At 40.8% G+C, this 121,896-nt stretch overlaps 3 protein-coding genes across 7 annotated transcripts; 1 reads left to right on the top strand and 2 right to left on the bottom strand.

Moving 5' to 3' along the window:
* Positions 1 to 233: 233 nt before the first annotated feature.
* LOC149307292 (AP-4 complex subunit epsilon-1-like) lies at positions 234 to 21,039 on the top strand. Of its 4 annotated transcripts, none has more exons than XM_089538822.1 (21): positions 234 to 254; positions 2,231 to 2,302; positions 3,827 to 3,950; positions 4,679 to 4,752; positions 5,115 to 5,236; positions 5,680 to 5,839; positions 6,161 to 6,327; positions 6,963 to 7,036; positions 7,510 to 7,632; positions 7,718 to 7,827; positions 8,302 to 8,445; positions 9,467 to 9,575; positions 9,699 to 9,817; positions 10,961 to 11,260; positions 11,923 to 12,037; positions 13,548 to 13,683; positions 14,354 to 14,612; positions 15,932 to 16,501; positions 16,627 to 16,811; positions 17,334 to 17,491; positions 18,398 to 21,039. In XM_089538822.1, the coding sequence occupies exons 3-21, from the start codon at positions 3,833 to 3,835 to the stop codon at positions 18,556 to 18,558; spliced, it is 3,204 nt and encodes a 1,067-aa protein (XP_089394948.1). In that variant the 5' UTR covers positions 234 to 254; positions 2,231 to 2,302; positions 3,827 to 3,832; the 3' UTR covers positions 18,559 to 21,039. The 4 variants fall into 4 exon arrangements, with proteins under 4 accessions (XP_089394948.1, XP_089394947.1, XP_089394949.1 ...); XM_089538821.1 differs by lacking the exon at positions 234 to 254 and adding an exon at positions 752 to 1,091; XM_089538823.1 differs by lacking the exon at positions 234 to 254 and adding an exon at positions 1,151 to 1,172.
* Positions 21,040 to 23,475: 2,436 nt separating this feature from the next.
* TIPE3 (TNF alpha induced protein 8 like 3) lies at positions 23,476 to 64,246 on the bottom strand. Of its 2 annotated transcripts, XM_089537735.1 has the most exons (3): positions 64,063 to 64,246; positions 32,810 to 32,963; positions 23,476 to 25,404 (listed from the first exon to the last, which is right to left on the bottom strand). In XM_089537735.1, exons 1-3 carry the CDS (start codon positions 64,084 to 64,086, stop codon positions 24,842 to 24,844), a joined length of 741 nt encoding a protein of 246 aa, XP_089393861.1. In that variant the 5' UTR covers positions 64,087 to 64,246; the 3' UTR covers positions 23,476 to 24,841. The 2 variants fall into 2 exon arrangements, with proteins under 2 accessions (XP_089393861.1, XP_089393862.1); XM_089537736.1 differs by lacking the exon at positions 32,810 to 32,963.
* Positions 64,247 to 97,826: 33,580 nt separating this feature from the next.
* Positions 97,827 to 112,860, bottom strand: CYP19A1 (cytochrome P450 family 19 subfamily A member 1). The gene is made up of 9 exons (XM_089537734.1): positions 112,761 to 112,860; positions 108,774 to 108,924; positions 105,182 to 105,336; positions 103,526 to 103,702; positions 101,896 to 102,010; positions 101,123 to 101,237; positions 100,449 to 100,611; positions 99,328 to 99,569; positions 97,827 to 98,081 (listed from the first exon to the last, which is right to left on the bottom strand). The coding sequence occupies exons 1-9, from the start codon at positions 112,843 to 112,845 to the stop codon at positions 97,827 to 97,829; spliced, it is 1,458 nt and encodes a 485-aa protein (XP_089393860.1). The 5' UTR covers positions 112,846 to 112,860.
* Positions 112,861 to 121,896: the final 9,036 nt, after the last annotated feature.

The following is a 121,896-nucleotide window of genomic DNA, read 5'->3' as shown; positions in this document are numbered from 1 at the left end:
TTCTATCTAGGAGGAGTTCCCAAATGTCCTCCATTTTGAGCTTGGCTCAGAACCACGGATTTACATTCATAGGAGGTTTTTTAGCTTTTATTTGGTCACATCCTCAATTTTTTCTTGAACAGCCTCCATTTTTTGGTGCCTCCTCCTCCTTTGGCCTTAGGACATCTGGTCACTCTGTTAACACCATCATCATCATCACCACCATCATCATCGACCCAGGATGACCAGACGTCATTACCGCAAAGGAGGACAATGTAGGACATTAAAAAAAAGAATTGCGGCCATGACTAAAAAAGAGAGAGCTAAAACACTCATATAATTGTGAAGCCATGCTTCTTAGTCATGCTCAAGCCATGGGTAGTAGGTAGAAATGGAGGACGCGTCCTGGAAATGGAGGACGTGTGGTCACTCCCAGTGTTGCCAATTTCTGAATCTGAGGAATTTAATTAATTTATATCTGGGGATTTTGACTGAATAATAATAATAATAATAATAATAATAATAATAATAATAATAATAATAATAATAATAATAATAGTAATAGTAATAATAATAATAAATATTGGGGAATTGCGGGTACAGTATTTGGGATTTGGGTAAAACACCCCAGTTCCTTTTGGACTTCAACTCCCAGAAGCCCCAGCCACCAAGGCCAATGTGCAGGAATCATGGGAGTTGAAGTCCACAGCGCTTAAAGGCGCGACGTTATTCTAGTAGAGGCTGGAGCCTTCTGGGAAGTGTAGTCCAAAACAAGGCGCTTTCCTGCCCAAACTCTAGGGAGGAAGGCCGAGGCCGAGGCCTCCTTATTATCATCGCCTCCTCAGCAAGAGAGGCGACCGGAAGTGGTGAGAGTGGAGTAGGCCTCTGCTTGAAAATCGAGGCAGGCTTTGGGGCCTAGTCTTCCGGGATGCGACTCTGATGAGGAGAGGCCCGGCCGGGGCATGAGCGACGTGGTGGAGCGGACGCTGAGCGCCTTGCCCGGCTTGTTGGGGCAGCCCGAGCCCGGGGTTGGCGGCGGAGGGGGAGGCCCCTTGGCCCCTTCTCGCCTCGGAGGCCTCATCCGCAGCATCACCGCCCTCGCCTCCAAACATGTACGTCTCGTCGGGGCTTGGCTTCGGACTCAGCCGAGGCGCAGGCTAGGGCTGCTGCGTCCGCACTGGGGAAATAACCCGGTTTGGCACCGCTTCGGCTCTTTTTCTGGCTCAAGGCTGTGGGATTCTGGGAGTTGGAGTTTGTCGTGGGCCATAGAGAATAATGGAATATTTGGCCACAGGGAATAATAATAGGCGAATATTTGCCCATAGAGAATCATGGGAGAATATTTGCTCATAAAGAATAATAGGAGAATACTTGCCCATAGGGAATCATGGGAGAATACTTGCCCATAGGGAATCATGGGAGAATACTTGCCCATAGGGAATCATGGGAGAATACTTGCCCATAGGGAATCATGGGAGAATATTTGCCCATAGGGAATCATGGGAGAATATTTGCCCATAGGGAATCATGGGAGAATATTTGCCCATAAAGAATAACAGGAGAATACTCGCCCCTAGGGAATCATGGGAGAATATTTGCCCATAGGGAATCATGGGAGAATATTTGCCCATAGGGAATCATGGGAGAATATTTGCCCATAAAGAATAATAGGAGAATACTCGCCCATAGGGAATCATGGGAGAATATTTGCCCATAGAGAATGATAGGAGAACAGTTGCTCATTGTATTTAGGGGTTTAGAATTGCATCTGTAACTGTTTAAAAGTAATTTCTTTTGGGGGGCTCACTTGGCTGTAGCATTTGATATGTACAACAACATATTGGTTAAAATGTTTTGGATGTTGTTGTATCGCATCATGATTAATTGGCTTATAAACCTCATGAAGGGATTTTTAAAGAAGTAAAAGAATCAAGTCCGGTTCAAGAGATATGTGTAATTGTGATGTAGGTTAGAAAGAGGACACCAGGGAGTAGTAAAATGTTTGGAGGAGTTTGTGGTAGACATATACTGAAATCCAGTTGGTTAGTGCCCTCTGCAATAGACCTATTAAATAAATGGTTAGAGGGTGAATCACTGTATAGGTAAATCCAGTTATATTGAATGGGTCAGCTCTGGTCATGGCTACCAACAAGATTTATGCTTTAGTGTGGCTAGGTGCTTTTTGTGTTACTTCTGTGTTTTCTAAAATGACACAAGCATTTAAAATTGATCTTCAAAAATTCTTTATCAGGAAGAAGAAAAGTTAATCCAACAGGAATTAAATGATTTGAAGGCAACAGTTTCTGCACCCACAACAACACTAGTAAGTTTTAAAGGCAAAACAATGCTAATTTTGTCCAGTATACAAGCAGATGTTCAGTGATATTTTTACTGAGCTGTACTTACCAAGTCAACACTCCCCTCCCACACCAAACACTCCCTAGGTGTGTAAGTAACTCTTCACTTGATGACGGGTATTGAGTGCTTTTGGAAGTTGTAATAGGTTGTGATAATGGACTTCAGATGGTGTGCCAGAGAAAAGTGGTAGCAGGAGGGACCACAAACAAATGGGTTATTTCTCAGGCTTGTCAAAAGAGAGACAACCCAGAGTGTCACAATAAACAAACTGTGAACAGGAGAGTGTGAAGCAGGAGAGGCAGCATGCTGACCTTTCATTTGTAACCCTGCAATAATTGGACTAGTTGCTCTGTGTAAACAAGTAAATGTTTTAGATGGCTTTAAAGGGGGACAACAACAAGAGCTGAACTACAGCTTCTAGAACCCATGCATAGACCTAAAGAAAACCTTTGGCCATAATAACAAAGAAGAGCCTCTATGATTAGAGAGAGTTTGCTGTTGAGTACCAGTTCATAGAATCATAGTTGCTTTAGAAGGACTTGTATTTGTTTGTGGGCTTCTTGGAGATGTGTTTCTGGTTGAGTTTGAAACAGAATTTGAAAGTTAGGAAAATAAGCTTAAAGTGAAGATAAGTGACAGAAGTAGAAGGACCAGTTGCAATGTTGTCAATAGATGCCACACATTTAGAGAGTGAGCTAAGCTTTTGGTAGTGCTGGTAGACAAAGAAGAATATGTTCTAGATACGTTACTCAAGAATGACTTGATTTACAGAGCAGAAAGATTAAAAAAGAATTAAAATTGTGAACATGAGGGGAAGAACAAACAATATTGTCAGAGCATCCCAGTAATCTGAATGAGTTCTTTTGTCTTTATGGAGTTCATATATGGATGGACTGCAGTGCTTGGCTACTGAGTTAGCTACCTTAGGTCCTGTGCACTGGGACAAGGAGGTTGGTGGTACAGGAGAAGCTGTCTTTACCTACCCACCCTTAAATAAATGGAAGACAATTTTTTGTTTCAGGTATAGGGACTATGGATTTGTGAGGTTGCTGGGAAAGTGGGTGTGGATTGGAGGGGAATCAGATGTGGCATTGGCGGCATCCTCCCTTGTGCCATCTTTGACTCAACTCCATTTCAGCTGTTAGATCTTCACTGAATCTGTCCTGATCATGTAGCAGGAGTCAGGATATATGTTGAATTCTAGATGCTTCAGCTGGTGGAAACCTGAAAACTGGGAACAGGGAAAGAAACATAATGAAGTTGCAACCTTAAGACAGGATTGAGTTTATGAGAAAGCAGCCATGACAACAAAAACATGACACAGAAGTGCTCCTTTTGTTTTTGCCATGTAGCATAGCCTGTCTAGATGTGGACTGCAGCTCCCACCATCCCTCACTATTGTCTGAAACCATTGATGCCATGTATTTCTTTGTATCTTACTGACTGAGCATCCTACTTGGCTTTGAGTGTATAATTTCTTCTTTTTCAGAGACTGATGAAGGAGTGTATGGTGAGACTGATATATTGTGAGATGCTGGGCTATGAGGCTTCTTTTGGATACATCCATGCAATCAAGTTAGCTCAGCAAGGGAACCTTTTTGAGAAAAGAGTTGGTATGCATTTCCTAGTACGATGCTCAAAAAAGTCCATATCTAGCTCTGGTTATTTTCATACTATGTTATAGTTTAGCAAAAGAATGAGGGATTGCTATGACTGTTCATATGCCTCTGGCAAGTCTGCATGCTCCCCTGGCAACTTGCATTGTAGAATATGAAGAACCAGTGTCTTGTAGTGGTTAAAATATTAAACTGTACTTGATAAATCCAGGATCAGTTCCCACTAAGCTGTGAAACTCAGTGGATGACACTGGGCTATTCACTCTCTCACAAATTCAATGAAAAGATAAAGCGAGAAGGAGGAGAACACTTCATACTGCCTTGAGCCCATTGGAGGAAAGCTGAAAATATTGCCCTAAATCCTATTATTAGTCCTAGAGTTGTCCCATTGAATCAGTGGGGTTTACCTATGTGTTGATTAGCCTTTCAACAGTAGGTACTCTAGCTGGGATCAACCAACAGGATGCCAACTAATATCGCTGAGCAGCAAAGTACTATACATATCTATTTTTATATGTATGTGTAAAATATCATTTTAACTTTCTTTGACTTCTTATTTTCTAGACCCTTTCAGCATTTAGATAGCAAATTCTTTGGGGACAGAAATGCTTTGTTTGTGTTTTGAAAAATGACCTAGGCCTTTAGGATACAGCAGGCTAGAAATTAAATACTTCATATAAAAAATGGAATGCACAGTACAGACTTTTGTCTTTCGCCTTTTTTAGGTTATTTGGCAGTTTCCTTATTTCTTCATGAAAACCATGAGTTGCTGCTTCTACTCGTGAATACAGTTGTGAAGGTACAGTTTTTGTGAGAGGTTTGGAGGTAAACATCAACCTGACCTCAGGACTGCACAGTTTTTCTTTTCTTTTTAAAAAAGTAGATCAAAGCCATAAATATTCATTTATTAATAAACACTTGTTTAACAGCTACAATCTCAAGAACAGAGAAAATTGCAAGGTTTTTTAAAATCTGTTTCTTCATGGGCCTTTGCAACCTCTTCATTCAGAAGACCCTTGTTGAAAAATAATTCATGGAAATGATTGAGCTGGTTGCCTTTGCTTCATGTTTTGTTGTTGTTTTTTAAAAAATAATGTGAATAATATGGACTAAGCTGCTGAGGGACTATATAATTGTCTTTGTTTTTCTCATTTGTGGCAGGATTTGCAGAGCACTAATCTAATGGAAGTGTGTATGGCTCTTACTGTGGCAAGCCAGATTTTTCCACGGGAGATGATCCCAGCTGTCCTTCCATTAGTAGAAGACAAGCTTCAGCATTCAAAGTACATTCTTGTTTATAAAAAGGAAATTTAATATTCAAGGCTATTGCAAATAGACATTACTAGATACCAATCAATCAATCAATCAGTCAATTAATCTCTATTGCTTTTGGCCAATGCCCATTGCAAAAACCAAAGTAAGAAAACAATATGCATAAAATTTCCATAAAACCAATATACAATTAATTATCTCAAATAACAGATGCTTAACATTAACAGTTATGGGTAATTTATATGACAAACATGTTAAAATTCACAGTTGAACCCTTTTAGATCAAATTATCCCAGTTACAGGGAATAGCTATCTCTGCTACGTATTTCTTCCTGGCCTTTTTAGCAGCAAGGGCAAACAAGGCTATACGCCAGGTCACATATAGATACAACGACAGTAATAGTTGCGCTCAGTTATATGAACCAAATTGTTTCTTCTTATTTTTCTTTTTTAGGGAAATAATTAGAAGAAAAGCTGTTCAGGCACTGTTCAAATTCTACCTTATTGCTCCCAACCAAGTCCAGCATATTCATGGTAAATTTCAAAAGGCACTCTGTGACAGGGACGTGGGAGTTATGGCTGCTTCGTTGCACATTTATCTCCAATTGGTGAAGGTGGGTTGTTGTTGTTTTTTTAAAGAGTAAACTATTGAACCGAGCCTATGACTTAAGAGCTGACAAAAACAGAAATCTGAAGTGTGTGTATTAAAAAACAGTATTTTTGTTCTCTCCATATCTGATGTTGTTTGTTGTTTATACTGATGACTGTGTTGAAGTTTAGTTGCATATGTTGTGTTTAACAGCTTATTTGATTGTAAGCTTGAAAATGGGGAGAATGTTCTGCATAAAAAGAAATTTAAATTGAAACAGTGGTAACATGTGCTTTTTACACCATTTTGTAAAACATCTTAATTACATGCTTTGTCTTTTGTCTAGGAAGATGCCTCTGGACACAAGGACTTGACAGGCAGCTTTGTAGCTATTTTAAAGCAGGTAGTAGGAGGAAAACTTCCTGTAGACTTCAACTATCACAGTGTACCAGCACCTTGGTTACAAATTCAGCTTTTAAGAATATTGGGGCTACTTGGAAAAGATGATCCAAGGTAAGCCTTTCTTAAGCCTGAACTTCTAGAAAACTTTAGCTGACTTATTAATTCCTGAGTTTTGTCAGTATTCTTCCATGAAACAAAAATGAGAAAGATTTGCGTGGGGTAGGTTTTCCATCTGTTCAACACTTGTCAGGATCAGTTCTCTTTTTGTAGGCTTGGTCTAATTTCTTACGTAGTCTCTAAGATATGTGTACGTGGATTGAAGAGTACTTTGGCTATTTTCTAACATTCAGTTTTAATAATCTGATCAAGCCGTCACATGTTAATACATGTGTTTTTTAAACATTGTGTCACAGAATGAATTTCTAGTCCTTGTCCTATGATGTGATTGCAGCTGCTATCTTCTTACTAGGCATACTGTATTTTTACCTGAGATCTAAATTACAAGATGGAGTTTGTGTCACAAAAATCTTGTGCATTCTGAACCTATTTGTTCCTAACAGTTGTAAACAGAAAACATTGTAAATAACAGGAATAATGTGAAGGTGTTACTCAGGGTTCTGTCAGTGGTTTGTTGGATTGCATGCAGTAGTGTGCAGGACTGATAAATAACAATTGGAAAATGTTATTTATTTTTATCAGAGAATATGTTTAATGACTGCACTTGAACACTTATCCTTTTGTAACAGGACCAGTGAACTTATGTATGATGTTTTGGATGAATCTTTAAGGAGAGCAGAGATAAATCACAACATTACGTATGGCAAGTACAAGTATATTTCTTAAAATACAGTACTTACTACAGTTCTGTGGAAAGAGAAAAGAAGGAGTTAAAACAGAGTTGGAAAGAAAATGAAGAAGAATAGGAAGTAACAAGAAGATGATGCAAATAGAATAAAAAGAAATTAAATATTTGAAATAAATTTTGGTTGAATGGGCAAGCCTGTTTTAATAGCAAAAGCTGCTTGTCTCTTTGTGCCTCTGACTATTTGTATGGCTTCCTGGCCTTAGAGTCTTAATTGGTAACATAATCAGGTGATGAGCTTGAGATATTGATATGTCGTATGAAATTCTAATCCTAAAAATTGTTCAACAAAAAGTGTTGAATATTGTCAAGTGTTACTACTATATAGTTGTCATTTGAGTTAAAGTGGTAAGCTTCCGTCTAGGCTATATTGCTGTGGTTGGGAGTTCACATAATGGCTATTGTCTGCTGTTTTCTTTGTCTTTCTGCAGCAATCTTGTTTGAATGTGTCCAGACAATTTACACAATTTACCCTAAATCTGATCTACTTGAGAAGGCTGCCAAATGCATTGGGAAATTTGTCCTGTCTCCTAAAATTAATTTAAAATATTTGGGTGAGTTCTCTGATCATAACAGTATCTGATATTGAATGCCATCTGTTTTTGGCTTCCAAATGTTTGCTGTAACTTTTCTTTCTAGGATTAAAGGCCCTAACATACGTTGTTCAGCAAGATCCCACCCTTGCACTGCAGCACCAAATGACAATAATTGAGTGCCTAGATCATCCTGACCCTATTATTAAAAGAGAAGTAAGTTGAATTCTAACAACCTACCCAAACACACGTTGCCAACATTTTGCTTTGAGACTACAGTTTGCCATTTTGAGAAGCAGTATGGATACTGTTGATGAACAGATCATGACTTCTATAAATTTTTGACTAAAGGATATCATCAGAAATAATGCTTAGTTTTCGGTTGATCTAGTAACAATATAATTAGACATTTTCCTGAGTCATTATGTGTTTGTGTGAGATAGGGATGGAAGCACTGGTCTTGTTTCACTTTGTATAATTGCTTTATTCCAAGCTTACATTTCAAGCACATTTTCTGTAATTTTTTTAACATTTGCATTTTGATATACAATTGTCTCTAAAATAGGCTCGTTAATACTGTAATATAATTGATATTTTGTATTTCTACTCTTTAGCCTGTTCCTTGTTAAATTTTGCTGTTGTTCAATGGGGCTGCAGTTAATCATTGGTTCGCTTTGCCTTATCCTTCAGACAGTGGAACTTCTGTATAGAATCACCAATGGACAGAATGTCAGAGTTATTGTTCAGAAGATGCTTGACTACCTAACTCAAACCAAGGAAGAATATACCATTATCAACATCGTTGGCAAAATAGCAGAATTAGCTGAAAAATATCCTTCCTTTGAGTTTTTAGAATGGTTACATTAAAGTTTATTGTCATTTTATAGAATGATTTGTAGTTATAGGCTTTAAGAATACATTGCAAGAGTTTGTTACCAGATGTTGTAGTGCATTCCAACTTGATGTATTTAAATTATGTCTGTGTGAGAAGAGTAATATACATTTTGTAAAACATTTGGGTACTCGGTGTGAATGGGCATGTAACAAAAAAATATTTTTCATAGGTTACGTCAGTCTATTGAATGTAACACTTTTGAAGCATAGGATGTATTTTACATAATTTAAATATATTAATTTGGAGTTACCTGCCCAGCCTGAATGCAGTTTAAATAAAGGGTTTCCCTTTATTTACTCCAAGTAAACAGATTTATGTTATGTCATGAGCCCAGGTCCAAGATGATGTTGTTTTGGAATGCATGATCTACATTTGTCAGTATAATAAGACATTCAACTTGCTTCTTTCTTGCATAGTCTTACATGATATGACACACTTTCTCCAGAGGGTTTTGTATGAATTCCAAGTGGGTCTTTGATAGTTTTTCATCCAGGCATCTTAAAGTGCCTGACCAGTAATTTTAGCAGTAGAGCTGCATCATTTTTCTTTAGACCAATCTCTCTAAATAGTCTTGACATCACTAATGAGGAGAATATTAGAATCTATAAAATGACAGACATTGTAGACTTAGGCACAGATGGTTGGTTAACCTCTGGTAACCTTGTCCTTTAACCAGAACCTCCCCTGTTATCAAAATAATATGAAAAATGTATCAAGAAACCATAATAATAATAATTGCTTTCATGAGATCTAAAACTGAGGGATGCCATAGTGAATGAGTCTTTTCTGTTACCTACCTTGATTTCATTTCTTTTGCCTGCAGATAATTTTAGTAATTATTTCTGTAATTAGTGCACTAATATTACTAATGTTGGAATGGATGACTTTGAACCTGAAAGGGAGAACAGTTTATACTTGATTTTTCCATGTACTTTCCTTAGTGTTCCTCCTGGCACATATGCTCCTGACAGTGAATGGTTCATCCAGACTATGAATGCAGTATTTTCCATAGGAGGGGATAAAATGCACCCAGACATCCCAAACAGTTTCTTGAGACTCCTTGCTGAAGGTGAGCAAATCAAATATAACTCCACAGTGAAAATGAATTTACTGCTATCATTTATTTATTAATACATAATAACAAAATCACATAAGGCAATTAAAAAATAAATACTTGTTATGTTCTTTCTAGGGTTTGAAGATGAAAAGGAAGATAGCCAGCTGCGGCTTCATGCTGTCCAGTCTTACCTTAAATTGCTAGAAAATGAAAATGTGGTTTATCCACAGAAATTTGTTCAAGTGATGAGTTGGGTAAGAACAACATGGATTAAAAAGAGAGATTACAGTTCTCCCGCAGAATTAAACTCTATATGCAGCATGGACAATTGAATTTTAACTATAATTAAGGGAAAGAGATAGTTTTGAAAAATGAGAAACAGTTCATGCCTAAGTGGTAGCTTATTTAACAGCATTGGCTACCAGTTTGCTACCAGGACAATGTTAAGGTTGTGATACTAAGTCCCTAAACTACTTGGAACTGGAATACCTGAGAGTGTCACATATTGCAGATGTACATCTGGCAGTCCCCGGGAGGAGGGTCTTTTCTTCAGAGGTACCCACTCACGTATTACCCAGGTTTGCATTCTCTGATGTAGTTTTGGCATACCTTGGCATTTAATGAGCTATGATGCCTGTCACTTTGATTTTAGTTTATTGGTTTAATGCCTTGAATGGAAATAATCCACAGGTTCGGATATCTATATTTTTCAAAGGTAGACATTTCTCGCATACAAAAGAATTCTTAACCTGTGGATAATTTCTATTCAAAGTATTAAATAAAATGATGATAAACTCCAGTGCGATTCATAACAATGCTCCAGAATTTATGTTGTTTGCAAGCTGTCTAATAAATGAGGTACTTGGAACAAGAACTCAAGTGAGGTATCTTTAAATATGTCTGACAATGTCATTGATGAGGATTTCAGCAAATAGCTGAAATACCAGGTTAATATATTTAAAGACTGGGTTGTATGATAAGTTGAAATATTAGTGGTGCCTTTTTATTTTTACTTTGTCCTGTTTTAAACTAGTTTTTAGGGAGTTGTGCAAGCTTGCAGTTTAAACTGTGCTAAATTGTGCAGGCTTGCTGAAAAACATATATCTTGTCTCTTCCATTTTGATCAACAAATATCTTTTTGCTCAAATTAGCATTGGGGATAGACATAGTTTCAGCTCAGATATCAGAATAGTTATATATGGTATATTTTGCTGTTATCTGCAAGCTGTTTTGTTCTTAAGATTGTTATCAGTGCAATTGTGTTGATCAAGCCTCTTTAGTTATCATTTTACATTTTGCCTAGTTAAACTGTTCTCTTGCAACAATTTCAAAGGTTTATGCATATTTTAATCAAGTGTTTTTACATTGACCTTGCCATTCTAATTGCCCTCTGTCAGGTGTTAGGGGAGTATAGTTGTCTTATGAAAAATGTGGATCCAGAAGTTGTCTTGGCAAGTTTGCATAGGATTATGAAGAGAAATACCACTTCTGAAACAAAAGCTTGGATTATGGCTGCAGTCACTAAAGTAGCTTCTCATACTACATGTTCAAAAACAGTTGATAAACTCATCATGGAATTTGGTACCTCTCTGGACACTTGCATGAGACAGTATGTCTATGAACTAAAGCACCTCTATGAAGACAAGGAATTGATGAAGAAATTGTTCCCAGTTGATGCTAGTTATGAGGATATAGTGGTGAGTTCATGCAATCATGTATGCATTATTTTTTGTCTGTGGGACCTGAGTGTTTCTTCAAATCATGCTTGAAAGAAGCATACTTCGATAATGTATATCTGAATACAAAAGATCTAGGGTAAGATGCTTTACTTGGAGTAAAGCACATGGACAATCCTTGGTGATTGTTCCTCCCTCATGTCCCCTTACTGCTTAGCTAATCATCTATGAGGAAACAGTATTCTGGTTTGGGATCATTTTGCTATTTGATGCAGAAATACTTCCCATCCACGTGTACTGATATGAAGTGGAGGATCAGTGGACTATGTGTGCATGCATATACATGTCCTTGAACTGCCACCTGGAATCGCATATGCCCCTTGGAGCCAAGAAGGTTATCCAGCTAAGCTGTTCAGGAAAATTTCGCTTCTTGTCTCAATCATACTGTGGCAAGAATTTCCAGTTTTAACAATTAGAATCTGCTATCCAACATTAAAGCCTTTACCTTCTAGCTTCTAACAGGGACCTCAGCTAAATATCACAGAGGTGTACCTAGCTTGAGTTGAGGGTATAATGCATTCCTAGACTAACAGCAGAATGAATTTAGAAGGTGGGATGGCATTTCTTTAAGAGGTTTATAATCAAACAGTAAGTTTCTGACCTGCCACTCTAATTCATTATAGGTAGATGCTTCCTTATCTTTCTTAGATGGGTTTGTAGCTGAAGGACTGGACCATGGTGCCGCGCCATATAAACCTCGTCACCAAAGGCAAGAGGAGAAGCTGTCTCAGGAAAAAGGTGATTGCTTGTTGATTCATCCTGTGAACATTATTTAGTATAAGGGTAGGATGGGAATATGATCATTATGACTATAGTTGATAGCTTTAAAAATATTGTTCTACACACTACCATTGCAGCACTTAATCTGTTGCATGGCAGTGACTTCACCCTTTCACACACCAGTGTTAATCTCTGTGTGTAGGCTTTGTGTTTTCCACTCTGAGCAGTGCATAGAAAATTTCCACCCACTTGGGATGGGCGTTCTTAATTCCTGATCCGTTTGCAATGTGGAAAAACTAATTCTTTAATATCACATATGTTATAAAGCACAAATGCTTCCCTTCTCCCTGTAGTTATCTATGTTCTGTAGAAGATTTATGTGAAATGCTTCATGATAAGCAGTTAATTGACTATTTTAACTATGTAGTTTTACTGTGGGAAATACGTAGGAAATACTATACAATCATCCCTCCATATTTGCTGGGGTTAGGGGAAGAAGACCCTTGCGCATATGAAAAGTTTGCGAATAGCACAAGCCCCACCCAATTCCTCCTCTGATGCCTGGGACAGCTGCAGTCAGCTGTCCCAAGCACAGGAGAAGGTGGGTGGAGCCAGTGCATGCGCACTGCCAATTCCCTTTCTCCTTTCCCTGGGACCAGCTGGTTGCAGGGAAAGGAGAAGATGGATGGAGCCGTCCGCGAGCGCTGCCCATTCCCCTCCTCCTCTCCCTGGGACCAGCTGGTTGCAGGGAAAGGAGAAGATGGGCGGAGCCAGTGCATGCACTGTCCAGGGCAGCGCATGTGCCAGCTCTGCCCACTTTGTCCCATGCTTGGGACTCAGCACAGGAGAAAGAGACTGGGCAGTGCATGCTGGCTCCGCCCACTTTCTCCCTGCTCCAAGCGCAGGAGAAGGAGGTGGGCGGGGTTCACACTGAGATTGCGAATAATCATATTCATGAATCTCAAGTCTGTGAATATGAAGGGACAACTGTATTTTTAAAATATGGGAAGCACTGCATGTATTTTAATATGCATGGTTAATCATGTTGTTGATGATGAATTTTCATGGCCAGTATTCAAAAGTGCACATACCTTTGCGTGCCTCTTTTTAGATCAGTTAGGTCTTGATTTAAACCTGTGTGAAAAAGTAATACAGTCGGCCCTTCAGATTGGCAGGTTAGCCATGTGTGGATTGGTGCATCTGCGGATGGCTCTGCCCCATAATTATCAATGGTGGTGCATGCATGCAGCCATGCTGACATGGCCACACACACGTCAGTGTCCACTGATGTTAATGGAACTTGAAGTCCCACATTTTTTGGTATCTGCAGGTGGGAGGCTGAGACCAAAGCCCTGCCAATATGGAGGACTGACTGTACTTTCATAAGGATTGTTGGTATAATATGAGATGCAAAATACTTTTGTTGGAACATCATAAGTTGCTGACATAATAGCCTGTCTTTCCTATAATGATTATTGTCTTAAAAGACTGATAATTGAATTTGAAAAGTGATTCTCTTTCTCTGCAGCTTTGAATTTTGAACCTTATGGACTATCCCTTTCCCAGACTTTCTCAGCATCTACTTTTACTGGAAGGCAGTCACCTACTGGACTTTCTCTGGGATCTGACATCTCTGGCAGTAGTGCTGAGACAGGACAAAAGGGGTATGTTTCTCTCTTCAGTGAAGAGTGAAGAGTCTTCAGTGAAGACTCCTTGGCCTGAATTCAGGAAGTGACATATACACGTGGAGTAGGTGCTATGCAAGCTGTGGGAAGTACCCAGCATAGCACATCAGACTAATTCAGTAGACAATAGTGGAAGCAAACAACCCTAGTGCAGGACCCAGAACAATGGATGCAAACTACAGGAAAAGAGATTCCACCTCAACATTAGGAGGAACTTCCTGACAGTAAGGGCTGTTTGACAGTGGAATACACTCCCTTGGAATGTAGTAGAGTCTACTTCCTTAGAGGTCTTTAAACACAGCCCAATGGCCATCTGTCGGGGATGCTTTGATTGTGATTTCCTGCATGGCAGGGGTTGGACCGAATGGCCCTTGTGGTCTCTTCCAACTCTATGATTCTATCACATAGTGCAGTGATCACTTTAAGGAGACAACAGTGGAAGTGCCATTGTGCAACTGCAACATTTGCAACAACTATAAGCAGCCCAAAGTGCTGTGCATATGCAGGTGCACATAGTGCAACATATTGGGCACTGCATCTTTTGTATTTTGTGTTTCGGTTTAGCCAATGTGTAACTGGCTTTTGGCCATCTGCACTGTCTTACACTAATGTATGTTCTGCTGACCTTTCCTGATTATTATCTTTTTAGGACCAACAGTCTGAAGCTTGAAGGTGTGAAGAAACTATGGGGAAAAGAAGGCTATCTTCCCCAAAATGAAAGCCAAGTAGAAAATGAAGACAACATCAAGCCTGTTTTGCTCGGCAGCACAGTTATGGAGAATATTGTTTGTAACTTTCCATCACACTCTGAGCAAGAAACTCCTGGTCTTTCAGAGGGAGAGGAAGTGAAACAACAACTAGCATCAACACTCTTTGTTGGCCTAAGCGCACAAGGCAGCATCAGTCTGGTATGACAAGCTTTGTGGCACTGGCCTTACTGCCATTTCAGTGATTTTTAGTGTATGTCCCAAAGCTGAGGCTACCAGATTTGTGTTCTAGCTAGTATTTATCTGTAAGCCATAAATGCAGAGACTAGTTTCAGAAGATCTGTGTATCCAAAGTACAAGTAACTGAATGGATTTTTTGAATTGCCATGCTTGATTTCTGATGTTCTGAAGGACCTGTAACTTTGACCTTAAAAAAGAAAATATGATGTTTGGGTGCCCTAATTACCCTATTCTGATTTTTGGTGCAGTCAAAACAGTTTTTGATTCTTGAAATCTGTTCCTCTATGCCATGGCAAAAGATTTGAAATTGAGAGTAATTTGAAAACATCTTAACATATATTAGGGAGTAGCAATTGAGAGGGGGAAAGGTCTGGCATTTTTTTTTATAAGTGCAAGCCTTGCCTACAGTAAATTTATTATTGCCTAACTCTAGAAGTCTCCCCTATAACAATTTAAGTTAAAATCCGATGAGTCGTACTCCTGGTATTTTTCTGCCTGCAATTCAGGAACCTTTGTTTGCAAGCAAGTTAAACATTTCCAGTTTGAATGTTACCGCCCTCATTCCTTCATACCTTTTGGCCTCCTTTGCTTAATACATATTTAACATCTAAAAGGAATAAGATGGTATGTTGCTGTTGTCCTCTTCTTAGTTTTTGACCTTCACAAGCAGTGACCCCCAGTGTCAAGTAAATATATTTTTTATCATTGCTGAACAAATTCGGAACATAGGAAGCTGCCTTAGGATGAGATTATGGGTTCATCCAAGAAGTTCTCCAAGATTTCAAGCAAGATTGTTTTTTGGAGAATCTAGTGATTGGATTTGGGATCTCCTGCATGCAGAAGCATGTCTTCTACCATTAAGCTGTGATGTCTCACACTCCTGTGCCTTGTGTCAACATACCTTATTTTCTTGAAATGCTAGTCCTTTCATTTGCGTAGTGGACTCATAGCTGGGTCATACCCTATGTCAGAGTGGTTCAGACCAGCAGTATTGCTTCTCCTTAGTGATTTTTATTAGAAGGGGAGAAGGAAAGAGGATATTAAAAATTGAGTGGGAAACCTGAGAAAGAGAAAATGAAGGAGAGAAAATGGGCACATAACAAAAAATAAAATAAAATAAACATTTGTTCTTGTGTCCTAAGTTGTGGTTAAAGGTATGCTCTAATTCTGAAAATACTTGTACTAAAACCTTAAACCTCAAAAACCTTAAGGTTTTTTTGAATTCACATTTGAATTCACAAGTATGCTTTGTCTGTCTCTTTTGGATTTATGCATTCAAGATGGGAAGAAGCGATGCTACAACTCAGAAGTTCACAAGGAAATCAAAAATAAGTGAAGGAAGAGCAAGCAAGGGATCATCCAGTATCCAGAGTCCTGTCACCCCTTCACATCTTCCTGACACATTATCCAAGAACAAGGAGCCCTTTCAAAACAATGGACATCATGGAATAAGGAAAACATCACTTTGTTCTGCAGAAACATCTGAACTGAAGGTAGCATCAGATAGGTCTCTTTCTGCACCAGAAGCTGGACCAGATGGCAAGCTTTTGAGTCATAGACCCTCACAGTCCTCTTTGTTTGCAGATTGTAATATGGAAATTTTTCCTCATTCTTCAAGCACTCAGACTGTTGTCCGCAAGCAACACACTTCAATGCCTTACCTACCAGAGGAAGCAGCTAAACATCCTCATTCAGAAATCATAGAACTTTGTTCCAATGAAACTCTTGTGTTGTACTTTTGTAAAATCTGGAAAGATGATTGTGTTTCACTGTTTTTATTTCTTTCCAATAAAAGCAGCTCTGTACTTAGAGATGTGAATTTGGAATTTGAACACACAGAACACCTGAAGGTAATAAGAAGAATTATTATAATTTTATCAATTGTTTTGGCTTTTACCCTGAAGAGAAGTTCTGTTAGTTATAAATACATGTTAAATGTATTGGTGGTTTGTTTTCTTCCCCTTTAAACATATAGATCATTGAAAGTCCTGGCTGTCATTTTGCTAAAATAGATGCTGAAAGCATAGAAAGTTTCCAGATATGTGTAGAGATGGAGGACCTTTGCTCATCAGTAATGGTTTCTGGTTACATCGTTTATCATCTAGAATCAGAAGGATGCCTCAGATTTTCTGTTCCTTTGGTACTGTTGGATTTTATCAGGTAATTCTATTAAAAGAACTTGCTTCATACATAGTTGAATACACAGCATTAGTTTCAGTTTCGTTGAAGGTTTTTTTTTAATCTTATTTGAGATCATATGTAAATCTCATACACACATGTACAATATATTGTGTACATACCACACATATAAACACTCCCCATCTGTTTCCTAAACTTTTTTCTATTACCCGATTCCTTAGGGATGATTCTAGGGTAGTTAGATAAATGTGAATGTCTTTGGAATGTAAGGGGTAACTTGTGGATTTCCCCTACTCCCTGGGTTTTCTGTTTCTACATGACATATGCCCTGTACTGGAAGGTTTCCCAATACATTTTAATAAATCCCCTAATTACCTTATTTTAAATGATTCCTGTTCAGCTTGATTCTTAAAGTTCTAGGATGCTAGGAAAATATTTACTATTGGGGATAAAAGTTGTCATTTTGGACAGCTTTTAAATAATGCTTTTAAAAATACGTTAACTTTTATTTTTCCTGATTTTCATTATCAATATCACTTTCAGGCCAATGAAAATGACCACTGATGAATTTGGAAAAATGTGGCTTGCTGTTTCAAATGATGTGAAACAAAATGTAAAGATGACATCCTCTCAGAGATCCTTGTCAGTTGTTCTTAATACCTTGCAACAAAAGCTGAAGCTACATATTGTTGATGTCATAGGTAAGCAGCTTGAAATTTCTTCACTGCGATCCAGGAATTGTAGTTGGTAGCAATAGCTTAAAACATTGTTTAACATAAAAGTGTACATTTAAGGAATGGTCATGTATGGAGAGATTTTGGGAATTTTCCTAAGTCTCCTGAGTTGGGCCCTAATGCACCACATAAGATGAAATGGCAGGAACCTCTGTGATTAATAGGCCTAGGTTTTGACCAGGGAATAATTTTGCCAGAGCATGGAAAAGTTACTTTGTTGGAGCATAACTCCTGGAGGCCTGAATACTCTAAAGGTACCAGAATCATGTCTGATCTTGGAAGCTAAGCAGGGTCAACCCTGGTTAGTACTTGGATGGCAGATTGCCAATGAATGCCAAGAGCTATAGACTGTATTTCAGAGGAGGGAACTTGCCTAAGAAAACCCTAAGAAATTCAAGGGGCTGTCATAAGCCAACAGGTGACTTGAAGACATATACATACATAAGGACAGATTTGGCTTTTCCAGAATTGGCGTGATTTTTACTTTGAAGTATAGTGGACAACCACAGAAGCAGCCTGAGTTGAATGATCTACATTCCAAAGAAGGATTCCACTTGAATTATGTTTTTGATATTCATCCCTAATTTAAAATAGGCAGTCCATGAAATAGATGAATCCAAGGTAAACTCGTACTCATCAAAAGCCTATTCATTTTCATGTGGAAAAGGCCAGACTTCAAATGTTTGTTCAGTAATCTGCTTTGCACAGAAATCAATGCTTTACAAAGTTAGGATATAAGTTTGTGACTGAATCTCATACTTCAGTATGGATTGTCTGCAAGCAATTATTAGAGCTACATTTGTATATGAAAATAAGTATTTGAATAATAAAACAATAACATTTATGGGAAAACTATATTTTCTCTTCCTTTAGGTAATGAGGGAATAGCATCATGCCAAATGCTTCCGTCGGTGCCCTGTTTACTACATTGTCGTATCCATGCTGGGATGTTGGCATTATGGTTCAGATCACCTTGCTCTGCTCTTCCAGACTGTTTACTTTATCAGTGTCAAAAGGTGATGGAAGAATCCTGAGTGTTACAGTGCCTCATTTTCTGTCTTTCAACTTCAAGAAAGTTGAAAGTGATTTTTGTGCAGGGATTTACCGAAGCCAACTCTTTTCCTGCGGTGGACAAGAAGCTACGTAAGAATAGGCACTATGGACATGAGGACTGTACAAGAAGGTGATTATATTGAGGTGCCTGTCCTCCAGAAAAAGCTCAGGATCAGCCAGTCAGTCACTGACAAGGGACTAAAAGTATGGGTCAGATGTTATGCAAGATAAGTATTTTCTATTTATGTCCTTGTGTAAGTCACAACAATTTATTCATAGGATCAGCACGACTTGAATTATTTCATTAACTTGGCTGATAGTCTAGAAAAACATTTTAAGCCTTGTCTGCTCAAGAACTTTCTTGAGGTGGCATCTTAAATGCCAGCTTTGCAGGGACACAAGATGCTTCATTGTTGATGCGACTGACATTCAGTTATAGGATATCCATTACTGTCCCATGCCTGCAGGCCCTGGTTGGGCTATGGTGGTACTGTTGTCTCAGTAGCAACCTATGGAAGTGTAGGCCATAGTTGCTCATACCTCAAGTAAGGAATGAACATTGGGGCTGCTCTTTTTTGATGCTATAGTTCAGTAACAGGAAGACTTTGGCTTATTGTGTGATAGAATATACCGTATACTTCCTTTGTGAATGCATATTGAGACTGTCAGCAATATCTTAATTTGCCACGTGGTTGTAAACTTTGCTGCCTATCAGAAGTTGGCTTCTAAAATGCAATACCTCCATCAGAGTGCTAAGCATTTTGGCTTTCAGTGTTCAAAAATGCCAGGCCTTTAATCTAGGAAGCTTCTCTCAGCGTGCCTAAAAGCCTGTGCATGAACTAGTCATTCTGATTGAAACAGCATTCCACCCTGCTTCATCAACAGCTGGCCTTCATTTTGCCAGCCATTGACCTTGATGATAAAATAGCATATAGATGTACTTGCACAGCCATATAGCCATGGGGACTTTGGTCTTTGTTTCTTGAATAGGCTGCTTTTGTGGTACATATCAAACTGCTTTATTGCTTTTCATTATCCTGTGTTTTACCTCATGTTCTGTCGTCATTGTTCTGGCAGAATGTGCCCTCCTTGGGCAGATTGAGAATAGCTCTTTTGATCCCAGCCGCACAACTGGAGCTTACTAAATACAAAGTAATCCATTTTTTTTAAAAACTCACCTCCTGCAAAATGTTAGAAACAGCTTCAGCCTTTGCTTCCCTTGGGTTATTGGAATGAATCTTTCATACTTACACAGCAGTAACATGGTTATGTTTGCTAATAGGACAGACCTGTATGGCTTTTTAACTTTTTAACTCCAGCCTGATTAGTTCTAAGTATGAGCTGTAAGCTCTGATCGTCTCTTGTTGCAGAACAGAAACATTACAAGCATTTGACTCCCCCTATTCAGTTACATGTTTGGTCCTCTGTATCCATGGATTCTGCATCTGTGACTTGAAAATATTTTTTTAAAACCCCAAATAGTAAACCTTGATTTTGGCAATTCTTAAGGAACACTATTTTACTGTGCCACTCTATATAATGGAACTTAAACATCCATGTGCTTTGGTATCCATGGGGGGGGGGGGGGTCCTAGAACCAAACCCCAGCAGATACCAAGGGCCCACTGTACTATGTTCTGTTGTTCAGAATCTGAGTGGAATTTGAGCTTCTGAGGTGGATTAGGGTGTAGGTCAGTGGAAATGAATGGTCTTTATTATGAGGCTTACTTGAGATGTAGCACAAGTTTATACTTCTTATAATCAAAAGTGGAAATAAGTAGAGCTGAGTAAATGGTGCAGGAGTCTGATGCTGTTTAACAGGAACAGAAATTTCTATTTCAAAAATGGGTGTATCAAAGCATTCATAGACTTAATCTTTTCAGTGGCAGTGCTGGTGGTAGGTATAGCAGTGCTGATGTTGGTGTTAAATTGATCAGTTTTCATGATCTATAGCGCTCCTTGCTCTAGGAGCCATTTGTAAAGTGAAGATGTGTCTCTTCAAAAAACAAAAGCTGTTGGATTAGAGTCATGAATGGACACAGTGTGGCTTTCTTCATCATAAAATCAGTGTTACAGACTGAGTCTACAGTTGCTTTGGGATTCTCTTCTGATAGATTTTCCATCTTTTTGGTATCAGTTATGTGGACGTACATAGGTATTGGGGGGGGGGGGACATTGTGCTGAACATCCGTATGAAGGAATAGGAACACTGTAAACATTTTCTTTATATTTGTCTCTGCAATGCCAAGGCCTCCAGCAAAATGTAAAAGATTTCCACTAAAACTTAAAGCAACACCTCATTTACATTCGGATGTGTAAAGTTTTCGAATCTGACTGAAAATAATATTTTTTAATGTATGTCTGTATGTATTTTATTTATATGTTTATCTACATCATAATCTACTTGTACATCAAAAAAGCACTCCTCGACACATTTAAAATCCAATAAATAACAACAGTTTATTCTGTTTGTTTGCTGCTGTTGGACCTGGGCCAAAATCCTCATAAGCCACAATATTCAGAAAGGTCTTGTTCTTGGCTTCCATGACCATCTTGAAAACAGGAAGAAGAAAAAAAAGGATATACAGGAAGGAAATTGAATGGCCCAATAAGAAGCAGCAGCAGGACAGCAAGAAAGGTTAGGAGATGTGTACCATGTAATCTTTGACACCATGAACTCTAAGAACAGGGTAGTCAAGGAAGAGGAATTGGTGCAGTGTAATCATGTTGGTAATTGGAATCATTCCCATGTTGTACTTTGAACTTGAAAGATAGATGAAGACATTTTTGAGAAGGTGCCCATTACCATAAATGTAAAGGTGAGGATAGGGGTTGGTGGTCTACCAGAAAAAGATAACATCAATAATACACCGAGTTGATGTCACGGAACAGATGGGACACTATAAAAGAAACAGTGGCCAAGATCAGGGAGATGTGGTTTAAAGTTTCACCAGACGGAACTATGCCAAATCTCCGTCACTCTGCCGAAACCCACCTTTCAAACACACCCATCATTGCTGGGTGCAGCTGGAGAGTGTGTGTGTGTGTGTGGGGGGGGGGGTGTTGCAGAATGGTGGAGGTATATCTATGTTCCTGTAACTTGGACACACAACAACAAGACATCTCTGTGACCTGGGGGTTCTTCAGAGGTTGTGGAAGAGGTCAGGATTGTGAATCCAGCTAGAGGAACATCTGGATGCTTCACACCTCCCATCCACACCCCCAAGGTAACTACCAACCAGCAGAAACCAGGAGTGGAGTTCCAGAAAGCTGGACAGGTGTTTCTCCCTTCCAGTCTTGTTTTGATGGCATGGATTATTAAAAATACACTGAAGCATCATAAACAGACTTGTAACCATTAATGTATATAATATTTACTTTACGGCTGATTTATATAAAGAGGAAAATGGTTTGAGGGAATCAGTATAGTCTGCATATTTTTCTTCCTTGCTGGGAGTGCATTGGGAGCCTGCACTGGACCATTGCAGGACCTTGGCAGAACCAGGCCCAGATTTGCAATACTATGCTCTGTCTTGGATATTTACTTTTTTTCTTCCACTTTCCCCCATGTTTTTGGCATGTCTGGAGTGTTTTAAGCCTAGGAAATGCCCTTATTTAATCAAGAAGTAAATAAGAATTTTTCACAAAAAAATTGTCGTGGGGAATCCTGGGGTCTCAAGAGGCCGGTGTGTGTGTGTGAGTACATATACATAGGATTTTCCCCACCCCTGTTTTATACTATTAACAGTACACATCACATTTAAAGCGTGTAACTGAACAAAATCCAGGGTAGAGTTAAAAGACATAGCCATGTTAGTCTGGAATATCAGTATGCAAAGGGATCTTGTAGCACCTTTGAGACTAACTTTGTAGAAGAAGATGTAGCATAAGCTTTCATAGACTTGGTCAACTTGCATCTAAGGAGGTAGACAAAGTCAACAAAAGCTTATGTTACAATGTCCTGTACACAGTCTCAAAGGTGCTACAAGATCCCTTTGCATACTAAAACCCAGTGTACTGCTACAAGTTGGCAAAGGTACTGTTTCTGGTCTATGCAGCTTCCTACTATTTCTGCAATATGAAGTTTGGCTTTTTAAATACAGTAATAGTTCTGCCTTCAATGCATTTCTAAGTGCTGAGTTCTAATATACATTTTGTTTGAAACTTAATTTTGACGTTTTTAAACTGGATGTATGCAGAATGTAACAACAATTGAACTTAATAGAAACCACTTTTCTTACTTGTACCTGTGGTACTTTCTATTTCTAAAATACTCACAAAAGTGGTTTCTTTTTGCTCCTATCCAATGTAGCATAATAAAATAAACACTTTCTGTGCATCTACTGTTGGGCTGTACATATTTTACCTAGTTAAGACTGAAGTGACAGTTGCACCTAGATATCCAGTTTTGGACACATCCACACAACAACCTTAAAGCGGTTTATTGACATCATGTTATGGGGGCAAGGATCTTTTATAGAGAATTCTTAGCATCTTCATACTACAATTCCCATCATTCTTCTGAGAATGCCCCGCTCTTTAGACTGCTGACTTGTGTATTTGCTTTCCATTGCATTGTTATATATATTTTTATGCCACGTTTCAGTTTTTTTTAAAAAAAGCAGTCACTGATAAAATTACAAAGAAAAAATGCAGATAAAACACTTAAACAGCACAACCTGTTTAAACTGAAGATGCCAGCCACAGATGCTGGCAAAATGTCAGGAAAAAACTCTTCTAGAACATGGCCACATAGCCTGAAAAACCCACAAAAAACAATGGATGCCGGCTATGAAAGCCTTCGACTTCACAGTTTTAAAGTGCATAAGGGGAATAGTGCTAGAGATCATAACTGTAGCAAATAAAATTCCAAAACACACTAGATTGCTTAATCACAGATCATTTAATACATCATTTATGATAATACAACACACTTTGTGTCTGACTCAAACACTACTGATATTTTGGAACTGGATGTTGTACATGTTAACTCACCAAAATAAAAGTAAACATTGAATATACATCATATACCAGCATGAGAAATGCATATGACTTCCCCTCCCACTCCATTTGTAAGGCTCTCGAGACTTGTATAAATATAAAGAACAAGACATTTGATTCTTGAATACCAAGAAGGGAAAAGAAACAACCTCTCTTCCCTTTCTGTATTCCTCAGACTTATTCTCCAGCAGCCTGTCTTCTGTGTGAATGGGCTTATTGAAAGCGACTATGTAAAGTCTTGCTCAGACTGAGAATGGCCCGTAACACTGAAACCACAGTTTAGCAGCACATGAACATAATCATGCACCCTCTTTCCTACTCCGTTAGTGTGGTTGCAAACAGAAAAATCAATTTATTTCTAACCATTCTTTGTTATCTGACAAGGGTATGCTTTTGCTTAAATCATAGTTTCTTGAAATAAGCCTAATGTTTATCATTTTGGCATGTTTAACCATAGTTCAAGCTGGTTGTCCTGTCTGGACACAGGAATGAGATGAGGAATATATGGCCCTTCAGGTGGTGTTGGACTGCAATTACAATCATCTTTCAGCATTGAAATGCTGCCCAGGTACAATGGGAGTTGCAGTACAAGAACAACAGAAGGGCCATGTGTTCCCTGTCCCAGCAGAAGTGATTGAATGTGGCTCCGGCAGACTGTCTGGATCTGCAACATGTCAGTTTCTAGTCCTCATTTCCCCCTGTTACTTCCCCTGTTAAGAATCTTTAAACCAGGATGTCCACAAAGATTCCATTTATATTCTCAGTGTACAGTTAAACACCTTAAACAGGGTCATGGTCTCTTGCTTTTGTTGTGTTTTGCCTTCATTCTAGCCTGTGAAGTTTCTTTTTTCATTTTGATCACATTTAAAAACGGAGATTTTTATTCTTTCCCCTTTCAATACCTTTTCAAAATCAAATTATGGTTCCATTCTTCTGCTGTGTGACTAGTAGGCAGTTTGTCTTGCTACAGATCTTTTAATTTTGCAACATCAATTGCTAACTGCAACGTGGCACTGATGAGACCATGGGTATGTAATGTCCTTTGCCCATCACAAACTGCCCTGCATCCTAAAATGTCTTTGAGTCTCCATTGACTCAAATGTGGGGCCCACAGTTGAATAAATCTTTGCTTTCTAATATGGACTTAATGGCAAGTAGTTTGGAGTCAAGAGGTTCTGTTTGGGGTTATATAAAGGACTCACACATGAGTTTGTCTCAACTTTCTGTTCTCATCACTTAAGTCTTTTGTGGCTGAAGGCAAGTTTCAAAGGACTTTCTCATCAAGGAGTTTGTTGATTCCATCACAGATTTTTTTGAGGTGTGGCCGGCATTCACCATCAAGGCTATAGAGAGCAGTGAGGAACTCCACATCTGCAAAATGGTTGAAGACGTGATTGATTCGTGCATGAGACCTGGCTGTCAGGTGCCGCTCTACAAGTTCATGCACCAGGTCTTTGCATTCATTCAGGAGTTCAGAAAGAACATTTTTATCAAAGGTATACTCCACCTCATAGAAACTGACAATAGTCATAGCTGCTTGATTCAGTTTCTTGCGGAACTTTTCAACAATCTCCAACTCTTCAGGGTTGAATTGATTGTTTCGGTAGAGGATTCCAATTTTGACGGCAACTTTGATCAAGTCCTTCATAATTTTGTGCGCTTCTTTTTTGTTTTTCTTGTGCTCTGTCGTCACTTTGTACAGTTCATCAAAGATTTCGCTGCTGGTGTCATCAATCAGCATGTTGGCCACTGTCCTGGTGGCCATTTTACTTAAGATCTTTTTCTGGGCTTGTAGTGCAAGGCTCTTGGAACTGAAATGATCAGGACCTGAAATGAGTAGTAGGGGTGGAAGGGATAAAGAGTGGAGAGTAGCAAAAAGAGGGGGGGGGGATGGAAGAAAGTGAGGAAGACAAAGGAAAGAACAAAGTAAATTTATTTTACAGTTATTATTTTCATAACTCAGAGTACTAGTTTTTATTGACAAAGCCCTTAATATATGAGGTGGGCAACTTAATAAACTGTATCCTCCTCTCCTTCCAAGTACACGGTAGCATCTATTACAGGGTAGGCATATGCTGGCCTTCCAGATGTGGGACTGCAGCTCCCAGCATCCCTTGCCATTTACCTGATTTGAACTGGTCAGATGAGAGGTGCACTCCAACAATATTGGGTGATCCACAAATTACCTAACCTTGCCTTAACCATTTGGGATCATGATTATCCAAGAGAGTGGGTTTTTCCCATACAGATCTGCTCACTCTCTGTGTTTAACTTTTGAATCCTTGGTCTTTGATGCCAACTTCAGAGGTCCAACTGAAGATCAGAGCAGGTATTCTACAATCCAGAAGCTTGAAATAACTGATGGACAGCTGGACAGTTTATTAAGAAATCCATAAATTTGGCTGAGGTTGCATCCACACTGCAGAATTAATCCAGTTTAGCTGCCATGGCTCAATGCTAAGGAATTCTGGGAGCTGTAGGTTTTTTTTAAAGACATTTAGCCTTCTGTATTAGAGAACTCTGGTGCTACAACAAACTACAGTTCCCAGAATTCCACAGCACTGACTCATGGCAGTTACAGTGGTGTCAACCTGAATTATTTCTGCAGTGCAGATGCAGCCTGAGGGAGCCATTTTATGTAAGGTAGCATGCCCGTAAGGCATCTCCATAACAAATGTTTGTCAGGAAGGGAGGAGAGGATGACATTTTTGAAGTGAGTTGTACTGAAGCAGAAGATAAGTGGTTAAGCAGCCAAGATCTACGCAGGGCTAGAAATTTAAACAGACTTGTTATACTGTACTTTGCTAGGCTTGCTCAGAAATGAGGGAGAAGTGTTTACTGGCTCTTTGAGTCATATGCCTTCCTTTCTCCAACTAAAGCTTGTGATGAATTAAAAATAAAGAACTTTCTGAAGGTGGTGAGAACTGGTTAAGATGAATCAAAACTGAACTAAAGGCTGCTGTGGATAGTTTGCTAGGTCCAAGCTTTTTGAGATTCTTAGAGTGGACACTGGGAGTCACTGTTGCTTTACACTTAAATAGCAGGTAACCACATTGGTCCATTTTTAAAAAAGAAAACGCCACAGCATCCCTGTCTCTGTGTATTCTATCTCTCTTGGGCTACAGCTCTGCTGGCTTTGTGAGCTGGATCTGATGCGAACTGCAGTCCAGAAAAATAAGAGGGTCCCACTTTGGGCAAGGCTACAAGAGGAAAATACCATAATAGCAGGAATGGGCAAAGTGTGGCCTGTGGTCCTCATGTAGCAACAACGCCCCAAAGCCCACACATTTTGGTTTTGTGTGGGTTTTTTGGGCTATGCGGCCATGTTCTAGAAGAGTTTCTTCCTGATGTTTCACCAGCATCCGTGGCTGGCAACTATCTGAGTTACAGTATTTTTTTCTCTCCTTTGAAATGGCACAAATGCAAACTGCAGTCAACCCCCCCCCCCCCCACACACACACACAAATACCTAAAACCTCATCTGGCAAAATCAACATGAGACGTGATGTGAAATAACTTCTGGTCTTGTTGGTCATGCCAGTGCAGCCTTATTATTATTATTACAAGGTATGTTTTTGTGTATGCTGACAATTGGCCCTTGCCCCCATTGCGGTTGCCCACCCCAACCAGCAAAGCCAATGATCTGTAGTGCAAAACATAGGGAGAGCATTAGGTTGCTTGCTGGTGTTCTAGGGCTACACACCAGAGTCTTTCCCAGATCAATCTGGAGATTCAAAGGCTTGACCTGGACTCTTGTGTTTGGATAACATATGATCTACCACTGATCTACATATTGAAGCATGCTTCAATCTGCTTGAAGATGTATGTGAGACTGAGACACTGGCCTACATCAAGTGGCATAGCGTAATTCTCCATATGTGCAGATGAGCATTGATTAGGCAACCCTTGTTCAACTGAATCAAGATACCCAAGTGCAACCCAACAGGCCAATGTACACATTGCATCCCTTTATGATGTGAGATGTACATCATGCATGTGCAACTCTCCTGCCATCTTGAACAGGAAGAGAACACTCTGCGTCAGAGAGAACTGTCCAACCACTTCCACAGGATCATTCACTCATGCATAACACACCTATAAACACATCTGGCCATTGCCTTGTATAAAAAACTTTGTAATTCAATTTATATTCATGGTTTCTAGAAATTTCCTTTTTAAAAAAGTTGTCAAGCTTCAGTTGACAGCTGAAATTATTTTCTCCAAGAACTGAAACAAGCCAGTTCTGAGATTGTTGTTTACTACTTGTCAATTCTGAAATAGTCCAATATCTATTTAAATAAAAAGCAGACACTATTATATAATTGCTTCTTCAGTACATTTTGGATGAGCTTGACAATTAGGGAAATTATTTTCAATTGTTTTCAACTAAATGAATGCTATGCTGCAACTCTGAATGCAAATCGTCTTCATTTAAAATACAGATTAAGAGTTTCTAGCCCCACCCACATGTCCTAACCTTACAGTTTCACACTCTTGGCACTAGCTTGGCAAGAAAAGTGTTGCTTAGTTTGGATCTGTGGGAGAAAAACATGCTGGGAGACAACAGCGCTAATGAGCCAATGAATGGCAACCCAGTTGGGCAGTAGGTCAATGCACACCTATAGTTTATAGCTTATGTGCTGCTCTTGTGCAGAGAGTGACAGCAGGAGGGGAAAAAACCCATAGGTGCAGTCGCCTCCATCCCTGTGAAGAAGGATCAAGAGTCCTTCCTTGTTGGGGAAAAGCTCCCTTTAGACACATTGGGAGAAATAATTGAGCAGCTGGCCAAGCACAACCAAAAGCCTCTTGCCAGTGCTACTGTGGCTTCATCTCCTCTGCAGCTAACAGACTGAATGATATAATGAACAATGCACTGACTAACAGACAGACTGTGAAGGCTTGGGAAATTATAAAGGTACATATCAAATGTTGAAATAAAAATCAACCTGACTGAAGTGTGTATTTTTGAAAGGAGAGAAAGGAAAAGGAGCAAGAGAGAGGTACGGGTACTTAAGAGACCAAAGCAGCAACTGTGAATACTGGAAGAAATCCAGAAAATGCATCATGAGCTGATGAAATAACTCAATGTCATAAGAGCAGAATTAAGGCAAAACTTTAAAAGAGAAATAGAAAACTTCAAACAAGTTATGGGGAAAGTAACAGAAGATGTGGAAGAATTGAAAACCAAGGTGGGTGAGATTCAAAGTAAGACAAAAAAATTAGAAACTATGACAAAAAAATATAACAACAAGAAAGAGAAAAGGAGACAAATACAACAATGGAAATAAAATTTATATGTAGACGTTTAAAATTGAGAGGACTGCTGGAACTTCAAAATGTAAATGATTAATACTGGCTAACTATATTATAGGTCTATCAGCAGAACGATTTCAATGGGAGAAAGATAAAGATGATTCAGATGAACTCAGTGATTGTGAGAAAGGGTAATCTTACAAGAGATGTAGTGATCTACTTTCTTAGAGAATAGACAAGATATATATTTCCACAACTCCACTACAAAAAGGCCTCATCACTAAAGACAAGGAAATTAAAACGTTTAAGGCTATTCCTCAAGAAATTTTGAAAAAAAGAAGATAATAATCTTTCTCACAATGATTATAGATGAGAGGGATCAGAGACAAATGGGAAAAGATAGAGGGGATATCCTGGGATGGCAAGTGGTGTGCTGAACATGCAGTGGTGCTCATTACAAGGGCCACTGCCAGAAACACCAGTAGCCACAGACACATAGGCAGGGGACACTATACTGCCCCATGACACAGCCATCACCAGGGCTGCCACACTGATCCTGGGTAGCGCACTCTCAGCTGTGATCATGCTGCCACTGCCTGGGTGCCCATGCCACTGGTGGGTGTATCCAGCCAACAGGCCCTGGTGGAAGCAGTTCATCATGCACATGAACCGATGAAAAATGGTGAACAGTGATGCACATGAACAGGTGAACAATGGTGGTGTCATTTCCGAATACCCTGCAGCCTCTCCCACACAATAGTGGCAGAACTCCATGCGGAGGTGGAGAAGGTGGTTATCATGAGGAGGGCCATATTAATAGAGAAGGGGGTTGTGATTACCATCTGGACTCTCACCAACCATGGCAGCTATCACCAAACCGCCCAGCAGTTCAGGATTGGCATCACCACCATGGGGGAGGTGTACATGGAGGTCACTTCCCAATCCCAAGACAAAAATATAGGACAGTTCAGGGTTATTATTGATACAGATACTGCTATGTTTCTATAATTGTACAGAGAGCGTAGACTACTGTATATATAGAATCCTCTTAAAATGGAATCTCCTTAAATTGTTTTCCTCCCCACTCATTCCAGATTGTAAATGCAAACTATGTAAGCATCTGTGAGATTCTCAAAATATTCTGCCTCCAAATGGCAGAAGGCAAGGTACAAATGGTTAAGGCTTGGGGATTATGGTGTTCATCTATATTGTTTGTATGGAAATATGCTTTTATTAAAAACAGAAAACACATGCACAGTGAAATCCAATACACAACACAAATCCTGGCATGTCTATTCCTACACAGGATGCAAAGAAGCCTTGAACCCTTGGCATGTGAGTTATGTGGCTATATTAGCAACCACAGATGGTTGGAGTAGATGGATTCTAGCATTATTTTTGGACTCAAGTAATATATTATTTAGCGAAAGAGAGATTTTTGGTCTGCCAGGTGTCAGTCACTGTTGGTGGGAGAGCAAGACATGAAGGTTAAGCTTCAAGAAATTTTTGTGTCCATGTATCCAAGAACTAACTGATATAACTTCCAGTCTTTAGCATGGACAGATATTGTGTGTGTGTGTCTTTCAAAACAACCTGAATTTTCTTGAAACCCAACTACTGAGTACCTCCATGTTTGGCTGTAATATTGGCCAAAATGATGACTGGAACTGGTATCATTTCACTTTCAGCCACCATTTTGGTTGATACATGACTGATTGCAAAAGGTACTTTGGCGACAACATGGGCAGATGTGGCTTGTGGTGGTAATGGGTGTGTGTGTGTTGTGGCATGAACATTGTCCCCTGCCTCCTGTATAGTTGCCCTCCCAGGTGTAAGAAAGACATCAAACACATAAAGGTAACTATCTAAAATTATGTATTTATTAATTAAAATATTTATCATAATATTTAAGGAATATATTTTCAATATTTTAATATAAGAAATGCAAAGAATTACTATTTAAATGTTCTCAAAGAATAGGAGGAAGTGGAGCATGTAACTAAAATTGTAACTAACTTCCAAAGTAACTTCCCAAGCTACTTTGTGGGATACACAGAGATAATGTTTACTCTGTAGATGTAGATGTTTGTAAAGAATGTTGTGGTTGTGTGTGTCTTGAAGTTGTTTTTGACTTATGATGGCTTAAGACAAACCCACCATGGGGTTTTTGGGGGCTGAGAGTACATGACTTACCCATGGTTACCAGTGGGCTCACCCACTGGGCTTTCATGGCTAAGCAGGAAATCCAACTCTGATCTCCAGAGTTGAGTCCAGTGCTCAAACCACAACACCATACTGGGTCTCTTGTAGAGAATACATAAAACAGACATTGAGGAACTGAGCCATATGTCCCCCTCCCCCAAAACTCTTGCTGGAAATACACTCTTAAGATCATGGTGACAACTGGCTATAACTTCTTGGCTACTGGCTGAATACATCCATCTGTGGCTTAAAATAACCCATTTTAATATGCTGCATTCTGCGCTTTGTAAAAATATTTAAATGCTTTTCACATTGCTAACATTTTATGTTGATTCAAAGTGTAAACAACCGTCAAGAAGAAATATGCTGCTGAGAAAAGAAGAGCGCAATAATTCCAACTGGAGTAAACAGTACTTTGATGAACATCTCGGTGTACCCAGAGGAAAGGGACGGCAAGTGTCTGCAATAGACTAAACATGCCACCCACGAGAGTTTGTGCCAAAACAGAAAAAAGAAAAGCTAAAGGGTATCATGAGCAAAAGCATGAAACCCAAGTTCAAAAGACTGGCAGTTCAATAGAATATGTAGGGTCCCCATCCACATTCTGCCAGTCTACCTGATAGCTTGGGAGAGTTATTTTTTTGGATTAAAAAGACGTTGGATGCAATACATAGAAGAGTTATATGACAACATAAAGGACACATGGAATGAAGAGCCATCTGAAGATGAACCCCAAATTCTAAAAACTGAAGTGGAAGCTGCAATAAAAGAAATGGCAAAATAAAAACAAAAAAGTGTCCAGGAACAGATGATATTCCAGTAAAACTGCTGCAATCCACATTGACAAAGCTAACCAACATATGTCAACAGATGTAGAAAATAAAACAATGACCAACAGACTGGAAAAGATCAGTTTACATCCCCATCCACAAAAATGGAGGCACAAGAGACTAGAAACTATAGAACCATAGCACTAATCTCCCACGCAAGCAAAATTCTGCTCAAAATACTGCAACATAGACTCCAACCATACATGGAGAAAGAAGTCCAAGCAGGGTTCAGGAAAGGAAGAGACAGTAGAGATCACATCAGAAATATATGATGGCCAATGGAGTGTGGCAGGGAGTTTTAAAAGAAAATCAGCATGTGGTTTATAGACTATAGCAAAGCCTTTGAAAGGCTATGGAACACCCTTAAAGACATGGGAGTGACAACACATCTGATAGTCCTGATGAGGAATCTGTACTGTGAACAAGAGGCTACTGTCAGAAAAGAACATGGAAGAAACAGAATGGTTCCCAAATGGCAAAGGGATCAGACAAGGCTGCATCATATCACCCTAACTGTTCAACTTATATGCAGAACATATTGTAAGGAAAACAGGCTTGAACATGGAGGAAGGAGGAGTGAAAACAGGAGGAATAAATATCAATACGCTGAGATATGCTGACGACACCAAAATACTAGCAGAAAACCTCACAGTCCTGGAACAACTACTAAGGAAGATCAAACAAGAAAGGGCAAAGCCAGGCTTACTGTTCAACATAAAGAAAACGCACACATTCAAACTAGACAATTAGGAAATAGAAACAGTAAAAGAGTTCTCATATCTGGGATCAAATATTGATCAAAATGGGGACTGCAGAAAGGAAATCAGAAGAAGATTAAGAATGGGGAGAGGGGCTATGAAAGAACTAGAGAAGATCCTAAAATGCAAAGACATACAACTCAGCACAAAAGTCAGAATCATACAATCAGACATTGTATTCCCTATTACCATCTATGGATGTGAGAGCTGGACAGCTAAGAAAGAAGATAGGATGAAAATCAACTCCTTTGAGATGTGGTGCTGGAGAAGAGTGTTGAGGATCCCATGGACAGCCAAAAAGACAAACGAATGGGTCCTGGAGCAGATCGAGCCAGAAATATCCCTAGAAGCCAAGAAGACAAAATTTAGACTGTCATACTTTGGACACATCATGAGAAGGCATGAATCAGTGGTAAAAAAACAATAATGTTGGGAAAGGTAGAAGGAAGTAGAAAGAGAGGAAGGCCACATGCTAGATGGATGGACTGGAAGAGACCACAAATATGAGTTTGCAGGAGCTGGGCAGAGCAGTAGAGAACAGGAGGGGAGATGTCTCATCGGCAGGGTTGCCATGGGTCGAGATCGACGCAAAGGCAGTTAACAACATAACTCCCAGAATCTCCCAGGCAGAGAAGCCCCTGGCAATGTTGGCAGGAAGATCCTCAGAGTCACCATCCAAAAAGGTACCTTTCTGAGGCATGCTGCGAGGATAGGTTCCCTGTGATAAGTTTGTCTTAGGGTCGCCATAAGTTGACCATGACTTGTAGGCACACCACAATGAAAGTCACCAACAGAAGTTTGATCTATTTGCCATCTCTAGTTAGCTTCCATTGAAGATTAATTGTCATGGCTACATGCTATGGAATTCTGGGATCTGTAACTTTATGAAGTACACAGAATTCTCTGCTGGGGAATCCCAGTGCTATAGCATTAGAGGATTCCCATGAACTCATCAAACTATAAATCTCAGAAATTCTATAGGATGGAGCCATGTGAGTTAAAATGGGATCAAAGTGGTTCCAGTTGTGCAGAGCAGATACCTTCCTGGTGAGGAATTCTGGTGAGGAATTCTAGAGAATTAAAAGGTCTGTTTATTATTTATTGTTATTGTCCATCCATGAATTGGGGATTTCTCTGTCTCTCTTTCCTAATGGCTCAGCATGTCTTCATTTACCACCCGCTTCTTTTGTGTCAATTCCCAGAATACCTATTTATTCTGTGTGCGCTCTTTCAAAATCTCAAATCTCAACAATCTGAAGTGGAACTGGCAAGAATTAACCGTGCTTTCTGCCCACACAGATGTACCCTGAAAGGTCCTTTGCCTTATAAGGTATGGAAATTATTTTAATGGCCTTATTAATGGCACAATTAAGGGCACCGTTCATCTGTTTGAATCCAAAACCCTGCATAAATCTATTGACCTTTGTGATTTGAGGGAGGGTGGGATGTTACTCAAAAGCTTGGAACATAAGTACAGAACTCCAAAAGTGCTAGTTGAATTTCTCAAACCTGCCCCACCCATAAGCAGATTCACATGGAGATAAGACCCAGCAGTGTTGCCTAAGGCTTCAGGGGTGGTAACACAGGCACATTTTATGGACAGAGGCTCGCTGCATTTAATACGAGACAATAAAGATTACAATGTAATTAAAAGGCCTAAATGTTTTTTTATGTGGTTTTTTTTTTAAAGACTCATAGAATCACAGCTGGAAGAGACCACAAAAGGGCCATGATCTTCTATATTATTTACAGCAGAGATGGGTAAAGTGCTGCCTGAGAGTTACCTGTTGGTCCTAAAGCCATTACAGAGGCATCTTCTGTTGTTGGTGTTTTAAAAATCAAGGGCATGGTAAGGAAAGGGCAGCCTTCCAAAGGCCAAAATATCCCTAATTCCTGGAACTTGCCTATCCTGATTTAAGACTATAGAAACCAAGGGGGCTTTTCACACCACATAGTTCTCAAATTGTGTAGTTTGAAAGCTTGTTGAAAAGAAGTACGCTCAGCAAAATAAGTACATTTTCCTTCAGCCTGGAGCTGCAAGATAGTGACGAGATGCAGCTGATGGGAAGGAGATGGCAGTCTGTCTGCCTCCAAAATAAATTTTGAAAGGAGCAGACAGCCGAAAGAAGGGAGCGGCCTGCGCTGTCAAGCTCCATCCGAGCTGAGCTTCAGTTTTCCACCGCAACAGCCAGAGGGAGTCAGCCTCTCTCGAAGAAAGTAATCAGAACCTTATGGCACAAGCCCCACATGGGGACCAGCATCCAAAAGGAACAGGCTGAGCAGGGCTGGAGAAAACCACCATCCAAGCTGTCTCTCCGGTTTGGCACCATTATGAGCAGAGCAAGGCTGCTTTTAAGTTCTTCTCTACCCTCCCCCTAACTTGCCTCCTTTGAAGCTCTCAAGGAAATGTTGCTGAACGCTGGTAGCAAACCCAGACCGCCCCCCCCCCCCAACAGAAGAAAACCAATGCAAATGAATAAATAGTAGGAAAGAGGAACAAAAGCTTCCCAATTCAAAAGCAAGTGTGCCCTGCTAACCTCTCCTGTTCAGTATTTCCAGCGTTACTCCAAGCAGCATGTCGCTCTGTGGAGTAACAGAAGACGTTCAAGATGGCATCAGGAGAGAGTGCTCATTCAGCACTCATTCAACACTTTGACATAGTCTCAAAAATGGTTGTGGCTCAGAGATGCTTCTTCTGTTCTACTGGGGGAAAGGGGATTTCAAGGCTGCTCCTGTTATGTGCATTTCTGACTTATGGTGACCTGTGACAGTGAAAATAATCTAGGTAAAATGTGTTTTTTTGTTGTTCACATCATCATCATCATCATCATCATCATCCCATCTCTCCCTACGGATCGAGGCGGGTTACAAGAAAAAGGAAATAAAATACAAAACATAACATAATCAAAATTATACAATCCCCAACCCTCCACCAACATCAAGTTAAAACTATCAATTACAAATTCAAGATTCCCACCCCTGGCCTTTACTGTGCTAGTATTTGCATTCCTTGCATGCAAACAGCTACTAACTGCTAATTTGCCTGTTTGCACACTCCCTGTTTATTTGCTTTTTATACCCATTCTCTTCCTGAATCACTCTGATGTGCAGCCATATTTTATTTCCCCCCTTTCTCTTCTACAAGACCTTGTGTTTCATTAAAAACAAATAATCACTGCAGCAAGTGAAGCTACTTTGATATCTTTTGTAAAGAAGACAAATTATTTTCTTTCTCTGTTGGTCCCCATATGTGTGTAGATAGCCATGGGACTGGTGGTTGTTCATTGGCCTTGCCAATTTGATCAGTCTGTTAGATTCACTGTTACCGCTCACATTTTTCAACTGTTATGCTATTTGCTGTAGCCACCAGGAAATTGTGTACAGATTTTATTAGCGGTTTTAGAAGTTCCTAATCATTAATTTTATGGACTGCCAATGGACATGCTGTACGAACAGCACACTATAGTTCCACTGTGGATCAAAAATAGACCATATATTATTTTACCGTATTATGGGTTATTTTTATTATACTGTTTGCTAAACTGTAATGGCCCTTGGCTAAATGCAATAAAGACTAAAATAGAAATCACATTAGCAGCCGCTCTCCCCAACTGGATCAGGGTGAATGTATTTTGGAATACCAAGCATTCTATTTTCAGGGCAAATGTGCAGGTGCATAGGATGTTCCATTTTGGTGTTGTTTTTAACAGAGCAGCTACAGAGAGCATGAGTGTCTGGAAACAGGTTTAGGTCCGTGGCATACCAAATCCCAAAAGCCTGGCCATTGTTGCTGGTCAGAGAGTTGACAATGCTGTGCTAGATGGACCAGTGATCTCACTCGCTATACAGCAGCTTCCTCTATTCCTGTACCTCTCAGTCTCACTAAGTTTTTATCTTTCTCAGCAATGTTTATTTTGGCGTTTCAGCATCATCCTGCACTAGATTCCAAGACATTTATCTCCGCTTGGAAATGGATATATATTTTATTGGGGGAAAATACTTTTGTGGACTGCAACTCCCAACAGTAGCCTTCTGCTAGCAAGGCCAGTCAATGGCTGTGCTTGCTAGTGGTGATGACGGGGTTGTGGAGTTGCAGTCTAATGAAGTAACTTCTCCGATTTCAGGAGGCATTTTCTATAAGTGTTAAACATTTTTGCTACAGAATCCAACATGATAATTCCTCTCTATTCGTATCCAGAAAGCTGTTCCTTGGAACAAGTAGCTCATCTGCTTGTTTCATGGTTTCATTCACCTGCCCCCCCCCCCTGGTCTCCATTTTATCATTATTATTTTTAGCTTTAAGAATAATGGGACATGTTTGACTAAATAGTTACACTTTAGGTTTCCAAAGCCAATCCTTATTAGGACACGTTTATATCAGAGACTCCAAAATATGACAACTACTTTCCCACACTTCAATGGATGACTTGTTTCCATCATCAAAAGGTTAAACAGACAGCAGAGGCAAGTGAGGAAAAGGTAGGCTGTGTGTGTGTAATGATTCCATGCCAAAGGAGCTTGACTTTCATCTACTTCAGTGATATCTAGAGCAGGGGGAAGTTAACAACTACAAAAATAAAAATGGATTTGCATGGTTTTTACATGGATCTCTGTAACCACAATCAAATTACCGTAATTCATTTGGTGATTTTTAGATGGCCTAGTAAACACACATACCTGCAAGTTCCCAATGTGATCCTGGCCACAATTTGGAAAGGTTACTTTTTTTTACTACACCTCACAAAACTTTGGCCACAGATGTCCACCTGGCATCAATGTTGGCTTCATTCTGATTCCAAAGCTTTTGGAAACCAACTGATTTCTTCCAAAAGGTGTACACTTTTGTTGGTGTGTGCCTTCAAGTTGTTCCTGACTTCTCTCGACCCTAAAGCAACTCTATCATTGGCATGTTTCTTCAGAGGGGGTTTACCATTGCCATTCTCTGGGGCTGAGAGTGTGTGACTTGCCCAAGGTCAATCAGTGGGCTTCATGGCATAGCAAGACTTAAACCTGCTCTCCAGAGTCATAGACCAACACTCAGCCTTCTACACTATATTGGCTCTCACAACATAGTTTTAAAAGTTATTTGGACTTCTAAAGTTATTTTACCTTGTTCAGTTGTTTCTAATAGTATTTTTGTCTGTTGAAATACATTTTAATGTCTGAATTTTAAATCACCAATTTCCATCTATGAAATGTTGGAGGGTATGAGCCTATGGCACAAACTTTGACCTTCAAGTCAATCCCAAGTTATAGGGACCTTACCAAAAGTAACAAGATTTATTCAAAGGTTTGCCATTGCCTTTCTCTACAGCTGAAAGAGTGTGGCTTGCCCAAGGGGCTTCCGTGGCTGAGAGGGAATTCTAACACTGTTCTCCAGAGTCCTTCTCCAGCACTCAAGCGACCACATCATACTAGCTCACAAACGTATACATATCTTTTCAAAAGAAAAACAGATGTTGTGGTGGAGGCAGTCCTAATAGAGTTTAGACTTAGGCATTTTTTAATTCTTTGAGATAGTGACATTGTGTACTGACTATGAGCTTCCTATTCCCTTTTAAACTTTAATACAATCATCATAGCAGCTGGGACATCTATATATTTTTCCAGAAGCAACAGCTATCACTCTTGCAAGACAAAACATCTTGGGACAATCTGGTTTTGGAAGGGCAATCAAGAACTATTACTTCTACAAAAGACCCGTTCCTGGTGAAGATTGAGAACAGCTAAACTTACTTTATTGATATGGATCATATAAAGTTGGCTGCATTTTGGGGTTTTCCCTTGGGTTATGACTTTGAGGACAGCCATGATGAACACCTACACTTTAAAATTTACCTCTATGCCACACTCACTGACTTCAACAGAGCTTTGCTACCGGAAAATGAATATAATATTTTAATCTTAAAAGCAGTGTTCTTTTTAATGAGAGAGTAAATCACTGCAAAAAAAATAAATCTTTTCAGTAAGCTAGGGCTGATTTATAGGAGTAACATTTGCCATTTGGGACGAGAAGTAGTAACTCAAGGATCCTAAACCACCACCATTACTTTAAAAAATACTATCTCATAATTTATTGGCTTTGCATTTAGATGGTATTTGAGGAAGCCATTTCAGCAGAGAAGAAGATTAACTACTATGCTAAGCACTCTGGAGCCTTGGTGTTTCAGATACATGGCCAGTTGAATTTATATTTCTACGTAAGGGCTATCAGCTTTTTTCCACCAGGAGGTTCTAGGCCTTTCACAAGTGCAAAAAACAGATAAAAATTCAACAGATATGCATCACCACTGGAAGACTAGACTACGCTGAACCTCTGTCTGGTGCACATCTGTGAATCTACTTTGATGAAATGGAATTGTATTTCAAGATTCATTTAGTCCATTGGTGGAGTGTCCATTTAGGCCAATGTACTTGAGCCCTCCTCCAGGTGTGGAGGCTGTCTCTTTCCCCCTTTTCCTTCCTGGATGTACAATAGCAGTAAAAGAGAATGTGAACTATCTTGTAGTGCAAATGGGAATGTGTAGTTGTACTTGTGCCTTGTGCATGGGTTTCCCACAAGCATCTGGCTGAATTCTGAGGAATAGAGTGAACTTTACTATCATCCACCAGGATTCTTCTTCTGTTATATTTAAGAGGCAGCATGGTGTAGAGGTTTGAGTGCTGGACTATGATTTTGGAGACCAGAGTTGAAATCTCAGCTTGGCCATGGAAACCCACTGGGTGACACTTCCAGCCTCAGAAAACCTCATGATAGGGCCATCATAAATTGGAAATGACTTGAAGGCACACAACAACAACAATAACAACAACAAGGCACCTCCCTGATTACTTTCCTGAGCATTAAATTTTTTAGCTATGCCTCTGGCTTTTTTACATTACACACTTCTAGCACTATCATTCTACTTTAACTGCCATGGTTCCATCCTGCGGAATCCTGGGATTTTCAATTTCATTGTCATTCTTAATTGCTATTAAGCAATATGTATGTATGGTGGTCATACGAACAACATACTTCCAAGACACCTTAACCAAGATCCTGCATCGCAGATGTAATTACGAATGCGTAACTATGTATAATCTCCTAACCTGACTTCCCAAACCTATATTGAGAGACAGCAGCAGTACTAAGCAACAGAGGTCTGCTCTGCATCGGGACACTGCAGGATGACATTTTCAAGTTGTGATGTGATGAGGAGTTGCAATAGAAATACAGTTTCTGTTTGTTACACTGAATTTCACTGGCAGGAAGATGCTGGAAACATCATCCTCCATCACTTGGTGTAGCTGCTAGCTGTTAAGAATAGGATTGTCGTTTCTGTGTGCCTTCCAAGTCGTTTCTGACTTATGGCAAACCTAAGGTGAATCTATCTCGGGATTTTCTTGGCATGATTTGTTCAGAAGGGTTTTGCCTTTGTCTTCCTCTATGGCTGAGAGAGTGTGACGTGCCCACGATCACCCAATGGGTTACCATGGCTGAGCAGAAATTTGGATCCTGCTCTCCAGAGTTGTCGTCCAAGGTAAGGCTGGAGGTGGGCAATTGCGATTGGGACAACACTGCTGTGACATGAATATTGAACAGTCATGAATACAGAAATCCTGCTTACATATTTGTAACTGTTCAACAGTATGCCAGCCTTTGGTCTTAACAGCCCTATTGAAAGCCCTTGCAAACTCAGGCTTTAGTGTCAGAGTCCAAGGTTTGGCAAAGGAAGTCCACAGCCCTGATTTCATCATTACGTGCCCTGAGTGCTCATTTGAATGGGAAGAAAAGACAAAAGCCAGATCAATGGAATAAAATTGAACAAAACTGGCCTGCAGTGAAAAGGTTCTCCCCAAATTATTTGACCTCAGTTATTGCCAAGGATGGAGCGGGGGGAGAAGTACTGGTGTGATTTAAAAAAAATAAATAAATAAGAGAGAGCTAGGTTAGACAGATGGGTGTCATTTCAAAACCAGCACTTACTTTTTTGAAGTGCTTTTCTGTGGGTTGAGTTCTACACATTTTCCAGAGGTGAGTAATTTTCCCATGGTGGAAGAGAACGAGCCATGTAAGTTAAACAGCTTTTGGCTCAACAACCACTCACCCCCACGACAACACACAAACACAAACACTGCCACCACCATCTTATACAAATGTTTGCCGCTGCACAAATGATTTCTGATTCGCTTCTCTCCTTGCAGAGCTGGGAAAGAAATAAACATTGATGGGGGTGGGGGAGGATATCTAGATGGCCAGAACTGGCACCTAGAATTGCATTGGGGTGCCAGCAACTACTCTAAGAAGAGAAACTGGGCAGCAGGGGTGAGAGGAGAAACAGAGGGGGGCGCTTGGTAAGTGCTGTGTGGAGAATTGGCATTCGAAGAAAGAAATGGCTTATTCACTGATTCATTCATGTGCCTGCCTTGCAATTCTGAAGACTTGGCAAAGAGGGGGGGGGGCACTAAAATGGAAGGTGGAATACTGTGCATGCTCAGGCCCTGTATAACCATGACTGAAAATCTGGCCCCTTTTTCCAGCTTAAGCAAAAGGACCCATTAAGTCATCATATGGGACGATCCAAAGACTGAATAAGAACATCAAGTCTCCAGTTTAGAGCCATGATTCTCAAGCATGCAGGCTTACCTAGTTTGTACTTAAAGGAAAGGTGCCAGTCTGTTTCTTTGCACATTGTCATTCCCTTTTGGTTGGTACAGAGTAGGGGGTGGGCAAGGTGTGGTCCATGTAGCCTTCCAGGGCCATTTATATAGCTCCGAGGATCCCCCAGAGGTCAAAACATTTTGCCCTAAAATGGGAGGGCATTTTCACTATGGCTTTGAGGACCTCTGGGAGAATTTAGGTCCAGGAGAGAGAACAGAAAGGGACGTGACAGAACGTCCTAAAAAGGACTAATGGTCCTGAAACATGGCAAAAATGCCCCCAAACCTTTCCTGGGAACATCTGTCTATCAGGGTCCAGGCAGAAATCCAGCATATGCAGCATCCCCACCACAAGGGATTCAAATCTATACCTGGAGCTTTACCACACAAGAGACTCCTAGTCCTCAAAGAACAGTGCCCATCTGAGAGATGAAGCAACCCAATATTGACTGGATGACCATGAACAGAATCCCAAGCAGACAGCCTTTTCAGTGTTAGTACCTTTTCAATATTAGTGCCAAAGGCAGAAATTTACACCTGTCACATTACAGAGTAGCAGAGCTTAGCTCCTAGGGCAGTCAAATGCAAAAAAGGCAGGCCTCCTGTGCCTCTGACCATTGTTCAGAAGATGTAATTTCAGCTGGTGGATCTTGCCTGACAAGGTACACCATCTACAATTCCTTCCACCCAGTGCCTGTTGCTGGCTTCCATGTCAGAGTGACTGCAAATCTTCCAGTCAAGGCTGGTTCGCTGCTAACAACTGCTGTGGATCTGTAGTCTCAGTATAAGAGAAAAGAATATGGCTTTTACTGACAGGATATTAATAGAGTGCCATGTTATGAGTCAGAGTACTCCTCAGGTCTGTTTTCTTTCCTCCACTAAATGATGTAGAGACTGATAAATCTCCGAGGGGGGCGGGGAATCAATGAATATTTCATTTTAGTTATGAATTGTAATGTCAAATTGCTTTTAGATGTTGTATAAATACACCTTCGGAAGTCGTCGAAGCGGGATGACATCCAGAAGGAAGAGCAAGCAAGTGGTGGATGGATGACTACCAAGTGAACAGTGGCTACCTAAGACTCCAGAGAAGGATGCAGCACAAACACAAGGGGACATCAAATGGCAGAGCCGGAAGGGATGCTGGAGGCAATTTGCTTCAGTCCTCAATGCAAGATACTGCTAAAGCAGAGCTTTAATACCAGCAGTCATAAAGCGTGAAAGATTATCTAAAGTGGATCCAATCCCCCGCCCTACATGCATGCACACCTGGCAAAGAGAATATCAGACTTTCCCCCACACACTTGGCAAGCATATGAAACACCTCATGTTCTAACTCTGTACCCACACACTCTCACAACCTAGCTCCAGCATTTCCCCAGGGAAACAGTCATTTTAATCTTCAAATAGAGGCAGACCATTTAGCTCTCCCTGTTTCCTCAGGTAAAATATGTAGTATGTGGGAAGGAATGTATGAATCCAACGTTTTTTATTGCAAAAAAGAGACTGTACTGAAGAAAAGCAAGCTCAACAACTCATTCTAAAGAAAGAAGAGGAGTTGCTTTTTTGCTTTGTTTAACATCTCACATCCCTCCCTTACATATCTTCCGTCCTCCTCTCCTTCACAGCTACAGCATCCCTGCTTTATGGTCTGTTGTGTGATGCAGCAGCCAAAAAAGCCAATGCAATTCTGGGCTTCACCAACAGTAATGTAGTGTCCACATCAAGCAAAGTCATAGTGCCATTCTTATTCTGCTTTGGTCAGACTTCACCTGGAATCCTGTATCCAATTCCAGGAGCCACAGTTCAAGAGGAATATTGACAGGATGAAACATGTCCAGAGAAGAGCAACCAAGATTGCCTAGAAATCAAGTTCTATGAGGAATGACTTAGGGAGCTGGTTATGTTTAGTTTGAAGAAGAGAAGACTGAGAGAAGTGACATGATAGCCATCTTTAATTATCTGAAGGGATGTCACATAGAAAATTGAATGAGTTTGTTTTCTGCTGTTCCAGAGACCAGAACAGGAATCAATAGATCCAAAGTCCAAGAAGTTCAAGAAAAGAGATTCCACATAAACACTGGGAAGAAGTTCTTGACTCTAAGAGCTGTTCAACAGTGGAATGGACTGCCTTGCAGGATGGTGGACTCTCCATCCTGGAAGTCTTTAAGCAGAGGGTGGGTATCTTTTAGGAGTGCCTTAGTTGTGTACTCCTGCATGTCAGGGGGTTGGGCTAACTGACCCTCATGGTCCCTTCCAGCTTGGGGAAAATTATTTTTGGACACTACCACTCCGATTCCTCTAGTCAGTGGCCAGGCTGCCTGCGCAAATTGGAGAGATGTTGTCCTGAAAAGTGATTTTTCTCATTATATTACTTAGCTATATTGATTACGGATTGCAGTGATTGACATCTCATTGTTATACCATTTACTTGAATGCTTTCTTTTGTAATCCACTTTGATAATGAGAAGCAACTAAAAGTTTTTTCTCTCAATCCCACTACTATCACAAGCATGTTTGATGAGGACATGAGACAGGGCCTTTCTGGCTTCCTAGACGTGGAAATCCCTTCTATTGGAGGCTAGTCTGGCCTCCTTTCTGCTATCCTTCCATGGGCAGGTAAAGATATGTTTACTGAGAAAGGCTCTTGGCCATTAAGAAAAGTCTTTTAATGGACACCACTGTACTCCTCCTCTGCTTTCTTATTTGAAAATGTTCTAAAACTATTTTTTTCTTTGTTATTCTTAATAGGAGAATTTATTAAATTAAACGCTTTTCAGTATTATAACTAGCAGATTCTCACACCACTTTGTTGGTGTTACATAGTCAAGGGGAGCCACATTGGTCATACAACAAAATAAAACAAAATTCAAAATCTACAAATGAGTGATACCTGTTTTTCTGTTTCCTGGATTTGAAGAAACCAGATCTAGTTGCAAGAGGGGAATCCTAAACAAGAGGGAACTAAGGACTGGGACTTAACTCTTCAATACGGTGAAATGTAAGGTATGGCACTTAGGATGGAAAAATTAAATGCATAGATAGAAGATGGGGGGACATCTGGCTTAACAAAACTGTGTGTGAAAAGGATCTAGGTGCAACTAGACCACAAGTTGAACATGAGTCAACAGAGTGATGCGGCAGCCAAAAAGGGCAAAGCAATTCTAGACTGCATCAATGGAAGTATAGTGTCTAGATCAAGGGAAGTAATAATGCCACTCTATTCTGCTTTGGTCAGGACTAATCTGGAATGCTGTGTCTAGTTCTTGGCACCACAATTAAAAAAGGATGTTGAAAAACTGGAGAGTGTCCAAAGGAGGGCGATTAAAATGGTGAAAGGTCTGGAAACCATGCCCTTTGAGAAGTGACTTAGGGAGTTGGGTATGTTTAGCCTGGAAAAGAGAAGGTTAAGAGGTAATATGATAACACTGTTTAAATATTCGAAGGGATGTCATACTGAGGAGGAACAAGCTTGTTTTCTGCTGCTCTAGAGAATAGGACCCAGAATAATGGATGTTTTCTGCTGCTCCAGAGAATAGGACACGGAACAATGGATACAAGCTCCAGGAAAAGAGATCCCACCTCAATATTAGGAGGAACTTCCTGACAGTAAAGCTGTTTGACAGTGGAACACACTTCTTCAGAGAGTGGTGGAGTCTCCTTCCTTGGAGATCTTTAAACAGAGGATGGATGGACATCTGTCAGGGGTGCTTTCATTGTGAGTTCCTGCATGGCAGGGGGATGAACTGAATAGCCCTTACGGTCTTTTCCAACTCTAAATTCCATGATCAAGTTGAAGCCGTTATACTTTGATTACACCATGAGAAGTCATGACTCATTAGAAAAAAAAACAATTCCCAGAAAGGTGGAGGGCAATAGAAAGAGAGAGAGACCACATGCTAGACAGATGGACTCAGTTAGGGAGGTCACAGGCCTGAATCTACAAGACCTAACCAGATCAGTGGACCAAGGGGTCATCATGAGGTGAGGTGGACTCCAGGGCAGGTAACAACAAAACAACAAAATGCCTTTGATGATGCAATTCCTTCTTTCAGTTGCAATGGAAAGAGGAGAGGAACCAAACAACTGGGGGACAATATGTGACCTATGTGCCATATCTTCTCCAGTCCCTTAATTTCAGAGCATGATTGCAATGAAGCATGCAAAGCAATTTGAAGAGTAAAAAGAAAGTAGAAATAGAAATCCATTTGCAATCATTATAAGCCAGATTTTGGAAGATCTGTTTCTAGGAAGAGTACAATGGAAAGAACCTTTTTGGAACAGACAAATAAGTACTTCTCTCTTTTTTTTCCCCAAAAGAAAACAGAAAAGATTCTGAAGTTTCGTATTACGGTTTCTATTTTTACCCCAAAGATGCAGTTACTGCCAAAAAGCTAAACAGCCTGAATCAGAAGCAATTGAAAGGGATGGAAAAACATTACTCATTCCTCTTTAGCAGCATTGTTCAAAGGGGAAATGGGAATTCCTTCAGTTTACTTTCAGCATTCACTAGAGTATATGGCATGATTTACAATGTTAGAACTCACCAAAAAGCATGCAACTCCCCACCCCAATAATTTACTTGTCCCTATTACAACTTGCAAAAAAAGCTGATTGTGAGTACGATGACTTAGCTTTTGATCTCCCAATTTCCCTGTGTATAAGCATTTTTTCCCTGTGTATAAGCATCCCTCAGTGTTTTCCAACTCAGATGGCCATGTGTTCTACACCTTAAAGAGGATACTCTCCCTTAAAGGTGCACTTTTTCTGAGTCCATGAGGACAACACCAGAACCTTTATAAATAACCTTTATGAATCTGCTGGAGGGGCTCTCCTCTGCATCCTATCAGCTAGGGTAATACGTTGTGGGAGAAGGCATTCTTTGCTGTAGCATCCCAGTTATGGAATACCTTCTTTAGATATGCTGCAGCATCATAGAATCATGGAGTCTCCAAGGGTCATCTAATCCAACCCCTTTTTGCGATGCAGGGACACAGAATCAAAGCAACCCGGACAGATGGCCATCCAGCCTCTGTTTAAAAACCTCCAAAGAAGGAGAATCTTGCTGTCAGGTAGTTTTTCCTAATGTTGATGTGGAACCTCTTTTCCCTTAACCCTTTGGAGCCTAACTGCTTATATGTAAAACCTGACATGAACATGGTTCAACATTGCAACCCAGACCATTTAAAAAGACCAGGAAGCCCCAGATTTTGTCCCTGCTATTACTAATTCTATTTTGGAGATCCATACATGTTTTATTTATCCCAGAATATTTTTATTAGCTCCTGATATGACCAGAGATGTTTTACATCAGCTCCCCAGGTCAGCTTATCTTGACCCAGTATAAAATTGGAAAGAACAGGAACAAAATCTGGGACTTTTCCATCATTCTGGAGATATCCAGGTCAACTACTTCAACCAATTTGAATCTGTCTTTTTAACTTATTGAATATATTTTGTGGCCTTTTAAAAAAATAGTCTTTATATTGTTTTAAATCAGTCAGGTTGGTTTTATTGCATGCCACTTAAGATCCTTAGCTGCCTTGGATCCTATCTCAGGAGGAAGGCAGGGTATAAACTCAACAAACAAACAAACAGACATGGAGTCAAACAAACAAACAATTACAAAATGCATTCAACACAGTTTTTGTGTCTTTTGATTCAACAGGTGCACAGGGCAGGGGCAGGTAACTCCCAAGAATGGATGCAACTCTTAAACTGGAATACCAGAACTGCATACCTCCCAAAGCAAAAAGGGTTTCTTTCTTTTCTTTTGGTTTACCACACAGAAAGATCCTTTTTGTTCCATAAGAGCCTATGGAAGCCTGAAGGGTTTATGCTGCTTTTCTCCTCAATAGACTGCCTACATATTTTACAAATACTTTGGAATTGTGGTGCAATGCCAAGTCAATTCCTTTCAGCCAGACGTTTTTCCAGTTTCTCCGTCACACACACATGCACACTTTGTTGACTCATATGTCTAAAACAATTGAGGCAGGGAGGAAAAAGGAAAAAATGAGCAAAGCAAACATGTTCTGTTCCACAAGGCAATTGGTCATCCCTGCGGTAACCATCATAAAACATGCTACTAATAATTGTGGAAAGCAGTTCGCAATGATACCTCCTGTGGTTTACAACCTGTCTCTCCCTCCAAGCTATGTTACTTCAGAAAATATCATAACAATAACATGCATAATGCAAGTTTTACAGAGACCCAGTGTGGTGTAATAGTTTGAGTGCTGGACTACAATTTCAGGAGACCAGGGTTCAAATCCCTGCTGAGCCATGGAAACCTGCTTGGGTAAGTCACACTCTCTCAGCTTCAGATGAAGGCAATGTCAAAACTCCTATGAATGAATCTGACCAAGAAACCCCCAAGAATAGAGTTGCCATACATCAGAAAAACAAAATGCTACCTCATGCTTTTTTAAAAAACGTAAACATTACCCCCAAAATTGAAGAAATACTTCCTGCTCTCACTCTGATTTGGCTTTCTGACACTGGTCTAAAACGCAGCGCAGAAATAATCCCGTTTGAGACCACTTTAACTGCCTTGGCTCAGAGCTAGGCAATTCTGGGAACTGTAGGGCCTGAACAGACAGGCCAAAATAAAGCTGCTTCGGGTCACTTTGGAGGTATGCTGTTTCAATGATACATCTCAAGAGGCCAGGAGCTGTGCCAAAGCTGTGCTCCAGTCCTTAGGACCAGAGCATGGCTTTGGCACAGCTTCTAGCCTCTTAGGACACATACAGCATTTAAACAACATACCTCCAAAGTGACATGAAGCAGCTTTATTTTGGCCTGTTTCTTCAGGCCCCGTAACCAATTAAATCTGGGCACCCTACAAGTTCAAGAAGCATAATAAATAATGCTAGGACTACTGGAACATAGACAACTCTAGTAGAAGATCTGAAATGCTCACCTTGCGTAGCATGTCCAAGGAAAGGGAGAGGGCAATTCAGCTCAGTAACACTATCTACATTTATTCCAATAAATTTAAATGCACATCTGGAAGAAAATGCTCTTCTAGAGAGGGGTGTTTTTTTTGTTATTCACTGAGGGCAAAATAAAAGCAAGAAACAATCAAATATTGGTTCTCCAAAGGTGAAAGACACAATCAAGAGAAGGTTTGAATTTCACCCACCTCCAAAAAACTGACAATGTACATGCAGGTCATACTGTATGATAGACTGTTTACAGGGGAAAAATGATTTGCTAGACACTGTAAATTAGATAATAAAATATACAGGAGGAGACGAATAAATTACCCCATGGCTTTAGAGCCACAGTTGTGATAATAAATAATGCTTAAATCCAATACTGTGTTTACCGGCAACATTTTTCTTTCCCTATGATCAGGGTGAAATGATACATCATATAATTTAATAATTACCGCCCTGTTCGTGCCAGAATAAAAGATGCAGAAATTGCTCTGAGAGCTGCAGCTGGCAGTGTACAGAATCCTGGGAGAGGCATATAATGATTTTAGACAACTCTGCTGCTGCTGCTGCAGACAAACTCTAGTGATGGTTCCAGCTGTCACAGGCTTTAACCTTCCTTGACTTTGGCCAGAGTTTTTCCAAAAAGGGGACTAGACAGGGACGTAGCTAGGATTTTAGGAAGGGGGGGCGGTCCAGACTAAGTGCCACCATTATAATGGGGCTTGGGAGTGGCAGCGCGGCAGCACACTCCATTCATTTTTCTGATGGAAGGGGGGTCTGGACCCCAAGAACCCCCCCCCCTTGGCTACGTCCCTGGACTAGAGAGCCAGCATTCTCTCATGTAGAAGCCATTCCTGCTCTTAGCTGTGACAGAATGGAATTCTAATTAAATGCCATCTCTCTTTCTCTCTGACTTACACAGCAATTTTGTATTTTGAGTAATAGGTTTCATTAAAGGCTCGAAACTCTCATTGTATCAAATGTGCTTTTATGCTCTCCTCTGCCCCCTACTCTCTCTCAAGCCCACAAAAATACGACCCCATTTTAAGCTCAATTTTCCAAAAATGCCACCAACTGTGCCCCATCGCCTGGATTGGCTTGTGTTAACAAATACTGTATATACTCGACTATAAGTCGACCTCATGTTTAAGTCGAGAGCATGTTTTGGGGCCAAAATTACGGATTTTGATATGACCTGTGAATAAGTTGAGGGTAAAACTTAGGGGGTGTAATAAAAAGATCATTCTAAAGGATGAAGCAAAGGAAGAACTGCCAACTGCACAAAAGGCTATTTCCTGCTGCACATTTTATTTTCCAGTTGCACAAAATGCAAGCAGCTATACATGTGAATAATGTTTGCCTGCGTGCCTCCACAGGAAGGCACACCACAGCATTTTTAGATGAAAACGCAAGCTGAAACTAGAAGTCCCTTCTGGTTTGCACTTCCTAGTTTTTCTGCCTATTTTTGGAGTTTTAAAGGCCAAGTTATAATGCCTGGAGTGTTTGAAGCCATTTTAGGCCATTAAAAAAACCTGAAAAATATTTAGTTAGAGACAAATGGGGGCTTCTTGGGGGGAGGGTGCAAAAATAGAACTGAGACCACATGTACTCATTGGCCCGCACTTTCCCTACTTCTCCTTTAGTGGTGAACAAGAGTGTAGGTAAGAGAATGTAAAAACAGAAACAGGCAGTGTTGGGCAAAAAGAGGTGGGAGAGGCCCGTGTCTTTATCCCTACAATTTTTTGCAGTCATTTTCTCAGATGGCACTCAAGAGTCACTGTGCAAGTCTACATTTGTGAGGGCCAAAGTACACCTTACATTAAATGTGAGCCCTTCTTTTTAAAGGCAGGCTCACAAGTGCACAAGTGATGGATGGTTTGATGGATGGAAGGCACATTGATTCTCCATTAATTCGTGCAAGGGCAATTGCATTTCAGTGCTCCTGAATGCGTGCATTCTGTTTCAAGCATAGTGCAAATCCCCTGAGAGTTTCCCACCTCATTGTTAGATATCAGTAGCCCCCACCCAGAACCTCTCCATCCTGTAAGGAAGGGCCTCTTGGACACTAATTAACAGCCAGAGTATAGCTCTCTTGCTCAGTTCCTTCCTCCTCCTGCTCTGTCACTGTGGGCATCTGTTGCCTGGCAGTTTTCCTTCACCACCCTCTGTCTCCACTAAAACTGACAGGATTGAGAAAATCCTCATCACTTGCATCAATGCGTCATCAGCTGTTGGGTTTAAAAAAGAAAAGAAAACTACCACACATCAAGCATTACTTATATCCACCAGCCTGCCACACATTGGCATACCCTTCCACAAGCATGCTGATTAGTTAGGTCAGACGTCACCTGCAATACTGTATCCAGTTCTGGGCACCACAGTTCAAGGAGGATATTGACAATCTGTAAGATATCCAGAGAAGTATGACTTAGGGCCCGAACAAGACAGGCCAAAATGAAGCTACTTTGGGTCACTTTGGAGGTATGCTGTTTAAATGCTGCATGTGTCCTAAGAGGCCAGAAGCCGTGTCAAAGCCACGTTCCAGTCCTAAGGACCTGAGTGCAGCTTTGGCGCAGCTTCTGACCTCTTAAGATGTGTGTGTCATTTAAACAGCATACCTCCAAAGTGACCCGAAGCAGCTTTATTTTGGCCTGTCTGTTCAGGCCCATTGTGAACATTCAACCCTCCACTCATGTAGTATAATATATACACTGTCATGCAAAGCTTTTGCTTGTTTTCTTGTACTAAATGCAACTAGCAAAGCAACCTTGTGGAAGTCATTCAGACAACTTCTGCTGTGGTTAGTTCTCAGCATTTGACATAACGCTGGAAATAGCCTATATTGAGGGGGTTCACAGATCAATTGTGTGCAGAATATTTCCAGTTCAAACCCAGGCAACAGCCAGTCCAGCCCTTTCATTAGGCAGACTGAGGACACCACAGTAGATGGAAAATGCTGGGAAGCAACAGAGACTGCCTAGACTTTCCTGCTTAAGAAGGCTAATACTGTGTACAGTTGTTGCTGTTTAGGTAGGACAGGCCCTCTTCCATGTTCCTGCCTGCACCTGTGACAGTGAAGAGACAGAGAAACGGAGGCCAGTAGCAGATTTCAAAGCAAAGACCGGTTCATAAGGGAGAATATAGTCCTTCAAATAACCTAAACCTAAAGCCATATAGGGCTTCATAGGCTGAAACCTGCATTTTGAAGCTAGTAATGTGTTTTCCATAAACCAATGTTCTGCACACCCTGAAGTGCCTTTATGATGTTAGTGTGGTGAAGGATGCTATGCTATTGATGATACAGAAGTAAGATTCAGGTCACTCATGCATATGGCATGGGGGAACGGCACCATATAGACCATTGTGTCAGGCAGCAAAATCGCTTGGGTCAGCCCTTTGTAACAGGAGAGAAGAAAAACCTCTTCAAGAGACTCTAGAGCAGTCTTCTCCAAAACAGTGGTCTGGTTTGGATTTCAACTTCCATCATTCTTCACTGATAGGCTTAATAACAGGTTTAAAGGGGTTGTATTCCAAAACATTTGGAGGATGGAAGACTGATCTGGACAGACACTTAAGCAGTGTAACTTCAAGGATGGAAATGCTATCTTTGCCCCCTTCTCCTTTATTTTGGACTAATGTTCTCAGAATTCCCCGGCAAGCGTGGTCATGCAATTACTTTTTACTGCCAAGTATCAAAGTGACTTACAAAAGAAAGCAGACTAAACAGTCAATAAAACAATAAAGAAACACTCAGAACCATGATATGATCCACAATAACAAAGTAACAGAACCAGTTATTTTTGGAACTACAACTCTCCAAATACCCCAGTCAGCATCATTACTGAACGAGGGATGCAATGAGATACAGTCCAAAAAAGTAACTTCCCTATTTGAGGGGTGTGTGCATCTCGTTTCCGTTTTGTTTTATATGTGTTTTAAAAATTGCTTTTAACTTGCATGTTTACCTTGTGTCTTTTGTAAAAAATAGAAATTTGGTTTAATTTTATTTTCACCTTTGTACTTACAGGTTTTTAGTTGCACTGGGGCTTGAAAAGGTGGTACGCCACCTCAGATCCCATGCTGGGGAAAAGGCAGGCTATAAATTAAAACAAACAAACAAACAAACAAACCAATTTGCCATAGGTCTAAATCCAGTTCCTAGTTCTAAATAGATCAGATCCACCAAATCAATAGAACTGAATAAATGTATGAATTTCAAGATTCCGTTCGAGCCTTCCCTAACCTGCTGTCCCCGGTTGATAGCCACCATTGTCCCTTGGCATCATGGTCCGGAGCGAGAAGAAGTATTTGCCAAATCTACTAAGGAGACATAGGCTGCACCTGCATTGCAGAAACAATCCAGTTTGACAAACTCTGGTGCCAAACTACAATCACCAGAATTCCATAGCGTTGAGCTAGGGTAGTTAAAGTGGTGTCAAACCGGATTATTTCTGCAGTGCAGATGCACCCATAATTACAACATCATGTCAGGGATTGCTCTGGATGCATTATCTGCATATCACATTGGCAGGCATTCTGCTATTTTGTTTCTAATCCCAAAGGCTCAGTGCCAACCAGTTACTGCCTCAAGGATATTGTTCTCTTGTCTGGCTCTGTCAGAGCCATTGTGGTTATGCTAGAACTCAAATCCCTTCTGAAGGTTGTGGTGTGTTCTTTCTTTCTGTCTTTCTTTCTTTCTTTCTTTCTCTGAAAGGTTTTGCCTACAAGTAGCGACTGACAGTATAACTATCAAACACCCACGGAAACCTGCATATCAAACTATGCTCAGTAGGGATGTGGGTGGAAAGAGTGTGGGGTAAGAATAGGGCACTCAGAGAAAACGTATTCAATGGTTCCAAACAAATAATGAACAGCTAGTAAAACATTTTTTTAAATGAGGGAACCATAGAACAACTCACTCAGAACCACTGCAACATTCCCTCTGCATTGGGCAGTATTAGGCAAATGGATAAGAGACAAAACACACCCTAAATGAAACACCTTTTTTTGTATTTAACATGCAGGATTTTTGTAAATTGCACATAATATCAGCTGGATAGTGCTGAGGAACATTACTGTAATCACTAGAGAGAGGGAAGGAGGAAGGGAAAATGTTACTCTTTCTTCCTCTGTTGTGATCCAAAAGAAAATTCCTCCCCTAAAGATGCTATTTGAATGGAAAAATAACCTTTCACTGATGCTGATCTCCAATTTTTTACCTCTAGAAAGACAGCTAATATTATCTAATACAATAAATCATCTTCATCTTCTTCATCATCATCATAATCAAAGAGCAAAACTGACAGACCTAGAAGAGCTTGGGGAAAAAAGTTTTTTGAGGTCACTGATTGAGATTCTGCCAGAGTGGCATAGTGGTTTGAGTGTTTGACTGCAACTCTGGAGACCAGGGTTCGGTTCCCTGCTTGGCCATGAAACTTACTGAGTAACGTTGGGCAAGTCATATACTTTCAGCCTCAGGGGAAGGCAATGGCAACCCCCCTCTGAACAAATCTTGCCAAGAAAACATGATGATAGGTTCACCTATCAGAAACGACTTGAAAGTACACAACACAAAACAGACACACACACACACACAGAGGGTATAACACTATCCATGAAGTTCCATGTTCACCCTACACCCAGCAGCTGTCAAAACCAGGAGGGAGCCCCTGTTCTTCACCAATGAAGAGAGAAGGAGGGAAAAGGAAATTCAGATTATGAAGAAGCAGCTGATCTCAGCTGAGAGGGGCAGAAGAAATGAGGGCACCCTTCTTTTCCTTCCCCATGGAGCCCAGAGCAGCTGCATTTTCATAAAGTGGTAAGCAGCAGCACAGCCATCCCTTCCTGGGGCTTGACTGCTAAGGTGGGATATTTTGGACAGAGCAAAAGGCTAGAAAAATACCTTTTTGCTCAAAAAGCAGTGGTGTCACTAGGTTTGGCATCACTCAGTGTGTTAACTCATTGTGTCACACACACACACACACACACACACACACACACACACACACACCCATTGACCTCCATCCATCCTACAGAATCCTTGGTCATATTTTTTTGTACTAATGTTATTCATTAATCATAATTCCTGTATACAGTTGCCCCTCCGTTTTGTGGTGGATCTGCAACCCTTAGTGACATTACTGTCACAAAGAGAAACACACATGCAAATGCCACTAAAAAGATATCTACCAGTCAGCACGGTGTAGTGGTTTGAATGTTGGGTGTTTATCACACTATGCTCTTAAAGAGGTACTATTCCAGTGTGACTCCTCTAGCTGCCTCCTGTTGCATGCTGGGATTGGCAGTTTTAAGGAGGGGTATTTAGAATTCTCAGGCAGAGAAGTTCAGCTCCTTAAAACTGCCAATCCCAGCATGCAACAGGAGGCTGCTAGAGGAGTCACACTGGAATAGTAGCTCTTTAAGAGCATAGTGTGATAAACATCTTGGACTGTAACTCTGGAAAGCAAGGTTCAAATCCCTGCTTGGCCATGAAAACCCACTGGGTGACTTTGGGCAAATCACATCCTCTCAGCCTCAAAGGATGGCAATGGCAAACCCTCTTTGAAGAAACTTGCCAGGAAAACTCTTTGGGTCAATGTAAGTCAGAAACAAATTGAAGGTAAACACCACCACACTACTCAATGACTCCTGGAATACCCCAACAAGCAATAACAACTTGTGGCTTTCGTGTCAATGGGGTGATGAATTCAAGTTTCAGCCTCCAAGAGGCTCTATCCTCTCAAACCAATTCAGTACCTTGGATAGTTCATATAATGGTCAGATTAAAACCTAATAATGTAGCCACAACCTGCTACTGCCAACAACTGGATATGGGGGTTTCTTGGGAGCTGCAATCCAAATAAAGGCTACTTGCTCAAGCATTGGCCTGTTACAGACTGCCAAAATAAAGCTACTTTGGGTCTCTTTGGAGGTATGCTATTTAAATGATGCATGGGTCCTAAGCGCCCGGAGGTCGCGCCAAAGCCACACTCCATTCCTAAGCACTGGAGGGCAGCTTTGGTGCAGCTTCCGGATTCTTAGGATGCATGCATCATTTAAACAGCATACCTCCAAGGAGACCCAAAGCAGCTTTATTTTGGCAGTCTGTAACAGGTCTTTGAGACTGAGAATTTGAAGAGCTGCTGCCTGCCTGAATCCCCAACACATTTTCTGATGTAGTGAAACAGCAGCTCTTTATTTGACCAGAGTTCAGTAGGAAAGTACATGCTTTGCATGAAGAATGTCTTAGGCCCAATGTCTGGCCTTCCAGATAGGGCTGGGGACGACTTCCAGATAATACTGGGTGAGACAGACAAGTAGCCTGCCCTGAGATAAGATAGTTCCCTTTCTATCATAGGAAAAAGTTCCATAGGTCATGAGTGTTGGACTACAACTCTGGAAGCCAGGATTCAAATTCCTGCTCAGTCATGGAAACCCAGTGGGTGAGCCTGGGAAAGTCACACTCTCTTAGCCTCAGAGGAAGGCAAAGGAAAAACTCCTCTGACCAAATCTTGCTGAGGAAAACCCATGATAGGTTTGCCTTAGGGTTGCCATAAGTCGGTAACAAATTGAAGGCACATCACAATCACCACCTCCATCATGTCAAGGTTCCAGACTCAGCACTGGCATGGAAAATCAAAAGGCTCAAGGAAAAAGGTGAGAGGAAATTTATTTATTTATTTATTTGTTTATTTATTTATTTAAAAACAGCTGCCTCTTAGTTCCTAATCCACAGAATATGCTGATTTTTAGTAAATGTTTTAGTGGTGAACAGTGCACTCTGCACTTGCTCAGAGCCCTTCCATGTTATATTGAGCCCGTCAAGAGTCTTGGCATTGAAAAAGAACAGAACATATTAAGTATGATAACATTTGTTTTTAGTTCACTTGCTCCCATTTGAATAAAGCAGTGTGACTTTGTGTACTGGGCCCCTGGTTTAATATGAATGTGATTTTCTTGCAGCTTTAAAATATTACTTGTTGTAACTGTATTTCCCAGAATGTCTCAATGCATATCCAATGTGGAATTTATACCAGGAACCACACTGGTTAGGGACAGTTGCAGTAGGCATAAGGGGAATGTGAATCTGGGGAACTATTTAACTAGCAAAAAAGGCAAACTTGCTGAAACAGGATTCCTTCCACCACTTTCACGTCTGAATAAAGGACCAGGGCAGAGTCTTAAAAGTAAAGCAGGTTATGCCTATAGAAATGGCATAACCAACACACTCCAAGGCATCTTGCAGTATCCTAATGACTAGAGATGGGAAAGACCAGGGGGAGGGATGGGTATTATTGGAAAGTGATCACTATTAAAGCCTGGGATAACTTCTAGAATCTAGATCTTTAGCATAAAGAAGAAGATCCCTAGATACAATTAAATAGTTGATTGCACTCATTCTAAAACCTGGGTAGTCTCTGCCCATGGCTCCATTTAATTAATATATATATATATATATATATATATATATATATATATATTTAAATATATATATAAAAAGTTTAATCTAAAGGTTGTTAAACACAGGCATAAGCCCACGTAGTTACATTGCTTGCCCTTTGAGCAGTGTATCATGAGAACTCCATCTTCTTCTAAGAGTTGACAAGGGCAGTTATGCTTTGAAAACAAAATGCTGTCATTAGGGCCTAGTCTAGCATTCAGACACAACACCCAGTATTACTGATGCTTGTGGGTTTTTTTAGAATGAGATATGCTACATATGTCACAGGTTCTGCCCACAACATGTCTTCCTCCGCATAGGAGGCATGCAAACATTTACTCTCAGTAAGGAGCAATGTTTAAATTGAATTTTAACTGCCACAGCATGGGTTTTAAATGAGGGAATGGGGTTTACAGTAGCTCGTAATGATGAAGAAACAAAAAATCCCAGTCCACCACTTGATCTTCCAAATGTACTGTCCCCAAATCTAAATTCTTAAAACTGCGAAAGAAGAAGACTTCTGTATAATACTATATACAGAATCCACCTGAATTCCCCAAAGTCATCGGATCCTGTTGGATCTTGGAAGCTAAGTAGTGTCAGCCCTGGTTACTACGTGGATGGAACTTGGATGATTTCTTGTTTATACAGTTGGCCCTCCGTTTTCACAGGAGATCAGTTCCGCCCCCCCCTGTGAAAATGGAGACTGGCTGATATTCAGGCCCATAGGCTTGAATGGGGCATGTGCCCACAAGTACATGCTGGGCGTGCGCCACGGGGGTGCACCCCAGTGACAATAACGGAGGTTGCCCCTCAGTGAATATCCAAGAATACCACAAAAAAGGAGGGCGACTGTATTTGGGATTTATTTATTTGGTTATATTGCCTGCACCTCAAACTGGAAAAACTAAAGAGGTCCCTTATAGTTTAGATGTTCCTTAAAGCTCAGGGCCTTGTAGCTCCATTTGTAACATAGCATTAAATACATAAATAAACGAATAAATAAAACAGTAAAAAGTAAGTTCAATTTGTAATCATATACTGAACTGTACTTCCAATATACTAAACATGATAATTTTCTGCCAAACTATGTTATATGTAATGCATTTTATGTACCCAGAGCATCAAATCCGATCACTTCTCCACGCTCTGATGCTCTCTTTATTCACCCTTCTGGTATACCTCATCGAAGGATGGGGCAGTCCATTTGTGCTAATTTCTTTAACATGGGTGGTATTTGGTGCTTGCTGATGGTAATTTGGAACGGATTCTAATTACAAAACATCTGAAAAACAGACATGGGCTTTCATTGTACGATTTGTGCCATTTCATAGATTATAAGAAACAGCTGTTTTCCACAGATGGAAAGGAAGAAGAAGATAAGGTTTGAAAACTGGGTGGACATGTGTTTTCTTCCCAGTATCAGATCACAAGTTGTTTTCATCTTGACCAGTAACAAGGCAGCAGGTGATGGGAAAGACTTCGACCTGCACCCTTGGAGAGCTATTGTTACTCTAGTGTAGTAAATACTAAGTTATACATGTCTGTTCTGTTCTGCCTTTCTCCTACCAAACTCACAGTGTTGTACATGGCTTTCCTTCTTCCCACTCTATTCTCACAACAACCCTGTGAGGTAGGTCCGGCTTTCTGTCAGCTGGTCAAAAGTCACCTGGAGAGTTTCACAGCTCAGTTTGGACTTAAACCAGTATCTCTCAAGTTCCAGCCTTGAAAACTTACCACACAAGGTGGATTCTAGGATTCTTGTCACCTGAATAAAACATACATGATGAGTGGTATTTTTTTATATATATTACACAATTATAACACTTTGATCTGGCTTCAACAGTCACGATCACATCCTATAAATCCTGGGCTTGATAGTTTGGTGGGAGCTTTCAGACAGAGAGTTCCACATACCTCACAAAACTACAGATTCCAGGATTCAACCAGATAGAGCAATTGTCCTTAAAAGTCATATCGAAATAATATAATAGCCTAAATGCTGCTGGGATTCAACTTCCAGGATCCCTGGATCTCTGTTTGAAGAGCCCTTCAAAGAGCCCCACACTGCCTATTTTCCTATGCACTCCCTCTCAAAATGGCATCAGGAAAAGAAGGTCTGCAGAGAAGAACTAGAGAACCAGTATGGTGTACTGGTTTGAGCACTGAACTTTGACTCTGGAGTCCAGGATTCAAATCCCTGCTCAGCCATGGAAACCCACTGGGTAACCTTGGTCAAGTCACATGTTCTGAGCTTCTTGGGAAGGCGATAGTAAAACCTCATCTGAACAAATCTTGCCAAGAAAACTCCATGGTAGTCTGCCTTAGGGTCACCATAAGTTTGAAAAAAAAACATTGAAGGCACACTCACAACCCACACACCCACACATTCGGTACTGTACTTCTAATATACCAAACACAACAAAGGTATTTGGGCTACCTGAGGATAAGATTCACCTGGGTGTATGTGTGTGGCTTGACCCCTGGTATTCACCCAGCTGCCCAGCCCTGGTTTAGTGGGAGCCCAACTTTCCAGACGGCCCTCAAATAAAGTAGATCTCCCCTCTGCCTGGCCATAGCTAACATGCAATGGTCTATGAAGTCTGTTGGTTTCCCGACACACACATACAAGGGGCAAATGGCAGAAACAACATGCCACTTGTGCAAAATTCACATGATGCGAAGTAGATGAGGCAGCAAATACATACCCTAAAGGCACCAGATCCCATCTGATCTTGGAAATGAAGCAGGGTCAGCCCTGCTTAGTTCATGGAGGGAACTTACATAGTTTATTGCTTATATTGGGATTTATTTATTTTATTTTTTGCCTATATATCAAACTGGCAAAATTAAAGAGGCCCCTTATAGTTTAGATGTTGCTTAAAGCTCAAGGCCTTGTAGTTCCATTTGTAACTTAGCATTAAATAAACAAACAAATGAATAAAATGGTAAAAAGTAAGTTCAATTTGTAATCATATTCTGTACTGTACTTCTAATATACCAAACACGACAATTTTGTGCCAAACCAAGCCAAGCATTTTTATGTTAGTACTTAGTACTTGGTTGGTATTTGGATGGGAGATTGCCAGCACATACCAGGTACTATAGGCTCTGTTTCAGAGGAATGAACCGACAAAACCACCTTTGAGTCTTCCTTGCCTAAGAAAACCCTATGAAAAATTTATGAGGTTGCCATAAATTGGCAGGTGACTTGAAGACAGTCAGACAGACATGTAGTTGAAGCATGAAGTTGCATCTTACCCCATTCCCACCTATTTGTGAAGCAGAGTTTCCTACGGTGGTAGTGTCAGGGAAACAGGTCAATGAAAAATCCCGGTGCCTACTTTGTTTGCCCTTTTTACGGGGAAAAAGGCATCTTTTGAACAGGTTGCACCTTATCTCTGCACTGTTTAGTATAAAAAATACCAATTTTTAAAACCAGGAACTCTTTCCCACTGCAGTTATAACACTATGGGTCTGTACAGACAGGCCAAAATAAAGCTGCTTCAGGTCACTTTGGAGGTATGGTGTTTAAATTATGCATGCGTCCTAAGAGGCCGGAAGCCGCGCCAAAGCCACGCTCCAGACCTAAGGACTGGAGCGCAGCTTTGACGCAGCTTCTGGCCTCTTAAGATGTGTGTGTCATTTAAACAGCATACCTCCAAAGTGACTCGAAGCAGCTTTATTTTGGCCTGTCCGTACAGGCCCTATGATTCCATTTTAAGTGCTGTTGCTTCATCCCATTGAATCTTGGGATTTGCAGTTTGGTGAGGCACTAGAATTCTCTAGCTGATAATTCCAAATACTCCTCCCCAAACAGCAAATCCCAGGATTTCACAGGATTTCCCCATGACTAATAAAGCAGAATCATAGTGCTCTAACTGTGTAGTGTGAAAGGACCCCAGAAGTGGGTTTTGAACTACCTCCATTTTCTTTTGTGTGGCAATTTGCATGGCTCCTGGACCTTTCCATCTCTTTCTCATGCATTAATGAAACAACCAAAAAGGACATGCATGAATGCCCTTCATAACCTGAGGATGTAAAGTGGAATATAACAGACTGAGGAAATCTGATCCAAACTTTGCAGCAGCTGTCCATAGTTTCAGATTAAAATTTGACACAAAAGTCTGAAGATTCCAAGGAAATTCTGCACGCAAATCTCTTCTGCTAAAAGAGGGCATCATCATAAGAAAATGATCATGCAATAAGATCTAAAATATAAGTAAGACATTGGCCTGAATCTTCTCTATGAATTCCAACTACAACAGACCTACTGAATTAATTAATTGCTGACACCCAAGTAAATACTACTAATTTAATCAGATTATCGTACTGTATACACTCATGTATAAATCGATGGCTCCTTTTTGTGACAGAGGTTAAGGTACAGTACTTACACTGACTCACGAAGAAGTCAAACCTAGTGTTCGTTAGTCAATTTTTTAACTATAATTTCTGGATACACAAGTATATACAGTACTTCAGATGGGTTATAAGTCATTACCATCTGAAGAACAACCTCTTTCTCCCTCTCACCCTCAATGAACATGGATACTGGAGACTATTACTGTATTTTCTGGCGTATAAGACTACTTTTTAATGGTGATCCCATGAATGTCATAGGATTATATGAGGTAAGGAAGACTCAGGGGTGGTTTGTCACTGCCTTCCTCTGAAACATAAGACTACTGCACCTGGTATTCCTTAGTGGTCTCCCATCCAAGTACTAACCAGCCGCCCAGTCACATTATGCAATTATAGTGCTATTATTTCATTTTAATTGCCATGGTTCCATCCTATGAAATCCTGGGATTGGCAGCCAGAGAGCTCTAGTGCCTCCTCAAACTATAGACTCCAGGATCCCATATGATGAAACCATGACAGTTAAAGTTGAACAATAGCACTATATGTGAAGTCGAAGGCTTTCATGGCCGGCATCCATAGTTTTTTGTGGGTTTATCGGGCTATGTGGCCATGTTCTAGAAGAGTTTATCCCTGATGTTTTGCCAGCATCTGTGGCTGGCAAAACATCAGAAACAAACCCTTCTAGAACCTGGCCACATAGCCCAAAAAACCCACAAAAAAACAATAGCACTATAATTGTGCTGTTTGAATGGGCTCCAGGTGTGTCTCTGCCTAGCTTCCAAGATCAGATGGGATCTGTTGCCTTCAGAGTAACTCGCCTGTGATCTGTAGGATTCCCACAAGCAGAGCCAACCAGACAGTAAATAACAATGGCGGAAGAAACAACGGCCAGGAGAAATAGGGTTGTGGGTTTTTTTGAGCGGGGGGATGTGGCAATATAAATCAGTGGTCCTAAATTACAATGCTTCTCAGCTCTGGGAAACTAAGGGTGGTGTCAGGGATTCAATTCCCACTTGGCCACAAAACCCACTGAGGTTGGAGGTTTGTTCAGACAACACCATATATACTGGAAGAATGTATGGCCTAGTGGTTTGAGTGTTGGACTATGACTCTGGAGACCAAGGTTTGATTCCCAGCTTGACCATGAAATGCATTGGATGACCTTTGGGAAATCACAGGTTCTCAGCCACAGGTGAAGGCAATGGTAATCCTCTCAACAAATCTTGCCAAGAAAACCATAGGGTCACTTTAGGGCTGCCGGAAGTCGGAAATGAATTGAAGGTATACAACACACAGACACATTATTTGCTATTCATCCTCAGGCAGCAAAATATCTTGGGACTACCAGAAGAACCTGTTTCCCTTCCCATCCTCTCCAATATCTGATGTCAATCTTGGAACTGGTGAAGCAATTGACCAAAATGGTACCTTTCCTAAACCAAAGACAAGACTTCCAGACACCTTCTCACCTGAGAAACCAAACAGGGCTGGTCTGCCTCCTTCCCTCTCCTATGCCAAAGTCACTAGGGCTGCGTCTGCACTGTGGGAATAATCCAGTTTGACACCGCTTTAACTCCCACGGGTCAATGCTATGGAAGTCTAGGAAGCGTGGTTTCATGAGCTATTTAGCCTTCTGTGTCCAAGAACTCTGGTGTCACAATAAAGTACCATTTCCTGAATTACACAGCATTGAGCCACGGCAGTTAAAGAAGTGTCAACTTGGATTATTTCTGCAATGTGGACGCAATCTATCTGGTACAATTCCAGTTGCGGAATATATTTGCCACCCTTTTTTAAAAGCATCTCTCCCCCAAAGTACAGCGTAGGTGGTCCTGTTTTAACCTCACCACAACCCTGCGAAGTTGGCTAGGCGGAGAGAACAGGCCCAGGGCCTTGATTACTCCCATCAGAGGATGGGACCAGTTTCTGCCGTGTGTTTTGGATCCAAGCTGAGGCTACTATACTTTGGAAACATCCCAAGACAACATAATTCACTGCTTATATTATATTCTGTATTATAATGCTTGGTAAAGCACACACTCCTGTAGAAGTCAGATCTGGCCATAGTATCACATGCCTTGGTTGCATCCCATGTGCCTTACCATAATGTGCTCTTATGCTGGGCTACTTTTGAAAAGTCCTGGCGCTTTCTGAAATCCCTCGCCTTGGTTCAACCATTGCACCGCACTGTCTATGTATCAAGGATGCTCCAATACTGGTTGCCATTGGCAACAATCAGCAGGATTTATATGGATTGTGTTTTGGGCCACAAACTGTGCCTTGAAAGAATGCAGCTCCAAGGGAACCAGATACTGTATATCTAGGGCTGTGTCCACACTGTGGAAATAATCCGTTTTGGCACCACTTTAACCGCCATGGCTCCATGTGATGGAATTCGGGGAATGGTAGTTTGTTGTGGCACCAAAGGGCCCACAATCAACTACGATTAATAATAATAATATTAATAATATGATTTATTTATAGCCCACCTTTTACGATCAAATAAACCGCGGCAAATGAAATTAAAACCGATCCCAGGATTCCCTAGCACTGAGCCGGGGCGGTCCAAGCGGTCTCAAAAGTGGCTCCTTTTCTGCAGTGTGTTTTGGGGTTCTGGGTGCTAACTCTGACATGGAGCTGCCACTCTGGAGGCCTGGGTTCGAGTCACACTCTCTCGGCCTCTTGAACGAACCTTGCCAAGGAAACCCTGGGACAGGTCTTCCTTGAGGTGGCCAGACTCGAAGGTGCCCTAGAAACACAACAAAGGCGCAAAAGCTACCCAGCTCCTGAGCATGTCCAGAGTGCAAACCCTCCATCCCAAGAGTATATAAAAAGTCACCCACTCAACCCACCTCGCCTTTTCTGAGGCTGGGTCCACACTGGGGAAATAACCCGGTTTGGCCTCGCTTTAAGTTGTCTGGTTCAAGGCTATGGAATTCTGGGAGTTGGGAGTATACTCCAACTCCCAGAATTCCATAGCCTTGAACCAGACAACTTAAAGCGGGACCAAACCGGGTTATTTCCCCAGTGAGGACCCAGCCTCCAAAGTGCTTTACCTGCGGAGGGAACCAGGTCCCCATCGCTGAGCTCCCCGGAATCCGAATCCATGGCCAAGGCCCCTCCGCCTGGAGCTTCTCCTGGGCTCCCCAAAGCCCCGGCAGCCGAGCAGAGGAAGAGCCGGAGCCGGAGCTGGAAGGCTGCCTGGCTGCCTTCCTTCCTCCCTTCCTTCCTTGCTGCTGAAGGGAGGCTTTGGAGGGATTTCCAGGAGGAGGAGACAGAGGAGGAGAAGGAGAAGGGGGAGCCTGGGGGAGGGAACACTCTGCCTACTAGTCCCCCCCATTCCTCACAGCTTCACTACAAAGCCCATTTCTTCAGGCCAGCTGGGGATGCTGGGGGTGGTAGTGGAGGAGGAGGAGGAGGAGGAGGAGAGGCACCACAAAAGTGGGAAGAGTGTTTTCCCCCATTCCTCTGAGCTTCCCACCTTTGTGGTCCCTCTCCTCCTCCTCCTCCACTACCAGCATCCCCAGAAGAGAAGGGTCTTATAGTAAAATGAAGTAACTTTAGGATTCCCACCACCAGCATCCCCATTCTTCCTGTTCTCTGGAGCAACAGAAAACAAGCTTGCTCCCTCCTCAATATGACATCCTTTCAAATACTTAAACAGGGCTATCATATCACCTCTTAACCTTCTCTTCTCCAGGCTAAACATCCCCAGCTCCCTAGGTCTCTCCTCATACTCAACTAGATCACTGTTTGGTGGATTTTGTATTGTCTCTCCTTGTAGGGCATGATTTCCAGACCCTTCATTATTTTGGTGGCCCTCCTCAAGACACACTGCAGCTTCTCAACATCTTTTTTGAATTGTATTGCCCAGAACTAGACAATATTCCAAGTGAGGCTTGACCAAAGCAGAATAGAGTGGCACTATTACTTCCCTTGATCTAGACATTATACTTTTATTGATGCAGCCTAGAATCGCATTGGCCTTTTTAGCTGCCGCATCACGCTGTTGACTCATGTTCAACTTGTGGACTACTTGGACTCCTAGATCCCTTTCAGTGTAGTTTTGTTAAGCCAGTTGTCTTCCACTCTATATCTATGCATTTCATTTTTTCTCCCCAAGTGCAGTACCTTACATTTCTCCGTGTTGAATTTCATTTTGGCGGATTATAGACCGCTGCTTTGAGGCGGTCTGCTGCCGCCACCGCTTGCTCCATGCGGGAGCCGTAGCAGCCACACCACGCGGCTCCCGCGTGGAGCAAAAAAGGAGCTCCAAAATGGAGCTCCTTCTTGTGGCGCCTCTATGATGTCATAGGCGCAATGTCATAGGCGCCGCGACACGTTCGGACGCTATGCGTCCGATACGTAAAGATGGCGCCGGCCGTGTGGAACGGCCGGCGCCATATTGTACGGACAGAGTCCGTATTAGACCCAGGGGCGTCTAGAAGAGACACCTCTTTTTTAAAATGGGACGTCCTGCGGATGTCCCAAGTGCCGGTGTGTAACCGGCCTTTGTTAGCTTTGGCCCAGCTTTCTAATCTATTCAGGTCATTTTGAATTTTGATCCTCTCCTCTGGGGTATTAGCTGTTCCTCCTAATATGCAAATTTGATAAGCATGCCCTCTATTCTTTCATCCATATCATTGATAAAGATGTTGAATAGCACTGGGCCTACTACAGAAACCTATGGCATCCCAATGGTCACTTCTCTCCAAGATGGTGGTCCATGCTCAAAGCACTACACCACATTGGCTGATATTAGCAGTCTAAGAAGAGGTGGAATCATAGTAGTATAACTGGCTGAAAGGGCCCCAGAACTACTAGGTTTTAGTAGTGGGCCCTGTTTACAATGCTTGAGCCAAAATTGTGAAGAAAGGGAATACTTCCGTGTATCACCCCCTTCTTAACTGGTCTTAGAATATGTTGGAACAAGTCTATGGGGTTTGGCATTGTTTTAAGATGAATACAATACAAATACAAGTCTGGAGTTCAGAAGAAGAAAGAAAAGGAAAGGATATATGGGGGCTGGAAGAGGCAAGTTTGTTCAGTCTGGGCTTTGGTTCAAAATAATCATGTGGCGATGGAAGCGAATGGTTTTCTGCTGATCATCAGATGCTCAAGAATATTATTAGAAAAAGTTAAGGCGGATTCTGCTGAAGTCGAAAAAAAGGGATGCGCTAGGATTACTCAGAGAAATTTCATCTCTCATTATGGAATCATTCACCCTGATTTAATTTGTCCGTATACTTAGCTGGAGAAAATTGGATTTTTGGAAATCCAGTATGGAGCATGCTGAAGCTGTGAAGTTTCTCAGAGATGAAATCTGGATTTTTGTAGAAAAGCAACAAGGCAGATGAGTAAATATATGCAAAACATTTACTGAAAAGTAGCATACTTATGAGGAGCCAGCATGGTGTAGTGCTTTGAGCATTGGACTATTACTCTGGAGACCAGGGTTTGAATCCTGGCTTGGCCATGAAAACCCACTGGGGGACCTTGGGCAAGTCACACTTTCTCAGCCTCAGAGGATGGCAGTGGTGAACCCCCTCTGAAGAAACATGCTAAGAAAATGCAGTAAGTCGGAAATTACTTGAAAACACACAACAACAACAAAAGCATGCTGATTGTGTGGTGTAAATCCAGTGTGGTGCAGTGGTTTAAGCACTGGACTCAGCCCTTTCACACTACATAATTGAAGTGCTATCATTCCACTTTAGCTGCCATGGCAACATCCTATGGCATCATGGCACTTGCAGTTTAAAGAGGGGTGTTTATGATTCTTTACCAGACTACAAACCTCCAGGGTTCCCCAAAGAATGACAGTGCTACAGTTGTGTGATATGAAAGCTCAGCCATGAAAACCCATGAAAACCTTGGGCAAATCACATGCTCTCAGCCTTAGAGGGTGGCAATGACAAACCTCCCCTGAATAAATCTTACCAGGAAAACCTTGTGATAAGACAGAGGAGACTTGAAGACACATAACAAAAACAAAACATAGTGGTGTCACAATTAATTTGTGCGAATAAGTGAAGTATCTGCAAGCAATTCATCTGTGTCACTTTGCAGATGCTGCTTTGGAACCGCTGAACCCTCTTAAATAAAATTCATAAACATAACATTTCAAGCTTATTTCCAAATGTTTATGTAGTTCTTCATCTCTTTTGCCTTCTTCCAGTGAGTGTAGCTGAAACAGAGAGGTCATTCAGCGTTCTGGCTTATTTTAAAAACTCTCTGAGTTCAACTATGTGTCAAGAATGCCTCACAGATTTGGGAACGTTTGCCATTAAATCAAAACTAGCAAGAAAACTAAACTCTGACTATACCTTTGAAAGATTTCCTGATAGAAAGAGCCCGCAAAGTCCAGTTAAATGTGTTGCAGTCTGGATGCACCCTAAAACCATAAACTATGCTTTCGTTCAATTGTATTAACACTCATCATCATCATTTCGCCTCCTCTGAAAGGCAGTGCTCTCTTCATCCGCAGCCACATCATCACCTTTATTCACATCCACTTCCAAGGCTGATTAGAAGAAAAAAAAGTCTGCGCTGCCAGATATTTCTCATCCAGAGGCAGATGAGTAAAGTGGATTGCAAGAACAGTGTGCCTGCGTCATACGCGGGCGCCTTTTACGCTGCTTTCAGCTTACGCTGAAACTGAGAGAGATTAACCCCTCTAGCCTCATCCAATCAGGTCTCTGTTATACATGCCAGGTCAGCTTGTTCTTCCAGGATCAGGTCCTGAATGGCAGATGGTTTACCATCCACTGACCTGGCATTCAGCAGCAGTAGCTTCAACCCAGGGGGGCTGTCACCAAGACTATCCATATTATTTGGACTGGGAGACAGCTTGGGGACCACAAGCAGCCTCTTATACTCCCCCCTTTCTTGGTGTTTTAATTGTGTCCTCCCTCCATATGATATCTCCCTCTGCCCTGAATGACTCAAATGGTTGCTCCCTGACTCTGTATATCCCTTCCCTCCACAGGAAAACACCTGACAGGACAGTAGTATTAGAACAGGAAAAGAAAAAGAAAAAACAAAAATGGACAGTTAGCTAATAAATCTGTATGTTGTCTGGTGAGTCTCCTGCCAAAGTCCTGGCCTTATACCTCAGGCAGGCAAGGCATCTGTGCTGGATGAAACAGTGCCTGCTGAGCAGTGTTGCCAACAAGCCTTGAAGATATTCCCCAGAATGTTTTACCAAAATCTAAAATCCTCGGAATTCTTCAATATTTATTATTATTATGCAGTCAAAGTCCCCGGAAATAAATTAACTAAATTCCCGGATTCTGGGGAATTCCCTGGAAACTAGCAACACTGCTGCTGAATCAAGGCCTCTGTCCTGCAAGAGCCCAGTCCAGGGAGGGAAGCAGAGGTCCAGGCAGCAGGAACAGAAACCCCTTCCTCCCTGCAGCCTCCGGACAGAGCCGGTGGGCCTCTGTCTCTTCCCAGATGTTGTCTGAATGTCATATACCTAGTGGCCTTTGAAACAATCTGTTGCTTCAAACTCTACAGCTCTCCAAACTTTGTTGGAATGCAACTCCCATCAGCCCTAGTCAGCGTAAGCAATGTGAGGAAGGCTAGGAGTTATAGCACAACAAGATATGGAGAGGTACCCAGTTCCCATGCCTACATACTGTGTACATATCCTCCAAATGTCCAGATTTAGCAAGGATGTTCCTGAATCCTGACTAATCCTTTGCCATCCCACTTTCTCAGAAGTGTCCCAGTTTCTCTTTCCTCCTCCCACCTTTTCTCTCACTTCTCCTCAGCTTGCTTCAGTTGCTAGAAACTGAGTGCAAAAGTAGTTTGTACTCCATTAACACAGCAGGGGAGAGCAAAAAGGAGAGGAGGGGTGGGATCATGCCTAGACAAAAGCAAACTGCTGCAGCCTACCTTGTTTGCTCTTCCTGCATAATAACATTTGATGACACTCTGATGTTGCTTGGCCATATGTGTCCTGGTTTACATTGGTGAAATATTGGAAGATATGAATATTTATTATGTTACGTTTTCAATCTCTTCCTTTTCATCGCTGTGCCCCCTCCAACATTTTCTTTCTGTCATTTTCCTGCCCTTGATATTACATCCTCTCTCCATTTCCAGGGCGACATCCAAAAGGAGCTGCACAGGCCAGGAAACTGGTAACTGCTATGTTTAAATGGCATGCAGAGAGAAAGTGTTCATTTAAATTTGCTGATTAGTTATTGCATTGGATTTAAATTGAAAGAGTTGGTCTAAACCTCATGGTAATAATTAGTCCTCACTGGTTCGCATAAATACTTTCGATTTGACATGTTGGTAGTACAGAAGTTTTTTTGGCCTTGGGAAATGCTCTCTGGCAAAGTGTGACAGGTCTTAGGACTGCTAATAACAGTTAACACCTTTGATATAACATCATTTTTCATATGACTAAGAAGTACACACTAGAAGGAATTCACAATCCAAGATTATTTATTGACAGAGCAGTCAATTTTTATATACTATGCATACACACTCCTACATAAATGTCTCTTGTTTGGGGACTTTCAATAACAGCTTTACTGGCAGGACATTGATAAGGGGAAAGTGGAGCTGTTAACCTCTATGCTATTAAATGTCTCCTTTCAAGATTTCTCCAGAATGGGTTGTGACTGAAGGCACAGGAGCAAGTCATTTACTGATCAGTTGGCAATCCTCTTTTTTAAACAAACAAACAATTGTCAACCCTATTTATGGCCGAGCAGGGTTTGATTCCTGCTTGGCCATGAAACCTACTGGGTAACCTTGGGCAAGTCACATGCTTTCAGCCAATTGCAAACTTCCCTTGAACAAATCTTACCAAGAAAACCCCATGATAGGGCCTTAGGTTCGACATAAGTAAAAAATGACTTGAAGGCACACAACACACACAAGATCACTCAAAGCAGCACTTAGCCCAGTGCTTGCCTAGTGGTCCAATGCTGACAAGATTTTTCCCTCCTGCTAGAAGCAATCTCTCATCTACCGGAAAGAGTTGCAAAAGTTGTTTTTTGTCATTTATTTTCCCTCTTATCTTATGAACCTTTTGCAAATCTACAGCGCTATATAAATAATAATAATAATAATAATAATAATAATAATAATAATAGATCCAGAGAGGCAAGATTTTCTGGAATTTGTCCCAATATTATATATTTCCATGGAAAGTTTTCCATACCATATATATGTAGATCAAGATTTTCCCACAGTTGACTGGGATATTGTATCAATCATGTTAGATGAGCTTTAAAAATAAGTTATAAAGTTCTAGTTATTCTATGGAGGCAAGCTTTGTAAAATCCTAGTGCTGAGAGAAACAGACTGACAAATGAATGCTATGCTATGCTTGCTTCTATTTCACAAAATCGCTTGCTGCTTAGGTAGTCCAAAGTACAAGAAGTCAAGACAAAATATGTAGACTTTGTAGAGAATCACATCCTTCCTTCAGTGATTGAGCAAAGCTGAAGGTACTACAGTTATACCTCAGCAAACATATTGAGTACAGTGCCTTTATGTACAGTATGTAACCCTTAAAGCACAGTAGGCCCTCACAGGGTTTTGGTGCCAAGAACTCTCCTGAATATCAAAACCCAAGGATGCCCAAGTCCCATTATTTACGATGGCTTTTTAAAATTGCATCCCTTATATAAGATAACAATGTCAAGGTTTGAAATTTGGAAATTTTTGTTTTGAACCATGGTTGGTTGAATCTGTGGATGCAAAATCTGTGTATATGGAGTACATGCTCTTCTCTTTATGTTATTGCAAATATTTCAGTAAAATAATTTCCACTTGAATATGTTTCAATATAATAGTTAAACCAAATGTGTTTACTCAGACAATGTTTCTCCCCCAGAAAATGTTATGGAAAATTTTCCAGTTCTACCTTTTCCAAAAAACCCACATCACTGCAGAGATGGCAAAGTCTTTGTACTTCTCTGCCTGTTCTCCAGAGTTAATCTTTAATGGACATCTCAAAAGAAAGTAAACTACTGAGAAGTTCTTCTCATGTCACTCTTAGTGGAGGCATGATCTTTCATTGCACTGTCCTGGGCAAGGCCAAGCATGGAGGGAGTCTGGAAGCCAGGTCAAGAGAATTAAAGACTGAAGCCAACAGAGTCCAAACACAGGACAACTATTAAGGTAATGTCAAGCCTGGAATCTATCCAGTGTCAGATATGAGAGCGTCCAATAGACATTAGTTCACGGGGACCATTCAAAATGTTAGTGATGTCTTTTAAAGCTTGGATATGTCCAGGATATCTTGGGTCCCATACTGACAGGCCAAAATAAAGCTGCTTCAGGTCACTTTGGAGGCATGCTGTTTAAATGCCACATGCATCTTAAGAGGCCAGAAGCTGCGCCAAAGCTGCACTCTAGTCCTTAGGACTGGAGCGTGGGTTTGGCGTGGCTTCCGAATTCTTAAGACGAATGCATCATTTAAACAGCATACCTACAAAGTGACCCGAAGCAGCTTTATTTTGGCCTGTCTGTACAGGCTCTTAGGGACCACTCCTCTCCTACTAGTGCGCCTGCGCACATCAGGATCAGATGAACTAGCCTTTCTCTGTGTCTCTCTGTTAGCAGACTCTGTGGATATGGAGGCTTGACTGTATTTTCTATTTATTGTATTTATTATTTGTTTTAAAGTGTGGTGAGCTACCATGAAAGGTGTATAAACACTGCAAGGATGGACTATACATTTTAGTATTACTGAATGAAAATAAAATAGTTCACTAGCCACCTGCTTCATTTTGCATTTCTAAAGCAAGAGAGTGAATTAGTTTGCCTCATTTATTTTCATTCTCCTTAGATTTCATAAACCTATCTGCTACATTGTTAGTTTGTTTCTCTGTAGCTGATAACAGCAAAGCCAACCAACAGTGGTTAACTACAAGCCCATTAAGCTGTCAGGAGGCTGCTGCCTTGACACTTAGCCATGTTTTATTGGGCCCTGGAATCAGTTTTGCGCAGAGCCTGAGCACAGGTCATCCTGATTCTCCACCTTCAGATGGGGTACATATGGAAAGGTTGGTGCCTCATCTTCCGGGTATCATCCTAAAGCAGAGAAATGTTTGTTGCTAGGAAACCATGGAGGTGCTGTACCTTATTTTTTCTCTTAAAGAAAAGCTAATAATAGAATCATAGAATTGCAAGAGACCACAAGGGCATCCAGTCCAACCCTTTGCCATGCAGGAATACACAATCAAAGCACTCCCGACAGATGGCCATCTACACTTTGTTTAAAAACCTCCAAAGAAGGAGACTCCATCACAATCCAAGGCAGCATATTTCACTGTCAAACAGCTCTTACTGTCAGGACACTCTTCCTAATGTTGAGGTGGAATTTCTATTCCTTTAGTTTTAATCTATTGCGCTGTGTTCTAGTCTCTACAGCAGCAGAACACAAACTTGCTCCATCCTCAATATGACATCCCTTCAAATATTTAAACGTGGTTGTCATGTCACCTCTTAACCTTCTCTTCTCCGAGCTAAGCATACCCAGATCCCTAAGATGCTTCTCACAGGGCATGGTTTCCAGACCTTTCATCATTTTGCTTGCCCTCCTCGGGACACACTCCAACTTGTCAATATCCTTCTTGAATGGTGGTGCCCAAAACTGGACACAGTACTCGATGTGACATTCAAGCCACTTCTTTCTAGCACAATTTATTGGGTGGCCAATTACAGGCTCCCAAGATAATCTACCTCACAAGACTGTTGTGAGAACAAGCAAGTAAGGAGAGAATAATATATGCCACCGGCACCTTCTAGGACAAGAATGGAAAACTGTGAAAGTATTTGTTGTTGTTAACTGCCTTCATGTCAATTTCGACTTATGGTGACCCTATGAATGAGCAACCCAATAACAGCCCCACTCAGGTCTTGCAGACTCAAGATTCCTTGACTGAGTCTATCTTTCTGGAATATGGTCTTTCTCTTCTACTGCCTTCTACACTGGTAAGCATTATTGTCTTTTTTAGTGAGTCATATCTTTTCACGATGTGGCCAAAGCATGACAGCCATTAGTTTAGTCACCTTGGCTCCTATGGAGAGCTTAGCTCTGATTTGCTGTATTTATCTGTATTTTTAGCAGTCTCCAGCATTCACATAACTCTTCTCCAGCACCACATCTCAAATGAGTTGATTTTCTTCCTACTTTTGCTATCTTCCTAGCTTTCTTTACTGTCCAGCTTTCACAACCATAGCTAGAAATAAGAAATGTGATGATGTGGACAATCCTAATTTTAGTATTCAGTGATACATTTTTACACTTGAGGATCTTATCTAATACCTTTCAAGCCCTAGGTTCCAGCTGTATCTGTGCTGCAGAAATAATGCAGTTTCACAACAACTACCATGGCTCAATGCTATGGATTCTTGGGATTTATAGTTCGTTGCGCCACTTGAGTTCTCTGACAGAGAAGGCTAAATATTTCACAAAACTACAAATCCCAGAATTCCATAGGATTGAGCCATAGCAGTTTAAGTAGCATCAAACTGCATTTCTGTAGTGCAGATGCAGCATTCCTTTTGCTTTCTTGACTGCAGTCTCCATTCTGATTACTGACTGGATCCCTACAGGACATTTTGAATCATATTGAGGCAAACTAATATATATATTTTAAGAGGAAACCTTTTTGTTTTGACCCATGGTGGATCCAAGGATGCTTTAAACATAGTGGAATTTCTCTCTATACCTCCTAGGTTTATTGTGGTGCAAAAAGAAAAAAGAAAAGGTTTTAAAAAAACCAATGCTTTAAACCCAGGGTGGCTCAGAGGGCCACAAAAATGGCATTGGGGCTTATAGGTCACACTTTGCCCACCCTTGTTCTTGAAAGTGGGTGCGTTAATTAATTTATTTAATGAATATGTATTTTACCTCCTGTTTTCAAAGACTTTATTTACTGATTTATAGATTTTGAAATTTACCCAAGATTTTAATGTAGTTTACAGAAATGTAAATGATCATGTGAAAGAGCAATGTGTATACTCCAAATAACCAGCAGATAAAGGTACAATTAGAAGTTTTAAAACATTTAGTGGGCTGTTTCAATACATAAAGTGTACAAGAACCAGTGCAGAGAAGGCCAGGAATATTGTTCCTCAGTCTGATACACCCAAACAGTTGAGTATGACCCATAAGGATTTAAGAATACATTTTCATTAGTTTAAGGCTACTACTGATTGGATTGCTCTTCATCTTAGGATCATAGGATAGTATAAGAATAAAATAAAACCTCACAAATATACAACAATATATACCATAAACTGAAATGCCATGAAATCCAATAAAATAAGGCATAATAATTAAACCCATCAAAAACATGGAAACGACAGTAAATAAATAAACCAGCACAGTGCATTGACATGTCTGGGAAAACCTTCAATTATTGTTGAACTGCAACTCCCAGCATCCTCCATCCTTTGCTGCATTGTCTACAGCTGTTGGGAGCTGTAGTGCAATAATATCTGGACAACCACACAATTCTGAGCCTTTGCCTAGGGGGGAAAAATGCACCTTCAGCTATTTGAGTCCCAAGCTAAAGTTTGGGTTTGGAACCAGATAATGAAAGAACAAACAAATCTCTTTTAATAATAAAAAAAGTTGCAAACTAAGTTGTAAAGATGGTTTGGCAGAATGGCACAGGCTGACTACAATACCCAGTAATATACCCAATAAAGCCATCCTGCATAAATAATGTGCCACCGTGCCAGACATAAAATGGCTTGAAGAGGAGTCTTGCGGACATGAAAGATCAAGAAATCAAATTATGTGTACTTCTACAACCTTCCAAATATAGGAAATAAGATTACAAAGAAATCTACTGTCCAGGCCATTGTCCATTGAATGATGTCTATGATGCACCCACCCCATAACTATCCTCCTGTTACTAGGGGAAGAAAGGATAGATGTCTTAAATACAATCACCATTACTTATATAGAAGAGCTGTTGACTAGTAGATCAGTACTATTCAAAGTAGTAGTACTGGTGCAGATCCATGAGCTATTGGCTGCCAGTCCATGAAGCATTTCTAGGGAAGAAACAAATAGTTGTAGTCAATGGACACAACTATGGTGCAGGTCTCAGACACATTGGGAAATATTGCCTTCCATGTTCCATGTTTTATTTTTCATTATTTGGATTGGACTGTATTTGCAATTGGCACTGAGCTGTTATTAAAGGCAGTGCAGCTTAGGGTGTGTGTGTAGGAACCTTTAGTTATGATTTGGGTTCTGAAACTTCATCCACACTGTGGAAATAATCCAGTTTGACATGACTCTAACTATGGCTCAATGCTATGAAATTCTGGGAACTGTAGTTTGTTGTGGCACCAGAGCTCCGAATTCCAGTTCCCAGAATTCCATAGCATTGAACCATGGCAGTTAAAGTAGTGTCAAATGGGAATTCTTTTGCAGACCAGATGCAGCCAGAGATCTCAGGGCCTGGCCTATCTTCTCCATAATCATGGGTCAGTCCTTGCAACATAATCAGGCATTGCTTCCTGAGATGTCAGAGTAGGCTGTCCCTAGGTTTTAGGTCTTAGCCCTGAAATTTCAGGGCTTGGCATGGTACTAACCTGGGAACCCTAGTTAGGAGACAGTATACAACGATCATCAGAGAGGGGAGAGATGTTGGTGTTTGGGACTACAAATCCCCCCCCCCCCCCCGTGAACATGTTGGTTAGGAGATTTTGTGACTTGTTATCACCCCTAAAGTAAATTTCCCCAGCTTTGAATCATATAATCCAATCATAGTTGGAAAAGGCCGCATGGGTTATAGAGTCCAAACCCCCGCTCAATGCAGTATCTCCAGCAAAAGCATCCCCAGCAGGTAGCTGTTTAGCCTCTTTTTGAAGACAGAATATTCTTTAATAATTGTTTAAGTTTAGCCAACAACAATATACAGGAACCACCCATCTGCTCTCAGTGCTGGCAAAAGCAACCAGGCAATGTTAATTTGTTCCATATATGAGCACTAGGAATATTCTTTTGGCACAAACTCCTTTTACTTCCTGTACCTTCTCAATGTTTTCCTTCCATCACACACCATGACAAGAGTAATGAGTCAGAAATCTATGCAGGAATCTGGTGGTATCCCACAACTTTCCCAAGAGAGCTGAGTACTGAGTTACAAACTGTCTCTCCCCCCCCCCCCCCCAGCAGCAAATGTGATATTTATAGCTGTGAGTCCCTAAACCTGACAGTTTGGCAGTCTTCAGATGGTTACCAGCTACACTTGAGCATAAAGGTGGACATGTTCTGTAGCCATACTGGAATCATATAGCGCAACACTGACTGGTTTTGGGCTCCTCTGAAAGTCTGGTAAGCCTCAGCTCTTTAATCACAGCCACCATTTTGGCATCAGTTGCATCTGATGAAGTAGACATGTGGGCTTGACAGACTGCCCCTGGGAGTGGCGTCCAGCCACCCCTTTCCTCACCAGATCAGGGCCACGGTAACCGCACGCCGCAGCCCTGATCCAGTGCTTTGCTGGCACTAAAAAGAATGGCAAAATGCAGCTCCTTTAATCATTGGCAAAAAGGCACTCTTGCCAAACAGCGGTGGCTTTTCAGCACTCTTTTGGCACAACATGTCTAAACGCTGTGCCAATGGAGCGCCATAATGCCCCCTGCTGTGCAATTGGGCACACGGCGTGATGCCAGTTTCGGGGCAGCATTGAGCCGTGCAGCATGCAAGCACCACGTGCCCACTCTGCCCCAAGGCCGACGTTAAATGTTGGTCTGTTTAGACCCTTAGTCTATGAAAGCATATGCTACCAATCTCTTTCTCTCAGTCTTAATGGTGCTACAAGATCCCTTGGCATACTGATCCAGATTAACACAGCTACGTGAATCCCACCTACTGAAGAACTTATCTCATGAAATGTAAAGTTCAGTGATATGTTTTTGGAGTGAGCAAGCTCTTCAAGTAAAGCTCACTTCCCAACAGACATGCATAGGATTGCACCGACACATGTCTAATAGTATGATTTATTATCACAACATCCCAGGGGCTGGGGAGAGATGTAATTAGTTAAGCATTGGGTTGGGGGTTATTCTTTGATGGTTTAATCTACACCATATTAATCCTGCACCCTATTAACGCTCTTAACCTAATAACTATAAGTTTGTCTATATATAAACGCTGTAAATAAAGTGGAATGGGATAATGTGGCCTGTGGTCCACATGTGGCCCTCAGTCAAGTCTACTCATCGGCCATGTAACAAAGGAAAGACTGAGAACAGGGTTCAGAACTTTAGGACAGCTGTAATGGTGTGCAATCAGAGCAGAACTTGGAAAAGTTACTTTTAAGACTACATAAGTCCCTCAGCCACTCTTGGAAATATAGTCCAAAGAAGTAATTTTCCAAGTTCTGAGTCAGAATAGATAGGAAGTGGAAGTCCAAAAGGATACTGGGGCAGGGAGGATGATTTAAGCAAAAAAGACCACAGCACCAGGGTGCTGCTGCCCCCATCACATGCTCATGAGCTTTCCAAGAAGTTTCTGGTTTGCCACCATGGCCAACCAAACACTGTATTATAATCCAGATCCAGCAGAGCTGTTCTTAGATCAGCCATTTTGTACCTTCCAGATGCCTTTGGCTACAAATCCCACATCCTCACACCCACAGTTTATGGGTGGTGTATAGTCCATCACCTTGCAAGACATCAGGCTGGGGATGGCTGGATAGACAGCAAAAACCTCCCAGCTGGAGACCCCTTGAAGGAAAGCAAGCATCACCTTAAGGGTGTACATTGCTCTCATGTTCATGAAATGCTGAGTTCTTTAGCTCTGAGTTGAATGCAGATTCATTATTTAGCACCCTGTGCAGGATCCTCAACAGCTGTATTTCAGATCATCATCTGACAGAATTTTTATAATTCAATTGTCTCTTTTAAAACTTCCCATTGTGCTAGAGATCTTGTTCTGTGCCTGTTATGTTTGCTATGGTAACACAGCTGAGTGGCTTGGAGGGCTTTGGGTGGTGGAACACATATGAGTTGTGGTTAAATTGAAGGCATTGTGGGTGGGGAACACCCTTTTCCTTCTCATGATGATGAGCCTAGTCAAAGGTCTGTGCTTTGCTGCTATTTATATAATGCCCCAGTGATGTGACATCTGGTCCTTGATCTGCATGCGTTCCTCAGCTGAATTTCACACCTCTTGGTATAATATTAAAAACCTTCCCCATGTGATCGATGCAAGAGCAATCTGTTCTCCCTTTAGCAGCCAGATGGGCAGATATTATTATATTATATTAATTTATTTATTTCTTACCTGCCACTCCCTATGGGTCGAGGTGGGGAATGATAGATTAAAATACAGCAGCAAATAGGCACATAACACAGTTAAAAACATTAATACCAATTAAAAACTCATAATTATTTAAAAAACACACATTAATACTGGTATAAAAAGCATGCATATTAAAAACCACCAATTTATCATTTTTAAAACTCATAATTTTTTAAAAAAACATTTGGATAGGCTTGCCAGAAGAGCTTGGTCTTTAATGATGTGTTAAACTCAGACAGCATATCTAGCTGTTGAATCTCTTCTGGCAGGTCATTCCACAATTTGGAGGTTGCTAAAGAAAAAAAATACCAGCCTAGTCTTGGCTGACCACAGTAAATGTCCTTCAGAAGACTTGAGCATATGGGGTAGATTACATGGAAGAAAGAATTCCTATAGGTAACCTGAATCCTAACCATGTAAGGCTCAAAGATAACCAACACACTTTCCTCCTTGTCCTGAAGCTAATTGGCAGCCAGTGGAGTAGTTTCCTACACTATAAAAAGAAAAGGCATTTCAACATGTTTCAGCAAACCTTTTATTCAAAACCAAAAAATAGGCACATGTGAAATGAAACATCCCAGTTGGGTATGCTTTGCTTCAGTAAACAAAAATATTTGCTTATCTTTTGAAGGTTTCTTCTAAAATGATGTTTTCTTTCACCGGTACCCACTTTTCTTATGATTTCTGATTTGGTGGCAAACCTTAGCAATCTATGCATCTTTAACATGCTGGGGAGTAGCTGCAGCCTAACACTGGGCCCAAACAGACAGGCCAAAATAAAGTTGCTTTGGGTCACTTTGGAGGTATGCTGTTTAAATGATGCATGTGTCCTAAGAGGCCGGAAGCTACGCCAAAACTACACTCCCATCCTAAGGACTGGAGTGCAGCTTTGGCGCAGCTTCTGGCCTCCTGAGATGTGTGTGTCATTTAAATAGCATACCTCCAAAGTGACCAGAAGTAGCTTTATTTTGGCCTGTCTGTTTGTGCCCACTGAATCATAGAATCATAGAGTTAGAAGAGAATATGAGTGCCATCCAGGAACTCACAAAGAACCCCTGACAGATGGCCATTCAGCCTCTGTTTAAAGACATCCGAAGAAGGAGACTCCACCACTTTCCAAGAAAGTGTATTTCACCGTTGAACAGCTCTCACTGTTAGGAAATTCCTCCTAATGTTGAACTGGAATCTCTTTTCCTGGAGCTTGCATCCATTGTTCCAGGTCCTGTTCTCTGGAGCAGCAGAAAACAAGCTTGCTCCCTCCTCAATATGACACCCCCTCAAATACTTAAATAGGGCTATCATATCACCTCTTTCTTCAGCCCTCCTTAACCTTTCTCCCAATGCTGCTAAAAAGTGCCCAGCCACACAGAAGAAGTGAAAGAGAAGGGAGTTTCACTTTTGATAACTGAGGTATGCCAGTATTAATGGACTAAAATCTGCTTGAGTACAGTTTTCAAAGATGCATATTTTTAAATGTATACATTTATTTGCACATAATTTGAAAAAGAAAAATGGGGAGGTGAGATGGTATTTCCTTCCCAATGAGGGAGCATCAAAAGACGCATGTATACCATTGCCAATAGTGGCCCAGACTAAAGACTGGATAAATTCATTTAAAATGTTGCTTAATGCACATGGCTTTTTCCTTTCCCAATTGTAATCCACAGCAAACCAGAGCATCATGCAGTTGCTTAGGCAATGCACTACTGTCTGACCGCCTCCACACTACCGTTCCCATAAGGCATGATGAGAACATGCATGTGCCAAAAACACTAATAGCTACTTTGGAACTCTAATTAAAATAATATCACATCTCATCCCACATTTGCAATTAGTGATCAAAATGTGATTTCAGTGGAGGGGGTTTGTGCATCATTAGCAAACAATAGACCACTGAAAGCTGATATAAAAAAAACAAAGGCCAAAAAGTGGACCATTAAAATGATCACAGCAGTTGCGGGGGGATACAGAAACACACAAACCAAGAGCAAATTCATTGGCATGTATAAATCTAAGGTTAGAGGGCATAAGATCAAGACTGGGTTTTTTGAACAGAACATTTAGATACAGATGATGATACAGATGGAAGCATGATGGAAACCTACAAGATCAGATATTCATTGGCAATTAAACTAAACACCTTCCCCTCTAAAAGGATCTCCCAAACAGGCATACTCCATTTATTGAAAAATGAGAAGAAGTGTAACATGGTGGGGAAAATGAGAGATCCCAATGTAAAAACATTTTCCATTTGTCTTTTTAAAATTTAATTAGCGGGAGAAGCTTATTTAGCTGAGCCATATTCTGTGCATAATTGCTCAGAATCAGAGCTTGTCTCATACCTCTGAAGTGCAATTATGAATTATATCAATGTCACGCACATCAAAGCATGTGCAGAGACCTCAGCAGCAATACTGGAGAGTTCTCATTATTAGTTGTCATTTGTATACTGTTGTCAGAATGCACAGTACTGTTGATGGCTAATGTGAGCAGAACAAAAAAACCAGTGTATGGCATTCATGCTCAGATGGGTTGGAGAGTGTGCTTCAGAGGACATCTTGTCTATCCCACATTCTACAAGCTTATTTGCAAGAATGTCATGGGAAACCTTGTCAAAGGCCTTACTGAAATCAAGATATACTATATCCACAGCATTCCCTTCATCTACCAAGCTGGTAATTTTATCAAAAAAAGAGATCAGATTTGTGTGGCATGACTTTTTTCTCTGAAACCCATGTTGACTTTTTGTGATTATGCCGTGGCCTTCTAAATGCTCACAGACTCTATTTAATGATTTGCTCAATCCCCCCCCCCCCCGGTATTGATGCCAGACTAATCGGACGATAATTGTGGGGATCCTCTTCCCCCCCTTTTTGAAGATGGGGACAGTGTTTGCCCTCCTCCAGTCTGAAGGGACTTCTCCTGTTCTCCAGGAGTTTGCAAAGATTATTGCTAGGGGCTCGGAGATTACATTTGCCAGTTCTTTTAATATCCTTGGATGTAGTTCACCTTAAATTCATTTACATTAACCAGGCATTCCTGTACTATCTCTTTACTTATTCTGTGCTGAAATCCCCCTATTCTGTCCTCTGTTCCATTTTCCTCAGGTCGAGCACCCTTTGCCTTTTCTGAGAAGACTGAGTCAAAGAAGGTACTGAGCAGTTCTGCCATTTCCGTCTTCTTCCTTTTGCTACGGACATACCCCAAAAAGCCCTTTTTAGTGTCCTTAACCTCTCTAGGAAGCCTGAGCTCATTTTAAGCTTTTGCTTTTCTGACTTTACCCCTACATGTGCTAGCTATTTAGGTAGGTCAGAGCCACATACAAAGTAAAACTGGGCTGTTTGCTTGAGATTTTATCAGCCAACAAAGAGAATTTTTTGTCAAATAGTCCCTGAGTCCCATGTTTGAAATGGCACTGGATATGAAGGGAAATGTGACAACTAACCATTTGTAACAAATTCACCGTGCCATTGGAATTTGGATTGAGAGGCACAAGGATTCAATTTGTGAATGCCAGGAATTAATTATTGATTTTCTTTCCTCCTTCTACTCTTATAAGGGACAGAACAGCTGCTTCCATTAATTCCCATATATTATCCTCATCATTGCTCATAAAATTAGATTACCTCAAGAATGCAATGCTATTTTTATAGCCCTTGCCAGTAGCATTCATTAGATTCCCTACCCCTCGATTTAATAATTTTGGGGACTTCAGTATTCAGGAGCATCCTTCGGCCAAATCTGATCATACGTTATCTGAGATCTTATATGCAAGATGATATTTTTCAGGCAATGGTGTGGCCGGGGAACTGGCAAATTTATGAGTGTTCCATAATTTTGAGTCTTGTTGAAACAACTTGTATCCAGCTTTACTTGGTAGCATTGATCTTGATAGTGATAATACATAGTACAAAAATGCAATTAAAAAAAAAACCCAAAGACATTACAGATATCGATTATTGTATGGTGCATGTCTGCATTTTTAAAAACGTTATTTCCAGAGTTTAAAATACTTTAATATATAACATAACATTTACAACGAAAAGTAACACAGAGACATAACATAATATTTACAACAAAAAAATCAGCCCACACCATTTTACAAATGTTACTACTAATATATTAACTAACAGCTTTACCTGCATTCACACCTCCTACATGACTACTATACATATGTAAATACTAATAGATATCTAACTAACTTCCTCACAGATTGTAATATTTTCTGTCTTGTATTTGATTTTATTCTTATATCAAAATAATCCTTGAGACTTCTATACTTAATGCAGTTTTATCATCAAAATAAAATGGTCTATGTTTTAATTTATGCTTTAATCCATTATTTAACCCTTAATTGCAGTCCATTATAGCTGGAATTAGCTATGTAAATGTACACAATAACTATAAGTGTTGCTTTTCTATTTGTTCTAACATTAAATATGGTTTCTTTAATTGTCAGTTATTCCCAAATTTGACCATTTTCTAGCCCAACATCTTTCAATTGGGTACCATTCCTTATTTATCTGATCTATTTATCTGTCATTTAGTAATGCTGTTAAAATGTCCATGTCCATCGATTCTTTTAATTTAACTAGCCATTCTTCATTAGAGATTATATGTTGATTTTTCTAATATTTTGTATATAAGATTCTAGTGGCTGATATCATATATAACTCAGTTATATTGTTTTCCTCTTTTTTATCTATTTGATGTGTCATGTTTAATAAGAATTCTGGACAAAATGGTATTATTATTTGTAAGATTTCTGTTATCATTTTATAAATATTCTTCCAATATTTTCCTGCTATCTGACATTTCCACCACATATGAAAGAAAGATCCTTGCGGCTTCTGGCATTTCCGACAGTCTATTTTCCCATGTTGTACATTGCATTTAGTCTAGTCAGTGAAAGATACCAACGGTACATCATTTTTATATAGAGTACATTTATTTGTGTGTTTCCATGTTCTTTCCCAGTTTCCCAATTCAATGTTTTTACCGATGTCCTGGGCCCATTTAACTATATAATATGCTTTATTATTTCCTGTTCTAATTCTCTATTTCTTAGAATCCTATAGCACATTGCAATTTGATGTATCCCTTCGTCTAAAGGTATCATATCCATCTCATTCTTTCCTTTCTCAAAACCGTCATTTTCCTTGTCCATTTTAAGGAGAACAGGCGGTCAATATGATGGCAAACAATGCACGAATTAGATTTGGATGTGACGTGTTGCATGCGTCATTAATGCATAAATCCCAGTGTTGGTCGTTCTCCAATAAATCCAGAGCTTGACATGCACTGCGGAAAGTGGCATGTGTAACACCGGTGACAATTCTCAATTGCTGGAAAGACGTTGAACTGGGCACATATTTTTACCTGTCACAGGTGTGACATCTATATAATAGTAGGTATATAAAAACATAGTAGGTATATAAAAAGATGCGTGTATTCAAATGGAATGTTGTGCCAAAATTTCAGAGCAATTGGTGAAGAACTTTAGGAAATTTAACATTTTGAACAAATGAACATTTACATTTTTATTTATATAGAAGATTAATTTTTGTGTTTGTATTTCTTGATTACTTATTAAATTATTATTATTTAAAGAAAGGAATAGCAGCTAAACTTTTGGATATTATTTTTGGATGTCTGACCTGATATATTCATAAATTGTCATGAGGCATCACTCCTCTTTACAGTGCTTTCATCTCAGGTCAAATGGTATCTTTTGTCTGCTTTCCTCTTTGTCACGGCACTTGTCCCTTGGATTTAAACAACCAATGCCCAGAGGGCTATTTTTGAACCAAGCACAGAGGTTTGAGTGTCCTACTTGAGAAGATTTTGTGTGTGTGTGCATTTTTGTTTCTGGGTACATGTGTGTTCTTAAACTGATGCCGGAGAGAAGCAGGGCAAATGTTCACCTCCTGTCGAAACTCATGATGCTGTATAACAGAGATGAAGCATTGATGCAGAAGTCCCTTTAAAAACAAAAATAAATCAAACTTCTAAGTGATTTGTTTTTCAGGATAGACACATCAGATATCTTTGATCCTTTGATTAGAAGGAATAGTGAATACCTCAGAGGAGAGGATCAAAATTCAAAATGACATTAATAGATTAGAAAGCTGGGCCAAAGCGAACAAATGAATTTCAACACGGAAACATGTAAGGTACTGCACTTAGGGCAAAATTTTTTGAAATGCATAGATATAGGATGGTAGACAATTGGCTTAACAAGACTACATGTGAAAGGGATCTAGAAATCCTAGTAGACCACAAGTTGAACATGAGTCAATGGTGTGAAGCAGCAGCTGAAAAGGCCAATGCGATTCTAGGCTGCATCAATAGAAGTATAGTGTCAAGGGAAGTCATAGTGCCACTCTATTCTGTCTTGGTCAGGCTTCACCTGGAATACTGTGTCCAGTTCTGGGCACCACAGTTCAAAAAGGATGTTGAGAAACTGGAGCGTGTCCAAAGAAGGGTGACTAAAATGGTGAAGGGTCTGAAAATCATGCCCTAAGTGGAGAGACTTAGAAAGCTGGGTATGTTTTGCCTGGAAAAGAGATGGTTAAGATACTGTGGATGGAGCAAGCTTGTTTTCTGGTGCTCCAGTGAATAGGACCCGGAACAATAGATGCAAGCTATAGGAAAAGAGATTTCCCTTCAGTTATAGTAGGAACTTAATGAAAGTGAGAGCTGTTCAACAGCGGAGCATTCTCCCTCATAGTGTGGTGGAGTCTCTCTGGATGTTTTTAAACAGTGGTTGGGTAGCCATCTGTTAGGGATGCTTTCCTGCATGGCAGGGGGTTGGACTGGATGGTCTTTGGGGTCTCTTCCAACTCTGATTCTCTGATTCTAAGTTGGCAGCTCCATTCAGTCTAATGGTAGGGCCAGTCCTATGTTTCTATGTCCCTCTGTGTGTGTGAGCACAATCATATTCCTAAAAAAATGAGGATTTTGTTTTAAGCATGTCAGAAAAGGAGGATGGCAAATTTGCAAAGCATCAGGTCAGCCATTAATGACTATCGCCAGCTGTCTGAGACTTGAGCAAGCCCTAATGTTCTGTATTATCCCTGCTATGAAACTCCACAACTTTCTGTATAATGACAATTTGTGCTAACCGGGAACAGATGTTGGCTGGAATTTTGAGTCTGCTCATTGAAAAGAAGGGAGTGAGCTACAGAGCTGAAGAAGATCCAAATCCAACCTTTAGTTCAAGAACACGTAATGTGGCCCTCCAGATATTGATCGACTGTAAGTCCTTTTCCTCCAAGGTTATGTAGATGAAAAATAGGACACATATGGCCAAGCAACATCAGAGGGTGGTCAAGATGGGAAAAGTTATTAATGGGGAAGAACATACAAACTAAGTTGTGAAACAGACAGCCTTGAAGGGGCGGCATGATGCCACCCATGAGAGAGCCGGATTGGGGCCACTACAACCGCACGCCGCAGCCTCAATCCAGCCAGCTTCTACCCCAGATAGGAGCAGAAATGTCCACTCCTATTTTGGGTGGAAAAAAGCTGCCCTTTCACCTCTAGAGCTGGCTTTTCACCATGTCCTCAGTCGCCTGGAAGCCAGACAGCATGTAATAGCTGGCACGGCTTCTGGGTGACTTGAGGGCATGGCATTCAGGTGGTACTCACCCCAGAGCTGGCTAGAAGCAGGCTTTACCGGGCTGTTTGTTTTGGCCCTAAGAGGGGCTGCAGTGGTTTGCTTCTGCCTGAACCTCCTGGGAAGGGTAAGACTCTGCCCCCTTTCTCCTCTCCCCTTCTCCTGCTGAATTGATTTTTGTAGTTTGAACTCAGTTTGCAGCAATTGAAGTATTCCAAGGATAAAGGAGGAAAATAGAAGCATAAGAGAGAAATGGAAACATTTTAAAAGCAGTTGAAAAAGTGGTACAGCAGAGGATTAATCAGGACTGTCCTTGCTCTCACCTTTCCTCTCTTTCTGCAGAATAATTTCTTCACAATACTTTGTGACATCAGAAAACATGGAGGTATATGAAAAATACATAGGAATAGATCAAACACGCTACAAGCCTATTGTTGTATTTTGTATGTGTAAGTCCCTCTATGGAAGTGGATGGATATTTTTGTCCAGTACAAAACATCTGCAACATTTTTGAACTGGAGTTGCAGTAATGGTGCCATTGATCATGCAAATACACATGTGGATTCCTATGCCCCACATAGATGCCCCACAAGGAAGCCCATGCGCATTTGGCTGCACATTTGGTTATGCATTCAGTTGTACAATGTTGTCATTCAATACAAAGTGTGGGAAGCAGAGTCAGTGCATGAATCCACATGTAGACATTTACTCTTGGGAACTCAAGGCTCTTATATCTAACAAAAAATATTTTATTCGGTATGCCACTTTTCAAAAGAATACAGCAGAAATTGAAGAAAAATTCAGATATTCCTTAAAGCCCATCGACAGATTTCCTAGGAGTCCATGGACCACACATTAAGAAGCTCTGTTATACAGCCTCCCACCTCCGGTGAACATTACTGGCATTAGCCATCTGATGTTTGGCACAAAATCCATTACTATGAACATGTGCAGTAGTTAAAGCTGGGTTGCTATTGGAAACCACATGTGGAATGCCTGGTTTCTCTAAAGTGATGTGTTTTCTGTGCTTCCTTTGGAGACCATGTTTTGGTTGACTTCAGCTACAAAACAAGGCAAGAAACAAACACCCAGGATTCATATTCATGGAAGAAGGAAGAGCCCTCCCTCCAATCCATCTGCCTTGGTCCAGGCCTTAGAGGGAGAGAAGAACCACTGGACCTCATCCCCTTTCCCTCCATCATTCCCTTCTCCTTTTGTTTTGTGTCTTTTAGATTGTAAGCCTGAGGGCAGGGAACTGTCTGATCAAAAATAATATTGTAAGCCGCCCTGAGAGCCATTAGGGCTGAAGGGCGGGATATAAATACCTAAATAAATAAATAAATAAATAAATAAAATATTTCCATGATGAAAATGCCTATTTTAACTGGCAATTGGATCTTGCCTCAGTTACTTGTATGTTACCATTGCTTGTGCTATATTCTGGGGATGGACAATGGCAAAGAGGGTGTTCAATTCCTGCAAGTACTCCTGAGATTTCCAAACTGGCCTCATAACATCTGACAGTTGTCCACCCCAGGTCTATCAGATGGGAGGACCAGCTCTGAATTAGACATATTATACCTGGGAGAAAGTCTATCTGGTTACAATGGACATTATCTTTGAATAAAAATGTCCAGAACTGCACACCTACGTGGTGCTTCCAAATGTTCAGTGAACTTCTCTTTGCAATTCTTAACTCTATCCAGGAGAAATGGATCGATATCTTGATAATCCCCATTTGGTTCCATGATCATGGGACAAAAGTATATGAAGAATACTGTATAATCAAATTCAGCAGGTACAGTTGGAGGGGGTCCTCTGGGTTTCTATTAACTTATTGCACCTGCCTTCAACAGGGAGAATAGCATACGCTCCAACATTTCACAAGGACATGCATGGCCAAGCAAAATCAGAGTGTGAGCAAGATGGGGCTGCAGGAGTTTGCTTTTGCCCGAATGAAATCAGTTTGCAGCAAGAAAAGTAAGCTGAGGACAAAGGAGGGGAAATGCGAGGCAAGAGAGAATTGGGATATTTTAAAAGCAGCTGAAAAAGTAGGATGACAGAGATTTAATCAGAACCATCTCTGCCAGATTGGGACAGCTTTAGGGTATGATATCAGACAGAATGCAGAGAATCATATTTTAGCAACTCATATGTATTCCCTGTCAGCAGCTTTATGCCAGTTTCGAAAACATGTCACTATTCTTAAAACATTTCTGGAAATTAATATTCTTCTGGTCTTGTACTCATAGAATCATAGAGTTAGAAGAGACCACAAGGGCTATCCAGTCCAACCCCTGCCATGCAGGAACTGAAATAAAAGCATCCCTGACAGATGGCCATCCAGAAACAGAAAATGCAGGCCTATGACTAACGTCTTCAATTTCTTTCTCCTGTTTGCCTGATGAAGAAGTCACTGTGCTTGCAAAAGTTTGCAACATGTAATTGTACATTTTGGTTGTCCCAAGAAAGGTATCATTGTTTGGATGTTGTTTGGATGTTGTCTTCCAATTCTATGATCCCATGGCTATGCAGTGGCAAAACACTCTGAATCTTAGTCCTAGCTTTAAAGGAGCTACCCAAGGTCTTGAACCTATTTTGAGGTTAGAGTTCAATACACTGGATAGCTCAAAGGTCAGAATAAATCCCAGAACAGATTAATCTGCCCACTGACATGGAAGCCAGCCACTGTCCCCAAATACCAGGAGGATCAAAGATTCCCAACTGGAGTGTGAAGAGAAGATTTCCATCAGGACTATGATGAAGGGAGAAAAGGTTAAGCCCTCGCCATATAATCAGTTCCCTCTCCCTGTTGCTATTTGAACAAAAACTAGGCACATTAAATGCATGCACATGTCTAACTCATCATTTAGTATGGTCTTTAGAAAACTTTGGTTCAGCTGAAAGAGAAAAGAAAAACCTGTGATCTGTTAATAGTGTACTGGACAAACTCATCCTTAAAGAACAAAGAAGTACATTTTGTTTTATTTCTAATTTAGGCTCAAGCAAGTCTTTGTTAATGAGTGGGAGACTTAAGTGTCTCTTATGCATGTAATATTCTTTGCAAGGGACTGTTTAGGAAAGCTGTTTTCAATTAAAGATGTTCAAAATAGAAAAATTGTTATCTAGTATAGCATGTGTGTCAGCATGGAGTGGTAGCAGGAATAGCAAACTATGGGGAAGGGGATAAGAAATGCAAGGCATTTGTGAATAAAGATATTGTGAATGGCCAAGAGGTCTATAAAAGTGAAGATCTCAAGCAGTGTACCATGCAATCAGATATATAAATGGGAATGGCCCATAGGTCACAGTTAGAATCCAGCGTTTGTATAGTTACTTTATGGAAAGTAACTCTAAGACTGTTCCAACCAGCTCAACCAAAAATATAAGCCATGATCCTGCATTGTGTAAATCTACACTCACAAAAGTAAGTGGTGGTTGTGCTACACGACTCTTCCGTTGAATGCCAACACTGTGTAACCAAGTACGTATCTGCAAATGTACTTCTGGTTTCCATGATCCTAGATACACAACTTGCAGGTGTAACAACTACACTTGCAGACGCCACTTAGATAACTGTGAACTGACTATGGACCTGATGTCATGGCCAAAAAAGTACAACAGCATATGCAAGGGAATTTGTCTTTATGTGCCTTAAGGTTCACCCTGACTCATGGCGACTATCTGATAGGTTTCTTTTTCAGTAACATTTATTCAGAGAGTATTGTCATTGCCTTTGTTTGAGGCTGAAAGGAATGATTTGCCCAAGGTCACCTGGTTTCTTTGGCTCAGAAGGGATTTGAACCCTGGTCTCCTGAACCCATAGTCCCAATACTGAAAACACTACACCACGGCAATTCTCTGTAAGGGAACATATCAGTGTAAAACCAACAGAGAGCCAGTGTGTTGCAGTGATTTCAGCACTGGACTATGACTTTGAGTTCTGGGTCGAAATCCCCGCCTGGCCCATCTTGTCAAATGTGAATCATACAGTGCGCTCACCCCCCCCCCCCACATTCCTAGGCCTAAATGCAATTTCTTGTCCCAGCTGGAGATGACTTATTGAATTAGTGGGATTTACATTACTACTAACCATTCAGCAATTAATGCAATAGCTCTTCTTTAGTTGGGACTGTTGGGTTTAGCTTTTGGTATACAGTCATTGTACATTTTGCTTATTTGCCTATAATGCAGTATATTATAGTTCATTTCTAAGAGGGGCAAGATGTGGATGATTTTATTTTAGACCAAAATGGGTTATACTAATTGATCTTTTTGCTGTAATCTGCTTTGATTCCTTGAGAAAAAGAGAAATATAAATTATTATTATTATTAATCTTTGGGAGATCTATGACTTTTGTTTTCTTGATACACTACATATCATTTCCTTTAATGTCCAATGTAATGCACTTTATTTTGTCATTTATTTAATTCATGGCTGAGTGTGGAATTCAATGTAAGAAGGATGAAATCAAATTTTGGGACAATCTACAACTTAGGGGCAAACTTTATAAAGCAATGAATGAGTGATTGACCTGTCACTTTGCAGTGCAAGCAGTGGTGAAACTCAGAGGTTTCATTTCTGGTGAAACTCAAAGGTCTCATTTCTCATCTGCCAGGATAGGAAACTGCACTCTGTAGCCGCATTCATCCACTTTGCTGCCTTCTCAGCTAGGATGTCTTGGTTCCTTGACTGGATAGATTTATTGTTTACCTTGAAAACTGCATACTGAATTTCAGTTCCCTCCAGGGGCATAGCTACCGGGATGGGGACAGTTTAGGCATCCAAAGAAAAGAGAAAGGCAGACAGACCAAGGGAATCAAACACAGCAAATAGAAGAGTTGTCAGTGTGAATTATGTGTAATGTATCACCCTTTGCAATGCTAGAAATCTAGGGACTCAAGCAAAAACTCATGAAAGGGAAAGAATTCTTATTTGGGAAACATTGCCCTTGTTTTGCACCCCTCCCAAATTCTACCCCTGATTTTTCATTTCTCTGCCTGTAGAAAGAAATACTGAGACAGGCATCTGTAAGGACCCGCTGCGGTGGGTCCAGGTACAGCAGTGGTCTCAAAACTTTTTTGGCTTACCGTCCCCTTTCTTTTGGGGCGGCAACCTTAGCATCGCCTCCCAACACCTATTTTGAATATTAGGTCTACTGTTCTCTGTGTAGTCATGTTGGCCACATGGCCATGGAATTGTCTCTGACAATACTGGGTCCCCTAGCTTAGTAACAGAGATGAGCACTGCCCCCTACAGTTGGACACGACTAGATAATCTTGTCAAGGGAAAACCTTTACCTTTACCTTTTCTACTTCTTGATTGCTGCTCCCTTTGCACCCAGTCACCTTGGGAGCAGCAACCAAGCAACTGGCTGAGCAGTGAGCCAGAGGCTCCTTTCCTGTGCAAGCCTTGCAGCTAAGAATGGCATATGCAAGACAGCAAGAGGCTTCTTGCTTGCTGTTTGACTGGCTGCTCAGTCACTGCTCCTTTTGCGCCCTTTCATCCTAGGAGCAGTAACTGAGCAAATGACCGAGCAGTGATCGAGAAGCCTCTCACCCATGCCAGCCTTGCAGCAAAGGCCAGTGCGGACAAGAAGCCTCTTGATTGCTGCTCCCAGGTTGACCAGGTGTAAGGGAGAAGCTTTTCCTTAGAGAAGAGAGACTCTCAATCCTTAATCAGGGCAGAGAAAGGTGCAGGCAGCTGATGTGTGTAGGGGTTTTACAGAGGTCCCACACAGAGACTGGTGTGGGCCAGAAAGGGAGAGATTTTAACAACAAGAGCCACTCCAAGACAAAGGATTCTTTCCAAGAATCAAGCACAGATACTCCTTCCCCAGACACATGTCTTCCCCACAAAATTTTTGTGTCCACTCTCCCACAAAAAATGTTTTTGTCTGCTACTTCTTCTCTCAGCCTGTCTGATGAAAGAAAGCAGGAGCAGCAGTGGAACTCCAACCTGTGATCCAAGTCCCAGCAAAGCTCACAAAGCTCTGGCAGGGTCCCAATTTTTTGCCGCCACTCCTCCCCACTACCATGTAGCTCTAACTCCAGTCTGTCCCAAAATGATGCCTTTCTGAGCCACAGAAGTGATGCTTTGTCCTCAAGCCTCACAGGAGTTTCCCAATTGCCACTACTAGTGAAAGATGCCAGTAAAGGAGTGAGTTCACTTGGGCAGGCAAGTACATACAGACACACAAACATCTGATTTTGCTACTAGACATTTGCTACATGCATGCCCTCTGCTGGCAGACCTTTGTTATAGCTTTTCATCTAATAACTGCATCAAAGAACATAGATCTTGGCATGCGTCTTTAGAGAATGTATAAAATACTCTTCTGCCTGAAGGCACCAGAGATGATGGACAACATTAAAACCCTGCTCTCAGTGGTGGCTCACATCTGCAGGTGCCAATCCTTCAGATAAGGGGGTCATACTGTCTAGTTTCAATCTTTCTATTTGTTTTATTTGTATTGACTTGATCAAGTAGAGTGCAGGGATGCTGCCTTTAACATGAACAAACAGCATAGTTTGCATGGCTTTAGGAAACTTGAGTATGTAGGTCCCTCTTTTCGTCATTATAACAAAGTAAGCATACATAAAAAGCACCTCAAAATTATTCTTTTTGTTCAGTTTATTAATTAAAATTTCAACTCATGTTTTCACCCACTGTTGCTCAAGGTGACTATCAGCAGTAACGTACAAAGAAACATACAAAAGATCCATCAAAAGCATAAAAACAAGTAGGCCATTAGAATCCATAAAAATGATAAAAACCATCACAAGTCAAACAGATTGCAATGTATTTACAGTGACCGTAACCATTTAGTTTATGAGGCTATGCTTTCCAATAAAACATTTATGCCTGCTGGTGAAATGCCATCAGAGAAGGCTTGCCTCCCTTGGAAAGGTATTCCAGAGTTGGGGAGCAGCCATCAAAAAGGCCCCTGTTTTAGTTTCTGCCCAATGAACCCCAGATGTTGGTAGGACAAAAGGAAGGACTTTTAGCAAAGATCCTACTATCCAGAAAAGTTTAATGGGATATCAAAACTTGGGAAAGTTGTTTTTTTCATGTTCTGGATAATACAGACTTTAGGTTTTGAAAGGTGTTGTGTGTGATGGGTCATAACTACAACTTGGAATCATTGCTAAAAAAGGTTTGAAAGGCTGTGAAGCTGTTGTAACATGGGCATCACATGCTCTGTTAAACCACATATGGCTCCTATCAGAATAGCAGCAAGTCACAGATGATTTTAAAGAGTTGTTTTATTACCATTTCCAAAGAGGATCATCACATCAAAGGTGTCTTTGTGTCATTCCACTTGACTTTTTAAAAATACCCCTATTAGCTTTCATCTGTATGACACGGTCATTACAAGATGATGTCACTGCAAAGTTCAGTACTGTACACATCTCACATGAACTGATCACAAGAAAGCAGTGTTGAGTTTCAGAGCAACCACAAAATGTTAGTAGGCAAACATGTTTGGATGCAGAGAGATGTGTGCCTGGTATGGCTGGATAAATTCAGGAGCAGCAAAGTTAATCTCAGTCCTTACGAAGCAGTGGCTTCTTGAAATCCATGTACAGATTGGCATGATTGTATTGGCACTAGATCAGATGTGTAGAGCACATCACCAATTAAGGTATTCATACATCTTGCTAAATAAAAGAACTGCAGAACATGCAGAAAAGAAGACTTGATTGATTTGCATGAAAGTCACAGTGACAGTTATCCTCAGGGACCTCTGGTTCTCCAGAGAGAAACTGGAGCGCATCCAAAGGAGGGTGACTAAAATGATGAAAGGTCTGGAAACTATGCCCTGTGAGGAACGACTTAGGGAGCTGGGGATGTTTAGCCTGGAGAAGAGATGGTTAAGAGGTGATATGATAGCCCTGTTTAAATATTTGAAGAGATGTCATATTGAGGAGGGAGCAAGCTTGTTTTCTGCTGCTCCAGAGAATAAGACCCAGAACAATGGATGCAAGCTACAGGAAAAGAGATTCCACCTCAACATTAGGAGGAATTTCCTGACAGTAAGGGCTGTTTGACAGTTGAACAAACTCCCCTGGAGTGTAGGGGCGTCTCCTTCCTTGGAGGTCTTTAAACAGAGGCTGGATGGCCATCTGTCAAGGATGCTTTGATTGTGATTTCCTGCATGGCAGAATGGGGTTGGACTGGATGGCCCTTGCGGTCTCTTCCAACTCTATGATTCTATTTTCAATTCTGTTGGAGTTAGGACTACTGCAAAGCACAGGAAGGCTACTGTGCACGCCTTACCCATAAATGGTTTGAAATTTCACAGCTATCCTTTTATTAATCAAGAAAAAGAAACTAGAAATACTGATCCTTATTTTCATCCACATCTTTAAATTGCCTTTATGAACCAGATTAAGAAGGTACACACAATCTTTCCTTGGAGGAGGAGAGAAGGAAATGTTGGAACTAGAACCTACAAGGAAAACATGTGGCTTGCTTTAGCTCCTCAGAGGCTGAGGGAAGTCTAGGGCTATATCTATTAAGTAGTTACATTTCTTTAAAATCAGATGCTGCTTAGCTGTTCCAGAAGGTTTTAAGTCACAATGTTAGTTAATGGGCAAATCTAAAGTGCTGAACATATTTCCCACTTATTCCAGAGATAGCAGTGTAAAAGAGGTGTTCTGAAAACACTACCCAAATAGATCTTTTTCTTTCTCCAGATGTGGCTGGTGGCATCCATGTCAGTGGAGCATTGAATCAAATCCAGGTTTGGGCCAGCTTTAAAAAGATCTGTCCAAGGTGCTGGACCTGGTTAGGATTCACTACCCTGATGGTATGGGAGACACACACCACCATGTGACTACAGAGCAGTATTCCTAAATTCAATCATCTGTACCTGTTCTGTATTCACAAAAACTGCTTAATCACAATGGTGACACTTGCCACAATTGTAACTCCCGCCCAACTACTTTACTGGGCCTGATCTATGTGAGGATAAGGAGGTTCATTCTCTTCACATTCAGGACATATGTGAATTACATTTCTGTCCAGTTTGGGGTGGAGGCTGAGCAGTTAAGTATAAAAATAAGTAAGGGAGGTGGAGGAGGGAAAGGAATTTAACAGCACCTTTAAGGCTAACTAATGCAGCCAAAGAAGTGGGTTTATATCCACAAAAGTTCTTGTAAAAATAAAAATAAAAAAAATCAGATTTCAAGGTCCTGCTACATTCCTTTTCCCCACTCCCCTTCCTTTCCTCTTTTTTATGTTGCAAGAGACTAAGGCCCAATACAGATGGGCGAAAAGCACTGGTCTGTGAGCAGGGTGAGGACTCAGCATCCCCACACTCACATCCCTCTCTCCACTGCCCGGGCGCTATACTTGCACATGGCCATTCAGACAGTGTGCACATTGATGATGTCCCAAACAGAGCTGCACCAAAAGGGTGTGATCAAGCTGCCTGGAAGTGGCTATGGCACCTCTGCAGGGGCACAAAAAGGAGCCAGAAAAACTGGCTCCTTTTTGTGCTCTGCCAAGGCTGGGTTGGTGCCACTGTGTGTGTTTGCCGCAGCACCAATCCAGGGCAGAAAGGGATGGTGTCTCGCCACCCCTTCCTGCCTCTCTGTACCAGGCCTAACATGGCTACTTTTTAGTTAAGTATACTTAACTGACTAGATGATGCATCTGAGGATGTAGGCTGAAGTCTACAAAAGCTTATGCTAGCAGCTTCTTTCTTCCAGTTAGTTTCAAAGATGATACAAGTTCCCTTTGCAAACTAAGTGGCTGATGTAGAATTCTGATTACTAAAGGTCACCTTTAGTTCTATATCCAGACATAGCTTATTGGTATCTTCATCCAAAAGAGACAATGTAATTGAAAGGATTCATAACATTTTCAGACCTTTGGTCCTCTAAGACCTTCTAAGAGAGAAAGAAAGAGAGAGGGAGGAGGGATTATTCCCAGTCTTTGTTTCTTCCAGCTACCTTTATAATATATTTACAACTTTAATAAAATGTTATATTTAAATAAAAGAGACACAATGCTAGCCAAAGACATCCATGTGCAGTGCTGTTTCCCATATACAAAATGAATAAATAAGGCATTTACAAGTTCAAGGTCCCCCCCCCCCCCCACTTTCCACCACTTCAACACATGATTCCATGCAGTGACCTGGCAAGATTTCAAAATGATACTTTCCATCATCGTTGAGCAGAACCAGTCTAAAATGCCTCTCCCCACCCCTGCCTCCAATTTATTGTACTCAATGGTTATGTGAGCATTGGAATGAGAGCTGATTTCTCAAACCAGAATGGTGAGATGCATTTCAAGCTTATTAAAGCTGACTTTGCTTTGGGGCAAAATTGATGTAGCTGAAATGCAACATCATGCTAGTGGTTAACTAGAGAAAAGGGACTTTTCCCCCCTCCTGTCTCTTGGATGCCTAAGTCCTATTCTTAGAGTAGGGATACTCTAAGTCCTATTCCTAGATGAGAGTAGACCTACTGAATCAATTGGATTTACCTCTGTGTTAACCTATTCATAGAAACGGGATATACTGTGGTGAAAAATATTGCCATGTGTACCTTAGACTAGTCTTGCATTAAACAATAGCCTGATTGACTTTGGTGACAAGCAGTTCTATCCAGGGGAGCAAGTAAACTGGGGAAAAAGAGACAGAGCACTCTATCTTCTTCTTTACTTGCGGTGTGGAAACTAAATATCACAATCTGCCTAGCACTGAAATGCAATTCTCTATCTCTCCTCTAGCAGGAGCTGATTTATCAAACCAGGATGGTGAGATACATTTCAAGCTTATTAAAGCTGACTTTGCCTTGAAGCAAAATTGATGCAGCTGAAATGCAACATCATGCTAGTGGTCAACTAGAGAAATTGAACTTTCTTTCTTGCCACTTTAACCACAGGAAACTATGTACACATAAATACATTTAGGCTGTGAAGGTGACAGTGTAATTTAAAGTATAATTTTAATCTTGCTAGTTGCTTATGTCACAACTCTTGCCAGTACATTCATTGATATATGGGAATTGTGATTTATAAGTAACATTAGTACAAAAAACATTACTGAGGATTCTGTATGATGTGGTATGGGAGGAGATCAATGCGGCAGCAAGGGGGGAGACACCATGACTTACCCACCCCCCAAGTGATGCTAACCCTAGTGATGCCACTCTGCTTATATTCCAATTCCAGAAAGACAGTTATATGATCCAACCTAAGAATGGGAGAACTGTGAGGAATAGCAGGCTTTCATAGCAAGGAAACCATATGCATAATCCCTTTCTAATGTTAAGGGATAAAGAAAGCCACTGCTACTTATTTTGCTTTGCTTTAGCCCACAGTGAGTCAAGAGGACTTGGCATGATTGGTAGTGAGGACAGTGACTTAGCCAAAGAAAAGTAACATTCAGGGGGTATCACAACACATTCACATTGTTTTGTTGCTCTGGAAAAAGTATTCTCAACATTGCACATGAATTCACTGAAATGGCGACCAGCTTCTTTGGAAGTCTCTGGCATTGCCCAATTAATCCCTGTGGACCTTCACACAGTTGCCAGCATGCAATGCCCAATACATAAATTCACTTGGACGTGATTGATTGCAAAGGACCTCCCGTGCATGATTATTTACTTACTATCAACAGGTTTGGGGGTGTTTTTGGGTATACTCCAGAAATATTATTCTCTTTGTAGGACCAAAGTTCATTCAGATAAACACTTATATCAGCAATTGGTTTGAGGAAAACAAAATGTTCCATTAAGTGAGTGAGTGACCAAGTGAGTGAGCAAATGGATGCACCTGGGATGAATGAGGATTTTCCCCTTTGATTTGAGGAGCCCAACCAATCTGTTTTGGTTAGGATAGTCCAACCAGACAGTGTCCCAGTACTTTGAGGCTTGTTTTATTCATCTTCATAATTCTTTTCCATATTACTTCTTGGTGTGAATACCATCTCTAGCAATGGCTGGCTTTCATTTGGATGAAAAGATAAATCATTGTTTGTGGCTATGCTTTTAAGACCTTTGCCTTTTACAGTCTGGATGCTGCACCTTCTCAGAAGAGTCACCAAGATTGCTTTCATCATGACCATGGCGATAAATTTTCCAACACAGCCACGGGGACCAAATCCAAAGGGCTGAAAATAGCGATAAGGAACCTGTGCAAAAGGATTGGTTAAAACAAACTAAGAAAAAATCCACGCAAACTTTCCAGATGTTCATCATAATGTCATGGAATATGAAGAGAGATTCCCATTTGGTTTCTTAGTTTCTAGTTCACTCTTCTCTGCTTTTTGCACCTTCTGAATCCCAGCTTATTTCTATCTAGGTCTAAACTGCTATATAAAATTAATTCTGGAATAGAACCATGTCCAGTTTATCACAGTTCTAATTCCACTCCCCACTCCTGTGGCACTGAACTGCATATGTTCATTGATAAAATACTTGGGAAAAGCAATCTAATTACAGTCACCATCTTAAAATTCTTTTTGATCAGTTTTTTAATGGTGGGCACACATATTGCTATAGCATGCAATTTGAACCTGTATTTAATCTGCCCTTCTGCTGCTAGATTGCAGTTTACAAGAAGCAAAGCATACTAACCAGCCTATTAACCTACTTGCAACCCGATAAAACCACTCTACATTAAAATGGGTTTGCCTTTGAAAACTACTTTACAGCCTTCAACATTTTACAGGTAAAAACATGTGGCCAAGCAACATCAGAGTATTATGAAAGTTATGAATGAGGAAGAACTAGAACTAGCTAGGAGATGCTCCAGCAGTTTGCTTTTGCCTAAGCCTACTGGGAAGGGCTAGATTCCACCGCTCTGGTTTTCTCTCCCCTGTGGAGTAGATTAAGTGCAAACTAATTTTTCACTTTAAACTCAGTTTGCAGCCATTGGATTAGGCTAAGGACAAAGGTGGAAAGTGGAAGGATGAAAGAGAAACAGGAACATTTTAAAAGCAGATGAAAAAGTGGAGCCCTGGTGGTGCAGTAGTTCAGTCCTAGAGGAGGGCTCCAAGGTTGACTTGGCCTTCCATCCTTTCATAGGTCAGTAAAATATATAATAGATACTGACTCTGGACCATTTGAGATTATGCTAGAGTCACAGAATCACAGAACTGGAAGAGACCACAAGGGCCATCCAGTCCAAACCCCTGTCATGCAGGAACTCACAGAGTACCATAATTTCCACTAAATATGACTGCAGAAATTTTTGACTTCCATTTCAAAGCAAAACCCTAAACCAAGGGCAGGCAGCATGTATTTCTCCAGATGCTACATGACTATTATTGTCACTGATAACTATGCTGAAGCCGAGGTGTGTTACAGTTGTTTGCCACCCCTGCCCTTAACAATTCTATATATATTTCTAAACAAACAAACAAAAGAAAAACTCACACTCTTCTCAAAATTTTCAAGTGAGAATTCATTTGGCTTTGGAAAGAACTCAAGCCTGTGCATGCGCCCGATATTCAGAATGATGTTGGTTCCTTTTTTCACGGGATAGCCATCAATCACATCATCCTGCAAGGCTTTGCGCATGACCAAGTCCACGACTGGCTGGTATCTCATGCTTTCAAGGATAAAATTTTCAACTACCTTCAGCTTCGGCATGTCGTCGCTTTGGATCTCTCTGTCACCTTTAAGAAATGAGGAAGATAAAACACTGGTTGCCATTGGTTGCTCTTTAAGCAAGAACTAGAATGCCACTTCAGTATGGTTTTGGGGTTTATATTTAAAAATATAATTCAACTGTGTGGCTGAATGTTTTCCCATATCATACAAACAAACAAACAAACAAACAAACCCCCTCCAAAAATACCCACCTCCTTCTCCATTCCAAACTATCATGGTGAGGAAAAGACTAGAGAAAACTGATCATCTTGATAGGCTACTAGGCATGTATAAACACGTTTCTATGTGTGGGATCATTCATATATTCAGTTTATTGAAGTGATACATTTCAGTCCAATATAATTCATGGGCCTTTTTTACAGGCATAAGAACAAGAAGCTGTTTCCACCCCAAGCCAATTGGCAAGCCAAGTGTTCACTTGTAAAAAGACTGTCTATTTTTTCAGGATTACTAATTGTTTGGAGGGATGCAATAGCTTAGTGGTTAAGATGCCAATTCTGATGACCGGAAGATTGGAAGGTTGGCAGTTCAAGGCCCGAGTGCTGCATGATGGGGGAGGCTGCCATCATTAGTCCCAGCTTATGCCAACCTAGCAGTTTGAAAGCATACATATGAAAGTAGATAAACAGGTACCACTTTGGTGGGAGGGAAACAGCATTCGGTGCAGTCATGCTGGCCACATGACCACCAGAGTCATCTTCAGACAATGCTGGCTCTTTGGCTTAGTAGCGGAGATGATCACTGTCCCCTACAGTCAGTTATGGTCATTCATGTCAAGGGACTACCTTTACCTTTACCTTTACTATTTGGACCCTTTTGAATGGAAAATACAATTAGATCATTTGATGGATTGCCATTCTCCTCTGGTGTGGCTGGATACTTACTTATCACATTCTGTATTTCTTTCATCATTGCTTTCTCAACTTGAGGATGTTCTGCAATCAGCACTAGCATGAAAAACAGAGTCACTGAGAGTGTATCGGGAGCAGCTATCAGCATCTCCAAAACACACTGGTTGACATTCTCGCCAGTCAGCTCACCACGGCTCTGTAAAATCAAACCAAGGAGATAGTGGCTTACAGACTCAGGTGCCAGCAGTAATGTGCAATTGAATTCAGCTCAGCTCAGCATAGGATCAAAGTATGGGAAAAATAAACTCATATGGGAGGTGAATCTGGAGCAGTTGTACATCATTCTATCAGGTAAATAATAGCTGGGGATATTTTAAGTTGAGAAATCATGAACAAATAGAGCAACCTGTTTGCTCAGGGATCTGGAAAGACCCTAGCGCAGTGATCAGACACCTGCTTTGCAAAGATCCTGGGTTCAATCCCTGGTATCTCTAGCTACTAATATCAGTAACAAATGTTTGTGGGAGAACTTTGTTTGAGATCCAAGGAATTTCTGCCAGTCAATATTGGCCCAGATGATCTACTATTTTTTAATAAACAACTTTCTAGGAAAACAACAAAACTAGTTTTCCTTTTCCTTCTCTTGGTCCCTACAGAACAGGAGATGATCAAATTGTGGCATACCTGCTGGAAATGTCAAAAATTACCTGTGCAAAAATCAGTTGAGATGCAAAATCCATATGGTCCTCTAGTTTCTCAACTATGGAAAGCTTTTGTCGTTTCTGCTCAATTAAGATTTCAATGGCTTCCTTCAGATCCCTCCTAGAACAGAAGGGGTTCCATTCATCACTACGCAATGCAATATTTTCATGTCTGCTTTCCATGATGTATTGTTTTTTTGGAGGGGGTTGAGCTCTCAGGATTGAAAAACCATTTAGCTGGAATAATGACATTATTTGCTACCTCCTCTACCCCATGTTTCCCTGTCACCTCTGAACTTAGCTGCAATCTTCACTTGTAGCTGGTGCCAAATGGGGAATGGATTTCCCCAATAACAGTGGCCTAGGTTATGTTGATCCATATCAACAACCAGGTCTAACCATTCTTAGCTCCACCAATATCCACTCTTTTGTAAAGCTAATGGGTCCTAATGATCCTTTCAAGACCAAAACACCTAGAAAGACTTTGGATTATAAGAGAGACAAGTGGGAAGCTTCATGATATTTACTTTGGCTTGAATCCTATTGTTGGTCACATCTAGAATCCCTCTTAATAGATCAATGGTTAAATGGTGAATCAGAACACAGGTAAATCCCTTTGATTCACCTCTTGCAATCCAAAACATTGCTCCATCTTCGTAGCCAGGCTGCAGCAATCCTGGCCACACACACTTGTTTCAAAGGTAAGAGCAGCCATTACTCTGCCTTCTCAGCTAAATAGCATTACTTACAATAGTAAACCTTTTGCTATTGCTACTTACGCAGATTTTTCATATTTCTTGTACAGCCAAGAAAACTTAAAGAAGATGTCAGGTTTTAGCAGAAGTGCCTGCCAGGCATCAAAATAATTCTGGATCTTAAGTACAATGGCATTTTCTGGAATTAGATATAGACGAAAATACAAGAGAAATATAAATGGTTAGGAATTTGCAGCAATGCACCCCTCCTCTTCCTATCTTTCCCCTTCCCTCTCCTCTTCTTCCTTCTTTTTATTTATGTTCATATCCCCCTCTTCATCCAAATGAGCTCAAGGTAGCATCACTTTTTAAAATTCTTACTGCATGAGGAAACTCAGGCTGAGCAAAACTAATTGGCCCATAGTCATTCTGTGAGTTTCATGGCTCAGTGGAAACTTGGATCTGGCAATTCCAAGCCTCAGTCCAACACTCTAATCAAATGCATCATGCTGGTTCAGTATGGATCACTCATAAAGGCCAGAACAACTTGCATTGCCTGAGCTTTGTGACAGGAGCATGTATCAAGCTCTTTAAAGAAAGGCTGAAGATGCCAGGGATGCATCAATACTGCACAATTATAGCAGTTTGATATCACTTTCATTGTCATAGTTTTATCCTATGGGATCCTGGGATTTATAGTTGCAGATGGGATACAGTGGGAAAGCATCCAAGCCTTTTTGCTGAGGAGGTTCAGTGCCCCTTCAGAGCCAATGGTAGAACTGGCCCCCGAAACAACTAATTATACCCAGACTATTGCTGACTGACAATGCAATTTCCCTTGGCTGGCTATGGAGCGCCTGGTCTGGGATGTATCCCCCAAGTGAAGGTTTATGAAATCATAGAATAATGGAGTTGGAGGAGAACACAAGGGCCATCCAATCCAACCATCTGCCATGCAGGAATTCAAAACCAAACTCCCAACAGATGGCCATCAAGCCTGTGTTTAAAAACCTCCAAAGAAGGAGACTCTGCCACTATCCAAGGCAATACATTCTACTGTCGAACAGCTCTTACCACCAGGAAGTTCTTCCTAACATTTAGGTGGAATCATTTTTCCTGGAATTTGAATCCATTGCTCTATGTCCTAATCTCTAGAGCAGCAGGAAAGAAGCTTGCTCCATCCTCAATGTGACACCCTTTCAAATATTTAAACATGGCTATCATGTTGCCTCCAGGCTAAACATACCCAGCTCCCTAAGCTGTTCCTCATAGGGCATGGTTTCCCTTTGATTGGGACAAAAATGCAGTAAGTAAATAAACTGGGTTGTTTGGAGAGGAATATCCCATCATCATCATCATCATCATCATCATCATCATCATCATCATCAATCATCATCTTCATTATCATAATCAACTTTACTTTAATTATTTACATCCTGCCTTTTTCACAATAATGGGACTCAAGGTGGCTTACAGCATATTAAAAACAGTACAAATTAAAAACATTTAAAGAGTCTGTAGAGTTTCCCATCTTACATAATCTTTTGTCTTACTGTAATCCTTCCTGTTTCCTCAGACCTTCTAATAATGTTCTGGCATATAGACAGTGCTGTTTTGGCTGGAAAAAGAGCCACACTCACTTATGAACTTTGGAAACAGCTACCAATAGCACAGCTATGGAACCACTGAGAACTCCAAGAAAGGAATTTCCTACCATCAAGAGGAATGCCAAGAAAAAGCTTGTTTGAAGTGTCCAGCATGATCCGCCTCATAAGATTCAGGCTGTTGATGTAGCCACATCTAGCAGTCACTTCTTCTAGCCGGTCCAGGTGTTCAATTGTTGATTCAACACAAATGGCAACCATCCGCACAAGACCTGGGCCTGAAAGAGCTGAAACATTGCACAGATGAAAACTGGGGCACATGTGGCCAAGCAACATCAGAATGTGGTCAAGATGCCAAAAGGTGTTAATGAAGATGAATACACAAACCTGAATAGGCTGCAGCATTTTGTTTTGGTCTGAGTCTACTGGGAAGATCAAGATTCAGCCCCTCCACTCCTTCTCCCCATGCAGAGTTAACTGGGCACAAACTACTTTTGCCATTTGAACTCAGTTTGCAGCAACTGAAGTAAAATGAGGACAGGACTGTCATCTGTAATGCAGACCATCCAATTTTGTCCTGTCCAAATTATAGCTACCCCAATTATTATCCAAGCCAATCTGAATCTTAGAGGTATAGAGTCATCAGAGTTAACTGGGCTCCTGAGCCCAGCACAATCTATTTCAGTGACCTGAGCAGGACGTTTATCATCTTCTTCTGCCATTCACTTAGGAAAAGAAAAACAGCTTTCCATCTGCACCCAGTCATTCAGTGCGTCTATCTGGCATCGTGTTGCAGGATATTGGCCCGAGGATATATGACTTCAAAACATACAATTCAATGTGTAGCCCCAGATCACCCTGTCACTTCCCAAAGAAAAGATCAGCGGTGAAATCTGGGGCTATGTCAATTAGACCGTATGCATATAGATCTGAAACATGGCATTCACAATTGGAAAGCCTGCGACCTGAGAGGCAAGATAGGTGCACTAAATGGGCAGACAAGACAATCTCACCACATTAATGCTCTAAAATGGCCCAAAAGGATTTGCAATACAAACTCAGGCTTCACAACTAATCATAGCATCATCTAAGTAGAGGGATCTGGAGGCTGGACCCCCCCCCCCCCCCCATGCTCACTAAAGAACCAAATTTACTAAAACTGGACCTATCCTTTTTTGAGCATTGTGGGGCTCACAGGTCAGCCCCACCAATTTTGAAAAGGCCGATTCTCACTTAAGGGCGAAATTCTTTTTCAGCAATGGAAAACTGGGGAGTCTGGGAGCCAAACTGGGGGCCATGTCTTAGCTGGTGACTTCCACTCTAGGCCTTGGTTAGCTACAAAGGGCCTATTCAAGATGCTGAATCTATTTTTAGCCCCTCATATAGCTCCTTTTAAGTTTAGATTAAAAGCTGATTTTGATTCACTGTTTCACTGACATGGGAGCCAACAAAGGCCACCAGTGTACAGGCCACACAATTCTCACCCTCTGATTTACTTGGAGCTTCAGGGATAGGATTTCTGGCTTCTCCCATTTTGAGCAAGAGCATTTCCAGAAATCACTCTGACCACCAGAAGCAGTACACAAAAATGAAGTGAAATTGCATTATCTCACAAAATTACTTCTGTGTGCAAGGTTTTTGAACTGGTCTTTGGATGTGACATGGCTCTTACCTCCAACAACTATGAATACATTATATACTAATATAAACTCTGTGTCATCAAAAACAGGCGAGGTTATGTAACAATAGGATACTGTGAAGTTTACCTTTGGTGAAAAAGGGTCGGATTTCTTTCCAAAGAGCTGGGTTATTATTAAATATGATGCCGTTTTCATGCATGCCAATGCACTTTAAGCCAGGTTTGCTCCCAAATCTAGAGATGTAATGTCCATGTTTCATGATGTGGAACATACTTGATGATCTGATTAAAGGAAAAAGAGCACACTACATCAACAGATTTTATTTGCAAATTTTCAGGAGCCATTTTCAAACTTTTTAAAAAATAGCCAAGTAATTTATAGTGCATGTAACAGCTGTATCTTTTCTTTGGTTTAAATTGCTGTCATTTGTTTGGACATATGGTGCACTGTACTTCACCTTGCAATCCAATTAGATAAACTAAATCTAAATATAAAACTATACTAAACTAAATTATTTGAGCATCTGCAGGACCACTTTCTTTCTTTGGTGACCACCATTCTGCTCAAAGTGTGCGGTTTCCTTATAGCTCAGCAAAAATTGGGAAATCTGTGCCCTTTGTGCATTTGTGCCCTTTACAGTGATAACAGTACAGCACTAGACTCTATTCTGAGATTTTGGATCACTTTTGTGAGTGACCTTATAGTTCTGTGATAAAGCATATGCATAGTCTGCAGAAGTATTTTGACATGGCAGGGAGTTGGGCAATGGTTCCTATGGTCCCCTCCCAGCTCTATGGTTCTATGATTCTATGGACGTTATCAGACAAAGGAAATTAGAAGTATAATCCAATGGCAATCCAAACGCAATCATGGGGTTTAACATTATTGCGTGATAAACTACCACACGCAATTTCAGGCAATGGGAAGTCAGTCCGAACGCACTCATGGGGTTTTAGGTTATTGCGTGAGAGGTGATCACATGCCGTTTCAGGCAATGGCAAGTTATTTTCGGGCAATGGGAAGTCAGTTCGAACGCAATTCGAACGCATGTAAATTCACTGAACTAGCGAATTCACGTAAATGGTTCAGCGAATTTACGTAAATGCGTTCTGGCCCCACTTTCTTTTCATTTGAAATTAAGAGAAATTCCTCCCGTGTGATCAACTTCATTGATTCTAAGATCAAGGATTCCATCTCTGCTGCAATGGCTTCCATGGCAGTGGAACAATGAATGCAGTCTAAGCTTTAATATGACTGTCATATCAGGTGCTGTTAAAGGCACTGAACCAAATGCCTCAGTACCTTGGATAACTCTTGGATTTCAGCATTTCGGGTTTATAAGATTACTAGATTTTCTCTACAGTGGGCCCCCCACATTTGCTGGGGTTAAGGGCACAGGCCCCCTGTGAAAGTGGAAAAGTGCAAATTAAAAAAAAATGCTGTTTTTTTACTTGAGAGAATACCTATCTAGGAATATCTGGGTCTTCCACTGCAACTCTGTGATCAACATCCACAGGAAGCCGACACAGAATTGTGTTTGAAGACCTTTAAATATTTAGAGAAATGTTTTCGCAAGGAATTTCTAGGTCTTCCATTGCAACTCTATGGTCAATGTTTGGCAAAGTTGCTTCGTGGGACCTAGAAATTCCTAGAGAGAACATAGCACTCAAATCCATGAATAAGCAAATCCGCAACAATCAAAGCCGCAAATGCAGAGTGCTGACTGTATTTCATAATTTGCTAAAGGATAGCCAGGTTGGTCTTTTCTGGGAAAACCATAAAACTCATCTGGATAAGCCTCTTCCAGCAGGTTTATCCAGATGGTTTTCAAATTGTAATTTTAAATGATGAATGTTAACTATGGATTGTTTTGAATGTGTATGTCTTATTTGTTTTTTTAAATTGTTGCATGTTTTAATTAATGTGTTTAATTGATGTTGTGCATTGTTTATTTATTGCTGTTCCCCACCCTGATCTATGGGGAAAGACACATAAACACTGAATCATAATATTTCCTTCACATGTATAGAATAATACGTATAGGGATGTTTCTGGTCACATTGCAAAGTGCAATGCAGAGAAAAGTGCAAAGACTGGAATGGTTTTAACAAAGGTCTGATATAAACCTTGAGAATAGTCACTGAAATGCAGTATAGAAATACCACAAATAAGATTTTAAAACAACACAACACAGTTCATTTTTTTTTTTTTTTGCATTCCTACTGGACTGTGATTACTTTTATTCTTTTCAGCAAGAAAATGAAATTAAACTGGAAGTGAATCTCCTTCAGAGGGAGCTAGAGGCTTTAAAATGTGACAGTTATCAGATCAATAGTGCAGAAATGGGAGAGGCTAGGCTGCTAAGTGGCCTTTAACAGAGATTTCCTCAGGGCACCAAAAAAGTTACTTTATGGACTGCAGCTCCAAGAAACCCCAAACCCACGTTGTCAATGGATAGGGCTTTCTGGAAGCCTTAATCTTTTAGAGTTTTCTAAGCCGTGGACATGCCATCCAATGAAGCAGAAAATGTCAGAAATAACCAGGGGAAGATTTTCATGTGTTGGAGTTGAATCTAGTCACCCCTTAGGAAGAGACAATAGATCAGATGTAGAACATATTAAAGCTTCCAATGAGAAGCTTTAATGGGGACAGGATCTGGTCCTTTGCATTAAGCATCCAATATTTTTAGCTGACTGTTATTGACAGTAAGAGCCAACCTAGCTAAAAGTGAGGGACTTGGGAGTTCATGATTTAACAAAACCTGGAGGGCCACATGTTTCCCATCCATGCCTTAAGACCAGTTGTCTACCATTAGGTTGGAATGCCTTCCACAGAATGTGAGAACTCCAAAAGTAACACCACAAAGAATCTATCAGCGGAGTGCAATGTCAAAACTGAGCTAAGCAATAGTCCCACTCTATACTACTTTGGTCAGACCTCCTGAGGAATACTGTGTCCAGTTCTGAGCATCGCATTTCAATATGGATATTATTAAGCTGGACCGTGTTCAGAGAAGGGCAACCAGGATGGTCAAAGTTATGGAAACCAAGCCCTATGAGGAATGGTTTACGAAGCTGGATCTGCTTAGCCTAAAGAAGACAAGATTGAGAAGTGTTGCTGTTCCCTGCCTCCATTCATGGGGAGAGGTGGGTAAGAAATGATGATGATGATGATGATGATGATAATCATGATTTGAATACCTAAAGGGATGCCGTGTAGAAGACAGAGTGACTTTATTTGCTGCTGCTCCAGAAATTAAATCTCAGATTGAAGGATTCAAATGAGAAGAAAAGAGATTTCACCTAAACACTAGGAAGAGCGTTTTAAATGTAAGAACTGTTTGACAATGGAATAGACTGCCTCAGAGGTGCTTTGATTGTATATTTCTGCATGGAAGGGGATTGGACTTGATGGCCCTTTCTAGTCCCTGCCAACTCTATGATTCTATGATAGCTCAATGAATACTATGTGGTCAATTCAAAGAAACACATAAAAAAAAATCAAACCAGAGCTCAATGCCTAGCAATAGTTATAAGCAGAGACTAAAAATGACACTTTCTTTGGACTACAGTTTCCAGAACCCCTCAAACAGTATGACCAGTGGCCAAGCTGGTGGGGGATTCTGGGAGTTTTCATCCAAAACAGTAATGTTTCCAAACTCTGTTTACAAGCCCAGCTGCTTTCTCCACTCCTGATTTGCAAAAAAAGAAAGATTTACTTGCTAATAATGAGGGTCTCTTCTCCGCTGATCCAGACTCTCATGAATTCACCGTACATCTTATTGTAGTAATTGCAAGCACTGCCTACTCCCATCCAGAGGAATCGCCCATGAGAGATAAGAGGGCCAATTCCCATACAGTAGCCAGGCCCTAAAAAAAGAGACAAGAAAAAAGATGGCTTTTGTGTGTGGGTGTGTGTTTTATCAATAGTATTATTTACATGACGCCTTGGACATACACAATGCTTTACAGTCCCGTGAAGGATTTTCTCTGAAGCAAAACAAAACTAGGCATGGTAGAGACCCTGAAATATTCAGATATAAATTGCTTTGGGCATAAACAGAGATACTGCTACAGTACTAGAAAAGGGCAGATCAAATTTTAAGCCCTCTTTCTCACTGGCTTTCTTTCATAATAAAATAAGAAGACCTCCTTCCCCACTGGACTGAAGGACCCTCTCATCCAGAATCCCAAGGTAGGCCCAAGACCCTTTGCTGCCTGAGGCAAAGACCCCTTCCTCTGTTTTACATATGAAGCTGTCTGAACTGCCAATTTGAATATTACTGTGATATCGACAATGGAGAAACCTCCTTTACCACACCAAAGGGCAGATGGCCAGTTTATATGATAGGCTACACAGGAGACATATGTATATCTCTTGGCTACACCTCCATAACTGTATGGGCCCATACAGACAGGCCAAAATAATGCTGTTTGGGTCACTTTGGAGGTATGCTGTTTAAATGATGCATGCGTCCTAAGAGTCCAGAAGCCAGACCAAAGCTGCGCTCCAGTACTTAGGACTGGAATATGGCTTTGGCGCAGCTTCTGGACTCTTAGGACACATGCATCACTTAAAAAGCATACCTCCAAAGTGACCCGAAGCAGCTTTATTTTGGCCTGTCTGTTCGGGCCCTATATTTTAATTATGTGTTGGACAGAAAAGTACTTTCTTTTGACTGTTCTGAATCAATTTCACTGGGCAATTTAGCAGGCCTGCATTATCAGAGAGCAAGGAACATTTCTTTCTTCAGATGAGAATATCGGTATATGAATTTCACTCATATCCACCCACTCAGAGGCACAGTTTCCAGTTCTGATCCTTTACATTTCAGTGTGACATCCTGATAGGTTAGACTGCTAAACAAATACTGATAAACTGACTCCTACACACATTTTAAAGGCACACCACTGTGGAATAAATGACACTCATTTCCAGCTATGTTTGACCATTGGTCTATATTTAATGGATTTTGTTCCTCAAATTCTTCTTGTTACATAAATTATTTTCCCCTATTTGATAATGTGATGATCTAAGGTTACAAGCAATCTATCTGAACAGAACTGGATTAGATATTAGGATTAAATATTAGTGATTGGATTATTTTGAATCCACAAATAGTAATATCTTTATTGAGTAATGAAAAGGCAGAAAACACATTATTCAGGGTTTTAAATCTCCACTGGCTTCTTCATCAGGCAAACTTTTTAAGTATTGGTTGTAGACATAAAGGCAATACATTCATGTTCAGGAGAGCTCTATATTACAATCTTGCGACCACACAAATGACCATGGGAGCTTTTCCCACTGATGGCAGTGAAACCATGCCATGCTGCAATATATTTGCCTTTCACTTCACTTCCTCCTCATGAGAACCAAAGTTTATTAACCATAAATTAGTCTGCACTTAAAAAGAGTTTGCATTATTCTTTGGATGTATTAAGTTATGTTGAGAATTCATTATGAGAACACCTTTGAGAGAGAATACATAGAAAACAAATGTGTGAATAAAATAAATAGCTGCCTAGATACATTTTATCCCACAATAAATATGTTCAAATATTGTTATCAGGCTGCAATTTTGTTTTGCACACTAACCTGGGAGTAAGGAAGAATAAAATGAAATAGACCTATTTTTGAATAGACATGCATAGAATGCAGATCCTGGAAAATTATTGTTTTGGATTATAACTCCTAGAATCCTCCAGTCAGCCTGATATCTTGGGGATATTGGGAGTTATAGTTCCAAGAATAACTTGTATAGGTTCTCATAGGCATACATAGACTAGTGTGGCATAGTGGTTTGAACGTTGGACTATGACTTTGGAGAGCAGGGCTTGGATCCTTGTTTAGCCATGGAAACCCACTGGGTGACCCTGGGCAAGCTGCACTCTCGCAGCCTTATAGGATTTCAATGGCAAACCCCCTCTGAAAAAACCTGCCAAGAAAACTCCATGATAGGTTTGCCTTAGGGTTGCCATACGACAGGAATGACTTGAATTCAAACAACACACACATACAGAGAGAGAGAAAGAGAGAGAGAGGAGAATACACGGTTAACCTCTAATAATATTTCTATATTTCTTTACAATCATATTATGAAGGCTTTATCTCATTTTGGATTTGACCAAAAGTCCATTTTACCCAGTATCAGGTTTCCTACATTAGCCAACGTCAACAGGGCTGGCAGAGACCAAGTCTTGGCAAAACTGAGGATCCAGAGCCTTTGGCTCTCCAGATGCTTCCTACTTTAACCTCCAGATGTTCCAGCCTCCAGTGCTATCTGGTGGCACCTATGACAGAGAGATGGTGAATCTGCTCCATCTCATAGGCCACACTTTGAAGGAGCTGGCCACGGTGCTGAATGTATTTGGAGGATATGGTTGTATGCTTAGGATAGCCCCTTTAAAGTTCAGACTAAAATCCACAATGTCCCATTTGTTCAGAGAAGATGCCAGCCACAGATGCCAGTGAAACATAAGGAATAAACTCTTCTAGAACATGGCCACATAGCCCGAAAAACCCACAAAAAACTATGGATGCCAGCTATGGAAGCCTTCAACTTGACATTTTTTATCCTGATATTGCACACACAGAGCATGTACATTATAGATCATTTATCCACGTGCTGTACATGCGCACCATTGCTCTGTACTACTACTCAAATTCATGCCAAAATAGGACAAATTTACCAACAGTCAAAAAAAAATGACAATGTAAATGTATTGGAGGAATAACTGAGGCACTCAATTGTCACTTTTTCCCATGCTTAAGCAGAAACAAATAAGCAATGTAAAATAGGCATTCACCTAGGACAAGCAACAGAGAGTTCAGTGCTACTGGAGGTTGAATAGACATGGATAGGACCGTAGTGCTTATATCTAACATAAAGGGAGGATGGGACAAGAAGGTGTTACCATAACCAAGGATATAGTTATAAAGGGACACAGGTTTTTTTTTTTTTTGGGGGGGGGGGTTGTTCTAACATTTTAAAAGATAGAGGCTGCGATCATGAAGCAAAGAGACATAGCATAACTTTACACTCATACACCTCCATTGTCCAAGGACACCCCATTACAGAATTGTGATGTTGTACAACTAAAAGTACATCACACCTTGATGTGTAATTGCACCATCGTGCAATGCAGTGCAATGCATGATGATACAATGAAGGCAAAATATGAAATGGTGCACAATGCACAACAAAGGTCAGTGGGAACCATAGGCACAACTCCATTTTCACAGCCTTCAAATTAATATGGACAGTAAGCCAAAAGAGTAAAAACATATGCTTAGGAGAACTTTTGCATGCATATGACATCAACAGGTTGCCAGCTAAGACCTCCTTCCTGCCACTGAAACAGACAATGAAAACCACTTGGTTTTGATGTTGAAAAATAAAGCCCCAGCTGTGTGTGGTTGAAAGGTATCTCCAGTTACAATAACAGTCATTTTGATATGCTTTTCCCAACCCTTCCTTGAGAAGGGGAACAGTTCTAGTGCCTCTGTTATCTATCTTTGTAATAGTAATAAAATTTATTCGGTCTTTGACCAGTATAAACACAAAACCACACAAACAGCGTATCAGTATAACGGTAACAGGTTAAAATATAAACTGATAGTAGACTATACATATACAATATCCAAACAGATCTTTCTACACGGTAATCTATCTTTCACCCACCAACATTTCAGAAGCACTCACCTGGGATTGTTGATGTTTCTTCATAAGTCCATATTAGGAAAATGAAGCCCATGAGGAGCAAAAGAGGCAGGGTAGCTGTTGGCATTGTCTCTGAGACCGCTCTGGTGATATTGTAATGCGTTGGATTCAGAGCTTCCATGATCACCTTCGACAAGCTGATGTGATGCTGGATGAAAGAAAAACCCAAAGTGTGGAGAGGAGGCTGAAAACTTCGCAGAGCTTTTTTTGCTTCAACTGCCAGTACCAGTGTGCAACCCATCCCTCTATTCGCTTTGCTTTATAACAAGGCCGGAGGTTTAGATTAGACAACACAAGCGACAAGTCAAAACAAGAGTAGAAAAAGATACACTTTTTGCCCTACAAAACAAAGCCTCTTTGGCCTTGGTATTAAAGCTCAGGTTGCTTGCACCAGTTGGCTTCCTATCTCCCCTATTACCCTTGAGTAGTCAATCAAAATATCAACCAGGGGCCTAATGCCAAGTTTCTAAATCAAAGCAAAAGAAATTAAAGTCTTTGCTGAGGGTAGAAAGGTCCTATGTTGTCTTTCATCCTCATTACCTTCTAACATCTGTTGTAGTGGGTCTGGAATGTCCTTGGATTTCTAAGATATTCAAAGGTCTTTCTCCATGCACAACACTAAGGTCCGGCCATGATTCTAAGTGAAAAATCAACTCTGCTTCTACAGATTAATGTAAGAACATTAGATGAGCCCAGATGGATCTAAGAATCTGAAGGCATTTCAGATGTCTTATGGTCAAAGTAGACAATCTCTACAAAAGTTCTTGTGTCCATTGTGAGAAGGAGGCATCCACCTCTTGCTAGCCTGTTGTATTTTGTGCAGTTTGTGAAACAGCTAACATCGTGTCCTTTTTCAATGCTAAGTGTGCACATGCACACATATGAAGCAAGCAAGCAAGCAAGCAAAAAAAAAAAAACCCCACATAAAAACAAAAACTAGCTCAGTCACAAAGAGGCAAACAATCCATTCCACTGATGCAATAAGGCAGCAGTCCCTTTAGTTCTAAACTTTGAGCATTTCTAGAAATGCACAAAGATCAGTTTTGCAATTTATACAAATCCCTTCTGAGGCAGATAAAAGGCTCCTCAACATTTTGTGGCAAAAATAATGCTTTGGTGTTTTTCTTGTTTAATGTGCAAAGATAAAAGAAATTGAGATTTACATCCATGGGAGGATCAGACCAAAGACCTATCCAGTCTACTGTAGTCCTGCTGTTCACATGGTGGCTGTTAGTTGCTTAGGGGAAACCCGCAAGCAGGACATGAACAGAACAGTGTAATTGCAGGGCTGTTGAAAGCTGACACTGGTCCTAGGGCTTGATACATGGTTGAGGGCCCTTCCTACAGCAAATATTTATTTTGTGATTTTTATTTTTCCCAGTTATCCATGATCTTAGAGACACAGATTCTCCAAAAGTCTAGTTCATGGGGATTTTGCCCCTCTATGGGCCATGTACAAAGTATTAATCTGTAGCAACTCCAGGATGGAAATTTAATGAAAACAATGATTGGCATCCTGAGATACATGGAAAGTATCCTAAAGAAATGTGAAGTCAGGAGGGACTGTAAATTGTTGAGGCACTAGAGCCAAGAGTTTGGAAGACTAATCCCAGGATTCCATAGGATGGAACCATGGCAGCTAAAGTGGAATGATAAAGTATGAAAGAGAGTGCCCATCCCTGTAGATTTGCTCGATGGACTGCCTTGCTTCCTAATTCACCTCCAGACAGCCAGTCCTGACATCTCTCTGAGATATCATCTGAAGAAAATGCCAGAATCCTCTATGAGTGATGCCACGAGGGAATTCTGGGTTGTGCAGTCCAAGCTCTGAATCACAATCCTCGAGATTTCTGACTGGAAATCTTATGAATTAACCTTTAATAGCATATTGTGATTTTAATATTATGGGCTAGATTGTGACTTGGGCTTGGATTCTCACTGTACAGAAAAAGGTTCATACTACAGTCAGCCCTTCATATTCACAGATTCCATATACACGAAATCTGGACCTGGCTATCACACCAGCGTGCAACATAACCATTCTAGTGCCTACAGCAAACCCTGACCAGGATTCCAAGTTTCTCTTTAATAGATCTGATGCCTGGAGTATTGAAACAAGAAAGGGTGAGACAGAACCTGGACTCCTGTGTATTTTCCCCAGCTCTGGGGATGGAGTGGATGGATAAACAGAGGCTGGATGGCCATCTGTTGGGGATGCAGAATGGGGTTGGACTGGATGGCCCTTGTGGTCTCTTCCAACTCTACGATTCTATGATTCTATGAATGAGTGTTACAGGTTACAGCAGGAGGTTTTGGAAATGAGGTGTCCAAGCTTGTGGAAAGAGAATCCAGGAGTCCCACTGCTTGGTCAAAGGGGGTCCTTGTTCTGTCTTATTGGCAAGTGATGCTAGATTTATCCTGAGCCCACCCAGAAAAGAATTAACTCTGTCCTACACCATATGATGCTATCTATGGATTCTCCTCTGGGACATCTCACCCAGGCTGCAGGAACGGACTCTCCAGAGGTTGCACCTGAATTGTGGCTTTCATCCATTGCTCTCTGAGAGCTCTAAAGTGGGGATGAGGTGACTTGTCTGGTCCAGTATAAGTTAAAATAGCTCCAGATTGGTTCTGATGTACACCAGGTATCAAAGGTTTTGAGTGAAAGACATTGCAACAAACTAGGAAAAAAAGTTGACTTTATGGGTGTTTCCATACTAGGCACACTTTGTTCACACACTCTTCATAACTGCTGTAAGCTATATTTCAGAAGACAGAATTGGCAAATTACCTCCTTGCCTGTGAAAACCCTGTGAAATTCATGGGGTCGCCATAAGTCAACAGGTGACTTGAAGACACACACACACACACACATACACACACTCCCTTGTAGTGGGTTAAAAGCTTGTCTTGAGTGCCACCATGGTGTTGTGATTTGAACTCAGGACTCTAGAAACCAGGGTTCAAATCCTCACTCAACTATGGAAATCCACTATGTGACCTTGGGCAAATCACACTCTCTCAGTCTCAGAGAAGGGAAAGGTAAACCCCCTCTGAACAAAACTGGAGTGTGTCCAGATGAGGGTGACCAAAATGGTGAAGGGTCTGGAAACTATGCCTTATGAGGAGAGATTTAGGGAGCTGGGTAAGTTTAGCATAGAGAAGAGATGGTTAGGAGGTGATACGATATCCCTGTTTAAATATTTGAAGGGGTGTTATATTGAAGATGGAGAAAATTTGTCTCCTGCTGCTCCAGAAAATAGGGCATGGAACAATGTATTCAAGCTACAGGACTAGAGATTTCACCTAAACTTTAGGAGGAACCTCCTGACAGTAAGAACTGTCTTTGGAGGTCTTTAAATAGAGGCTGGATAGCCACCTCTCAGGGGTACTTTGATTGTGAGTTCCTGCATGGCAGGGGGTTGGACTTGGTGGCCTTTGGGGTCTCTTTGATCTCTATGGAGTTTATCACACAGCCATTTTTGCCCGATTCATGCACAGGACGAGATCAGGACTGAATGGGGGAAAAGGGGTGTTATCACACAGAAAAATGCATACCACAAGCCTTCCCTGAACCATGCTTAGCCGGCAGATTTTGTGGGATGGAAAGCTTCTGTGCTAGCAAAATCACTGGGAGAAGCACGGCTGGGGAATGGCTTATGGTCACCCTGTGACAAAGTATGGATTTTTCAGTGCAATAACACCCATTTCCCCCCATTCAATCCCAATCCCATCCCATGCCCGGATCGGACAAAAATTGCTATGTGATAAACTCCTATGATTCTATGATTATGACTCTAAATCTTACCAAGAAAACCCTGTGATATGTACATTTGTTTTAAGATCGGCATAAGTCAGAAATGAGTAAAGATAGACTGGCTGATAAAGGCTGCATCTGCACTGCAGAAATAACTTGAAGGCACACAACAAGAGCAACACAAATCAAGCCAGAACTCTCCCTAGAAGGCAAAATGATTAGACTGTGACTATCATACTTTGGCCATATCATGAGATGATATAACTCATTAGGAAAAACAATCATGTTTGGTAAAGTGGGAAGCAGTAGGAAAGGAGGAAGACTGCATTACAACTGGAAAGTCTCAGTCATGGAGGTCACAATCCTGAGTTGATGACAGGGAGTCTTGGAGATCTCTCATTCATCCCAGTTATAGCCAACTGGATGGCAACTGGCAACAACTCCTTGGACACAGTCGGATGGCCTAACACCACACTGACCCTTACAGCAATCTTACAAGTTAGATTAGTATTATCACAGATGTGGTAGCAAAACAACGTCATTTCCCTAAGGCCACCTAACAAATTAGCAGTGGGTGAAATGAGATTTCCTTTCTAAGGCAAGGGTGAGCACAGTGCAGCCTGTGGGTTGCTTGTGGGCCCCAAGGCTATTTTTGTGGCCCCTAGAGTGCTCACAAATGCCCCCAAATGATCTCTAGGACGTGTGGCGCACATTTCCATCACATTTGGTGTTCTCCTGAGGAGATCAAAATGAAGGTTGTGCCCCAAAATGTCCTGTGGGGGCAAAATGTTTTTTTTGGGGGAAAGTAGGTGCAATGGTGGGTGCAAACCTTCAAGTCCTTCTAGTCTTCCTTCCACAGTCACCCACCCCCAATTTAAGCTGTAAGAGGCCTGTAAATTATGCAGACTTCTAAAGGTTGTTGAACTGCAACTCCCAGTATTCTTCACCACTGGCTATGCCGGCTAGGTCTAATGAGAATTGCAGTCCGTGACTTCTACACCTGTTTTAAGCCAACATACCATAGCATGCCTTGTGGGTGTAAATAGACTTTAATGCAACACTCACTTCTCTTTGCTATCTGACGTTTGACAATTATTTTGAGAGGTTTGTTGTCCTTGGACATTAGACACATGTGTTCATCTGAAGAAAATTAGAGGTGAGGTAGGGGACAGAGATATTTCAAATGTATGGAGTCCACTTATATCTTAAGTTTCAGGGAAACCTGCATTCCAGGACATAGTGTTCTAGATTTTCAATGTCAGAATATGAGATGGGGAAAAAATCTATATCTGTGGGTTATTAACTTTGTTGTGTTATTAACTTAGTATGTTGGAGAGAGAGAGGGAGGGGGTCTTTCCCCAAATGCCCATGCTCTTATTACACACTGAAATCATTATTTTATTGATAAAAGATACTACCTGTATGGTCAATATTAGTAAAGGAAAAGTTCGGCTATTTCATGATAGCCATAGATATGGAAGAAGTAATTCTATAGAAGTAATTCTATAAACCAGGTACAAATTGTTACAATACTGGGCACAATAAACCATCACCTGGGTTCTGACATCACTCTCAATTCTTTCTCTGAACTCTCTGCAGGCTTTCCACATATTGATTTCCATTAGGCCAGAAGAAAGGAAATGTCCTGCTGTTTTGTTTTGCAGCTCCCATAATCCCATACCACTGGCCATTTTGGGTGGGGTTGGTGGGAGTTGTAGGCCAGTGTCTGGAGACATCAGCACTTCCTTCTCCAGCCCTAAGGCATTATTAAAAGCTTGAAAACAGCCTCCCCATTGGTTACCCCCCCAGGAATCATGGACTACAGCCTCTTTCATCCCCATACACCATGATCATGGTTTAAAGCCTGTGAGAATGGGACCAGTGACTTCTGGTTTGATGTCTAGCAGCTAACTGTGGACTGACTCCCTTGGAAACATTTGCCTTTGAGCAGGTCAGGTAGCTGGCACCTGCACTGTGTATGGTTTTTGTTTGTTGTGTGCCTTCAAGTCCTTTCTCTTATGGCCATTCTAAGGTGATGGGGGTTTCTTAGCACATTTCTTCAGAGAGGCATAGGGCTTTAATTGCAATTATTTGTCCCAACTAGAGTAAGCCTGTTGAATCAATGGAGCTTACACAAGTGTTGGCTTACCATGTTTCTATGAGCAGTGGATCTGCTCTAGTTAGGGCTAACAGATTTAAGCCAGATGGGAATCATGAGACCATACCAATGTTGTTGAACTACAGTTCCCAGAATGTTATATTCTGCCCAGAAGACAGTGCCTTCTGCACAAACCCCTTTTGCACAAAATGAAATCCTGAAATGCAAAGATTCCTTACCTGTTTAGGATTCTCTACATAATGCTTTCCCGACACTCATGTTCTGTCCATTCCTAGATCCCAGTGTTCCTCAACTAGAGAGAGAGCTGCAGTCCAACTACATTTGGAGAACCAACCACAGGTCATCCTATTTTTTAGGCCTTTGTCTTTTGCTTCAGACCACAAAAATGTCTTGTACCAGGCATTTTTGAAATGTCTTCTGTATTTGAGATCATCGTCCTTGATCTTTGTGGCTAAATCATCTTGTGATAATCTAGTCATCAAGTGTTGAATGAACATGGTGTATGAATCAGCCCTGCGCTCATGGAGTGAATCTGTAGAATAAGGTGGGAAAAGTCACCTTCCAGATGTTGTTGGACTACAAGTCTCAGCATCCCTCCTCATTGGTTATGCCGGCTATGGCTGCTGTGAGTTGCAGTGTAAAAACATCTGGAGGGCCATACTTGCCTGCCCCTGTTGTACAAGAACATATTTCTACATCGCATATTACTCTTTGGAAACGTCCTCACCCACAGGGCAATTGGCCAAAGTGTGAGATAGCTAGTGAGTACCATTGTCCTTGTACAACTAGAACTGTTTAGATAACAAATGATGGGATAAGCTTAATGCCTAGGAATGGCTACTGTGTGCTAGGAAGTCACCGAGAGAGAATCAGCTTTCCTTGAAGAAACAACATTTATATAGTACACAAGACAAATAAGAAAGGAGGACAGAGATCTCTATGCTCTTCTCCACAGTCATCCTGGCCACAGGTTTTTAGGCTTGATTTTTACTTTCAGCATCCCGAGAACTATATTTGATGGGAATGCAAGATACATCTTTCTTGATGACTGGTCGCAGGCTTTACCAACTCTCTGTTGAGTGCTGATGGATACAGAAGCATAGAATCCCAAAGACCATCCTGTTCATCCTCCATCACTTCAGGAATCAAAGATATAGCTGTGTTAGTCTGTAGAATCAGTATGTAGAGAGATCTTGTAGCACCTTTGAGACTAACTGAAAGAAAGAAGTTGGTACTACAAGATCTATCTAAAGACACTACAAGATCTATCTAAATATCACTTCAGGAATCTACAGCTAAAGCACATAACTTCCAACTATCCTGATTTAGCAGGGACATTTTTGATAAATCTTCTGTCCTTCCAGTTTTGTAGCTGCTTTAAAAATGTCTGAGGTTTTCTGTCCTCCTCTCTGTCTCCCTATTTTAACTGCAAATAAATGAACGTCAAATGGCTTGGCTATATTCAGTGTAGGAGTCTCTTAAGGCTTTTTTCCTTCAATTTGCACTGCTTGTCAAACCAGTCCTTGGGATTGGTAGGTTCTGCAACACAGTGACAAGGGATTGCTACGTGTATTATATCTTCCTGAAGAAGATGGATCAGATATGCTTATGCCTCAATGGTAGTTACTGCAAATTGCTCAGACAATATTCCAGCTCTTTAAAAAAAAAATTACTCAATGAGAATTCAATTTCACCTCAACAAAACTGCCAGATCAGCTGAGCGTTTAGATTTCATTTTCTGTGGTCCCTCAACAACAAAATTAGACAGTTTTGAGTTAACCATATCTTTCTCCCTGGGGACAAGTATGGTAAGAGCTAAAGGCTGATGGTCACTAGCTATCCTGATATCTATGCAAAAGGGATAAACTAATTGAAAAGCATTTTTAGAAACCAAACAGTATTCCACTGTATTAAAACCACATAAATCCAAGAGAGTAAATTCACCAAGCAAATATCAGAGGCCACCCAGTTTAAAATTAATGAATCGAGCCAAATAGAAAGCAGCAAAATTCAACCTTGGCTCTTTTGATTTTCTAGTCTTCCTTTCATTCCCTTAATCCTGGGTATTTGATTTCTACTTCTATGTCATTAGGTCCAACTGTAGCGTTATCATCTACCATTACATATACATAAGATTTGTAACTATATATACATATACATACGATATACATATACATACATATATCTATAGCTAAATTTTGAACCAGGTATCCTAAATCTGAGTTTTAGATTGAAGTGGGGGGATATAAACAATAACAGTGATGGTGCTTTTAGCATTTACTTTTAGAAAAACCCCAAATGCTAGATTTTCACACTTGTCTAGAACAGTTACCTTCACGAACAATGCAGTTGATACCAGAATTGCAAGGCCACCACTAGGCGTTTAACTAAGTAGTTTCCAAAGTCTAAGCAGCAAAGCTGTTCAGGGCAATCGTATTGACGGCCCAAGTTTTCTACCGCAATATCACATCAAAAGCAGTGGCGTCACTAGGGTTGGTGTCACCCGGTGCAGTAACTCATAGTGCCACCCTGCCACTGACCTCCCATTGCACAGCATACAGAATCCCTAGTCATGCTTTTTTGCACTCATGTTACTCGTAAATTGTAATTCCCATATACCACTGAATGTAATGCTAATAGTTGTGACATAAACAACTAGCAAATTTAAAATTATATCTTCAAATTGGTTAAAATGTGATATTTTTAAAGATTTTTTTTAAAAAATCAAAAAATTAAATTTTTTTAAATTTAAATTTTGAAATTTGAAAATTTAATTTGAAAAAATTCTGGGGCCTTTCCTTTCTCCTCTCACTGAGCTTCACTCCCACCATTTCTTAAAGCATTTTGGAGACCTTTATGCCAAAAGTTAGGAGTTTGAAGAGCTGTGGAGTCATCCCCCCCGCCTTTTAAGGAAGAACAAATATACTGACAGAATGAACTATCCGTGCTCTTATTTGCCCATCCTGCAATGTTCCAGGACATTATCCTTAAACAGAAATCTTCCTGGGATCATAAGCATCATTTTGCAGTGTTATTCAGATCTAGAGAACCACCTTCATCTCTTCTAATGCACCCATTTTCAGGAGCTTTGGTTTTAGAGGTCATGAAAGCTAGTTGGGAGTCAGGGACATTGATGCTGGCCAATGGAACAGTACTCTGCAAACAAAGTTAGGATGAGTTGTTACTTTTGCAGGCTAAGAATTGGAATGGGAAGGAATTGTAGTTATTATATGGGTTGTTGA

This window comes from Sceloporus occidentalis, unplaced genomic scaffold, assembly GCF_023333645.1.
Source record: "Sceloporus occidentalis isolate IW3139 unplaced genomic scaffold, rSceOcc1.0.p SCAF_9, whole genome shotgun sequence".
NCBI classification, from domain to species: domain Eukaryota; kingdom Metazoa; phylum Chordata; class Lepidosauria; order Squamata; family Phrynosomatidae; genus Sceloporus; species Sceloporus occidentalis.
This window is presented reverse-complemented; position numbering and strand designations above follow the sequence as displayed.

Excerpts from the sequence above, each read along its gene's own strand:
- LOC149307292 (XM_089538821.1), top strand. The coding sequence starts at position 942 with ATGAGCGACGTGGTGGAGCGGACGCTGAGCGCCTTGCCCGGCTTGTTG. Across the intron at positions 11,261-11,922 it reads CTAGTTATGAGGATATAGTG|GTAGATGCTTCCTTATCTTT; the intron begins GTGAGTTCATGC and ends AATTCATTATAG. Across the intron at positions 13,684-14,353 it reads GCTGAGACAGGACAAAAGGG|GACCAACAGTCTGAAGCTTG; the intron begins GTATGTTTCTCT and ends TTATCTTTTTAG.
- CYP19A1 (XM_089537734.1), bottom strand. The coding sequence starts at position 112,845 with ATGCCAACAGCTACCCTGCCTCTTTTGCTCCTCATGGGCTTCATTTTC. Across the intron at positions 103,703-105,181 it reads CCGACCCTTTTTCACCAAAG|CTCTTTCAGGCCCAGGTCTT; the intron begins GTAAACTTCACA and ends GCAATGTTTCAG. Across the intron at positions 101,238-101,895 it reads AAGAAATATGAAAAATCTGC|GAGGGATCTGAAGGAAGCCA; the intron begins GTAAGTAGCAAT and ends CTTCTGTTCTAG.
- TIPE3 (XM_089537735.1), bottom strand. The coding sequence starts at position 64,086 with ATGGGGACCTGGTTCCCTCCGCAG. Across the intron at positions 32,964-64,062 it reads GGACCTGGTTCCCTCCGCAG|GGATATTTCTGGCTCGATCT; the intron begins GTAAAGCACTTT and ends CTTGGCTTCTAG. Across the intron at positions 25,405-32,809 it reads AGCTCTCACATCCATAGATG|GTCCTGATCATTTCAGTTCC; the intron begins GTAATAGGGAAT and ends TACTCATTTCAG.